The sequence below is a fragment of the Thermobia domestica genome, chromosome 14 (assembly GCF_964235325.1).
Source record: "Thermobia domestica chromosome 14, izTheDome1.hap1.1, whole genome shotgun sequence".
NCBI classification, from domain to species: Eukaryota; Metazoa; Arthropoda; class Insecta; order Zygentoma; family Lepismatidae; genus Thermobia; species Thermobia domestica.
Genome location: NC_137467.1, coordinates 155,129,995 through 155,270,872, shown reverse-complemented (window position 1 = coordinate 155,270,872; position 140,878 = coordinate 155,129,995). Strand labels below are relative to the sequence as shown.

The following is a 140,878-nucleotide window of genomic DNA, read 5'->3' as shown; positions in this document are numbered from 1 at the left end:
CACTAGGTTAGCAATAGGTCGACGCGGCGCGATGCTGGACGCAGTTCCACCAATTGCTAACAGATGGCGTGCAGCTTCTCTGGTCCACAAATCAGGCCATTACGCCAAATGGTGGTGAGTTACATATTTTGACTTGAGCCTTTTAAGACACATTTTCCGCTTTAATTTTTTTTTTAATTTTTCTTCATGAAACGTAAAAAAGATTGTTTATGTAACAAATTGATTACGTATAAAATATATACAGATCCTGATCAATTGAATGGAAACACCTGGAAAAAAATACAATTTACCAGATTACTATAGCGTTCGACCACCTTTCGCCGCTCTGATGCGATGTGGAATGGAGTCATAGAGATTGCGAATGGTAGCAATTGGAATATTGCACCATTCCGCATACAGTGCATCACTCAGTTCCGTGAGAAACTGTGGGGGTAGAAATTTCCGCCGAACATTGTACCTACCACCACATGAGTTGAGACTGGCCTTCGCTATGTATAGATTTGAAGTTCACTGAGTGTATGGAATAACCAAGAAGGTTTCCTGCATCGTGTTGTCACTTCTGCTGAAAAATAGTGTTACGGCAATCGTAAACGACCAGAATCAAAACGAAACCATTATTTCGGATTGTTACCTCGCGCTGTACTTCATGAAATGCACCACAAACTTGATCTCAGGCATTCAGCAATGGTCATCAAACATTGTCTCTTTGTTACACGAGAGTGAACACTCATATGTCGATCTCTGCAAGGACGGTGTAGATTTTCCATGGTGCAGTATGAAATCTTTCACCAATCTTATTCTCCTTACGCCTCTCCCAATGACTTCCACGTCTTCCAGCATCTTGATATCTTCTTGCAGCGAAGAACTTCCCTGATGACCGGATGATGCATCTTGCGGTTGAAGACTTCGCATCGGAGACTCCAGATTCCTTTCTTCACGGAATCTCTGTGGTTGACTGAGCAATGGCAAAATTGTGGCCACTGGAGCTGGAGAACACTTCCAGTAGACAGGCATTGTAGTTTTTTTCCTAAAAGAATTACAAGTCAGTCTGATATTTCAATTACATTAAGTCAGTCCTTTGTAGATTATCAAATCAGGGCAAAATTTTCAGTCAGACGCACTCGCAATCCAAAAATGATGGTTGTCAGTTCTCTCTCACGTACAAATTATGAGCTCTCTCCCCTTGGTCTTTGATTTGACAAAGAGATTGCATTAGGGCATAAAATTTTGAAACACACACACACACACACTCTCTCTCACTCTCACTCTCTCTCTGAATTCCTGTAGGCAGTTTTAACTCTATTGAGACTGCTGAAGCCTGTCGCACATGAAGTAGTACTCACAGGTACAACTGCACAAAATGTGACAATTTGAAGCAAATTTGGAAATCTCGTAATGAAAGGAGGAGCGAATTACAACGTTGTGAAGACTCCAGATTCCGTGTTTTCTTTCACTCAGTGACAATTATTTTCATGTGAAACAGAAACTGCGCCACTCCTGAGTTCAGGCAGAAATTCCTACTGAACTATGGTCGGCAGCTCTAAATTTCTAGTCGCCAATGGCGACCCGGCAACCGGAAATTTTTCGCCCTGAACCAAGTCCTAACTGGAACTATACCCAGCAGCTTTTAATTCGGTCAGTTAACAGGAGTGGCAGCTAAGGATGAAATTTAAAAATGTTTGTTGTAAGATTCGTTTCCTTTCAGATTGAATGCTTCTCTTTTCAGGAATACACATTACATCACACTACGACAGCTTCGAAGGAATCTGCTTTGTCCAAAATAAATTGTTTTTCCTCCCAAATCACAATCTTCTTACTTTGAATGAAAATCTTGACATTATTGCAGGTACTTTCCCACTATTGACAACAAAACGAGTATTCTGGAGAGGAGTTGTGGAAGAACTTCTATGGTTTATTCGTGGTTCAACGAATGCTAAAGAACTTCAAGAGAAGAATGTTCACATATGGGATAAAAACAGTTCCAAAGAGTTTCTTCAGTCAGTTGGATTAGGACACAGAGAAGAAGGTAAGTTATTATTACAGTAAGATCTGTTTAATTTGGTTATCAGTTCTGCTTTGCAAACATGTTACCTGGTACATGTCTTCAACTTAGAAGGCATAGTGGTTCAGTGGAAGCGCACTAAACAGTGGTGCGAGGAACTCTGGTTCGATTCCAAATCTTGTGAGTTTGTGGAGGACACCATCGTATTCGTGGGTTTTCTCCCATTTCCTCCCTCATTCTCATTCCATTATTTCTTTAATAGTATTCATTTTCATTATTCATCCCTCTCTTAGCTTAAAGAGCATAAGCATTGATATTAAACAAGAGAAATGAAAATGAAATATTTACGTTTTGCGTCCCACGATTATGCAGGCTAGGTTAAAGGAGACGGTGATCATGAGAAATGAATAAAATGGTGAAGAAAGTGGGAGAACCCCGAGAAAACTCACGCATACGATGTTTGTCCACCAGAAATCTCACTTGGCGCGAGCTGGGATCAAACCAAGGACCCCATGTACCAGAGGTGAACGCTCTACCACTGAGCCACCGCGGCCCCGTATTAAACAAGAGGTTTTAGTTCGTATTACCTTCACCTTTATTCCTATGTTAATGTTAAATGTTAATGTTAAATGCATCTTTACCCACCTGTAAGAATATTGTAAATCTATTTAAGTAAAATTGGAGTAAGTAGGTGTTTGTGATAGTATCATATAATGACCGCTGGTACCCTGATCTAAAACCCTGATTGGTCCAGGGACTGAGCTAGCGTCCAGACTTATAGGGTGGTCCGGAAGTGGGCGTACCTTCCTTTAGTTTCAACAATATAGTGTTAGTTATGGTAGAATGTCTGTACACAGTTACCTTGAAGTCTTAAGAGTGATAAACATTAGTATGATCACCATCCATGTCGTAACACAGCTAAATTCTGCGCCAAGTTCTCGCAGATGTTTTGCGGACATACTTCGGAGTCACAAGGGTGAAGGCGTGTTCCACAGCTGCTCGTAATTGTTGCTTTTCTTGGTGGATTAATACCAAAGCGGTCTGTAAATTTCGCTTTAACACTTTCCATGGTGTCACCTGTGTAATGCCTTTCGTGAAGCCAAATTGCAACAACTAATTTTTGTTCAGTGCTATATGGACTTCGATCACACATTGTTGATTACTCCAACTTCATTGCAAATAACTGTTACCAAGCAGAAAACAGCAGAAAATAAATGAACATGGATAGCAATGTTACCAAACAAATGTGGGTAAAACCTAAAACGATCAGAAAACACCAATTATGGGTACGCCCACTTCCGGACTACGCTGTAGATGTGATACACGAAGTTGAGTACCTCCGAGAAAGAGTTTAATTAGGCATAATATGTAATTTATTTAATATCATTATTATAAAGGTGCAGCCGTGTGTTATTATAAATGTCTCATGTGATCAAATAACATAAAATAAACTTTATGGGGGGGAGGGGGCGATAATGCTTGATGTAATTCCATAGTACATCAAAAAACAAAACACTTCATTACCGGCTAGAAATGTTCTCCGCATACGTTTTTTTATCTTTCTTTTACTGAAGTTCTAATAAACAAAATTGTACAGTACTTTTCGTGTGTGATGAATCCTTGTCTAAGATGGGTGTTTTGTTTTCGTCCGAACCACGCACTATAAATTGTCAACCATTGGTACCATCTCGAGTTTGTATTTCATTTGTGTAATTATAAAATTAGGTAACCTCCAGTGGATTACTGTGATAGACCTACTGTTCAAACTAGGACACACCGTCGCTTTTGCTTTTGTCCGAGGCAAGCACTCCATCGGGAATGGAACCAAAGACCACTCGCAATGACAGCACACGCGTTAGCAACTTGGTCAAAAAGAACATATAGGATTCTCGAATGATAAGTAAAGATAGTAATATTTTTGAACATGACGCTATAAAGAAATTTTCAAATCATTCATATTATCGTATTAATTTTTTCAGGTGATTTAGGTCCCATCTATGGGTTCCAGTGGCGTCACTTTGGAGCAGAATACGGCACAATGCATGATGACTATACCGGACGGGGTGTTGACCAGTTGCAGGATGTGATTGAAAACATTCGGAAGAATCCGAATGACCGGCGCCACATAATCTGTTCGTGGAACGCAAAAGATATTCCTCAGATGGCTTTGCCGCCCTGTCATTGTCTAGTGCAGTTTTATGTTGCGAATGGAGAACTGTCCTGTCAGCTGTACCAACGATCCGCCGATCTGGGATTGGGAGTTCCATTCAACATTGCTAGCTACGCACTTCTCACATACATGATTGCTCATGTTACAGATCTCAAGGTAACAATATATATCATTTCATATCCTTTGAGACAAGCATTGTATACTAAAGTAGCCACGTGTGTATTTCCAGGGTCAATTCTTGGAGATGGTCTATTATGCTACCCATCTTGTTTCTAGTTTTTACCTCGTCTTCAGGTTTTGCCTACCAATTGCTGCGTCTAATTTCTCATGAACAGTGAGCTTCTAATATACTATTCATATATGACAAGTAATCAATTTTTTCGAAGTCGCAGACCATATATTAATTACCGGTTCGATCAGGACATTACATTCCAACGCTTTTAGTCGCAAATTTTGCCGGAAATTTTCGCAGGAGGGCAAAAGAAAACTGCCTTCGGTTTCCCGTATACATATAATGAATATTATTACCCGTTTCCTAGAAATTATTCCAGGCGAGGTTCCAATCCCATTATGTAATCTGCGTTACGGGAGTCGGACACAGGAAAGCTAATGATTAAAATAATAATTTTAACTTAATGCCTTTCTAACAATGACATGGTGCGTTGCAAGTTGATATATTTCGGATAAAAATCAATCAATTTCCATCTTCGCATATGTTCCTAGTGAAAAAAAAAAGAAAATTGATAACTTATTTCTTTGTAATGAAATATTTGAATCTAATTAAACATTCAATTATTTGATTAACGTATTTCCCTCTGAAATAATGAAACAGCATTTCATTCATCATAGCTCTGCAAATTTTATATACACTTCTAACAACCGTTATACAACATAAATTTTGGGACATTTCCAGGATTTTCACAATTTTTCTGCTTTCCATGACTTTTCCAGGGCGTTTCCACGACACTTTTATTTCCAGGACGCGTGGAAACGCCGCATATTAATATGTACAGCAATACTGGAAGTCGTTGGGATATGTTGGTGAATACCAACACATCTCAATACCGAGCCAATACTGTTGCATACACTGCTGAAAGAAAATGCTAACACAGTTTGCGTTATAAGAAACTGGAGTATGGTAAGTTTCCTCAGCTAAGCTTCACTGGGGAAGAACAAGCACATAGGAAACAAAGAAGAAAAAAAGAAGAGTGGACATGGGAGGATAGGAAAAAGCAAATTAAAAAAAAAACTATTAGTGAGGATTAGTGACTACACAATCCTATCACAGAAAAAAAAATGCTAAGACACATTTAGCATATTGCTAATAAGTAGCAATTTAAATCATCACTAGAACTGCCCTTGGCATGTACTTTTAATAATTCAATCACTGAAAAATATAGGAAATAAAAAACAAGATTAAAATACGAGGGCATATATAGGACAAATATACACAAATTTCCAAAATATAGGGAAAAATAGGAAAATAGAACAGCTGAGAGCCCTGCTATTCATCATTTCCAGTGCTCAAGGGTTCTTCAGGTGAAAAACTGCTGAAATGCACAAAGGACACTTGAGAGCATTAGCTGCAAGTCTTCGAGAATATTTTTCTGCCCCACAACTTGGTAATGGTTGGACTGAAAATCTTTTAACTAGTGTAGAAATCCATGACATACAAGGTATGAATCTCTCGAACAGAACAAGAACTATTGGAACTAATCTTTAAAAAAAAGGGGGGGCGGTGGCTCAGTGGTAGAGCGTTCACCTCCGGTGCTTGGGGTCCCTGGTTCGATCCCAGCTTTCGCCGTGTGGACTTTGTGGTAGACGAACACCGATCTCGTGGGTTTTCTCGGGGTTCTCCCGTTTCCTCCCACTTTGTTCATTCCACCATTTCATTCATTTCTCATAATCACAGTCTCCTTTAGCCTCACCGGCATAACCGTGTGACGTAAAACTCAACAAAAAGAAAAAATCACGGAAAAAAGTTTTCAAAAAAAAATGAACTTTATAGCTTTTGGTTGCGTGTGCGCTGTGAGTATGAAGGCATTGCAACATTTGATGCCTTATGTGAGTTGTCGTTTTCTGTTCTTTGCAGTATTAAAACCTTAAAGCGAAATACTCTTAATGTGGAATCGAACCTAAGATTGATGGTGACAAGACTTATTCTAGATTTCAATGCAATTAAGCAAAAACACAAAGAATTTCATTCCTCGTATTAGTGACCCCATATTTGAGAACATCGTTTATCAAGTGGATTTCCTTTTTTTTTTTTAAAAAAAAAAAAAAATAATAGACATTGATTTTCAGTCTTCTTAACATTGGTAATTCTAATTAATATATTTTTTAATACCGTGTGAAATTTAAAATAGCATTGCAAGGGGGTCGGCAGATCACTTTCTGAATGAACAGGGGGGATCCGGGTATCGGAAAGTTTGAGAACCACTGATGTAGTAGACACACTAACTTCTCCCTTTAACAAGACACTAATGTATTATTTCTTTAGTATAATGTAAACATTTCTAATATAAATTCTAGAGATCAACAGATACAAAAATGTATATGAAAGTATTTTAAATAATTTTGGTAACTTGATAAATGTTCTGTACGTAACTTACAAATCGTATATCTTGATATTTTTACGTTTCGCAATATCAATTCTTGTTTTAATATTTTAGCTTGGATCGGTCTTGTTTTTATTATTATTATTCTCATACATATTGAGTCATTCTATAGATAATGTCTTACACGGCCGTGGAAACAACTTATGCAACAGGTGAATGACAAACTATATCAGGGATAGTTTATTATATATCTATGTACGGACGGAGAAACGGTCTGCAGCAAGCTGTATAGCAGTAATAGTTGTTTAAATGCCATGTTAATACTATGGGTTTCAACACAGATGTTCAAAAACCGTAGCGAAATATCAATCCTTATATGGACACGAGACCCTTGATGTCCGCACATGCTAGAGGTGGTTCAGAGAATAAGATTATTCTTAAGCTTGATACCGTTCTATAAACGAAGAGAATTTACGTCAAATGGCCACAACATTCCATTCAACCGTTCACCAACATCTTCAGCGGATTATTATTAATGTATTCATACTGAGACAAGAGGTATGTCATGTCCCACACCACAACAGAAGATTTCGTAAGATTTTAGTTTTCTATTGATATATTACAGAAAGTGTTTTGGACAGACAGAGAATTATGACGGGAAAGGAAAGGTATGTCCTTTACCGCAAAATTAAAAGGAAACGTCAGCGAGTGCCTATAAGAGCAAACTTCATCCTTGGGCCCTAGCCTCAAAGAGGGCCTCGGCTAGGGGATGAGATGGTTATTTCCAGCGCTATAGATAGTAAAGTATTGAAGTTCTATCACACAACAGGACAAACCTAATCCACTGTAATGTACATAATTAGAAATAATAGTCTGTGAACTAGTCAGGTCATCAGTTCCCTTGCAGAGGAGATAGTTCGTCACGTGACAATGTAAACTTTGTAACAATAAACGTAAAAATTATATTATTTAAGAAATAAAGCAAAGTGCGACAAATGTGGAAAACTGGAAAAAGTCAAGGAATTCTGCTAGGAATCAGGGAATTTCGATTTGCGAAGAATGAGATTTCAAAACGTTTAAAAATGAAAATTTTAGGACGATTTTAGATATTTTTGAGTGCTTATTTTTTAATTGGCAATTTCGAACTTATGTACTGTAGCCATGCGTATTCTCTTGAGTTTTGGTTGCGCAATGGAATATCATATTGCGAATCGTCCACAAAATGGAGTTGTATCAACGATACCTTTTTCGTTCCCACTATTTTCGATTTCATCGGAGTTTCCGGCATTAAGTGAAGAAAGTTTATAACACAAATGCAAGGATTTTGGAACACCGTTACTGGTGCTTGAGCTTCTGTGTTTCGTTCTAATGTATTTTAGTTCGCAAAGAGGTTTATTTCGGAAGTGCTTATGAGTTTACGAAAATAGCTGATAAAGTAGCTTATCAACGTATGCATTGGGTTAATACAACGGACCATTCCGATTTGGTGAATTCAGTTGCTAAAAATGATTGCTAGCACTAGATTCAGCACCAAAAGAAACAGAAAAAGAGGTTTTTGGTGGCAGACCATATACAGGGTGGAGATAAAAATAGGGCAAAGTGCGAAGATAGAATGTATAAAATGTCTAGAAATGCCTTGTTAATTTTGAAACTATTACAGGAATTGAAGTCAGATGTCGGATATGAGGAACGCATGTAGATCTCCACTGAATAGGTGTAATGAGGGGCATCTGAAAAGCCGCCATTTTGGGCTTAGCGCAAGAATATACGGGAAAGGAATCATGTGACATTTGGCTCTTGACGCACCCCGCCTATTGAAATCAAATGGAGCCTATACAGTTTGAGACCTCTGTAACAGGAGGCGTTACGCGCTATGGCAATGTATCAATACTGTCGTAAAGGTGTCGTGAATTAGGAACTAGAGACCCTGTAGTACGGTCCATAAGCACGTTGTATGCACGAGAGGTAGAAAGAGAATCAAATCCTAGAACATCAAGAAGAATGTTATGCAATGTGTAACGGAATGGAAAGTAGTTCCAGTGGATGAATAGCTAGCGTGGTGCTTTGCACAAAGGCATTCCATTCAGGGTTTGGTATGTTAATGACCCCCTTCAACAAAACGTGCCGGTTGTAACACTGGTGACTTCTCAAAACCAGTTACATACAATTGGCAAAAAAACACTGTTCACATTATGCCTATTCAGTGGAGCTCTACATGTATTTCTCACATCCAACATTCGACCTCAATCCCTCTACTCGTTTCTAAATGAACATTCCAGACATTTTCTACGTTCTATCTTCGCAGTTTGCCCTCATTTATCTCCCACCCCGTATACGGTCTGCCAATAAACAACCTCTTTTTCTGTTTCTTTTGGTGCTGAATCCAGTGCTAGCAATCATTGTTATACATTTATAGCTGCATATTTAACCATTTTCCATTAATAGTTATACATTTGTAATGAAGAAGCGTCTCTCACGTGTTTTTTAAAGTATTGCTTATTCTAGTTTTAAAATTATTCTGTTTTAAAAATGATGCAGTACTTTGCGAACAATATTTATGGTACATGAATTCGAAGAAAATTTCATTTTCTATCTCTAATCATTCTCAGTACCAAATTTTGTGTTTTTTCAATGTTAATACGAAATGTTCAAAATATTATAAAATAAGATTCTTTCAGACAAGACGTGTAAAAATATTTTCTAATTAGAATGGAGGACACAAACTGTTCTGGGAGTTGGAATGTGTGTCATGTGGACATCTCTGTTATCATCCATCTCGTAAGAAACACTGGATTTTTTCTTTATTTAGCAGTGCACAGGGCAGTAAAAAAAAAAGATGGTCGGTTAGAATGATTTATACACTTCATATATATAGGCTTATTTTCTGGCCGATAGGTACGGTACTCAACCAGTTTCGGATTGGGGGTATAGGGCCCTGGCAGGAGCCTCACTTGGAGGAACCCACATTATTAGTAGTAGCAGTAGTAGTAAATAATAATAATAATGCAAATTTAACAGTCATGGAAAACCTTTGTGATGGAAGGATGGCTTTTCTTCATAAAGCTGTCAACTTCTTTTACGCGTGGTAATGGGGCCCCAGGGTGGGGACCTGTTCTGTTTCTTTATGGTGTTGCAATAACTTTTCAAATGACTTACAAAGGGTCCTATCAGGACTTTATAAAAGTCAGTCTCATTTCGGCATTCATGAGGGCCCCAATACACATTTAGACAATATGATGCTAGCCCCATTCTTCATATTGTTGAAATATATTCTTACTAGACCACAAACAAAGGGCCCCAAACAGTTTACAATACTGTTAGTTCCATCCCAATAATGGCACAAGACTACATTCAGTGCAGAGTCCACCGAACTCTGGGACGGAACAAACTACAACGAGTAACTATACTCCCAACACAGCAGACATGTTTTATCTTACTTTCCATGTTATTCAATATTCATTACTATATATGAGAGAGAAGGGCCCCAGCAGGAATCCCTGCCCTCCTGCCCTGGGCAGTCCGAGCCTGTACTTAACTGTACTGAAAAGTGGTTTAGCTAGGTATCGACTTTGGGAAATTAATTTTTAGAAATGACTTTGTAGAACTGGTAAACTCAAACTTTCATCAATTAGCTTCGTAAACGAAAAGGTTGTATCTGTTTCAGATATTTCTTAGTTTCAGCTTATACGCATATAAATAAATAAAACATTTGTAATATATTTGTCTTTGCTTTCAGCCAGGAGAATTCATCCATACATTGGGTGATTACCATGTTTATACGAACCATGTGGAGCCTCTTCGAGAACAACTGAAGCGAGAACCGCGGCCATTTCCTACTTTGCGCATCACGAGGAAAGTAGATAAGATTGAAGACTTTGTGTTTACAGATTTCAAGTTGGAAAATTACAACCCTCATCCAAAGTTATCCATGGAGATGGCTGTATGAATTGTAAGATATGTGCGAAACTCATTATTTGTGTTAACATTCAACGAAGTTTTTCTGTGATACTATGTTTCTCAGTTTTATATAAATAAATGTTAAAGATAATTTGTTTGTTTCCTCTATTCTAAGCTAATTCACTCCATCCTTAAGAAACTCAAAGTTAATCGCCACAGAAATGTAACAAGACTAATGGAGTTTCTTCTGTGTCAATCCAATTGTCAATGATTTGAGTTGATTTTGAGTTCAATGTCCCTTTCAGCAGCGAAGCTATGAGATGGGACCTACTGATTAATATGGAATCCGAACCCCATGAGGTCCCGTCGGAAATCAAACCCGGGTCTTCACGCTAAAGGCGCGTACGCTAACCGCTTAACCATGAAGGAACTATCCCATTCAATCAAAATGGTTATTATCCATCTTCCTAAGATTTTGCCATTTAAAGGGCATTTCAAAAGGACGAAAAAAATTGGAAATGCGCGTTGGCAACACTGAGGTAGGTAACGCTGCGCAGCTTACTGGACCAAACAAGATATCTTTCCATTTAGTTGTCATACAACAGTAGAGTAATGCAAAACGTGCGTTCGCGGTGAAAGCGCCAAAGATAGTGTGGCAGAAGTTTGCGATAATTTCGACGACATTGTAACCTGATAACAAGCACAAGTTCCATCCGCCAATACAATAACCATGAGTACTAAATTTTGAGAAAACTGGTTTGACGGAGGGAAGCACCTCCACAGGATGATAGGGCAGTCCCCGTATATAAGGGAACTAGAAGCTGTCCGAGCTGCTGTCATTAGAAAAGCATGACATTCCGTTCGACTCTACAGTTGCATCGGTCAAGTGTACATCAAATAATCATTTAAGGATTTTAATTGACGCATGTTTTAAGAATTTGTGATTATTTTTTAAAATTTACTGCGTTCAGTATTTACTTTACTATTAACTGTTCTGTTTCAGTGTTTCCTGATACCTTCCTCAGGAAATTTAAGCAACTCACTCTTTAGAATTTCATCTTTATTTTGTGTGTATGCTAAACAGTGATGTCAAGAAAATTTCTTAATACGATAATGTAAATTCCTTCCACTAGAATTAGTTTGTGTTATTGCTACGAAGAGCTTTTTAGGAAGACTTTGCTACTTTGTAATAAGTTGGCTAAGTATTTAGTATACAATGTAGACGTTTACATGTTTCGAACAATTTTACGCCAAGTTAAAGAAGTATGTAGTCATTAAGGTTTAACGTAGATTTAAGATTAAAGCAGCATCTTTACGAACTACCTGTCAGAAGTGAGCAAAAATTTCTAAACCAGTACAAAATTACATAAATCTTCCGCATAACTTTTCACAACAGTTATTCCTTAATAAAACTATTCTAGTGGAAGGATTTTTTTTGGGGGGGAGGGGGGGGGCGTCATTGTTTACCATGCACAAAATAGTACAAGTGTATCAAAATAGACTTGACAACTTTGAAAACTCATATTGATTTATTCATTTATTTTACAGACATGGTTTTGGTGTAATTTTGTAGCAAAATATAAGTTTTGACTCATGTAGTACACTAATTCAGAAACAAGCCACCGTAAGCGCTAGCGGCAGTTGCAGCAAAGATGGCTTCCTTTACAGATCCCGAGCGTGCTACCTGTGTGTTTTGATTTGAAGAATCCAGTCTGCAACGTGTGCAACGTAATTTTCGTACCAAGTATGGTAAAGATCCTCCCAGTAGGCCTATTACATTGTATTTATTAGTGGCGTTAAGTGTTTTTATTGAAACTGGATGTTCGCTAAGACAGAACAAATCTTCAGGTCGTCCTCGTACGTCTGAAGACGTTGTAGAACAAGTGTGACAAAGCTTTGTTAACAGTCCTACAAAATCAACCCGGCGGGCTTCTCGACAGCCGGGTGTCCCACACATGACAGTTTAATGTGTGTTAAGAAAACTGATTGATTGCATCTCAAACCATCTGCCTCGCAATCGAACAACTTATACCTGACATGCTGCAGCGGGAGAAATTGGCTTCAGATGGGATGTGTACTGCATCACAAATGGAAGCCACATTGAACCTCTTTAGGTATAAGGCTTAATATATATATATATATATATATATATTGCTACAAAATGACACCAAACCCATGACTGTAAGCTAAATGAATAAATCAATATTAGTTTTGAAAGTTGTGCTTTTTGAAACACACTGTAGGGCGGGGAGATTTGCTTAATGGTTTTCAAATCCCCTGGGTTTTCTCATTTATGTTTTAAAAATTGTAGAGATTTGGCTTGTGTGAGTCAAGAAAACCCGAGGCTATTGCCCCCTTAGTTTTGGTTAAAAAAAAAAAAAAAAAAAAAAAAAAAAAACACCAGCAAAACACCAGTGGTTTTTCGTCTGGAAAGTTAAATATCTCTGGGTGTTTAAAAATGAAGATATTTGGTCTACAGTGAAAACACCCAAGGTTTTAATACCTTGCACTTTACTGCGGAAAATTTATCCTACTGGTAGGAGTGTTTTTTCAGACGGAATAATTTCCTGTAATCAACACGGACGAAATAGACCACATCGATTACGTGGATGATGTTATTGAGAAGCAGCCACACAAAAGAAATTATACAATACGTGGCAGGGTAGATCCTTTGGCAGTCTACAGCAGCGTTTCCCAACCGGTGTGCCGCGAAATGGCCGCTGGTGTGCCGCGAGGAAATCGAAACAAATTATTAATTCTATAGGAACCAAATTGCAAGACATAGGGGAAAATATATATTTGTATTTCACATTGCTATGAACCTCTACTATAAATTTACAATTTTAAGTTTCATACTGTGTTACTTTTCTGTACATTTTTAATGTTGAAAAACGTATTTATCATTGTCATGACCATTATTCCTTCTTTATTGTTGCAAACTATTTCGTAACTTGAAATTTTAACATATCATTCAATAAATTCAACAAAGCAAACATGCATACAAATTACCTACATTTGTGGTTTTAAAGTATAGGAGATTTGTTTATTTGTTCGTTATTTAGTGACCTTCCCTTTTAGTTAAAGGTTAGATACAGTTTTCGAAAGAGAAAGTGGATTTTTAAAAACCCCAGTCCGATATTTCATTGCAATTGTTTTCTCTTTTAAAATTAGAATGAAAAATAAGCATAATGATTTACTACGGGGGAAAATCAGTGCTCGAGCTTTCTTCTCTGTAAGAAGGAGATCAGTAATCACATTAAAATACCACGGTATTTTATATTTACAAATAATAATAGTAATTATATATATATATATATATATATATATATATATATATATATATATGGGTGTGCCGCGAGAATTCAAGTTGCACCTGTAGTGTGCCGCAAGTTGAAAAAGGTTGGGAAAGGCTGGTCTACAGTAATGAAGAATTTGGGGATCGTTTTGGCTATACCAAAGAAACTTTCCGAGCATTAATGCATTTGATTGAAGAAGATCTACACAAACCAGTACGTAAGCATGACTGCTCCGCAGATTTACAGGTATTGATTACATTACGCACTCTCCGCACAGGCACTTTTCAACGAGTTGGTGGTGATTTGGTAAATGTGCGTCGCACAACTGCAGGAAAAATATTTCACACTGTAGTTGGAATTATAGCTAGAAGAAGGCCCCAGTTCATAAAAATGTCTGCAGGAACAGAATTGCCTGCAGTGAAACTGAAGTTCTATGAGGACTCACAATTCCCTGGTGCATTTGAAGCAATTGATTGCACGCATATTCAAATTCTGTCACCCTCTGGTCCAACTGCAGAGTTGCACAGAAAAAGGAAAAGGATACATAGTATCAATACAACGCTAATTTGTGATTCTAATATGAAAATATTTGGTCTAGGAATTAATTCGTGCGGTTGGTACGCACACATTGAAGCTGTAGTACAAACACAAAATACATAAATACCTTAAGAAAAATATTGTCCATCGCTAGCCACCACTTTCGCCCATCTGTCAGGCAATGTACGGATTCCGTGGCGAAAGAAGTCCTCATCCTTGGAAGCGATCCAGTCAGAGACCCATGTTTCGATATCTTCTGAAGAAGTAAACCGCTGTCCAATCAAATCGTTGTTCATGCAATCGAACAAGTAGTAGTCCGAAGGAGCAACGTCTGGTGAATACGGCGGGTGGGGTAAAACTTTCCATCCGACATTTTCTAAATCGGTTTTGACCGGTTTTGCGACATGTGGGCGAGCGTTATCATGTTGAACAATAAGTTTATCATGTCTGTTCTCCCATTCTGGTCGTGTTCTGGCCAGAGCTTGCTTCAAACGCATTAATTGTCGTCGATAACGTTCTCCATTCATAGTTTCACCCGGTTGCAGCAGCTCATAGTACACCACACCTTTCATATCCCACCATATGCACAGCATAACCTTTGCACAGTGAATATCTCGTTTTGGTTGTGATGGACCTGGTTCACCTGGTTTCACCCAGGCCTTTTTTCGTTTAGGGTTCTCGTAATGGATCCACTTCTCATCACCCGTAATAATTCGATGCAGAAACCCCTTTCTGCTCTGTCGTTGAAGCAGCAATTCGCAAATGGTTTTTCGTCTTTCAACGTCTCTGTCTTTCAATTCATGTGGAACCCAATGTGACATCTTTTGAATCATTCCCATGGCTTTCAAGCGTTTGGAGACTGTTGTTTGATCAACGCCTAATGCTGCTGCAAGTTGTTCCTGCGTTTGACACGAATCCTGCTCGAGCAATGCTGTCAATTCTTCGTCTTGAAATTTTTTTGGCTGTCCAGCTCGCTCTTGGTCTGCCAAGCCGAAATCATCACTTCTAAACCGTGCAAACCACTTCTGACACGTTCGCTCAGCTAGAGCATGGTCACCATACACTTCCACCAAAATACGATGACTTTCAGTCGCACTTTTCTACATGTTAAAGTAATGCAGCAGGACACCCCGCAAAAACACTTTATCAGGCACAAATTGCGCCATGTTCACTTAACTACAAACTGGTGTTGTTGCCGCTTTAATCCACTGCCCTATACTACGAACGATACGCGATGACAGGGGTTTGCAACACATGTGTGGATACACGGAACTGTGGGACGCTCCGTTCGTTGCGCCATCTCTTGTCCACCCGCACGAATTAATTCCTAGACCAAATATTAAATATCGTTGCACGTTGGCCTGATTCCACCCATGATTCAACAGTTTGGAGGAACTGTTCCCTAAGAGTCATAGTCGAAGAAAGAAACCTTCCTGGATTATTAATAGCTGACGGTGGTTATGCTTGTACAAGCTACATATTAACGCCTATTCCAAATCCTCAAAACTCTGCAGAAGAAAGATAAAACCGTGCTCACAGGAAAGCAAGAAACGTTCACTGGGTTCTATTCGATTAGACAGACAGGGAAAATAATACTTTTCAGTCACATGTACAGCAAGTCGGTGGATTTCAAGATAAACCCTGGGTATTTCACCCCACGGTTGATAATGAGCAAATCTCTTCACTGAAAAACCCCGGGTTTTCGCAAAAATACCTCGGGGGCAAATACCTAGTGTTTTACTAAAAACCAGAGGTTATTTTCCCCACAGCAAATCTCCCCGCCCTATATGAGATTAAATTGTGAGAAGTGGGATGGATTGCACAAGGAAGGTGTCAGGAAACACCAAATCAATAGCACATTAAATATTCGACACAATTCATAAGAGTGCACAAGCACAAGCTGTGGATGTCAGATTAAACTCAATGGCTTTGTTAATAAGTACTGTTTCCGATATTGGGTCGAACAAAACCCGCGTTGATTGCATGAGGTTGCGTTCTGGACCAACAAAGTGTTTGTGTGATATGTAGTCGTCTGGCATTATGAGCTCGTATGTTTTGAAGATGGTGATAGGGCGGCAACCATAATGTCTGAACACTATGTTGCTATAGTGAGTACATTTGTAGTGCTAGAATTAAATCTCTCCATACAGTGGCTAGTAGTTTCAAGATGGAACATCCCCACACTACAATACCAGTCCATTGGTATCCTACGACAGTTGTTTTGACTATCGAGTAATTTCTCACTTGGTGACATAACTTGGGGCATCCTTCCACAAGTCTTCCTAAAATTTGTGGACTGCAACGCAACACAAATATTGTAACAAGCAGTGGCGTATTGAAAATTTTGTTTCGGGGGGGAGGGGCTATGCAAAACACGTGAATAAGCACATATTTTTCCTTTTGGGCGCTGACGAATTTTAATGCTTTTGCATGTAGCAAATTTATTTCGGGGGGCTTGAGCCTGATAGCCACCCCCCTAAATACGCCACTGGTAACAAGTAATTATAATGCTGATTATCGCAAACTAAAACGCAACTGTTGCATTCACGCACATCGACACGGAATAAGGGCCATGACTCCCTCAAGATCCCGTGCTGATTTTTTCTTTTTCTGTGGGGATTCGTTATGAGATAGGTATCAACGCAGTTTTGAATTGCTACGGTTGAATACACGGATGTTATAAAATAGCTATTTTCTAGCATCCTTGGTTGAATAGGTAAAAGCAAGAACCAGAAGAAATCGATCGAATTCCTGTGGACATGTTACATCGAGCTATGCAGGCTGTCCCTCGACAACTGTGGGGATGTGTATGTGAAAAGGGTGCTCATCAACTAGACACCATCTTTAAGGTAAGAATGTGTGCGAGATAATGCCATGGCCTGTTACTATTCGTTGTTAATAAATATCTCTATCACTGTTGAGCTCCCTTCCTAGTGTTAATATGTGTCTTTGGCACGACAGAACCGGGTGAAAGTTCGTGAGATTTACGCTGTAGCTCGACGTCTCATGTAGCCTTGCTGATGAAAGAGACGCTAAACTCGAATTCGTTCATTCTTTTTACATTTGTTTTTACTGTTTGAGAGCTCTCCATCTTTTTGAGATAACCTATATTATTCTCCTACATCTTGGTCTATCAAAATGTCTTTTTATGTGCATATTTTCAATACAAGAAATATGTCCTGTCCATCTTAGATGTCATTTTATTCTGTGATGCATACATGTACCTGAAGTTCTGTAGTGTGTTTCCATTCACTTGTTTAGTCATCCATTTTTTTCTTACAACTTAGCCTTTGGAACTTCTCAGCTTTGTGTTCTGCGAGAGACAGTAACTTCTTTTATATATATATATATAGATAGATAGATAGATAGATAGATAGATAGTACAAATAGGCGGTTCAATTTTTCGGTTATCTTTACTTTTAATTTCTTCTACAAGACTTCTTGTATACAATAGTGCCTAACGAAAATATACAGAACGGAACACATCCAGTTACGTTGTTTTAGGTTGGAACCACTGCACAGTAGTAAGAGTAACGGAAATAAAGCAAGTTTGTTCTGGCTTCTTTGTAACCTTGGTTTCAGGAACCATAGAATATTTTTTCGTGCAGGACTGTTTATTTCGCACAGAGAGGTTTTCTTGAAAAGAAGAATACTGTATGAGTGCAGTGTGTGTATTCAGATGCGAGTTTGGAAGCCAGTTCGCGTACTCAGTTTCTCCTACATGTTTTCCAGTAGTGAAAGTGAAGGTCCGTACTTAGGTCCTCTGCGTGTTCCATCATGTTAAAGGAACAGAAGGAAATGGAAGTCTGGTTGCATGACTACATTAATTGATCTCTCTTTCTCTGAGTTTTAATAAAGGTGAATGATTTAGTATAGAAGTTGACCCAATCTGTAGGATTTGAACGTTACGCCATGTTGAATACTTAGATACGCAAGATATACAGTGATACAATTTCATTCTTGTCGGAGGTAAAAACAAATCGTTTGCTTACTTATATACTAGTGACTACTGTTGCATTCATAGTCCTCTTCTGAAATGGCGAACTTTGCTATACTGAAAGATAAATTTCTTTAGTTCGTGAGAACCATACTGATGGAACGTATCAATCACCAAGTCCCTATACTGGATAGAAAGCGAGCATCGTTATCATACATAAAAAAATGATCAGAAACAAAGGTACCTTCTTATATCAACTTACTTTGCTACGTAAAATGTGAACTACTAATTTCAGACTTTTTTTCTCCCTTAGCACAAACTGTATTATTGTCTGAAACTTCCTGGATCTAATTTTCGGAAAGTTGCGCAGTATGAAGCGCTTGATGTCCAGATGTCTAAAAGCTGTGTTCTTTTAAGGCATTTTTACTTTTGAAAAGTTGCATTGCATGGTTCTAAATCAGGAGGGATAAAGTGATGAGTCAAATTTCGGAATGGATTTCTGGGCTAGGAATTAAATGTCTAGAAAAAAAATCTAGGACAGAAGGAAATAGAAGTCTGGTGCATGACTGGATCGATTGCTCTCTCTCTTAGTTTTAATAACTGTAAATGGTTTAGCATAGAAGTTGACCTAATCTGTAAAATTTCCAAAATTGCCCAATCAAGAGAGGTGTGAATTCCATAATTTGAGCTGATAGATCTAAAGGTGTGTAGGGCAGGCGAAAGCGAGTTTGAATGTATTTATTGTAAACTCTTTAGTGTGAATTATCATTATATTGCGAGCGGTGCTAATGATTAGAAATAATGTAAGTAAAAGGCTAATAGTCACCGCCTTGCGATGACTATTAGCCTTTTACTTACATTATTTCTTTAGTGTGAATTTTAGAGTTACTGTTTTCGTTGGATCTTCTCACTTAATTTTGAAGCATACTGACTCAGAAGAGGTCCCCACAGCGCCCTAGTGGCGCAACCTCCTATTACAAGTACACCATGCGCAGGAGTGCGATTCCGGTTATTTTTAGGTCCCCCTCATACATCCCACCGTTCATATCAATAAGCCTGTAGCAACTATATCACAAGTGTGTCACCATCCGAGTGATTAAACTGACAATCTACAATTTCTCATATAATTATGAACAAACAATAATAATATATAATAGCAGGGCTCATAGCGACTCACTTTTTTTTTTTTTCAAATTGTCACTTAAAAGTTACTTTTTTTGGGAGGCAAAGTGACTTTTCATGTGATTTATGTTTTGCATTGACAGTTTTCTAAGAAAAATATAAAAATAAATGGAAAAAAAGGCAGAAACTTGTTACTCATTACTCTTCTGAAAGCTTCAGTACTTTCTGCCACATGTGAAACAATCAGCTTTATTCTCACTTCAGCTTTTATTCTTTCTAAAGCACAGTGGATGGTTGGTGGATGCTTAAGCTCTCAAGATGAGGTTGAGAACACTTTTGTGTCTATTCTATCTTTTATCATAATAGTCTTTTAGTTTTCTGTCGTAATAGTTAACGCTCCGCTCAACGTTGTGTGTGTGTGTGTTTGTGTGATTCATCATGTTGTTCTTAAGATTAGGTGATGAATTTGAATATTTCATGGCTTTGAGAACTCTCAATGCTAAGTTCAATATAATGTCTGGGATGAAGAAATTCGGAAATAGGCTAGAATTGGTTCCACTTACTCAGAAGTTTCTTACTCGACGGCGAAAGTGCAAAACCTCGTAACTCATCAAAACCAAACTTTTCGGGGGCAATAAAACCGTTCTGCTTTTACATTCTCTTATATGCGATACAAGGTTTTGAAAGTTAGTTTTTCACTTTATTATTATTATTATTATTATTATTATTATTATTATTATTATTATTATTATTATTATTATTATTATTATTATTATTGAGTTTTCGTTTAAGAGCTTTTGCACATACGTAGATTAAGATGTGGGGAATTGAATGCAACCAAAATCTAAAATTCCATAAAAAAATGGAGATACGAGGTTTTGCACTTTCGCCATCTCTGCTTACCGTAACTACAAAGCATATTTAGAAAACCTAAGAAAGGAGAAAGCTCACAAAGAAGTAAAGAAGAAAAGATGAACCAAAATAACAAAGAGAGAGGTGATGGAGAAATTGACAAAGAAAAAAAGGGGCATGATGAGATTTTGGTCACTTTTCAACTATTTACAAGAGACCAGACCACTATGAGCCCTGTAATAGTATAAAAAAGATTGAAAATTCATTTTACAGGTTATAAGCCAGAAACTAAAAAATAATTTCAAATCAGACTCTTCATGCATAGCGGACTTCAGGAAGCAACGCAACAGTTTACTACCAAAACGGTCAGGTGACTCAGTGAAACAGATATAGGAAGAACAAAACTGTTTACTCGTTAATAGGCCAGTGAGGACAATTATGGTCAAGGAAAATAACTTTTACGGCGACTACAAAAAATGAGAACAAACCTCTCTCCTGGCGCATTACAAAGCATTCGTTTGAAACTGTGATTTCGACTGTTCTTTAGCGGTGTAACCTATTTAGTAACTGCACCTTTTAGCGATGATAAACAGACAAAATAGCAGGCATACAGAATTAGCATGTGAAAACTAAGGTAAATTATTTGATAAACTGAGGAAATAAACCAATTTTATATCATACCGATTCTATAGATTAGTAAATATAAATTCAACCGTCAGGTGTGTTTTGAATGTAGACACTCATTTGTCCAAAAACAACAAGGGTTGATGACAGTCTATATGCACTGAGCTGACGACAAGAACGAAAATATGTGGGGCTTTTCAGAGAGCGGACTGGATAGTGTAGTGTTAACACATCGGCACAGTAAGTCGGGAACCCGGGTCTGAATTTCGGTCCAGTCGTGTATTTTTCCATTTTACATATAATTGATGTTTTTCTGTCTCAGGAGAAATGTAACAAACAGGTTACTGTATAAGACTGTAGCTTGGTTTAAATTCTCTTGTTTCTTAATTTAACGAAAGGCTTTAAGGTTTTATACACAACGAATTATGTAATCTTGAAATTGGAAACATATACATCATTAATTTCAATACATTATTATTCTTCCAGGATTTGATTAAAGTTTTAATTTATTAAACTAAATTAATTTCACTTTTGTAACGACAGGCGCGCTATTATTACTATGCATCTATAGTATAATTTTCATTTGTAAAAATAATGCAACAAATTTGTTTTCATTGAAATTTATTTATTACAAAAATATTTTATTTTTATTTTAGTATTTTGCTAAAAGTACATTCTGTATTACATATTATTAAGACAAAAAACATTACACCGAATTAGCGTACTGCTGTTGTTTCTATGGTAACGTGGCTTGAAAGTTCGAGAATGAAAAGTATCTAAAATATTTTAGTTTTGGTTTTAAACGTAAGAAAAGAACAAGGCAATTAATCGCAGTCAGAAAATGGCCATAGCCAATTTGTTGGTCACAGGGTTGCTGAAGCGGAAAAAGAAACTCATTTGAAGAATCAATTCACGTAAACAAGCACATAAAGTAAAAACATAATTACAGAACAATGAATGACAGATACTTAAATAGTTGTTATTAAAATACACAGTGACGCATTTAGGAAATGAGACTGATGAGTTTGGTTTACCAAAAGCTCCTTTATATATTTACTGTCTGTCTGTGTGTGTCCGAACGGGAGAGAGAAAATCTCAAGACTAGTTGATGGATCGTAATCAGTTTTGATCAAAATAAAGGTGGGCCAAAGTTAAAATGAAATGAAATGAAATTTTGAGTTTTACGTCCACGGTTATGCCAGTTAGGATAAAGGAGACCGTTATTATGAGAAATGAATGAAATGGTGGAATGAAGAAAGTGGGAGAACCCCGAGAAAACCCACGCACACGGTGTTTGTCCACCACAAAGTTCATTGGCGGGAGCAGGGTTTGAACCCGAGACCCCTAGTACCAGAGGTGAACGCTCTACCACTGAGCCACCGCGGCCCAGGGCCAAAGTTAAGAATCAGTTTGTTGATAAAGGTGATGCATCCAGTTGGTCCCAAGATAGAGACAATCAAAAATTAGTTCCTATGGAAGTAATTATGGACAACATCCTTGGTGATAGGCTGCCTGCAATGCTGTTGAGATTAGCGGATTTGTATAATGGTCAGGACGCAAAATACGTATCTGTCCGTGAAATTCAACGCTAAAATGAAACTAAATGAATTTTTATTTGATAAATCTGTTAGTGGAGAATAGAGGGCGAGAGGAAATGCAAAAATTCAAACTTGAATTTTCACGTTGTTTAAATTGTGACAAATCAAATTCCTTCACGTGATATTGTGACACTGCTACTTGTTTTGGTGCAAAGTTAGCTTTAGCATGGAAATTTTTCCATACAGGTGACTCCTATGTGTGAGCTTGGAGATATGTGCAGAAATACCCAGCTCGGTCGGCTACCAGTGTGGGGCCAGTGTTGTGATACTCCGTCCGCCACTATTTAACAATGAAGCAACGAGTGAATAGCAAGTTCTAAGCGTACTTAAGGAAAACTTCAACGGAAACCTTTTGAGATGTCTGAAATAAGAACAACTGCATTTCTCGTTGTTGTCTGTCTGGAAGGCACAAAAGATTCATCGCTTCCATGAAGTTGTGGGAGGTGACGAGCGTTCACAGGGTGTCTATCAGTCACGAAATCAGAAAACGGTCATGAAAAAGTCACGAAACGTAACTTTTGAGTACGATTCTTAGCACAGACTGGAAAATTTTATTTTATAAAACGTCAAAATTCACCACCAAAAATGTATATGGTCGCCTTTAGACACTACCAAATTCGCAAGCAAGGCACGCTTCTGTTGCATGCATGAAAATGCAACCAAAGTCACTCTTGAGAATGTTACGAAGTTTTATGGTTTGGTAAAGAACAGCGTCACCAAACAGGTTTGTCAGAACAACTGAAATGATTGACGAAGTTTGGAATAACATTTTGAAAGACCGAAATGCAAATATCAGTAATATTAGTCCTCGTGAGAATGAATAAGGGGAGTGGTCGCCAGATTAAAGAAACGGAAGCTGTGTTTACGTTTTGTGCTCATTCCTTAACGGAGGAGCATACATTTTTTTTTTTTTTTTTTTTTTCAGGAATGGGGAATCAAAACTCACGAACAAAGTTTATCACATCCCACAAATTCACCATTGAACGCTTGATTTTTTGATGGTATTTCACCATTCAAAAACCAATAACACGGATCTTTGACCACCATCGTATTCTATGACTTATTGAGTCATGCAAAACGGTGTGTGAACAAAGGGATAAACAGATGTAACTTCATTCCACTTGTTATGAATTTATTTTTTAAAAACCCAGTTTCGTTTCTTAATTGCCGCACTGCGTACAGAGAGATAATCTGATAATACTATTGAAGTCATTGATTTTGATAATGATTTATTAGTTCGCTATTTGGATAGCTCTAATTTAATGCAGATAGAATGAAAGTCCTCATGCGGTCAAAAGCAGCAAGTAGTAACAATATCAAAGAATATTTAGAATTTGTGTAGTCTGGTAAGATGGAGGTCCATAGGGAAAGGGCGAGACAACACGACTGATAGTAGCTATCACATCACCTCATTCTGTTTTAGAGGAAGCCATCTACAATAAATTCGTTCATTTCATTTACCATGAAGGTTTCAAAAAGTCAGACCTGAATTTCACAAATTACTTGAGTATTTTATTTTCCTGGCTTTAGTTCCTGTTTGAATTTTACGCTTCCAAATTGAAATTTCCTATAATCACGAAATTATACAAACCAACGTTGTTTACAAATTTTTGAAGAAAATTTTCAAAGATATTTTCAAACTTTGCGTACATAATCTATTAACAAAAGGCAATATTTGTAGAAGTGCTAATCATCTCAAATTTGAATAAAATATACCAGGGAGCTAAATTTGGACCAAATAAGCTTAACGAGCAAAATTACAACCGTCTCAGAATAAGTATTTAAATATAATACTAAAAATAACAATATTTTAACAAAAAATATCGGTCTCACAATGCTGGACGTAATTCCAAAATCTTAAGCTACGTTGCCATCCTCCAAGAATTTTGTAGCTGTCGTTAGAAACTCATACAACCCCATCTTTCTATTTACTATTGTACACATTACAACTTTCTGAAAGCAAGAAAGATATTTGCAACCATGCTCTAGTGGACGAATAGTGATCCTCCTCATTAAAAACGTACATTTTGGCGCGCTTCCCCTCCCTGTCCAAAAGAATCTGTCGTTTTGGAAGCAGCGAAACTTGTTTTTTCTTTATGTCAGTGGGAGGGCGATAACAGGTAGTAAGCAAGACGACCCAGAAAGTTGCACTGGTTTGACTCCTCGTAAGATGAAGAAATTGTTGTTGCATGTCCCTTTCAAGACTATGTTTACATGGTAAAATATTGTAGGGTTGCAAGATTTTTTATTTTTATTTTTTTTTTTATTTTATGACAGCTACAAGATTGTTGCAGCATGGTAATCTAGCTTTACTGATTCCCCTCCATGCACAAAGCTTGAGGATTTTCAATGTTTAAAATCCGAAATAGATTTTAGTCTGTAACATTAAAATATATATATTTATATTCAAACCACACCTCGTACTTAAATACTCAAAGAAAAAAAGATAATAGTTTTGTATTTCATTTATTACAAAATATTCAAGTTTAAAATATATTTTTTTTTCTTTGCACACAGTTGACCACAACATAACAGCACAAGAGAGCAAACCAAACAAACTCGCATATCTTACCTTCAGTTTCGTTTACAATAAGACTCAAATATTCATCCCTTTTCACCATTTCAGATATACCTATCACGATAAAGAAAGCTGACCATATCATGCATAACAAATTATAGTTAGTTTTTTGTTTTAAATAACACAATAAAAAACAAAACAAAAAAATAAAAATATTTATACAACTGTAATGGAAAAAAAAAGTGAAAAATTCCTTTGAGTCACATACGCACACACAAAATCCAATATAAATTGAAGGCAATATTATTAGTGCAACTGTAGTCTTATCTAGCACCAAACAATACCTAACGCTATTATTCAGTCCTCCCACCTTGCAAGCACACACATACACATTAATTACATCTCTCTCGGTCTACATACTTCTGTTCAATCGCACCAATCAGGTCACGCTTGTTAACAGCAGGTATGAGATGATGATTTCTATAGATACATTTCATATCTATCTACATTATATCTATAGTCTTATCAGTTTTTTTTTTTTAAATGTACAACAATAATGATCAAATATTTAGACATACCTACATTATGAATATATTTATATTTACAAAATCCTTTTGTGTAAAATAACAACTCGTATAAGAGACATCACTAATTGTACATTAATGAGGATCTTGCACGTTCATCCAATTTTTGCATTTATACACTAAGGATGCATATTATGATTGATTTAATAGTGAATGAAAATACTCTAGCCTAGGATATGATAATGTGAATGAAAAGAATTAGTACTTTTTTTAAATTCAAATTTCGATTCACAGAGATTTCCTTTGTGACCAAACATTATAATAGGAAGTTAAAAAAAAGTATGTAATAATACCTATATGCATGTTTTTTTCTTTCGTTCTCTACATAGTTCCGATCATCGTTCGTTCTTCACATAGTTCCGATCATCCTTATTTATTTATTTTTTAAATAAATTAGTCATCGATTGATCACAGGTAAGCATGAAACAATTCATCAAACGATTCTTTTCACTTAATTCGTTCAATTACTCACAATCTTCAGTATGCATATGATTATAATGATTTTTTTTTTCACTTACACAAACATCCACTTCGTACAGGTCACATATCGTTAACACATCATATTGCTGCTGTCGCCATCTTGCTGTTGAACTGAATCCTACAAAGAAAGAAAAAAATTAAATGAAATCTAAGTTTTACGTCCCACGATTTACAAAGAAAGAGAAGTTGCATAACCTTACTCTGAAATAATTATCTGATACTTGTATGGAGAGCGCAGTGTTATATGTCAGGTAGTTTAGTTCGTATGGGTGATAGATATTTCCTAAATATTGAAACCAGACCAATGTTAACATACCAAAACCATATCCACGAAGAAATTAAAATCGAATGAAACCTTTGAGTTTAGTAACCCATGATTATACCTGTTAGGCTAAGGGAAAAAATGAAATGAAATTTTTGAGTTTTACGTCCCACGCTTATGCCGGTTAGGCTAAAGGAGACGGTGAAGATGAGAGATGAATGAAATGGTGGAATGAAGAAAGTGGGAGGAAACGGGAGAACCCCGAGAAAACCCACGCACACGGTGTTTGTCCGCCACAAAGTTCACTTGGCGGGAGCAGGGTTTGAATCCGAGACCCCTAGCACCAGAGGTGAACGCTCTACCACTGAGCCACCGCGGCCCCTTAGGCTAAGGGAGAAGATGAGTAAAGCAAGTGAATGATAATGAAAGAATTGGTGGAATGAGAAAGCGGGAGTAGCCCGAGAAAATCCAAGATCATATTGTTGTCCACCACAAACTTATTTGGCCGGGGATCGAACCGACGAAATTAAATATCGGCTTAAATTCATGTTATTATTCAGTTCAAAATCTTTTGTCGTCGACGAATTTGAAGCTTAAAATACGTAACAGATAATCATGCCTGTTGTGATGTATGGTCGTACTCTGATGGAAGGACAGACTGAAAGTATTTGAGAATAAGATCCTGAGACAAATATTCAGACCCAAGAAGAACGACGGAAACTGCATATTTTATACCGTTTACCAGATACTGTTAGGATCTTCAAGTCTAGGAGGCTCTGGCGAGCAGGTCATGCAGCCAGAATGGAAGAAAGTAGGAAGCCTTTCAAAGTTTTAACCGAAAATCCAATCGGAAATCGACCACTAGGCGCAGATGGGAGGATAATATTAAGATGGATCTCGCAGAAATAGGAATACAAAATAGAAACTACCTTGTACTGCTCCACTAAAGTGAACCTGTACCGTTGTCATCATCATTATAAATCTGCACAGTTGCTATATCAGTACGATTTCATATTTATGTTGATATTTAAGTTTATTTTATTTATTTACTTTCATGTTTTAGTTGTTTCAAGTTTTGTTGTAATATTAATCCAGTTTATAGGAATGAACTTCTAATTTGTTTTCTAGTTATAATAGTGTTTTCAAACATTAGGTGATATGTGTATAAATTCTGCACCTGAATACGAAAAAGAGAAAAGCAAGTTAAAAATTTAAATAATATGCGTATAAAAATGGTTCGTAATGTATGAAGTTTGAGTGTTCTTAGTGAAACGTCGATTTTTAAGTAACTTCGTACATTCTGTGGTTTTGTTATTGGAAGGAGAAATATAATTCCAAAAAATTTATAAAATTCAAGTTAGATGGAAATTTGATGGACTTTGTGAGTACCGAAAATGGAATTATAGCTACGAAGCAAAACCATCGGTAACTTGTATTTTTTTTTCATATTATATTTAAAGCTATTTGAAGGGGAACATTACAAAATGATGTTTAGCTAAGCAGTTTAATCTTGTCCAGGAGGTGAAGCCTCCTGAATACATAATCTTTCCCCAAAATGAATCTGTACTAAATTTAATGAAGTTATAAGACTAACTGGAATTCTCAGCTTTAGGTCTAACAGCTAAATCAACAGTTTTTCCGATAGAACATGTTTTCATTTCATATCATATTCAGTATCCCAGGATAATACAGCAACTTAGGTAGATATAAACAATCCATTGATAATATGATATATTTTACTGTACGTTGAATACTATGGAACTAAATATCGCCGTATTTTAAAATAAACAGCAGTAAATAATTATATGGAGTTTATAATATATATATATATCGTCATTTCATCATCTATCATATACATGACGTAATTGCTATTTAAAATCAAAAAAGATACTACGAAATGAATAATAAATAAAGCAACAAGGAATTTATGATGTGTGGAATAATAAGTAAAATGCATTATACGTAAATGAGTAATTGTAGAAGAAGTATATAAAGAAGTATATATATATAAAGTAAATAAATGGAAGGGAGCTATTTGATAATAATAAACAAATAGTAATTGAATAGTTTGGTGATTATGACGATTGAATTTCCATCATAAACTATGACCATAGTTATGGTTATGATAATTTAGTTCCATTGTTTATTATACTTTAATCTAACGAATTATCAGGTTAAGTTGCGTACATGGGGATATGGTTTGCTTACCTATACTTTCTTATATGACCTATTATGTATGTTCTTTACTTATTTGTTTGAGATTCTGTAATATATATAGAGAACAATCCGGTGGCGATCTATGGGCCGTGTTTGATGTTCCTAGTTCCAACAATTGTGTACAGAGGGCGTCGAACAGAAAATCACCGTTGCGCAACACCTGCCACCTTCAGTCTGATGTAATGTCACACGTCTGTCAACGGTAAGGATGTTTTCGGGGCTGCAGACCTGGACATCGGAGCCAGCGCTTGCGTGACCGGCATTACGGGCAGTGGGGTAGGACAACCTAGGTAGATCCATTTGGTTAAGGGCAAAAGTTAATGGAGAGCTTTTGTGAATGCAGCATTAAACCTTCGGGTTCCATAGGTATAGTACGTTTAAAAATAAATAAATAAATAAAATAAAAAAATAAAACCGGAAATTGTAGATTTCTATCACTTCCGGTTTTACTAGAGATTGAAATGGATATGGAATATATTCTTGAGACGCTCAACTGATTGCAGAAAACAGTTTCCTGTTATCTATTAGCACCATTCCAAGGAGGGGTAAAGAGATCGATTCCAAGGGAGGGAGGGGATAAAAAGAGAGAGACAAGCACAATCGCGAACACACACACTTTGAGCACGCGTAAGCATAAGGCACAATGTAAAACAACAATTATTTTCGTACATATTCTAATTAACTACAGTAAATAAACTATAGGAATATAGTATTTAATATATTAAATATTGTAGTATATGAGACCAAATTAGTACGTTCTGTCATGTATTTCTAAGAACTGAACTCCCTTCGAAAATTCAGGAATGGGGAAGGGGACAACTATACCCCGTTACGACGGGTCACTATACTCACTGCTGATTATCGTATCGTGTATTTCAGACTTATTCAAAAAGGGCGCCGATTTTGGATCGTTTCGCAAATTTTTGTTTTTCGGTTGCCGACATTGTTTTGTATTGTTGCTCTACCCACAAGCATTTCGGTTGTCGCCTTAGTCTGAATTTCTAGCATTTCTTCAGTCTGTGTCTAGCCATGGAGCAGGGATTGGTTCGGCCTGTGTCTATGGTAGAGATAGAAAATGTCATGAAAAAAAATGAAAAGAGGTAAAGCTTCAGGACCGGATAATATTCCTATTGAGGCACGGAAAAGTTTAGGTAAAGACGGAGTACAGAGATCTATTAGTCTTTTTAATAAGATATTGGAAACAGGAAATACGTCCAAAGAACGGAAAAAACAGCTACGTTGTGCCGGTTTTTAAAAGCAAAAGAATGGTCAAGAATATGGCAACTACAGGGGAACAAAATTTACTAGCCATGCAATGAAGCTCTGGGAGAGAGTGGTAGAAGTAATATTGAAGAAAGAGACCAAATAACAGAGAATGAATTTAGTTTCATGCCACGACGGCCGATAATTGATCCAATATTTGCACTTACGATGCTAACAGAAAAGATCAGATAATACCAGGACCTTCATATGGTTTTCATCGAGCTAGAACAAGCGTATAATACAGTGCTATGTGATCTTATTTGATGGATACGGAAAAAGTAGTGTGTTCCAAATACATACACCTATATAATTCAAGATAGTATGATAGATGTAGGACAGGAGTGACGAGTGCGTGTGGAATAACAAGAGTTCACAGTTAAAGCGCTACTTCATCAGGGATCTATTTTAGCCCATACCATTTTGCAATTGTGATGGACGAACTTACGAAGGATATCTACCTTGGAATATGTTATTTTCGGACGACATCGTGCTGATGGGTGAGATCAAGGCAGCACTGCAAGAGAAATTAAATACCTGGAGGGGAGCATTGGAAAGTACAGGGCTTGGAATTAATAAAACCATAAAACCAAAACAGAATATTTATATTGTCCTTTCATAAAAACCGTAAACAAGAATACAAAAATTAGACTGGATGAAGAAAATGTGGTAATGATGAGAAAATTAAAAAAAAATTAAAAAAATCTTTGAGTATTACATCCCACGCTTATGCCGGTTAGCCTAAAGGAGACGGTGATGATGAGTAATGAATGAAATGGTGGAATGAAGAAAGTGGGAGGAAACGGGAGAACCTCGAGAAAACCCACGCACACGGTGTTTGTCCACCACAAAGTTCACTTGGCGGGGGCTGGGATCGAACCCAGGACCCCAAGCACCAGAGGTGAACGGAGGAAATTCAAGTACTTGGGATCAATACTGCACGAAAACACAGGAATAGAATATGTAAACAGCAGAATTTGTAGCGGTTGGACAAAATGAAGAAAAACAGCAAGAATATTGTGCGACCGTAGGGTATCAATGTGCCTTAAAGGAAAAATTTACAAACCCGTAGTGAGACCTCTCATATTTGCCATATTATCGGAGCGGAATGCTGGACGACGACGGAGAGAGAGAAACAGGAGCTGCATGTTGCGGACATGGAGATATTACATTGGATATGTTGAGTGACGCGGGAGAACAGAAATATATATATATATCGATCTATTAAAATGCTACAGTACGAATTAAGAGCGACCGAGCACTAACCTATAATCTTAGCTTTCAAACCTTTGATTTACGGTAATTTGTGATTTCACGTTTATAACAAAGACAAATATTTTTAAAAGAGTGTACTTTAAATAAATTACCTAAAGAAATATCTTTCAGAAAGTTTTTATCCTTTTAAATTATTGTTCGAAGGCCTTTGCCTTTAATAAGCCTTCTCCGAAATAAATGCAAATGAATTGTGCTGCCATCTTTGGAGCTCTTTTAAACTACATTTATATGTTTGTGGCCAGTCGATTGCATATTTCATGTAGATTGTCCAGTTCTAATTGAATATTTAAAAAACATGGCCACTATTTCTTTATTACATTTTTACGGGTACATTGGAAGTGTTGAAATTAAAAAAAAAAAAGCATCACATCCTAAGCATTATACATTTCAACACCACACTGTTGTATATAGGGGTTGTATATGTCTCAGGCGTTTGTTTCATGACCAAATAATAATGGAAAAGGAAGGATAACCATTTCTCCAGTCTAAGATGAACCTTTTATTTTTGGGAGTGTTTTGCCCAACGAACACCATATATTAATTGTGTATGTAATGTATTTGCTTATTACATACTGCATGCAAGAAGAAAGAAAACACTGGTCATACATGAATTAGAAACTCCAACCGGAATCAGGCTCAAATCTTGCAAACGGTGCGAGATATTCAGAAAAATAATCGAAAAAAGTCTCCCCTTTATGATACCCTTTGGCTTTTTTTTTTAATCAATACGTCTTTCACTTGTGTCTGTAAAGGGACATGAACAGATGTTGTAAGAAATGATAAGGAGATTTATGCTCATATGCGAATGACGCGCTGTGTAGAGAGCGTAGGTTCAGCTAGTATATATATATATATATATATATATATATATATATATATATATATATATATATATATATATATAAAGAGAACGTACAAAATCCTTTGTCCGCTCATCACGCTAATACGGCTGAACCAATTTCTTTCATTTTTGGGGGGTTATTAGGATTTGGACCCTAGATGGTTTTTATCATATCACTTTAATTTTTAATTACCAGTGTCTTGAGATAATTGACCATTCAAGTGTCCATAACGTACAAATCCTTTGTTATTAGTTCATCATAGGTAAATTAAACGTATTTATATGCAACCCGCATGACCGTGTCACTCGGCGGGTTAACATAAATGACAGGCGATATACAGCGGAAAATAGCTTGAATCTTCTGTTTAAAATTTTTTAATTGATTTGCTTATTTTTACAGACACTTTTACAATATGCCAGCACCGGGATGACCGCAGCGAAGCGGGGCGGGTTAACATAAATGACAGGCGATATAATGTTAAGATTTACTGCAATCTTCTATGGTTTTTATCATATCACTTGAAAGCGAAAAAGTAAAAATTATCTAAGTAACAAAGTTTATTGCGTTCCGGGGTGACCGCAGCGAAGCGGGGTGAACGCTGCTAGTATATATACAAAAATAAACTGGAAAAAAGTAGACTGGGTGGTTCGGACATGTAAGATCTTCGGAACACGCAGCTCACTGAGTGGATGCTATAGTACTGAATGGGAAGCAAGTGTGAGGCCGGCCAAAAAAGAAGTGGGGAGATCGTGTTGAGAACGATATGGTGCAATGTATCACAGCAGATATGACACAAGATAGAAATGATGGACAACAGCGAACCGAAAAGCCGACTTCATCTAACTGGGAAAACGACTCAGATGATGATGTGCATGACATCCTATAATTATGGGCATTATTAGACATAGGAATTTTCAATGTTGTGCCCTTTAAATGTATTGTTTTCATCGTTACCACAGCAACGAAAGTTGGTCAGTTATTAACGATTCTGTCACACGTTGTAGGCGCATCGCTGATTAGCTATTAAGAATGCAAATTATATATATATAGGAATTTCTGGCACTTTCCATTGTTCCGACATTTAAATGCACTGTTTCGATTGTTACCATGACAAAGACAGTTGGCCAGTTATTAACGATTTTGTGAATGATATACAATTCGCTCTTTTCATAATGGGACATTCCGTTTATATGTATATATATAAATGAAGTTTAGCGTCCCTTTTCACCACCGAGAAAAAATCAGAGGTGGACCTACAATTTAAGGTCGAATCGAAACCACCGTAATAGGTTTAAATTTATGTTCTCCCACCAGGAATTGAACCCAAGATCCCGTGCATTAAAGCGTATGCGCTAACTACTAGACCAACGGGGAGATCATAGTTGCATTACAATGAGTAGACCTTACCTTCTTGCATCATGTGGCAGAAAGTTGCATTACAATGAGTGAATACGTTTTATTATAAGTCACTTATAAAGTCAACTTGTACTATCTAGAACTTAACAGAAATAGATCACATGTAATACTTACTCCCTTGATTTCTGCAAACTTCGTAACTATCTACTACTGTTGTTAATTGCTTGATCCAGTTTCCTTGTTTGTAATTCTAACATTAGTGCACTAATTAATACGAAAAATATGTTAAGGATTTCATTAAAAAATGATCCCTAAAAACAAAAATTAGCAGGCTTCTACTATTAGTGCACTAACGTTCGATTTACACAAATTAATAATGTTACTTTGCTAATTGATAGAGGAATATTTACCTACTGGAGACAGGTACATAAAATCTACTAGAATCGATATATTCATTATTCTGCCACTGTTGAGATACAGGGACAATGTGACGATTGTACATATAAAAACGACTTAAGTCTGTGTGGCCCTGATGAAAAATGCCCGAGTGACGCATTTGAAATATTGGAAATAAGAAGTATTTTTTTGGTAGTGTATTAATTATTGCAATACGTTCAATAAGTAATTATCCATTTTTAACCCAATTAATCCACACAGCTATAATCTCATAGGCCAATCTAGCCTAGAATTTATACATAAATAAAAAAAACTGAAGATCATTCATTCTTTAATGAATTAAAATGAAGTAACAAGTTTTACAATTTATTATTTGAAAACCCTTACATTACAAATCTTCCGTTTTATCTTAGCCCTTATAAAACTACTGTCCCGTATCATTACATGTAAATCTTAACATTCTAGCATGTCAATACTCGTCTCTTTGCAAATATTCAGCTGTTTTACTGAAACCTATTCTAAAGTCAAAGTAAGAAGACATTAACTTACCTGAAATAAAGTTTGACTAGTACTAGACAGTGTATGATTTGTACATGCAAAAGGATTATTCAATGTTTCCGTTGTCCTTGGTGGCGAGCCTAACTCACTTAAATGAGATAGCTGTTGAGTCACGGCAAGGGTGCCTCCTTCCGCTACAGTTAGGATCACCCAAATGATTTCTGAAATGACAAAACATGGTATATTGATCGAGAAGACATACCGCCTAATAATAACTGTACAAATTCTTGTATGGCGAAAGAATATATTGTGTAATAATTCAAAATGTTAAACTACAATATATGCATCTCAATTGTTTAAAAGGTAATTCTTTTTCATTATTACTTTTTATAGAACAATATGATTTTATTTAATACACTTTCTACTTATAAGTTTAATATGAACATTTTTAGATAAATATCTTTGAAAAATGTAACTTCATAAAGTAAATGTAGCACAAAAACAGTCATAAACAATAATAAAAAAGAAACAATACAAAAAAAGAAAGTTTTTTCATTCTTTGCAAACACCGTGATTTAGCGTGTCTTTACATTCGTCAGTTAACAACTCTACAGCACTTTGATATCGTTTCGCTCGTTAAAACTTAAAGCTAGAAAGTAGTCGAGTTTGTTGGTTCCTGCTGTAGACGGTGACAACGCTAGACGGGGCAAGGGGTCGGGCCCCTCTCCAGTGGCTAGCCCCACAGACATCTTACATGCATTGAATTAAGTAGTGCAATATAAAGAATATATGTAGATACTCAGCTGTCTGAGACAATTATAAACAAATAAAGGTAGCTGCTATGTTAAATATAAACACAATCGTGCATTTTCGTTTAATATTGGTCTACTTCAGAAAAGCAAATGAACGAGCAAACGTATAAAAATTCTTATTTGTTTTCATCGGCGCAAGTGGGATTGTTATTAAGTGCGAAGTGACGTAAATATCTATAAATAACATGTAGGGGTTATTTTACTGTAGTGAAACACCAGCTTATTCTTATATTTTAAATATTCCAATTTATCTTCCTATTGCCATGAAATTCAGCTTAAGATAGTTTTCTTGGATCTAGTTTTAAAATATTAGAACATCTTTGTTTAGTTTAACGCTTTATGTTTATGATAACGGAGACTGTGATAACGAGATGGAAAATAATGACAGAATGAAGAAAGTGGGAGAAAACAAGAGAACTCCAAGAACACCTACGCTCATGGTGTTTGTTCACCACAAAGTCCAGGGACCTCATACATCAGAGATAGAAGCAAGAAACAAATTATATGCTTTCTAAAGATACGATTCTTATTCTGTTCGTGTTTATTTTTTGTAATATTAATTACGGAGTTACTTGCTGAAGGACGTTACAGAAAAAAAAATCACGAAAGTCCTTATCTATATTCCTGACAAAATGATCGTTCCAAGAGTCCATCTTACGAAAAGAAAGAAAAGTAACTCGTCTTATGCACAGCAAAATTTACTAAGGTTTTGGTTTATTTTCTGCAAGGTTGTAATACTGACATTGCAAGTAAATGTGATTTTACTTTGTTTCGTGAAATGTAGTTCCCTCTCAACCTCCTACGCAAAACATGGGTCGGATGAATCACACGTTATATTAGAACACAATAAAATGTTTTCAAATATTCTTGCTTTTACCCTACTGATTTCAATGGGTTTTTCATAAATTATTTCTTAGCTTTGGCTCCAAGGAAGATAACTGGATAAAGGTATGCTTTGGGGACACTCGAATTGACAGTGAAACAATCAGCAAATCGAATGAAGCAGATAGTTACTCATTCCAGTCTATTTGTAGTCACGATATTTTCCCTACTTTCATCACTTTTTTGATCGCTTTCGATTAAAAATGTAAATAATATATTTGCGACTTAAAATTACCGTAACTTTGTGTATTGTAGCTATTTTGTTTGTCTACAACGAAATTATTATATACATACTGCAATATTATCGTTTAATTTCCATCTCTGTGACTGTGGCAAAAATGCAAGGAGAAAAAGACAGACCTAAAGGAAATTCGTAAGGATCTAGGATCATTTTTTCGGACTTAGCCTCTGGAAGGCAATCCTACGTTTTGTGACCAGTATTGTAGTTATTTCATGAGCAACTTATGTTTGTAATATATTCATGCTCAACTCTTATTTATGTGTATTTGAGTTTAAAAAAAAAAAAAAAAAAAAAAAAAAAAAAGGTATAAAGCAACTTCTGCCAGTGCAATATTTAAAATGACAGTCCTGCAAATAGAGTTTCTGCCAGCTAAGTGAGTACTCCGACTGATCAGTTACAACTTTAACAAGAAGTAATTTATTAAGGATCTTCACTACAGCGAAATTAAACTACCGTTAATTTTAGAGTTTTTTCTGTAATATCTTCAAAAGAATAAAAATATTCGAAAAGCAGAAACGTAGTGAACTAGACAATACGATTTTGCATGTAATACCGTTATCACAACTCATCTATCTGCTTTCGATTTGGAACTGTAGATAGATTTAGCACTTTTTGCGGGTTCTGTAAATAGCGGTATACCAAAAGCAGATAGGTAAATTGTGGTAAAGGTATCACAAAAGGTATGCAAAATCGTATTGTTTAGTTTACTACGTTTCTGCTTTTCAAATATTTTTAATTGTTTTGAAGATATTACAGAAAGACACTAAAATTAGCGATAGTTTAATTTCGATGTAGTGAAGACCCTTAAGTGAAACACAATATAGATATTAGAAACTGTTTCTCTGCCATACAACAAAATAAAACAAAATGAAATTTTCAGTTTTATGTCACACGATTATCTAATAGAAAATTGAATATTTAGTTTAACGTCCCACGTTTATGCACCAAGGCTAAAGGAGACGGTGATGATGAGAAATGAATGAACCTGTGGAATGAAGAAAGTGGGAGAACATGGACGAACTCAGAGAAAACCCACGCACACGGTGTTTGTCTACCACAAAGCTCAAAGCTCACTCGGCGCGGGCAATATTATCTAAACGATATGGATGATTAATGAAAATGAAGAACTGATGGAATGAGAATAAGGGAAGAAAACGGGAGAATCCCGAGAAAACCCACGGACAAGATGCTGTCCACCACAAACTCACGCGACCAGGGAGTGAACCAAGCCTGCAACAGAGGTTAGCATTCTATTATTAAGCCACCTTTTATATAAATGATTTGATTAATATCATTTACATAAAAGAATTCATTGCATATGGATTTAGGGGACATGAACTAAAGTTGGTTAAGGTACAAACTCTCTTAGTAAAACGTGGGTCGACGATAATAACCATTATTGTTTTTCAAAACGTCAGCATATGGATGTAAAAGCAAACAAACCGTTGATAAATGCCAAATGCCAATCTATCACTTATCCAATACATAACTCAGGCTTTCCAAAGCTAATGGAAAATATGTATATACATAGTAAATCATGACGAAAAAATATGGGAGGTTTCGTGAAGCTGTGAAGAAGGGACTTTCAATTTCCTGGAACATCTGAAGGAACATTTGTGCATTGGAAACACTTTTGAAAGAACAAGTAGCAAAGAAACTCATATAACAATATTTCTAACTACCAGAAGGAACATTTCACTTATCCATTAGGTAGAATTTTAAAAAATCACATGTAAATTACATATGTACTGTTATATGTACATACATTCTACTCTAAATATAACTAAATGGGTAATTATCTCGTTGCAAAACTTTATACGAGTTTCTTAGTGTTTTCGTACGTAGCTCATCAGCTAAGCAACGACCATAAGGAAAGTATAAAAAGGATCTGCATCGGAAAATCAGTTAACTGTATATTGTTTGATGTAATTATCTTTATACGAAACACAGAAGAGTCTGCATTCAACCACCCTACTGTGGAGAAAAAAGGCCCGCCCTCCAACCACCCACACCTTATTTCCTTATGTTATTTTCACAAGTTGAAGTAGCAATGCAACAAAAATATAAGAGGTTTCGTTAAAATATAGGAATTTACGGGAAAAGATGCAAACATATAGGAGCATTGGAAAGCCAGATAATTGAAAAGAAAGCTGTATGCTTGAATAATAATAATAATAAAAAAAACTTACCGCCGAAAAAAGTACCAGTAGCAGTGGACATCCTCCATTTACTTTGATAAATTCCTGCGGTTTGTGGACTGACCATATCTACACTTATATCTACGCTGTGGCCTGGATCTAAAGCTGCAACTACTACTCGATCTGATACACTCAGTTTATCACCTTGAGTAAAACGTAAACAACACCCAGGAGGCCATGGTTCGTCTCCCGAGTTCTGGATCCTCCAAGTCTTTATAAATCTAGAAATCAAATGAGAGGAACTTTGTATTATTAAGTCACAATCACAATTTCCCAAATAATAATAATACAGATTAACACTGAAAAATACGAATACATGAACCTCTACAGATCAACAACTTTCACTGGAGAAAGTTCCGGAAAGATGATCATGAATTAGCTCTGACCTTTCATAGTCCCGCATTCATATCTCGTCGGAGTACTTTCCCCCCGGGAGATTTATCCTCTAATTGAAAATTTAGATAAGATTTCCTTGATTTAGTTTACACCATATCCAAATGAAAAACACTATGTATTTGTCATATCTTCTAATAATGACACTAGGACACTGGCTACCCTACTTTCGAATCATCGGTTATTAAAAATTGAACAGTCAGTAAGCTGTTTTTATAGCTTGGCTTTCGGCACCTATGGTCATGTTAGCCCCCTCGTCGATCACACTATCCGGAGAAACGAAGGGAAAGGACTGGAGAAGGAAGGAAGCGATCTAGGGCCTATATATGTAAGGTATCATGCCGGCATTTGCCTGGTGTGAATGAGGAAATCCCCATTTAGGATGTCTGGCCTCAAAAAGCTTTTTACACTTTTTCTCCCGAGTGGTGCCATCGGGAATTGAAGCCGGGACCGACCGCACCGAAGGCGAGAGCGAGCTGTTTTTATATGAAATGAAAAAATGAAATGTTTGTTTTACGTCCCAGGATTATGCCGGCTTGGCTAAAGGAGACAGTGATGACGAGAAATGTATGAAATGGTGGAATGGATAAAGTGGGAGGAAACGGGAGAACCCTAACGAAACCCACGCACATGGTGTTTGTCCACCACCAAGTCTACTTGGCGCGAGCTGGGATCGAACCACGGACCCCACGCACCAAAGGTGAGCGCTCTACCCTTAAGCCACCGCGGCCCCTGCTGTTTTTATAGTTTAACAATACATGTTCATTGTGAGGTATCACAAATTATGGTATTTACTGCAACTATCTGTTAAAAGATAACCTTACGATACAAAGTAAAGGTTTAATTTTAAACAATTCGTTATGATGAGCAGTCATTCATGCATTTATACTGTCAAGTATTTGGTTGAAGGAGTCTCTTCTTCATGAATTGTTATTATTATTATGCTTGTAGTGCTACTCTTCTACGTAAATTACATGCAATGATTTCTTAAAGTGCAAACTATTTACATGTAAAAAGCACCAATAACTTGTACAGTCAGCAACAAAAGTTCTTTCCGTTTGGTAAAATTTATTTTGGGAATAACGGTGGTATGACTGGGACGTATAGAAAATTACATTTTTTTTTTTAAATTTACTGAAAACTGTACTCAAATTGTGCTTCCATTCTGAAGTTATTTACGAAATTAATTTCATTAAACAGATAGAACTTTTGTCGCTCACTGTACTAGTCCAACATCATAATCAAGACACACCAGTATCTGGTTCATAAACGAAATAATCCGTTTAACCAAATCCTGACGATAAGCACAACAATTAACTAATAATCACTACACCCCCTCCAACTGAAGACATTAAATTATTGTGGTTAACAAAAAATAAATAGGATGTGTCAATTGTGGTTAACAAAAAATGAATAAGAAGTGTCAAAGTCAGCCTAACAAATGTCTGAAAGAGAATACTATTTCATACTTTACAAGAGAAATAAAATGGATTACTAGATTTAGGCAGCAATAACGTAAACTCATATTGTTAAAAATACAATAAGAAAGCTTACCTTGTACATGGTGGTACACTTTCTCCCTCACCAATTGTAACATCTTTTACAAAAGTCATGGAGGGGAGTTTCTTCGGCGACTCAAAGTCGAAATATGAACAAACTGCTGCCTGCAAATTCCTGGAAAACAAAACAAACATTAAAAATCATATAACGCTTCCTTTTTATATCATAGAGGGACACTGTTAAACTTTGTTAGAGGTTGGTCTATCCATAATGCGTGACATATGTACTGTGACAGACAAACCGAATCTTGCAACTAAAATGAAACTCTTTAGTTTTACGTCCCACGTTTATTCATTCAGTGTAGGCTAAAGGAGACGAAGTGATTAATGAAAATGAATGTTTCTAAACATATTGGTGGAATAAGAATATTTATTTATTTATTTAATAATCACCAGACACAGCTAAGATGCCATTTTATACTGGACATCTAACAACAACAATAATAAAAGGAATTTGGGAAGGTATGGGCTAATGTCTGTTTAGTACCATCCCGGCCTTTGCCTGGTAGGACTGAGGAAAACCCAGTCAGGATGGTCGGCAGCTGGAATCGAACCCACGACCTTCCGAATACGAAGCTAACTCTCTACCATTTGAGATACTTCACTCGGTGGTAGGAAACAGAAGAAGACGACAAACCACGAACTCACACGACCTGGAATCGAGTCATAGACCCCTTGCTATCAGATAAAACATCAAAACTTGATTGACAAATATCGAAATATTTAAAAATAAAAATGAAATGGCAAATATATCGAGAAGTATCAAAATATCGCAATCTTTTAATCGTGACAAAAGAAAGAAAAAATGTCCCGTTCATATTTAATGAGAGAAATTCACCCATGACATTAACAATAATAAAAATAAGTTTTCAACTTTTTACTTATTGCGTCTTTTATTAATTAACCCATAAGATTTCGATGGAACCTGTAATCATCTTCAATAGAATCGGTGTAAATATAAAATCAGTCAGCAACAATTATACATTAGGAGCTATGTACGACTTTGTAGACTTTTTTTAGTTTTGATTTTTGAATTCTTTAAAGAACTTAATATTTCATTGTAGGAGTATTTCAAGAGCACGGAATTCGGATACCATAATGTATAACCTGATCCTTCTTCAGTCTAAACTGAAATTGAATCTTTCCGTTTTACGTCCGTTAACTCTGCACGCTAAAGGAGACTACGATTAACGGAAGTGGACGTTTATGAAAGAACTGGTAAAATCAGAATGGAGTGAAAACGTGGAAAACATCGCCTGAAATCAAACCAACGACCTCCACACCAAAGGTGAGCACGCATTCTTCAGCTATGCACACCCAAAAGTGCACGGTGGCACTTTAAGAAGTAGAATGATTTGCCATGTAAATTTATAAAAATTCGTTAAAATAAATAAATAAAAATAATGTTGCTTCATTTTCTTTGCTTTAAATAATTCTCTTAAGACATTTTGGACTGTTCTTTTCCTGGCGCATGTTCAAATAATTGCGTACAGACTGATAATATGCATGCAAACTGATGCCCAATGAAAACACGCAACAACGTGTACCAGGGTAGGTTAGGTTAGATTAGGGTAGCAAACTAGGGCCGAATGTCTTCTACGGTAGAGAAGAGATTAGGTTTGTGTTTTTGTGTTACATTTACAAGTACTTTAATGTGGGTTTCGCAGTGATAGGAGTTCCCACAGCAGTTGTAAAGATTTCATACTAGTACATTACAACTGTAACTATAAAATACAGCCTTTGTACACTGCGCAAAATACGCCGCCCGCGGAAATCTAATACTGCCAGTTTTTATATGCACCCGCGTATACTAATCGTCGCATGGCACTTCAGACTAATGGTTTCAGACTATCAACCTTACAATCGTAAACTTCGATTACAACAGTATTACACTGTACAGAAATAATCCATTGCCGGAAATTAATATCTAATACACTCCTGTTTCATATACCCTCACTCATTTTAATTAGTACCATTCTTATTAGCAATTATTGTAAACCTGCATCTGCTTTGCCACTAAGTGATTCAATTTTACTGCTGAAACCTCACAGGTAATAAAAGATACAAATGCAGAACTTATATTTTTTATCAAGCGTTCCGTTCGCTCGATTTCATGTAGCGATCGCACTACGTGTTACATGAAGTAGCTCGCAAATGACTTACCCCAGCCCTCGATGAACGGAAAGAGTATTAGGGTTCAAATTAACTTTGTCATAACTATTGTGTTTAGGCAACCCTGTATGTCTATATTACAAACCACTTGTAACGTTTGAATTATACATATTTAGTGACAAATGGAAGAAAAAAAAGTGACTTTATACTATGCCAAATCCGGTATTGGTCAAGTTTAAGCACACTATATTTTGCGAACTTTACAAGTAAAATCGAATACTGTTTGGGAAAACATGTTTCTAAACAACAAATTTCTGTAGGTGGCAGAAATTAATATTAAGTAATAAAGCTGTAGTTTAGGTTTACAAATATAGGATTACTGGAGTCAAATCATTACAAGTGATTTACGATAATTAAAATAAGTGAATACATATGAAAGATGACTATATAAAATATTTTCTGCCAGCAGACTATTTCTGCACAGTGTACACAAGTGTATTTTATATTTACAAGTGTAATATTACTAATGTGAAACCATTACAAGTGCTACTGAAACTTGTATCATTGTGAAAATTCTACGTGTTATCACTACCCCCGCTGACGCACCTGCCCCCTTCGCACTTTACCCAAGGGCCTACTAGCCTCGCCCTGGCCTGACCCGGTTATACAGCATTCGTGTATTCTAGCGGCTACATAGCGCAAGTTTTCCCCTGTTTATTCAGTGTAGTTTTTATGACATACATCCGAACGCTGGACGTTATGTAGGAAAACATAATCAACATGTCAAACTCAATTCAGTTACATAATGTTACCTGTAATTTGCATGCTTTCATCTGCAGTATTCCAGTCAAAAGAAAAACAATACAATTATTATTAGGTATATCATCAACTTGAGTCAATTGAGCAAGTGAGATGATTCAATGGTGGCGGTGGTGTAAGATTAAACTTCATTACAGAGATTTTATTTCTGAAATTTTTTAACGAAATGTAATAATCTTTCAAAGATGATCATCTATGGAACTTATAGTCTCTCCCTTTACATTATCAATCTCTGATGTTACTTCCTGTTAACCCAATGGGAAAACATACTTAGAGACAATACGCATGAAAAATATTCAACCCTAAGAAATACGCACATAAATATATATATATATATAAGCAGCATACAATTAATGTATGCGTATGCAAAACACGAAGCATGCATTTGTAGCTTACTATTTCGTGCAGAGCACTTTAAATAACTACTTTCAAAACGTCCACTATGAAACACATAAATTTATAATTCCGCAACTGCTGTTAACGTCTCCGGGTAAACTTTAATTTGCCTGCTATAGGCAGACACAAGAAATTACCCGCGATTAATTTTAACAAAATAGGTCCAATCTTGTTTAACATAACCTTCCCTACCGTTCCAGCTGCGCAGCTGGAGCGTGTAAAGTTGACCCTCGCCTTTTTTTTTTTTTTTTTTTCAAGTTAACCTTAAAAAACTGTGCACGTCGAAATAATATACGTTAACCATACATGTTCCTGTCAAAATATTGACTACGACGCACAGGTTTACTTTTGGCACATCCCTCGAAATAATTAATTGATGAAAAATTATAATTCTTACACAAATTGTCTGCTTATTGTTCTCCAAAAGATTTACGCTGGGCGACATGGCATTATCCCATTTAGCATAGATAAAATTCACGGGGGCCACTAGAAGTAATTTTTGAAAAATTACAATTCTTTTACGATTTGCGTACGAATATGGTGTCTGGATGCATGTCATAAAAACTACAGTGCGAGAAACACAAACTAACCTCTGCTAGGTGGCCACTAAAACGCATGAATACTATTTAACCTGTGGGGGAGGGCAAAGCTGGAGTACCGACGCAATAACGCGGGGATGCGTCCGAAGGGAGCAAGCGCTTCAGTGAGAGTAGTGAAAAAAAGGCGGTTTTGGCAATGATACGAGTTTCAACAGCACATGTGATGGTTTCACACCAATGTAAACATACTTGCTTTGTTCTTCTGTGCACTGTGTAGAAATACATCGCCGATGGAAAATAGCATCTTATAGTCATCTTTTCTATTCACTCATTCATTTTATCCGTAGTAAAGTGCCTGTAATGATTTTACACTAGTAATGCTATAGGCCTACTTGTAAACCTAAAATACAGCTGTATTACTTTGTATTTATTTCTGTCGCCTGCAGAAATGTGTTCCGGCCAATGTGTAGAAGGGATCCAACAATTGTTTCTAACCAATGTTAGAATTTCGGTTATTTCTGTTCACATTAGGTTAGTTTGTTACATTATGTTAGCGTAGGGGTCCAGCACAATTTTCCAAAAAAATGATAGAATATCCCTTCTTTCTAGTAATATTAGGTTAGTTCAGGTTATTTTAGGTTAGATTTCGTTACGTTATGTTAGGTCTAAGAACTAGCATCATTCATTTCTCCTGTAATTTTTTAAAACTGCTTCTGGACCTCTTCTGCTAAACATAAACTTGTATTCCTTATAAATATGTCTATTCGTGCAAAGTATTTAATTTTAGTTGTATTTTTTTCAAATTTGGTATGGTATAGCTAAACCAGCACTGATTATTATTTACCTGACAAATTCAGTTAACAACCGCCAAACACAGATTTAATTTTTTAGGTTACGTTAGTTAATGTTCGGTTTACTATAAGTAATTGTATCAGGGTTTGACGCAATTAAACTCGCTTATATGATTAAGAACAATATCACAGTAAGAATATTAGTCAATTTGTGTGAATAACTCTAGTTTTAGCCAGATGTTTCCGAGAATGCCTAGTTTTACCCACCATTCAATTAAAATGATTCAGTGCAAGGCTTATTATTTGAAACATATAGTTTAAAGAATATGTGTAAAACATGACAATAATCTTGCAAATAACAACGAATGAAATCGCAATTTAAATCTTTTAACATTTAGGGAGAAATACTGAAACTTGCAACATAACCTAGTTTAGTTTGGCATAGCAGTATTTTCAATGAATATGATCCGGCACTGATTTCTAGCTTATCAATGCCTTTTTAAATAATTGACTCCGACTTTGACACTACTTGATTTATAATCTGAAATTTAGTTAGCTTATCTATGTATTGTTATATCAAGGTGAATCTTAATTCCTTATTTAGAAACAATGAATGTATTGTCCTACTTGTCCAAACTTGAACATAAACACTGTTTTAATAATTTTGTACGTATATTAAATGATCCCTACCAGTTATTCATATCTAAGAAAAATGATGCCGCTGTTTCATTTAAATGATTCCCAACTAATTTTTGTAGTTGTGAAACTAGTACTTCTTTATCAGTAGTTCCCATACAACTAAATTGTTGTAGAAGTCCTTGATCCATCTCGTGATCTGCATCCATGTTTTTCACTAATAAAACATTAAATGTGCTTTAACCAGTGTTTTAATATGTTCTCTATTTCAGTTGAAGTCTTCACCTAGTTTAACTAGTTCCCAATACCCATTTGATATTGCGTTCTCATTACGTTTACTTTTTTATGTTACACCACAGTCAGTCACACTGCCATCTCGAAACCAAAAGACTATCGGTGACGTCATGCGCGCTACGGTCGAGGCTTCAGTGAACTTCGTCTGCTACATTTCTGTAGTGGACGTGCGTCTTATCGAGTGTCGCTCGCTGCCGGATGAAAATGTAACTTCTGTCATCCGTCGGGAGAAAACCGCGCATTACGCACTTTTCTCGCGTTCAAACTACTCAAAAAATCTTGTACACTTATTCTTAGTGATTCCTAGATCCAAATAGCAATTTTGAATGTTAGTTTTTACGTACTTATAATTTCGACTTTATCTTCTGTATATAAATTGCCATGCTTTTCTTGATGTGGAAAGTTTAAATTTACAACGAAAACCACTTCCGCATAAAATGTTTTCGTAATAAAATTGTTACATACAGTGAATAATCGAATTCCAACAATTCCATTATTCCATGGAAATATTACTCCATTTTTAAGTACGAATCATGATCGTGCCATGTGTAAAAGATATCGCTACTGAAAAAAGTTCGAGTAAAAGCAAATTTTTCGGTTATCAGCAAACCTCAACATCACCATCTGTAACTCCACAAAGTGAAGCAAGGAAAATGTCTTATTTCAAGCCAAACTTTCTGGACAGTATGCGAGAAACAAAATTAGTTGAATCTGCTGATTCTGTTATTACAAGAGTGGAAGTGGTTATTGTTGACGGGACATGGAACAAAAGAAATCGAGAACAATCGGACACTTTGCAATCCAATGCAAAGCGACCGAATGACAGAATAAGTTACGAGTATAATTTTTCAAACCAGAATCTTCGATATAGTGTTGACGATAATACTCAAAGCTCACTTGAAGAAACAACAGACGAAACCGATTCTTCGAGTGATAATTCCGTAGTTTCTGTTAGTGATGGAAGCAACTCCAGTACCAAGGACAATGAAGATCTGAATTTACAATGGCTTTTAAATTTCAAGGTTGATACACTTTTCCAAGCTAATAGCGTTGATCACGATCACAAGTACGAAGGTTCTGATCAGGAAATTGGTAGTAATATTTCATCGGAAAAACAAGGTAAGAATCTATTTAATACGTTACCTATTATGTGTGTTAGGTTGTGTTGGTATAAATAATAACAATATTGTCAGTGTGAGCTCATATTATTTCACATACAATTACCAGCAAAGAAAGTTATATTTTTCTTGCAAATTGTTCCAGGTGTATTCATATGGCAAACTTCTATGTATTAAATTTTTGACTTTAATGTTCAGTTCTGGATTCGATCTTAAGCGCAACTTACAAACGAGAAAAAACTGATACCGAAAGCAAATCTTTGTATAATTGCACTGTCAGAGTGCAGGTGTTTACATAACATTTTTATTAGGTTGAATTATTATTCAGTGCAGTTACACCGTGTTCAGTGACAAAGCGCTCATCGCAGTCGTACAGATCCCATTCCACATCATTCAATGTGGCTTTGTGATTGTGAACAAACACCTATCTTTAGATTTTTCGAGCTCCGTAGTAAGTGGTTAGGATGCTTGCTATTGATCAGGCACGTAGCCAGGATTTCGTGAAGTAGGGGGGGGGGTCCGTGACATGAAATACTGTGGTCATCACACCAGGGGCTCGATCATTCTAAACAATTTTACTGGAACATATATTGGTTCGATTAGCCAGGATTTCGTAACGGGGGGGGGGGGGGGGCGTAACTAAATTCTAAAGGCCCAGGAGCTCGATCAATCTAAACTACTTTACTATCAACATATATTGGTTTGTGAGGATATGTTAGTAAATATTTTAATAAACTATGAAGAAATCTCGAGTAAAATAATAATAAAAAAAACGTATTGAAAAAGATTATACAATATTTACATCCTTCCTCTGTTTATTCAAATATAACAATTCTTTCATTATGACCTCAACTATTATAAAAACTACATATTTACTAGTATAGAAAGTACATAGGCAATAATGTCTTGTAAAATATTTTGTAATATCTGCGTTCCTTTTTCTGTTGAATCAAATGTTAACAGAACTTTCCACATATATTTTTGTTCTTATTATTCCGTCAACTATTGTCTGTTTCAAATGACAGGTTAAAGGAGCAGTAGAAAACGGTTTTTGAAATAACATGTTTGATATTGCAAGGATACGATGACGAAAAATTATGATAAAAAATGTCTACGCTGTTACACAACGGCACTATTCTTTCGGAAGCTTGAAATCTCCCTCACTAGTAGCAGAAATTCTGAGAATTCCGCAACTTTTCTAAAAATTTCAAATTCCCTGACTCTTCCAGGATATACTGTATCACTCACCTCGCAACCATGTATTGCAAGTAGTACAAATTTCCTCATAAGAAAGAGTAACCAAAAGCTTCCTGTAGTTTATTTTTAACGCTGATCCTTTTTTTCTCATTTCATTATATTTCATCCTTCCCTAATTTTTTCATTTCTCGTCTCGAAGGGGGGGGTCCGGACCCCCCCTTGGCTACATGCCTGTATTGATGGGAAGATACGGGTTTAATCCTGGATTGAATGTGGTTGGATTCCTCAAAAAAATATTAGCCCAAATCTCATATTCTGAGAAGGGATGTAAAATTCTCCAAACAAACACACTTCCGTCCCTTCCAAATTTCTCATAATTACACCAAGAATTTAAATAATTTATTCGTATTTTAATGCCTTATCCTTAGCCCTTATGATAACGTACAATCGTGCTAGCTTACAGTAACAGAATTATTTTTGAAGAAGTCCGAGGCTTAATCGTGATGCTAGGTTAATTGATTAGAGTTTAGTGTCCCTTTCAGCACCGAGTCTCTATGAGATGTACACTATCGTAATGAGTTCAAATTTCAAGAATTGCCGCTAGTAATTGAACCCAGAACCTCGTGCACCAGAAGCGTGCATACCAGCCAATAGACAGTGGGAAGGGGTCGTTATTAGTAATTAATTCTCTCTCAGATTTAATATAAGGATTGAAAGAACATGGAAAATATTCTATTAAAATCCTTCTACGGTAAAGAAACCATTAGACATGAAGTTGGCGGACGCGGGTGGCGACGTTGAAAAGGTTGAGTTGTGTTGATTTTGAGTTTAACGTTCCGTTCAGCAGCGAGGTTATATGAGACGTATACCTACTGATTAACATGGAATCCGAACCACATAAGCTCCCGCCGGAAATCGAGCTCCGGTCTCTTACGCCAAAGACGCGTACGGCGTTGGAAAGGTTCGGGTCCCTTGAGTACAAAGTGATGTCCCTGGCCCCAAGGCCCCAGAAATGGAGTCCCGAAGTTTTGGGCTTGGGATCCTTCGACTATAAAACATGGAGTTCTCGGATGGTGGCTTCGGAAGTCTTCAGGTTCGCTTTGCACATCAGTAATATCAGAAATGAGACCTGGGACCCGAAACCCTAGAAAGGGTCCTGAAATTCTGAATTCGGATTTCTTCTAATTGCCTATTAAACATGTAGTTGTTGGACGTGGGTGGTGGCATTGGAAAGGTCCAGGTCATCTGAGCACAACGGTAATGTCAAAAACTGGGTTCTGTTCTTGAAGCCCCAGAAATGGGGTCCTGAAATTTTATGCTCAGATCCCTTCTATTTCTCTTTTAAACATCGAGTTATTAGGTGCGGGTTGTGGCATTGTAAAGGTTCATGTGTCCTGAGCACAGTTGTGTTGTCAGAAATCGTGCTCGGGCTTCGTGGCCCCGGAAATGGAGTTCCAAAGTTTTGGGCATAGGTCCTTTCTATTCGCCTATATACATGAAATTGTTAGACATGGATGTTGGTATTGGAAAGGTCTGGGTCTCCTAAGCACAATGATGATGTCAGAAATCAGGCCCTGGCCCCGAGGCCACAGAAATAGTCTTGAAGTTTTGTGCTCGGATTCCCTCTATTCAAACATTAAACACGGAATGTTTGAACGCAGATGGTGATGTTGGAAATGTTCAGGTCCCCTGAGCAGAAAGGTGGTATCAATAATCGGGACCGGAGGCACCAGAAATTGTGTCCTGAAGTTTTGGGCTTGGGTTCCTTCTATTCGCCTATTAAACATGGGGTTGTTGGATGCGGGTTGTGGCGTTGTAAAGGTTTGGATGCCCTGAGCACAGTTGTGACGTCAGAAATCGTGCTCGGGCCCTACTGCCCCAGAAATGGAGTTCAAAAGTTTTAGGCACGGGTCCCGCCCATAAACACGAGCTTGTTAGACATAGGTGTTGGTGTTGGAAAGGTCTGGGTCTCCTGAGCACAATGATGATGTCAGAAATCGGACCCTGGCCCCGAGGCCACAGAAATAGTCCTGAAGTTTTAGGCTCAGCTTCCTTCTATTCAAACATTAAACATAGAATGGTTGGATGCAGGTGTTGGTGTGGGAAATGTTCGGGTCCCCTGAGCAGAAAGGTGATATCAGTAATCGGGACCTGGGCCGGAGGCGCCAGAAATGGTGTCCTGAAATTTTGGGCTCGGGTTCCTTCTATTCGCCTTTTAAACATGGAGTTGTTGGAAGCGAGTTGTGGCGTTATAAAGGTTCGGATGCCTTGCGCACAGTTGTAATGTCAGAAATCGGGTCCCGTGGCGCCAAAAATGGGGTCCCAAAGTTTTGGGCACGGGTCCCTTCTATTCGCCTATAAACATGAAATTGTTATATACGGATGGTGGTGTTGGAAAAATTTGGGTCTCCTGATCACAATGACGATGTCAGAATTCGGGCCCTGGCATCGAGGCCCTAGAAATAGAGTCCTAAAGTTTTGAGCTTGGGTTCCTTCTATTCGCCTATTAAACATGAAGTTGTTGGACCCGGGTAGTGATGTTAGAAATGTCCGTGTCCCCTGCACAGAAAGGTGGTATCAGTAATCGGAACCTGGGCCGGAGGCGCCAGGAATGGTGTCCTGAAATTTTGGGCTTGGGTTCCTTCTATTCGCCTATTAAACATGGAATTGTTGGATACAGGTTGGGGCGTTGTAATGGTTCAGGTAGTCTGAGGATAGTAGTGGTGTTAGAAATCGGGGTCGGGTCCTGTGGCCACAGGAATGGAATCCCAAATTTTTGGCCACGCGTCAGTTCTATTGGCCTATAACCATGAAATTGTTAGTCATGAGTGGTAGTGTTGGAAAAGTCTGGGTTTCCTGAGCATAATAATGATGTCAGAAATCGGGTACTGGCCCCGAGCCTCCAGAAATAGAGTCCTGAAGTTTTGAGCTCGGGTCCCTTCTATTCCCGTATTAAACATGGAGTTGTTTTACACGAGTAGGGGTGTTGGAAATGTCCGGGTCCTCTGAGCAGAAAGGTAACATCAGTAATCGGGACAGGGACCGGAGGCGCCAGAAATGATGTCTCGAAGATTTTTGCTCGGTATAATGAAATCTATAACATCAATTGCGGACAAATCAATTCTAAGTAGCAAATATGGTTCAATAGTGTCAAAATGAGGGAGTAGAGACCCAGTCACGGCAGTACTTGCCACATCAGATACGGTATCAAATTTAAAGTATTACTTGTGCTCTTTATCAACCTTGTTACTTCGTAACATGTGCAATAGAAAGGGCTTCGATCTTCTTTGCTTTATTACCTGCAGTAACATCAACTACCTAGTTTGACTTGCGACGATGTACCCAACTATGCTGAGTAATCATGAACATAAAACAATTAATGGCCTAGCTTGAGGTCCTTAATGGAACCGAATTAATCAAGGTGGCGAAACATCATATCCATATAATGGTTACATGAACGATGTTGGATTTTGATATCATGGTGCAGATACTAAAATACTATCATGATGTAGGTACAACATCCCGCAGTCCTTGCACCACTGTCACAATTATGCAAAATACTCGACCACTCTATCAGTTGCAGCTAGGATGTTGTCCGAATAAAAAAACAGAAAAACCTTTCGTGATTTATTTTGGCCAGAGCATCGCAATTGCAGGATGCATTTTATCACAGTGTCGCTGGCTTGATCGATTTCGATCCAACGGCACAGGAATCGATATTCCTCTGGCCCATGAACCTGGAAAGATACATGGAGGCATCACGGTCCTTATTATCATCAATGTCAGCATTGTTACAGTCTCGAGGTATGAGATCACATTTTCCAGTTGATAGGAGTCGCAGGTAATGAGACGATGGTTTTCTTTAGCGAGACGCGAGAAGGTTGTAACGATTTCAGCAACTGGGAAAGGCGTGTAACTAAGTTCATTCTTCCGCGTTATATTTGAGGAGTTCCAAGATCTCAGCAAACAATTTGCTCATATTATTCTGCGTTTTCGTGCGATCCAGTAGGCCTTGGACCATGGCTGGAACCCTGGATTGTCCTGGTTCGTGTTCTTTGTCTGGATAAACTTATTAAGCAGTTCGCAAGCAATTTCGAGTCTTTTGTCAGAGATACGATGAGAATTGGGATAGCAAAATAGCGAAACGTTATATTTAGCCGACAAAACAAGTGTTCGATAACGAATCGCACCTTGGTGACTAGTTGTGATCGTTGGTTTACTCACTTGATTGTTGGACAGCTCAAAAGGTCCTGTTCTGCGGCATATAAAAATGGATTCCAATTGCCTCCACATTTCTCCCGGCATCCCGAAAGCCAAGATCCGCCACCAGTGTTTCGCCCACTTGCACGAAAGGCAGATTTTTTTCCCAGGAGAATAGTATTGAGCATAGAGGCACCACTCGTGTCGAAGAGCTTCATGTTTAATAGTCAAATAGAAGAAACACGAATCCAAAACTTCAGGCATCCATTTTAGGAGCTTCGAGACCAGGGCACGATTTCTGCCGGTACCGCTGTGCTCAGACGAACCATACCCTTCCAACACCAGCATCTACGTCCAGCAACTCCATGTTCAAAAGAACAATAGAAGAGACTTGCCATAAAATTCGGGACTCCATTTCTAGAGCTTCGAGCCCGGGGTCCGATTTCTGATATTCCCTGTGTTCAGAGGACAAGAATCTTCCAAATGGCACCACCCGTATCCAACAACTCCATGTGTAATAGGCAAATAGAGTAGACCTGTCATAAACTTCGGGATCCTATTTCTCGAGTTTTGGGTACCATTTCCGATATCACCAATGTGCTAAGGGGACCCAGACCTTTTCAGTGGCACCATCTACATCTAAGAACTCCATACTTAAAAGTCAAATAGAATGAATCTTAGCCTAAAAATTCAGGACCCCATTTTTGGGGATTCGAAGCCCAGACCCGATTTCTGACATAACCAATGTGCTCAAGGAACCAAGATCTTTCCAACGCTATCAGCTACATCCAAGAACTCCATGTTTAATAGTCGAATAGAAGGAACCCGAGCCTAGAACTTCAGAACTCCATTTCTGAGGCCTCGGACAAGGGCCCACTTTCTGATATCAGCGCTGTGGTCACGGGACTCGGACATTTCCAACGCCATCATCCACGTCTAACAGCTACATGTAATAAGCGAATAGAAGGGATTTGTGGCCAAACCTTCGAGACCCCATTTCTGGGCCTCAGGCCCGGGCCCGATTTCTGATATCAACGCTATGCTCAGGGGACAAGGACCTTTTCAACACCACCACCCGCGTCTACCAACTCCGTGCCTAACACGGTTTTCCTGACGCAGGAGAATTGGCTCCATGCTCTTTGATTAAGTTTTCAAAAGGGCATGTATCATAAACTTTCAATCTTAAAGAAGTCTGTTAGTTCAGAAAATGAAGTTCATAGCTACAGAAACAATGTTCCATCGTTGGGCCCTAGCTTGTGGTGATTCAGTCCCTAACGAGTTATTCCTACTCACCTCTACCCTCTTAAGATCTTGCTGTATGTTCTTGGGACTACTTAAAAGTCTCAAATCTGTAGGTGTATGGGGAGGAGCATTGCCCAAATTGACAACGGCCTACGTAACTCGTGGCAAAACATGGACGAAGATAGTAAAGAGAAGAAAAGCTTCAGTGACAGAGATCGCAGAACATTGAAGTGAATTGTCACTCAAGGACCGTAGCAAAAATGACTGTGGAACTTAATCATCATATAGGACAGTCTATTGCGACATTACAGTTGAACGCGAGTCCAATAATATGAACATCCGCCATCAGATTGGTATTTCCAAACAACTGATCACCAACATCTTAACGAGAAGCAAATGGTGCCTAGAATATATGCAAAATGGATAGACAATGATTGGAAACACATAATATGGTTCTACGAGTCTCTTCAGGGGAGTCATTTAGGGGGAGCAGGAGGGGCAATTGCTCCCCCCGAAGAGTTTGAGGAATACATATACTTTAATCGATTGTCTACTAATATACTAGTACAAAACGTGAAAGTCCTATGTCTGTGGTGTTCTTGCCTCCCCGTCAAACGAAATCTGAAAAGACGCCCTTGGTTATAGCATACAATCAGTATTACCGAAGGGGATTTCCCTCTCATCCTCCTTGTTACCACACTGTTCACAGATACAGACACGAAGCGTCAAGAACATTTTTTACACAACGATTGTGGTAACCATAATATAACTCGTGATATGAACATATTTACTTAATAAGTTACATTTTGTTGCTAGTTAACATGGAACATTGAAAGATTTTACAACTGATTTGAACATTTCTATTTTTTTATGTATCATAAACATATGGAGAATTAATATTTTACTTATGACTATTTTATTGGTTAAATCAAAAAACAAGAAAAAATTTAACTCGAGCGGAATCGAATCCGGTACCTTTTGCACGTGATTCGTAAATACTCCTCACACTGCCACGCCGTCCCTTCATATCTTTACGCGTCGTATCATATATGCGGCGAATCGGAAACTTTAAGACGCTTTTTCTCCGCTGTTTCTTGCTATTGCGCTCTCCCAGTTCGCGAAAGATGGCCCCGAAGTTCATTTACCAAAGTCTGCCTTCCTCTTGTTAGTATTTCAAGTAAATTAATTTATTGGATGTTGGTTGGCGATATTTGTAACATATGAATTTAAATTATGTATAACGTACATCGTACTAGCCAATATAAATATTACTATTTAATATTCTCTTTATCCCATTGTGAACACTAGCATACCAGAGTCTCTGCTTCTTGTTAAAAAAAAAAAAAAAAAAAAAAGTTATATCTTAAAACTATTAGTATCCTTGGTGTGATCTGGAAAGGTTTCCATAGGCTGGATTATAAAGTCCTTGTGAAACTCAATGTCAACTCATGACTATAGCACAAACTCCATTGAGTGTATGGGGGCTGCGGTGGCTCAATGGTAGAGGGTTCACTTCTGGTGCATGGGGTCGTTGGTTCGATCGCAGCTCGCGCCAAATCAACTTTGTGGTGGACAAACACCGTGTGCGTGGGTTTCCTCCCACCTTCTTTGTTCCACCATTTCATTTATTTCTCATCATCACCGTCTCCTTTAGCCTAACCAGCATATTCGTGGGATGTAAAACTCAAAGATTTCATTTCCATTGAGTGTATTTTCTAAGTACAGTAACAAATTACTGTCCTTTTCGCGGTTTTGTTCATCGTACGCCTTTACAAGCGAGATACCAATCCTCTTCCTCAACTGCATACTGACCGCTTTCAGTGTTCGGTTAATGTTATAAAACCCCTCCCCCCCCTCTCTCTCTCTTCGTACCTACTGTGCCTCGGATTGGCTGTTCCACACTACTGTCAATTAGCGGCCAGCCTAACTCTAGGAGTATCCAGAGTACTCCGGTTGTGCCCTGTGAATTAGAGCATTCTCGCCGTTTTCCAAAACCCGGCGTTTATTTATGATCCACTACTAGGTATATTCTGTCTAAAGACCGGAAATTATTTCCCCATTCTCACAGAGAATCGTACCTAAAATAACGTGCACCTAACACAAGCGCACTAACCTATGTAATATTCTTCTTTTACAAGTATCATTTAATTTTGCAACTTCAAGGCACAACTTTTAAGGCCAATCTACAGGGTGCCCCACAAAAAGCAGGAAATTTATTGTAGATAATGTAATACGAGGTGGACACACACATTTTCATTTATATTTTACTGACACTATCACTTGAATGTTCATAATCAATTTAAGTGCTCAAAATGATTCCCTTTGGCTTCCACACAGCGGCGTAGACGTTGTAACCAATTTCCGGTGGCATTCTGGATAATTTGAAGTGTATCGTTGTTCCAGGTGTCTGTCAGTATAGCTTTCAGGCCATCAATGTTTGTGATGTCTCTCCTGTGTTCTTGAACCTTCTGTAGCAGTATACCCCAAATGCAATAATCCATCACGTTGAGATCTGGACTTTTAGACGGCCAGTCGTTAGGTTCGATGAAGTCAGGAGAATTAATTCTTATCCGTGTCACAGTATCGATTGCTGTATGGGCCTTCGCACCGTCTTGTTGCCATGTCCATTCGTGATCACCCATAACTGTGTTAATGTCTTGGAACATCTGGATGCACACACATAATATACACAGTGGAAAAGCACAAAACTATACAACTGCACATAACACACATTATTGCACATACAATCGCTCTTATTGTAAAAAATCCAAATTTCCTGCTTTTTTGTGGGGCACACTGTATTATGGAACGAAATTTACTCTCCGCTTGTCTAGTGGCTAGCGCGCGCACCTTTGCTGCACGTGGTCCCGGGTTTGATCCTCGGTGAGAAACCATTCTTGATCCCATTACGGTAATTATGATTTCACCTTAAACAGTAGGTCCATGTCTCATATAGCCTAGGTGCTGGAAAGAGACGCAAAACATCAATGAACAAAAAATGGAATCAATTAGCAATCAAGAACAACAACGAGAATAGGAAAAGAAGCGAAACTTTAGTAGGACTATATTTAACGACAATATCCTAACCTCGGTTGGTTTAACGAGAACAGACTCAGTTAAGCTGCTCACGGGCTTGAACCCAGGATATCTTGATTGCGAATTAAGAATGCCTAGTCACGAACCTACTACTCCCAATTAAATGAAATTAAATATATAAGTTTTACGCCCCACGCTTATGGCGGCTAGGCTATAGGGGACGGTGATGATGAGAAGTGAATGCAATGGTGGAATGAATAAAATGGGATGAAATGGGAGAACCCCGAGAAAACCCACGAGTACAAAGCTCATTTGGCATGAACTGGGATCGAACCAGGAATCCCACGCATTAGAGTTGAACTCTATCACTGAGCCACCGTGACCCTCTACACGCCCAATTAAAATTATAACAAGCAGAATTGGAAATAAGTTTGCTAAATTCATTTTTTTTTAACTAATTTTATGCTTCACAGCTTCAGATTAATCTCTGACTAATTCAATTTATACCAACAGGAACTAAGTCGTAAATGTTAAGATATAATGCTTACGTGGAGCGTGAAGTATATTATTGGCAGGAAGTGGTACCAAATTCTTTTTTCGAGGCGTGAATCATACGCATTCATCGACATTGTAAAACACTTTTAGAAATTGTACACAAAATGATTTGACTATTCTTACACTCTTGTTAGAAGAAGAAAATGCAGACACAATGAAGAAGGAAAAGGGAAGGCGTAAGTGGGTGCGAATATCTTCATGGACAGAAAAACTTATGGAAAGTTCCATATGGTGTACAGTCAGCGACAAACATTCTTTGCTTTTGATGAAATTAGTTCCCTAAGTAACTTCAGAATGGAAGGACAATTTGAGTACAGTTTTCAGTAAATTAAGAAGAATGCAATTTTCTGTACATTCGGGCATTGAAACTCAGTGAAACGGTGTTACATTTCACCGTTATTCACGAAATATATTGTACCAAACGGAAAAGAAAATTTGTCACTGACTGTACAAAATCTAAGTTTGTCTATTTAAGTTTATCATTTCTTTATAGCACTGAAGCTATATGAGACGTGCACATACAGCTTAAGGTGAAATCCGAGCCATTGTGATGCTGGTGGACAATGACGAGTTGCTGTCTAAAAAGCCAGAAGTAATGGGTACTAAACGGCGTGACAAACATCTTGGCATTTGAAGGCGGCGCTCCAAGTTCCCTTTAAATGCTGCTAGCAAATGAGAGGCCAGCGGGATTGCCACGTTTATTTTGTACACATCCACGTCCATCGTCTGCCACCTGATCGCGCTATAGTTCGTCTGCTTAGCCATAGCCACACCCTTTAGCACTCGGCAACGTCGCGTCAGAGCTTGCGTTTTATTCGTTTAGCTGAAATGCCAAGATGTTTGTCACAGGCTTTAGAACTGATGTGCTAATAACAAAACTCAACTAAAAGCACGTCACTGACCTTATCCTTGACGAATTAAAAACGCCAAGGAGTTCTTTGTCTAAAGGCAAGCACTAAATCATCCTGAAATTATACCCACTAATGGCAATAGTTAAGTGATATGTGATCATTACATTGACTAACATCGCTGTCTCTTCCACTTTCAATTAGAAGCTGAAAGCGTGTTAATTTAAAGCATTGTTTCACAGTTAGACAGCTATTTAAATTAACAAGCTGTCTAACTGTCACAATGCTGACTCAAAACCACAAATGAGCTTCCACCGACATTCGTTCGAACCCTTTTTAGCTCATATGGCATAACCTTGAGACATAAATATGAAAGATTTGAGGGCTGCTTCGTGGCTAGGCGGTTAGCGTACGAGCCTTTGGCGTGGGAGACCCGGGTTCGATTCCTGGCGGGAGCTCATGTAGTTCGGATCCCACGTTAATAAGTATATCCACGTTATATGGTCCCGTCTCATATAGTCTCGTTGTTGAAAGGGTCGTTAAACTCAAAATCAACTCATCAATTCACTGAAAGATTTAATTTCATATGAAGAGGTGTACCCACAGAGGGCTAGCGGGACCGAACCCTCAAAACTTCCTAATTCAACATACATTTGTACACTTTTTCAATAAAATTATACTTGTTTAACAGGGAAATGATTGATGTAGCATGAATATTTGATCTTACACTTCATCTGTACTCGTTTTAAAAGAATCTACTTTTATCATTTATTTCTGAAAATATAGGTGGATGTATTTTAGAGATAGTTTTCATATAGTTCCTTCATTATAAATTAGTTCACTTAAATTAAGAAAAATATTTTGTTCAGTAAAATTCATTACCAATCGTACCAGAGTCGAATAGCCAACTTTACTTTTTGCCAGATCCGGGAACGTCGATTCCGTTTCTTCTCAGAACGTATTCTCCCACTTCGGGAACATAAAAGTTTCCTGTACACCATCGTAAACATGAATGTTAATCAGGGTGCGAATTACCGGGGGGGATGAGGGGGATTTTCCCCCTCAATCACATTTTGTTTCCCCCCAAAGAAGTCAGCTGAAGTATCCCCACCGGGGATGCTCGCTTTCCCCCTCAAACTATGCTTAGTATAACTCCAAATTTCACTGATTTTTGTTATTTCTTTAAATTTAATCTTCTAGCTGTATTTCGAAATGATCGATGTAAACTGTTCAGTTTTGGTCATTTCTACTTACCACCTAATTAGCCACTATTTTCAGCGTTGTTTAGTAGAACTATATTATTATGACTACGGTTGTTACTTGCAACTGCACCTTTGTACCCTTCAGTTCGTCATCGTTTGTGAATTTGAATGTACTAATTGCGTATAACAAAGCCACATATAGATTTATAAATGTTCTTAGCGGTTGGCCAAGAAGAAGTAAACAAATAGCTTCTTCTACCATACTTGGCGAAGTTCGGATATGTCATATTCATCCTCTATATTTGTATCGATTATCATCTTATTTTAATTTTTGTTATAACATGTTATTTCATTTTCCAGTGTACTCTTTGTTAGCACATGGTCTTCATTCCCTAGTAGGTTGTGTGTATGCAACTCAAAAGTTGCATTTAATTTGTGATAATTAGCATAGTAATCACTGCTTTTACAGTTTACGGAAATGAACTTTTGAAACTGTACTCAAAATCTGAGATATAGGTATTCTGTCGTAAGTATATGTTAACGTACACGCTGGGGGATACGCTCCTAGTGAGCAGACATGTTAATGAAGGTGATTTTTAGGTGAATAAGCAAATAATTCAAGATTTGTTTCAGCATTTGTTAATACAACTGGTTCTCCGTGTCATTGTGCGTGTCTGTATAAGCATTTCAACTGGAGCGTCTTTTTTTTTTAAGTTAACCCTTCATTTTTCCATCTTTTCGCTGTACAGTTTGCTGTCCACGCAATTAATGTTGTCTGAAAAACTTCAGTCTAATGTTTTACTTTATTTGAATAACGTAGCCCATAGTGAATCAACTCATCTCCAACCTAACAGTAAAGTAATTTTTAAGTGTTGACTTTCCGTGCCCATCACGGAATCGATATTTAGAGAAAAAAAGTCGTGATGAGCACAGCTTTAGCGGGAAGTAGAAGCACAAGCTCGAAATTTGAATTGAGATATTTTAAATATTTGGCCTTCGATTTGACCTTGATGTGAGAAATCGGGACCAGCAACAATCCATTTCTTATTTGATAGGCTAATATCTAGATTTTCTTTTAAAAAAAAATGTCCGGTTTAACTAATAATTTTAGTGGTTTTCACAAGACTGAAGTAGGTTTCTTTTCGCAATCTGTATGTATTAATGCAAAGTGGAAGCTTTCAATATGAGTGGAAAAATTAACATATGCTTGTGATCATGGCTATCGCTCGAGCCGAATTATTAACTAAATAAACCTTAGAGAGCTACGGGGACAAGAGTGAGTACAACATTAAAACACGTTCAGAAAGGTTTAGTGGGGTGTGTGTAGGTCACACAATATATATGTGCATAGTTATTGTCGGTAGATTTATTAAATCAATAAATCTTTTATTTATTACACATGCCACACACACACACACACACACACACACACACACATATATATATATATATATATATATATATATATATATATATATATATATATATATATATATATATATATATATATATATATATATATATGGGGAGTAAGGCATTTATTGTCTCATTTTGAAATTTGAACCTTCAGACTATGTCCTTTGGCCTAATTTTATCCCCCCCCCCCAATATAGGTTATCTAATTCGCACACTGATGTTAATGACTATTGGCTGCCGAAATAATTGCATGCGTTTATGTGTGCAGTGGTTCTCAACCTTTTTTGATTGACGACACACTTTACTGTACCGTACGCCTACGACATCGCGACACACTTATTTGATATATAAATTTCACGTCAGTGGAATACGCTGAGTTTCGTCAAGCGGGTGTCATGCATTCAATCTCAGTTCCTTTCAGGACATATGATTTATGTATACCTTAATATAGAAAATGTTTCCCATAATATCTTGCTCAAGGGGGTTAGAATCCCGAAATCGTCCTTGTGGTGTACGCTACTGATAATAGTGTAACTCTATATAGTACTGAACATTGTTACTGCCGTTGGAGGCGCTGTCTGTTACAGTTCGTCCTTAAATTGATTGTGACTAATTGGCTCATTAAATACCCAAATCTCACATGACTAATTGGCTCATTAAATACCCAAATTTCACGACACACTTTATGGGATTGCGCTCCTACACATCAGTGAGTCGCGGCACAAAGATCGAGAACCACTGTATTACACTATTCAAAATACATTGTTGAATATTTTCGCACTGTTTGAAGGTGGTTGTTGAACTGATAAATAGGTGAGGATAGTCCCTAACTTTTCATATCGATTAAAATCAAATTTGAAGAAGAACAACAACAACAAAAAAGGCCTTTTTATGCCAGACTCTGAAAGCAAGAGTTCTCGTTTTCCGTGGAAAGAATTGCAGCTTTAGATTACCACTAGAAGACAAGAAGAGATAAATTTATTATTCTGGCTGACATGTAAAACAATAGAGTAGCTTGATATGGTTGAAAGGAGTACACAATGTTACATATGAATCTTTTGTTTAAGGTTAGATTGACGAGACATTGCAGTGATAACAACATAACATGAGCTGTATGTCTTTGTTTCCTCCTTTGGCATATACCTACTTTTTTTTCTTCCTGAATCAGATAATGATTTTTATCGACCTCATGTTATACATACGTAGAAGTATGTACGTATGTATTAGTAAACCAGTTGAGAATGTTCCAAGCGCATTGCCAGAACGAACTTGAAAAAGAATTAATTTTTCATATTAACTTCCACAGCCTTTATAACAATTGTTCTATGTACTTTATTATTATACTCATTAAACATTCCTTGTAGTACAGTGAAACCTCTGAATAACGGACACCAGTGGGACATGAATTTTTGTCCATTACTGAGAGGTGTCCGTTACAGAGAGGTTACAAAAATTTAATTTCTCACAACGGTAATTGTATGGAAGAATACATTATGTATGTAATACAGCAAATACATTATGTATGAACGTAAATACGTAAAATTCAATATAAAAATACTCTATTCAGTAAGTATTTGAATTACTGGGAGGGTGAAGAAGAAATTCATTTCTATTAAATAATATTATTGCTGGGGGATGTGTTAATATATTTGTATACTGCAAAAGATAATGCGTGTATGTTAATTTTCTTAAGTACATGTCATCACCCTGTACTAAAAATATCCATTAATTCACATGAAATTGTCTGGAAATATGCAAAGCCCAGAGGAAAAGGACTAATTTGCTAGGGAAGGGAAGATCTTTCGCATACGACTGACCCTGCATGAGTGTTATTGCTTGTTGAAGGTTTTCTAGGATTTCCAGCAGAAAGCAGTTTATTGCGGGCAGAAAAAAAAAAAAAAAGAATTTCAAGTTCAGCTTGAAGCTGTTCCGTTTGATGGTTCACCAGGTCTAGACTCATGATAGACACATTTGTAGGGAAAGGACTTTTCTGTCTACTGTAATATATCGCACAACCGAGAATAATTCTTGTCCGTTATGAAGAGGTTATTGAAACGTTTGGGGGAAAATAGGACTGTCCGTGTCCGTATCTGAGAGTGTCCGTAAAAGAGAGGGTTTTGTTCTGTAAGAGAACATATATTATTGCCGGGACAAAAAAACTCCGTATTATAGAGGTGTCCGTTATTGAGAGGTGTCGTTAAGGGAGGTTTCACTGTATATCTTTTTAAGAGTTTTGCGAAAACACATGCTCAAAATGGAAGGGCTCAAAATTGAGAAAAAAATCGCAAAATATTATCTATTTGGTCTAGGAATTAATTCGTGCGGGTGGACAAGAGATGGCGCAACGAACGGAGCGTCCCACAGTTCCGTGTATCCACACATGTGTTGCAAACCCCTGTCATCGCGTATCGTTCGTAGTATAGGGCAGTGGATTAAAGCGTCAACAACACCAGTTTGTAGTTAAGTGAACATGGCGCAATTTGTGCCTGATAAAGTGTTTTTGCGGGGTGTCCTGCTGCATTACTTTAACATGCAGAAAAGTGCGACTGAAAGTCATCGTATTTTGGTGGAAGTGTATGGTGACCATGCTCTAGCTGAGCGAACGTGTCAGAAGTGGTTTGCACGGTTTAGAAGTGGTGATTTCGGCTTGGCAGACCAAGAGCGAGCTGGACAGCCAAAAAAATTTCAAGACGAAGAATTGACAGCATTGCTCGAGCAGGATTCGTGTCAAACGCAGGAACAACTTGCAGCAGCATTAGGCGTTGATCAAACAACAGTCTCCAAACGCTTGAAAGCCATGGGAATGATTCAAAAGATGTCACATTGGGTTCCACATGAATTGAAAGACAGAGACGTTGAAAGACGAAAAACCATTTGCGAATTGCTGCTTCAACGACAGAGCAGAAAGGGGTTTCTGCATCGAATTATTACGGGTGATGAGAAGTGGATCCATTACGAGAACCCTAAACGAAAAAAGGCCTGGGTGAAACCAGGTGAACCAGGTCCATCACAACCAAAACGAGATATTCACTGTGCAAAGGTTATGCTGTGCATATGGTGGGATATGAAAGGTGTGGTGTACTATGAGCTGCTACAACCGGGTGAAACTATGAATGGAGAACGTTATCGACGACAATTAATGCGTTTGAAGCAAGCTCTGGCCAGAACACGACCAGAATGGGAGAACAGACATGATAAACTTATTGTTCAACATGATAACGCTCGCCCACATGTCGCAAAACCGGTCAAAACCTATTTAGAAAATGTCGGATGGGAAGTTTTACCCCACCCGCCGTATTCACCAGACGTTGCTCCTTCGGACTACTACTTGTTCGATTGTATGAACAACGATTTGATTGGACAGCGGTTTACTTCTTCAGAAGATATCGAAACATGGGTCTCTGACTGGATCGCTTCCAAGGATGAGGACTTCTTTCGCCACGGAATCCGTACATTGCCTGACAGATGGGCAAAAGTGGTGGCTAGCGATGGACAATATTTTTCTTAAGGTATTTATGTATTTTGTGTTTGTACTACAGCTTCAATGTGTGCGTACCAACCGCACGAATTAATTCCTAGACCAAATATCTATGACTTACGGTTCCAGAGATATGGCTTCTTAAAATTCCCGAAATTCGAACTTTTTTGGCCAATATCTCGGGAACGGTAAGAGCGACGCGAAAAAATCCATCACTTTCTCAGATAGTTTTTGATGCTCTATCGAATGAAAGGTTCAAAAGTGAAAATTTCGCAAATAACAGACACACACACACACACACACAGGGCCGGATTTCCCAATAGGCCCGGGCCTATGAACGCAAGCTCCTAGGGGGCGCACGGCCGAGAGAAAAACATTTTTAAAAATATCTGGAAATAAAAATAAGTAGCCATAACTTAACATATTTTTTGAATTGATTTTAAAAAATCAGGTTAATAAAGCATTCTGATTTTGAAGTTCATTGGAACAAATAATTCTTGGTAAAGTTCACCAATCTTTTGTTAATACATTAACGGTATTTTGTCAAGCCCAGAACCAAGTAAATTCCTCAAAAAACTTGCAATGATAAAATTGCATCGTGGAGTGGTGTTTAAGCAATTAACATATAGGCCTGGTATATTTTTTTAATAAAGATTATTAGGATAGTAACTTTAACCAAACTAGGGGTCGGAAAAAGTTATTGAGCCTAGGGGCGCCAAAATGCTAAATCCGGCCCTGCAAACACACACACACACAAAGAGAGAGAGAGAGACAGACAGACAGATATAGAGAAGTAAGTAACGAACTTTTTAAGCTCGTTGAACATAATAAACACAGCAAGAAATGTCACTAAAGTAACTCCTTCCTCCCTGAAATACAAAAACACGCTTATGGATACACTCAGGCCCGGTCCTAGGCAGTAGCATCATTTGTCATATCTCCTCCTTCCGTAGAAACATACCTCTTAGCCACGTTTTTAACAATGTTATTTTATAATTTTAGTAGCGTTAATGAAAATATAGACGTAACAGCTTCAATGAGAACATATCAAGAACGCTAGAAGTTTGAAATATAAATTAGAGCAGATGCGCACCCTCAGGAGTGGTCCACTGGCTCCGAACCCCTCTAAATTTTGTCACCCGACAGACATTTCTATGCTATCCTAAGAAAACTATGGTTGCTCTAGGAGAAAAATTATTGATGCCTTAAAGATCTGGTCTTATATTACATCTATACTCTTATACTACATCTACATCGCCTGTTATATAATATACAACAGGTTCACCTCAAATATCAGATTCATCTACCGTAATTTGAATCTCATCTCCCCTCCCCCAGAATAAGTCTCAGATATGCCCTTTTCCCTCAAATCTACCCTCCTCCCAATGTCGAAGACAACTCTGCTCCCCTGATCCTCCACAACATTGTTTTTCAACTTCATAAATATTTTGAACATCGCTTTTTTAAAAAATATGAGAACGGTATTAACCGTCCCCCGAATGTTGAAGACAGATTTGCTCCCCTGCCTTCAGTAACTGGATATCTGACAACGAAATGCATACGCAGAAACAGGCCCCCAGAGTTGGTTTAAGTACCGTACCTTCTATTTACTACTTCAAATGATATACGTATACACTCAGGCCAATATTCACAAATGGGGGCTGAGTTCCGGACCCAAGATGACAAATTTGTAGGGGCGACTTTTTCAAGAACGGGATTGAAGTATGGTATGGGGAGAAAAAAGCTGCCCAAGGGAACTATGCTGGAAACAATGTTTATACAACAGTGGGGCCGAGTTTTCTCGTCACAACGGTAGTGGCAAGAAAAAGCTGAGACAATTACTTATTGGCTTCTAACGTAATCCACGTATGTGCTTCTGTATGTCCCACTAGGCCACCAATTAGGGGGCCTCCCTTCTAAATTTTTCATAACCTTATATTTTCCCTCGGAATAGCTATGTTTACTGATTGCAATAGTATTATATCGCGCAAGTGGCTAACTTTGGCATCCCCACTTCGAATACCACGCTACGCTACTGATTTTGATATTACTTATCGTTATATCGGGTGTAAAATAATACCAGTTCAATATACTATTCCAGTTCAATACATACCAGTTCAATACATAAAATAAAGTAACTACTAGTGGTGGACCCCGCAAACTTCGGACCCTCCCCAACACAAACTTCTGGATACGCGTACTTTATGTCAGTTTTTTCTTTTGCCGCCACGTGCAAATGTATACGTATGCTGGTGCTCTCTACAGTAAGCCAGGAAAAGAGCAGTCATATATATATATATTCTCGTGATTGTTACCTCTTTTGCGTTTCCTAGCTATTCTGGTCGTTGTTTGGTATCTTTCGGGATTTTGACTTCTCGGTGTTCAAGAAATACAGAAAGTCGGTATTTAAATACCAAAACCGAACACCATTAAAGATCGCTATATTTGATGACCGAGGTCGACAGGAAACAGGTTCGGCTCAGCTCGGCTCGGTCTGTATGTGGTCCTTTCTTCGCACTTTATATGGGAATTAATGTTGAAATAGGTATGAGGGGAAAGAGAGGCTTTGTTCTGAAAGCTTTGTACGCCAGGAATTTCTGGGTTTGTTTCATCGCCTGTGTTCCGCTGGTTTGTAACACATGTTTCATATATATCTTATCTCATGATGGTACCCTCAGCAGGTGACTGTCCGTAACTACTACCTCGCAGAAACTGTAGAAAAAACTAATGGTACATACACTATCCACCAACATTTAAAGCAAAAATTCAAAGACTTTAAGTTAAAAGGTCACGTTTCGTGATCCAAGTAAATTTAAAAATACGGTCATGGTAGATGTTGTACCGTACATGATCAATGACAATTTTAAATGGCATTTTGTGTAACTCGAACAAAATGGCAGTACCAAACTGGTAATGTTGACTTGCTTTCAACAAGAAAAGATCACTCTTAACTAGCAGGCTCAATATTAAACTAAAGAAGAAATTGGTCAGGTGCTATATATGGAGTATTTGATTTTATGGCTCAGAGACTTGGACATTACGGAAGTTAGAGAAGAAGTATTTAGAGAGCTTCCAAATGTAGTGTTGGAGGGAAATGAAGATGATAAAGTTGATAGAGCAAAAAATGATGTTTTAAAACGGATAGGAGAGAAGAGGGCACTTCTAGAGAACATCCTTCATAGGAAAGCCAACTATATTGGACACATCTTGTGGGGAAGTAATCTTCTTCATACTGCCATAGAAGGAAAGGTGAAAGGAAAGCGAAGAATAATAATAAGAACACAACTGATCGACTGTTTGAAAAAAAATATATTGGGAGTTAAAAGAGGGAGCTGAAGATCGAGAAATATGGGAGAAACATTTCCAGGCCAAAACCTAGAATTGAAAAAAAAAACATTAGTCCCAGGACCTGCTGAAAAGCATCATGGAGAATCGTCGCTTCTCAATAACGGAACTCAGCGGCCAGTTCCCGCAGATTTCTTGCTCCTTATTACACACCATTGTTACTGCTCGCACTTGACACGCAGCGGGAGTATTATATTTCTATTGTAATTTTTTTTTTTCGTTTGTTCAAAAAGTACATAGGCCCTATTTCAACCAGCAGTGTAGCGAACTAGCTCTTCTTACATCACCAAATTATATATTCATAATAAAATCTAAAGTCCAAAATGTTTGAAATGTTTATAGTGCGTCCATTATTATTTAGCAATATGTTATATTTACCCCCCCCCAAAAAAAAAACAGGACACTGGAATAAACAAGGTCAGATTAGCCCAAGATCGAAAGTGATAAACACACTTCCAATGAGAGTATAGAAAATCACGGTGGCTCTGTGGTACAGCTATCACCTCTGATGTGAGGGACAGCTTGTTCAATCCCAAGCCATTGTATCTTGTGGTGGACACCAGCAAAGTTTCCTCCGTAAATTTTCTCAAAGTTTTGTTTCCTTCCACATTCTTATTCTACCGATTCTTTCATAAACATTTACTTTCAGAGTCATCCGACTCCATTAGCCTTTATTAGCATAGCTGTGAGACATAAGCATAACTAGACGGTGAACAACTATAACACTGTTGTCTCCCCCCGTAGAATACAGTTGTTAAGAATGGTCACGAGTTGAATCAAAAGTAATTTTCTCGAGTCGAGTTACGAGCCGAGCGTGCGCGCCAACTACCTGGGTGCTCCAGGTTCCAGCACCCACAGAAAAAGTCTTGTGGGCGCGCCGCACCCACAAGATTTTTAGTTTGATAAAAACAAAATAAGAACAATATTTGTCACTTGCCATTATCAAAAAATAATAAGCAATTAAAACATTGAGATGGGAGTTAAAATTTCTAACCTCTAAAGCATAACTGTTTATTTCAAATGTGTTTGTGCAAAGGCAACTGAGCAATACCCACTTTCGTTATTTGTCTCTGGCCTACTCAAAGGCAGTCTTCACAACGACAAGTAGGAATATATTTTGAATAGAATCGAGCACAGCCCCTTATGACAGAGTTCATAAAAGATTTTAACTAAAAGAAAATCAATCAAAAAATATGGAGACTCCCCTGAAAACATATTACATGTCCCTCCATTGATATGCACCCTCTTAAATTTTGGAAAGTCGGTGCCGTTGGAGCCCAGTCACTGTTTTTGATGTCGAATTTCGAGTTGAGTCGAGTTTAATAAATGGCTCGATTGTTCAGCTCGCTTTAACTTGTTTTGGAATCATAGCCTTGATTAAACTGGAAAGCGAAAGTCATGAGAAATGTACGCTGTAGTGTCAAATACTTTTAGTGCTGCTCACGAAAGGGGACACTACTCGCATCTCGTCTCGTCTCGACAACGAGACAATAGTAGATTTTTATAACGAGACAGCCTCAAATGTCGAGAGCACCAATATAAGTATATACTGTAGTTCGTGTTCGGTTTGACACCGACTCAGGTGACCCATCGGCACGAGCTGTCTCTGTTGGGGTGAGCCATCAACTTGGTTCGGTTCGGCTCAGTTCGGCTCAACTGAACAAAGGGCTCGAGCTGGCTCTGTTGGATGAGCTATTGACTCAGCTCACTTCTCGGTTGGGCTCGATAGTGAATGAACTGTGAGCCGAACCGCTCGAGCCGTTGACAACCCTAAATCCGTGCCGAGCAATTTTAAACATTTTTGGCCGGCGCACTATAACTTTTAACAATTTTTGGCTCGAGCCCGAATACTTGCTCCTCCGAATACTCGAACCCAGAACCTCGTGAATAATGTCCTTTCTCGACGACCGAGGTTGGTAGTCAACTAGTTTTTTGTATTCAGATACAAACCGCCTATCTTTCATGTTTGTACATGGTGTTGTATTAATAATAATAATAATAATAATAATAATAATAATAATAATAATAATAATAATAATAATAATAATAATAATAATAATAATAATAATAATAATAAGTAGTAGTAGTAGTAGTAGTAGTAGTAGTAGTAGTAGTAGTAGTAGTAGTAGTAATAGTAGTAGTACTAGTAGTAGTAGTAGTATAATTGATAATAATTATATTGTCTTTGGAGTATACTTGAAGAGAGTACTTGAAACTACACACAGGATTTGGCTTGATTTGGCTCGCTTTGGCTTGTCTCGAAACTTGATCCGAATTCATGGATCACAATTCTCCTTAGGTGAGGGTATGCCATACCCCCACATACCACCCCACTTCGAACACCGTATAGAATGATAAAATAGATATTCAAAGTTGGTTCTGCTTAACATTGAGAGTCGCATTTTAAGCACAATGTAACAACACGACGAATAATTCCAGTATTTTATAAGTTGATCATGACCTGTGATAAGGTTATGTAGTCTTTATTCATGATGTGCAATTTCTTGTTTTGGTAAAAGCGATTCTGTGTAAATAGGTAGCCAAGTGCAATTTAAGTAATTACTACATTTGAAATTCTTAAATTTCAACATTCTGTTACGTACAGTATGTATTATTCAGAAATGAAATTGTAACCTGAGTAATGACGTAGTCAAATGTGTGAATATATTCGCTCTCGCTAATAATAATAATACGTAAGATTGTGCGAAATTTTATTATTATTATTATTACTTAAGGTAGAACATAATTATAATAGAGTATAGGAACCCTTTACTTTATGGTCTATGGAACCCAGAGGTCTGATGCCGCACTCACAAAAGCTCTCCATTGACTTCTATTTTTAGTCAACTGGATCCAGTTTCTATTTTGTGCTCGTACTTCTGCGAGTTCCATTTTAATATTATCTTCCCATCTAGGTCTTCCTAATGGTATTTTTCCGATTGTATTAAAACTTTGAAAGCTTTCGTACTTTCCTCCATTCTGACTACCTGACCTGGCTACCCCGGCTTGATTACACAAACAATGTTGGGTAAACCATATAAATTATCAATTTCCTCGTTATGAAATTTCCGCCATTTCCGAGATCCACCCTTCTTAAATCTGAATAAGGCTGCAATGGCTCAGTAGTAAAGCCTTCACCTCTGCTGCATGGGTTCCCTGGCTTGATCCCAGCTCGCAAAAAGTGGGTTTTGTGGTGGCCAAACACTATATGTGTGAGTTTCTCTCTGTGTTCTCCCGTTTCCTTTTGCTTCCTTCATTCCGCCATTTCATTCATTTCTTATTGTCACCGTCTCCTTTAGCCTAGCTGGCATAACCTGTGGGACGTAGAACTGAAAGATTTCATTTGGGTCTAAATATTTGCCTTAGGGTTCTATTCTCAAATAACTTACTTTCAGTTTGCGTTGTTTCCTCGAAGTAATCAACCATGTTTCGTAACCATAAAGTAATTAGGAATCATTATCATCTCAAATATGTTAAGCTTCAAATCCTTTGACATAATTTGCGAAGACAAGTGTTTGAACTGAATAATAACATGAACATGCTTTTGGTAAACATTTATTTTCTTCGTGAATATAGTTTTGGTCTGTAAATGTTGATCCTAGATATTTAAAAGTATCCACTTCGCCAAAACTATTATCATCATCTCCTATGATATTTATATCATCAGCGTAAGCCATAACCTAATGAAGGCCATTCAGCTTTAGGCCCTGGTTATTATCTTTGATTTTCCTCATAGCGTATTCCAGTACACAAAATTAAATAATAATGGCGACAATGCATCTCCTTGCTTCAGACCATTCTCGATGTGAAAGCTCGAGAAAAAGTACTTTCCTACACAGCAAAAAATGAGGTGTTGAAACAACACAAAATGACTACCACTTTAGTGTTACTTGTGTGTCAATTCAACACCAACCACATCGCCTTCAGAACATATCAGAAATACCTCGTTACTAGCGATGAGTATTTTCATTTTTTTTTTTTTTTTGTTTGGTATGAGCAAAGCTTTGCGAAATGTATTTCGCATTTATGACAAGTAACTAATAACGTTCTATGTTTTCTGTAATCGGTCACAATAATATTGTAAACATGTGAATCGTCTGACAATAGTTACGCAGTGAGCAGTGCTTCCATCTGTTTGTTTTATCTGTTATTCTTGTGTCTTAGCACGTATGAACAGAAGATGGCAGAACTGTTGCCCGTGTAACTGTTGAAAGACTATTCACAGGTTTACAACAATATTATTGTGACCGATTACAGAAAACATAGAACATTATTTGCCACTTCGCATAAGTGCCAAATATTCTTTCGCAAAGCTTTGTTTATAATATATGATAACTACCCATGCAAATTCTCTCAGGTAGTAACGAGTTATTTCTGATATGCTCGGAAGGCGATGTGCTTGGTGCTGAATTAACACACAAGTAACACGCTAAAGTGGTAGTCATTTTGTGTTGTTTCAACACCTCATTTTTTACAGTGTACGCGGGCGTTACTTTCGGATTCAATTAAACACACTTTTATTAATGTAACTATTTTTTTCGGTATACCAAATTTGGTAAGAATATTGTACAATGTTTCTCTTCTAACGTAGTCGTAGGCTTTTCTGAAATCAATAAAGAATTGATGTTGCGGCTTATTGGATTACCATTTCTTTTCGAGTATTTGACGAATGGTAAATCTGGTCGATAATTGATCGGTTTTGCGTAAATCCACACTGATAATCTAAAATAATTTCATCTGCGTATGGGGTCAATTTTGCTAACAGCACATAAGAAATATATAATTTTAAACATTCTTCAAATCTTTCAGTGTTACGTCTCACAGTTATGCCGGCTAGGCTGAAGAAGACACTGATAATAAGAAATGAATGAAGTGGTGAATGAATAAAGTGGAAGGAAACGGAAGAACTCATGCACACGATGTTTGTCCACCACAAACTTCGCTTGGCGCAAGATAGGTTCAAACCAGGGACTCCACGCACCAGAGGTGAACGCTCTTCCACTGAGCCACCGCGGTTCCTATAATTTTAAACAAATGTATCTTATGATAAATTTTCTCTGATGTATGTTACATGATAGCACAGAGCGTTAAAGCACATAAAATTTGTGTTTTAGAAAATAAAAGTAACTAAGAATAGAAACAAAAGAATCAATAAACGGAACCAATCCTCAAGAAATTCCTCGAATTGAGAAAGAAAATTAAACAACAAAAGCTTTAAAAATATATATATTAACTAAATTGGACAAAAGCACTGAAAAGCATATAATAATAATAATAATAATAATAATAATAATAATAATAATAATAATAATAATAATAATAATAATAATAATAATAATAATAATAAAGCACTTAAAAGCAGAAAATAACTCGTTATTAATATTTTTTGAAAAAAATCTTGAAACCTATGTCAAGTCTGTTAAATAATTGCCTGATATAAAATAAGTTTGAAGGATAATTGTGTGAGGAATTAATTTTTTAGCTTGGTATGGACTTCAAAAAAAATTTATTGATGATAGTAAGAAATAATTTTCTGGTCTTAATCGATTTATTATTATTATTTTCTGATTTTTAGCGCATTTACTATTTTCTACCTTCCAGAGCTTTTGTTGCAGCCGGTTATTTTTAAATTTATTTTCTTCTTATTGATGTATTTTTCAAGTTTGTTATTTTCCATTAAGTTTGTTTAATTTTTTTTCAATTTTTAGTTACCTTAGTAGTTTAGTTAGCTACCTAAATTAGCGGTATGATACTAACTTCCTATAAAATGGGTCGGCCTACGGAACATGCGTGAACAGTATATCTATATTTATCTATCCATATATATTGATTATATCTATCCATCTATTCTCTCTCTGTTTATATATCTTAGGAAACAAACCATACAAGGTAGACAAAAGCAGCTTTTTGCCAGATACCACGAGTGACAAGTAGAGACCTACACAGCATCCTAATACAAGGTGGTGTGACGAAATTAGGTAGTGAATGTGTTAGAAATGAATTATCCAAGATATATAGTTGTCAGAAAGTATTGAAAAGACCTTAATCCAGCAATGGATCGACAATTTTTGATGGTATATATGCGTTTCAAATACATATAAATAACCCTCACCACTACACTGACCTGAGCCCAGTTTTCATTCTTGATATCTAAGCATTTGAGATTAAGAAATAAACGCTTATACCTTGTTCTGGGAGATCATATGTTTAGCCCTGTAACTGTAAGAATTTCTATAAACAAAGATAGTTAAACTGAAATTAGGTTTTCCTGGGTATAACTGGGTAAAATTTATTGTTATGTATGGGTATCCGGCTGAATATCACCACTGGTTACGTCAAAAGATCTGTATGAGAAATAGATTGACAGATGAGCATTTATCTTCACTTCTGAGAATCAGTACATCCCACTTCCAATTAGATCATGGGAAACTTGAACCATTATTAAGGTATTTACAAGCATTTTGTAAAATGTACCATTGTGGTTTTTAATAAATTATATTGGTCCGCCTAAAGTTTTTTTTCTCTCTTTTACCTCCTAAAAGGTTTAACATACTGCTCTAAATAATGGGAATCCTGTATATTTTCCTAATCTAAGAATTATTATTTTTGTAGTTTATATGAAAGCATAACAATATCAATTTTAAGAAAATGGAATTGTATAATATTTGATATTTTATTTTACAAAACTTCGTAAAATTGTTAGACGTAGTGATTTAATTTGTTATATATTGCAGGTGTAGGTGATGCTCTCAGTTACGGTCGCATGTTTCTGTCCGACTCCAGCAATTTCCGAAGACTAGAGGACTCCCCTCATTCGGAGCACAACTTCTGCAGGCCCTCGTTTGATCATGGTCCCAGGAAACCGCCTTACACTTACACAGAACTTATAGAGCAAGCGTTAAAAGAGAAGGGGGAGCTAACGGTTTCCGGGATTTACCAGTGGATTTCGTAAGTACAATCTATTTTCTGTCTTTGTAATGTAAATAGGATATGTGTAAGTGTTTTGTCAACTTATGATCATAGAAATTATCTAGAGACAATTCTAGTTCGTCTACTACTTGTATGGCATGCGCTCCCTGAATCCTCGAAAAGCTAACCTAGTAAGATAGGGTCAAAAGATTGTAATTTTTGTGAACCTTTTTTTGTGAGGTACTTCCGTTTCCTCCTACATTTTCATTTTGCTAATTCTTGCATCATCATTCACTTGCTTTAACCATTAGTGTCTCTTTAGCCTAACGGGCTTAATTGTCGGACGTTAAACTGAAAGGTTTCATTTGAATTTCATCGGTATCCATTCCATTTCATTTGAATTTTATTGAATTTAAATAAAATTCATTTGAATTTAATTGAATTTTATTGATATTCATTCCATTTATTTGAATTATATTGATTTCATTTCATTTCATTCGAATTTTATTGATATCACATCAAAAGATTCACGAAACTATAAAGGAAATATTTACAATTATTATAATAGGAACTACTTTTGAAATCGAAAAGCCATGGAACAAACACTTTTTATATATTTGTTACCTCATTATCTGCGGATAGAGATATTGCGGATGAGGTACAGATGCGGATACGATTTTTTTATATCCGTGCGGACCTCTACCCATGTTAATACTTTCCTTCACACCAACAAAGTACCTCCTATTATGCAACCCACCTTGACACATTGAATTGTTGGTTGCAGAACTAAAGGGGTAGATTTTTCCATTCCTTTTCTTTTCTTTTTAATTATTTGTTACCGAGTTTTCACTTCCCATTAAGTTATAAAATATAAGAAAGATAAACTTATATCTCAATGATCAAATCGGAAAGGTTTGAACATTTTTAATTTCCCCTTGTGTGGCGCACGTGATCAAGCGATCATGTACTCACCGTACCTGGCACAGTCTATTGACCGTTCTTTCAGCAACACTATTGTTAAGTCGAGCCCAGCGTCGTCGGGAGAAAAGAGACCAATGGGAAGTATCATGTGCCTTTGTCCAGTTTAGTCAATTTTAACCTTAGGAAGAGAATATATAGAAGTTGGAAGAAAGTAATACATGAGAAGTCATCCTATTGATTTGTGGGAAGAATGTATAAAACAATTGTGGTGGCGAAAATTTCCCCTCTCCTAGGTTGAAAAAAATAATGGATATAGCTGTGTAGATACAGGAAATGATAACTCTTTCCATGGTTTTCTGATTACAGGAGAAGGTTATTAGCCTACCCTCATTTCGTCCTATACGAGTGCATGCGTTTATTGTTCACATGTAGACATGGATACCACCTGCCACCATTCAGCGTCGATGGTGTGTTTGGCTTGGCTTAAAACAAGTGGATGATGATAGCACCCCTTAAATGAATCTTCAAACAACTGGCGGATGTACATTGTGTTTATTCACACTTGTTTTAATCGAGGGGTCTAAACTGCATAATTTTCAGGAGAGTAAACAAAGAAATTTCAGATTATGTACAGAAAACATTGCATAACGCAGGTAGTAAATTCCAAGTAACTATGGAGGCCGCAGTGGCTCAGTGGTAGGATCTCTGGTGCATGGGGTCCTTGGTTCGACCCCAGCTCGCGCCAAGTGAGCTTCGTGGTGGACAAACACCGTGTGCTTAGGTTTTGTCTGGGTTCTCCTGTTTTCTCCCACTTCCTTCATTTCACCATCTCATTCATCTTATCATCACTGTCTCCTTTAGCGTAGCCGGCATAATCGTGGGACGTAAAACTTAAAGATTTAATTTTTTTTCAAGAAACTATGCAAAACTGCGTTGTTCGAGATCTGTTTATAATGAGTTCACACTAAAATTTGTTCATTATAAAAATTTAGGATATCAAACAAATTTTAAAATGAGAAAAATAACGTAAACAATACAGACAAACTTTTTAAACATAGCCCTTCCCGCTGGTTTAGGGCTAGCGTAAACGAACTAGTGGTCAAAATAAATTGAAATTTTGTATAAATGTTAACCCACATTCGAGGCTCACGAGGAGATAGGATATTGCGAAATGTGACTTTTAAGAGAAGAAAGGGTGAGTTTTTTTTTTTAAATTTACATATTTCTGGGCATTATCGGTATGGATGGCCGATACACTATTCGGAGAATTGGGAGGGAAAGAAAGGAATGAGTAAGGTTGGAATCAACCTGGAAGTGTATGGTAGGTACTATCCCGGCATTTGTCTGGTATGAATGAGGAAAATCTAGGAAAAACATCATCAAGTTGGTGGGCCTGAACAGGCTGTTACACATTTTCGACCGAGTGTCCCCAGTTGGATACGAATGCAGACTTGTACCACCAAACGCGAAAGCGTTATCAATTACTAGAGGTCTGCACGGGCTCGGCTCGGGCCGTAAATTTTTAATTATACAACCATATTTCTCGGGACTTTTCGGACCTAACTTTGTAAATATACTGTACAACGATATATACTGCACTGTTCTTTCTGGAGAACTTTTAAAGCACAACTGCAAGATTAAACCTCTAGTTTCTGTAAATAAAAATACAATTTTGCGTTAATTATTAAGTTTCTGTAATTTGGGCTTATTTCGGAATCATTTGATTATCACACGAGCTCGGGCCTAAATGCTAAAACATATTTCGGACTCGGGTCGGGCCTCATGTTGTAAATTCACGGGCCGGGCCGGGCTCGAGCTGAAAATTCCGGCCCGTGCAAACCTCTAGTGACTACGCTACGTGGAGCCACGATATGAAATCGAACATGCATTAACAAGTGTTTTGAAAACAGAAAAAAAATGTAGATATATTTCAAATATTTTTCATAAATGTTATTCTTCCCACGAGAAGAACAGGTATTTTACTAGTACAAAACTAAATAATTGTTAGCAATGTTAAAAAGAAAAAAAACATTATTCTCTTTTTAAAATAAAAACTTACTAAAAACGAAATCATAAGAGTAAAGTATTTAGAATAATAGTGATTGCAAACAAATTATTTTCTTTCAAGTGAAAAAATTTGAGAAATAGATTTTGAGACGAATAACTGGAGCTTTCCTCTTGTACGAGTATAAAACATAGGCGTAAATCAACGGTATTATTCTCACTTGTAAATGTCATTTCTCACACCTGGCATTTGTCGTTTACATCTGAAACACAAAAACCCATTAACTTCTGATCAAAAAGATTTCCTGATTCACTAGACTCCGCAACTGGTTCGCCACATAATAAAAGATTCCACTGTGAGTAACAGTAAAAGTGGACGGTATTGGGACACAATAAAACGAGTCCTTCTGTTCTCCTCAGAAAAAAATGACAGATTAGATGGATGTTAGGCAAATAAAAATGATTTTTAAACGTAACAGCTGATCAATCACATCTCTCTTTCTTCTTCAAGTATTTCTAGAAGTAAAGGTTTGCATATTCAGATTAATTCTCTTTTAACGTCTTTATCCTTATAATTGATTGTCAGAATATCTAAAGACAGTGTAAATTAATTTTATTAATAAATGAGTGATTCGTGCTGTAGGCATTCGAGCGTTTGTTATGGTTTATTAAGCCAAGATATAACTGTTACTTTCAAAAGAACAAAATTTTCCTCACAAAATGCTGTAATCACATTAAATATTTTTATTTAAGCGAGCGTAAGTGAGCTTCTACCATCTGACTGGACATGCATTTGTATTTGAGTGTTTGTGTCTATGTGTGTATCTGTGTGTTCTTCGATAACTCTCCTAAAAATTTATCCTTTTTTAGTGAAAATCGGCACGTATCTTCCTTGAACCTAAATCAAAAATGCATTCTTTGTCCCTCGATCTTCTAATGATAAATGACACTCTGTTCAGTGTTTGTAGGCTTTCTTAAGAAAATTTCCCTCGACTGGAACAAAATTTTCCTTATCAAAATTTCCCTAGTTTGCTGAGTGTCCAATTCCTATGATAATATTAATTTAGCTACATTAAAGAAAGTGACAACCATATTTGTTTTATTCATTTGCTTTCTGCTTCTACTTTTTATACTTTTCCCTTATTTTTTCCAAACAATAGACATACACCTACCCAACAATGCGTGCTAATTATACTACTTTGAACATACACAAACTATTCCTATTGTATCGGTTTATTTCTTAAGAACAATCAAATTTTAAGCATTTATATTGGTCAGTTAATTAGCGCGAGAATTTCCTTGGATTTTCACGTTTTATCGAAAAATTCCTTTTTTGCTAAATTTACCTACAAAATTTCCCTACATTACAGAAATTTCCCTCAAACTATGAACACAAACCCTGCTAAGAATCTTGTTGTAATGAAGCTTATTTTGCCAATCGATTGCACTTACATGTTCATATTAAATACATTGATTTATTTGTCGATAAAAGAGTAATTCAAATCAGTGAAACTATTTTGTTATAAGAAACTACGAGCATGTGCACAGAAAAGTAGTGATAGTTTCATTTGACATTTAGCAACAATGGGGTACAACGACATTTGTTCAAAGAATTACTATCTCAAGCAAGGTCATAGCTAGGGTGGCAGCCAGGGCCACAAAACGTGTTTCCCCTTCAAATTTTCTACTTGTATGTCGTTGATACTCTAAGATGTGCGGCAGCGGAATTGACATTTGATCTTGAGAGCTGCCTTTTACACCAAGTAATCCGCGTAAAGTAACATTGCCAACCCTATAATGTGAGGAACCGTATATTGCAATGTTTTACCCTGAAAGCAAGTTTCTTGTCGGGCGTTTGGGAATAACGCAGCGCGAGCTCATTGATTCACATCAATTGTCAGTTCAGCTGCTGAATAGCATAAAGTGTCAAAGCAGTCTAATCAAATATATACAGAGTGTCCAAATTGAAACGCCTTAATTTTAACTGACTGTAATACCGCACATATTTAGTGCATAGGGATGAAGTTCTGTCTGTGCAACCAATAAATTGTGTGTGTTCCATGAATGACACGGAAGATATCTTGGCGATATTCAATTTCTTCTCGGTTGATTGCAGTATCTTTGGCATAATGTCTCAATAGCACCGTGAATCATAACACAAACCTGTTCCACAGTTCTCATTTTTGTTGCATATCCCATGTTTTTTAACATACTCCTATAGGAAAAAATCCCGGGGAGTATTAGGCGGCTGAAGTGGCCAGTAAATTGCATCACTTCTCCCAATTTATTTTTGTGGGTGTCGTTCAATGCGTTTTGGACTTACTATTATGAAAGTGTTTCATTCTGCTGGAAAAGTACAGTTGTGTGTTGATGGAAAACAAAATTTTGTAACATATCAAGATACATGAAATTCTGCAATAATGGATCCCAGTTCTGTGTACCACCACATAGTTTCCGCGTTTTCAGCATTGGTTGTCATTTTTACCCTTCAGCATGTGGGGCTATCATTATTTTTCTACAATTATTTAAAAAAAAAAGACTCCAAGGAAACTGATACCCGCAGTACCGCAAGGGATCAGCTGATTGATGTGCCAGAAAAAATACAGCTTACTCAACATGCAATGAGCCAGCTATTCGATTTAACACCTTTAACAGTGATCAGGGACGTATGCAGTGGGTGCGTCCTGGGTGTCTGGACTCTCAAAATCTCGAATGATTTTACAAATTTTCAAATTTAAATTTTTATCGTCATATTGAATTTGGACCCCTCTAATACCTCTGGACCCCTTCAGAAATAAATTTCTGCGTACATGCCTGACTGTGAACACAGCCAGTCTTGAGAGACTCCAGCTGAGGTGCGTCTGTAAGACCCGCATTTATCATCTGCTCTTTGCCACATTGCAGGACAAAAAACAAACCACTGAATACTGTACAAAAACACCTACCGGCATGGCAATTCGCAGCGGGGGCAGATTTCCCCTGGATTTTCGAAGGGTATTCAGTTCTTGAAAATACATATCAAAACACACTAATTTGGTCTCACATACTATAGTACTATAGTTTATTCAATGTAGTTAATAAGGATAATGCTTAAATAATTATTGTTTTATATGATCCATTATGTGCACGTGTGCATCAAAGTGTGTGTCGGTCTTTTGCCTCTGTCCAAATGGCAGTTAGTCGACACAATACATGAAGCAGACATTAACATCACAACTGGTGGTCACATTTAGTCGCTGACATACCGTGACAGCAATGCCAACGGCCGCTGCAAGTTTGTTTGGCACTCCTGAAAAGGTTTACTGCATGGGTTTATGGTTGTTGCTGAGATTCAATTATGCGGGGTAAGTTGCTGATATGCAAGGTTGATAAAAGTGTAAAAGGAATACAGAATACTTCCAGACCTTTCGGATCAGCATCTCACAATTGTACGGTGTGGATGCCAACCAGGTAAGGAAGTTATACCGCCAGAACATGTTTGAGTTTTTATTAGCAAATGAACGGAGTTAGAAATTCGTGTCATTTCGTTTCAAGATATTCCTGTGACGAGTCTTGATACCAGTCTAATGAGTGTTTGAGACTTTGTCCTGTTGAAAATACATATCCAAAATCGATGTCTTCTCATCTTCGTTGGTCTCTTGATATTTTGCAAGGAGGAGTGGAGCCCAATTTCGATGGCCGTGCTTCGCCGGAGTTTTTCTCGAACGGAAACTTTAATATTTGGCTATAGTTCACAGTACTGTGAGTTGGGCAACGAAGTTTCTTGTACGAGACAAGTACCTTTCTCATAAGAGCCGCATAACCATCTGTATTCATAATACTGCATCAGGAAACTAGAGGCGGACTAGCCATGAAACAATCTTTTGAAAATGAGAAATTCAGTAAATATAAATTTGTCACGATGACTTGATCATTACCAAAGTGAAAAATCATCATCATCATAGGTATTCTACCATTATTGGCAGGTCACTTGCTGCAACTGAGAAGCTTCCATGATCCACGGTTTTTTTTTTTTTTTTTGCTAACCTCTTCATCTTCACGTATTGATATTGTCCTTTAAGTGTAGTCTCCTTCACCCCCTCACTCTGTTTCCTGCCACTATATGCTCTAGCACGTCCCTCATCATACAGTTCCTCTTAGCCAATATCCCAACTAGTTTCTCTTCGTCTTCTCAATAATAGGCTATCTATAATTGTTCTTTTCTCTTCTACTATTTCCAACACTCTCTAATTCCCTTTCTTTATATTCTTCTCCACACCCACATTTCGAAAGCTTCTAATCATGTTTAATCATTTTTGCATAATGTAGCTAATAAGTTGTCATATAATGGAATGATGGACAAATATTTTGAATTCATTGTTATAAATAGTTGTGAATACAATGTTATGTCAGCTGATAAGTTGCAGTAACTTTTGCTTCTCAGACAGTTAGTCCTTGGGGCAGGCCCGTATCCAGGGGGGTCTAGGAAGGCCGCCCCCCCAAAAAAATTACTGGCCCCCTAAAATTTTCAGCGGTAAACTTGCAAATGAATCGCCTCCCTAAATTCTACCAATCCCCCCTACATTTTTGAGCTGGCTACCGGCCTGCCTTGGGGCCGAGCTGCAACAGAAATGTTTTGCTACAGAACCTTCATTTTATTTCACATTAAACCTTAATTTATATATATTGCTTTTAAGAGGACATTTAAGATTGAATATTATTGTAACAGTGTACGTAAGGTAATTAGCAATAACTTTCCGAAACGAGACGTGAGAAACAATGTATAAGCATATGGTTCTATTGACCTGTTGTTTAATGACCAGCAGATTGACTGGAGGAAGAATTGCCGTTGAAAATCATTTGTATTTGTTTGTACAGAGGAGAAGTGTTTTGCAGGGTAGCTAAACAAACCAGAAGAGAATAAAACAAAAAAATGTGAGAGAACAACACGCTAGAGTGCGTGACTTATGTATGTCATTATTGGAAAAAATCATCGTCCTCATCTATTGGTGGCAAGGGCGACGAGTATAGTGTCGTATGTTTTAGATGCTGATCAACAACAAACCGGAAATTGATTGCTCGATTCTCAGTTATATATAAACACATACACACACATCTGTTATATTAATGACGTTTTTTCTATGTTTCTATTTTAGCACGTGAAGTGAGCAATTAAAGGGTACTTTGGTAGTAGCTTTGCGGAACTTAAAACATGCAAAAAGTTATGCTTCAACGCATGGACCGCAGGCCAGAGGTGGCCCACACCCTTCTGAAAAATGAAGTACTTAATAAATAAATAAATAAAAATAAAAATAGGTAGCAGAATCTTATAGTTCCAGATACCATTATGGATACCTACAAGAGTTGAAGCCAGTGATGCCAACCCGTGGGGAAAATCCCATTTTGTGGGATTTTTTTTTACATAATTTCTTGAAAAGAAATAAAGGGATTTTTAAAAAATCGAAATTGGTAACATATTGAGGATTTTCCACGTATATCAAATCCAAGTAAAATATTTGTTTAGAGGCAAAAATTAGATGAGTCATTAATAAGTATGAAATCAATGTTGTCAAATTTTAACCGTTTTTTTTTTAATCAGGGAAGTTTATGCTATTGAGGAAGGGATTTGTTAAGTGTCTGATACTCAAAAATCAACCACAAAGAAACGAAGACTGTACTCTGGTATATTTAAAGAAAAACAATAATAAAATAATGAACGAGTAAAAGAAAAAAGAGAAGAAAACTTCAAACGATAAACAAACAACTTCCAAAATGTTCCACGTTAAATCTATATGTAGAACGAAGTTAGTATCGTTAGGCTCAGTATGAGGTGATCGCACTAAGACGTGATAAAGACATTGCACTTCTGACCCCCCTCCAAGAACAACAACAAGAAACTTGATTTCGATTAAGGAAATACTTATTCACAAACTGTCTTATATACAGGGAATACCGAATACTTTTATTCATATTGTATTACAGTATTATTATTATTATTATTATATTGTAAATAGTATAACGTGGGAAATTCAAAAGCAAAATAGGACTTTCTGACCCTCGAGATAGAATTTGATCGTTTCAGGTTGGCAACACCGGTTGAAGCTGTGTTGTCTCGTAAAAGTGTCGTGAAAGTGATGTCTCGACTCAGAAAAGTGTATCTGTTTCTATTTTAAAATCTCTATCTTGTCCGGTTTTGCGTTACGAAAACTGTCTCGTGGTCAACCTTAAATACCGTAGTATAAATTAGTAGTCCATTAGCATAGTTAGAATTGTGAACGTGGCCTGTACTGTCTGACGGCTTGAAATAGTATGGTATTATCCCAAACCACGTAACTTTGGTGCAGTAGATTCAGTCCCGGATTAGCGTCTAGGCTAACTAGGTTAGAGCCTAGGGTGGTATATTTGGTTCTCCAGTTTGATATATTTCAGAATAAATAAATTTATTGTACTTGAAATTTCCCATGTGGGAACCTATCATGATAATAATATATTGGGATCAACTGGAGCGATCACTTTCACCAACAAACTGGATTCGTAACTTTGGATCCTTCTACGTCTTGGCCAAAATTGCTGGTGATCCATCAAGTAGTTCTTCAGAATAATGTGTTTTCTCGACAGACAGACTGTAAATATGTAAAGGATCTTTTGGTAAACCAAATTTCTTAACAAGAATTGCATTTTCTTTTTTTCTGGGAAGGAGGGTTCCGAAAATTTAGCCTAGGGTGCCATAGTATGTTACATAGCACGTCCAGAAAGTAAGTTCCGTTTCAATTTTTCTCCGCTGCAGCGCTGCGATCGCAGTTCCGCACATGCGCGGTAGACGCTCTGTATCAAGGAGAAGAAACGTGCGCCATTTGGAGATCGCTGTCAGTCACGTACGCTTTGTTGTGCTTGTTTACAATGTCGGTGTTGATTGAAAATCCCGCCGCTTGTGAAATCAGAGCGGTGATTCGTTTTCTGAATGCGCTGAATGCCTGACCTCGCTCCTAGCGACTTTCATCTGTTCTTACATCTCAAGTCTTTCCTTGGCGGTCAATGACGACGAGCTGAAAGAAACTGTTTCCAACTGGTTGAAGACACAGGCGGCAAACTTATATGAAGAAGGTATACAAAACCTTGTGCCATGCTATGACAAATGCCTGCAAAATTTCGGCAGTTATGTGAAAAAGTAGTTTAAGAGTTGTAGAATTTTGTGCAATAAATAATTTTTCTATATCTGTACACAATTTAATTTTATTACCAAACGGAACTTACTTTCTGAACGTGCCTCGCAATTCGTCCGTGAGTAGATTAAAGTCAATTCTCCCCATGAGAGGACATGTGATTCATCAAGATATTCAGCTGGCAGGGTAAACCTTTGATGACTGACTCTTTCTCTGGCAGTGAAGAATGCAGAGAGAGAGGCAGAAAAGGCCTAAAAGTATTTATTTTCCAGAGGTGTTCAAGAATGGATACTTGTTAGTTATAAATGAAAATCTACCACAGTGTTGCCAACAAGTGCACTCTGAATGGCTGTAGTATTCTTTGAAATCGAGATTTAAATTGCTACAGCTACCGTTAGATTAGGTTAGGTTAAGTCGAGTTATTCTCAATTCTACCGCAGTTTACCTGAACACCAGAACTCCATGATATTACTTTATTAAGTAGTTACATATGATGATACATAGAGAGATGATTACTCCTTTATAGTGTGACTCGTCTATTCCCGTACTTCCAATTCGGACCGTATCCAATTTGCAAACTGTACTTCAGTCAATTACATGCATTAGGTACCATCACAATTATAAATTACTGCAGTATTCCAACATTAGCAGTTCGATAATGATGCACTAGGCTTATGTCCATCAACCATTTATTTTGTAATTAACAACATTCGTATGTCATACAAACAACGTCTTCCTTTTCTTTTTTATGGTTAATATCAAAATTCATCGCAATTTCCGCACAGTATATCCATTTTCATATCCAAAAGCGAAGAAAAAATAAAACATAAAGTCGAGAACCACTGTTGTAGCCACTACACCAGGTAAAAGTTCACTTTTAACGTTTATAATTGCAGTCATTTGCAGATAGCTCTTTCGATTGATAAAGACATCAGGTTACGTAATGTTTTGAATTCAATTCACATAAATTAATGGTAATGATTCTTGAAACAAGGAATGTATCAGCCATTTTCTGCAATATTCAACCTTAATTAGTCGATCGATTTTCAGTCTAGCCTGGAGATAATTTATTAAGGTTTAGTCGCTCTTAGAATACACACACACACACACACACACACAAACAATTACGAAAACAAATCAATCTTCATGGATCATCAATAAGTACTTTCGGGTTCAATAATTCCATGCTTCCTTCGTTTAGATTTTCATATACCGTTATCAGTCAAAATACATACTGCTAAAAATTAAGCAGTATTTGGATTTTATTTATTTATTTTAAGAACCGATTATTTTCGGTCATTGTTTAACATGTCCGAAAATGTCCTGAAGTGTTCTATCAGTGGAAAAATAGTGTCTGGAGTGGATCCTAACAGTGGTTGATAAGAACTCCCTTACGTGTTCAAAATGTACCTGAACTTCTGATCTGCCCAATGAGTATCTGAGCACAGAAATGACTTTCAAACAGTGTTAGGAGACTTCACATCACTAACGTCATTTGAGATTTTGCCAAAGGGGAAGAGGGAAAGATTGTCCATCGATTCTTTATTAGTATACTAGGTATGCAATAATTGCAAATTTCGAGTAAAGCAATTGACCTTTATTGATTATTCATAGAATTTTATAGCATCGATTGATTTCGTGGACGAACACGACTTGCAAATAGTTCAATTTGGCAATCTGTCAAAAGCATAGTGGCTTTGAAAAGTTGTGTTCGCAGAACGAAACGAAAAGAGCTTCGCCCTGTTTCTAATACTTAAAATTTTATTTTCCATTGTTTACATTGAGAATTCGCTCGCCAAAAGTTTTTCCAATGTTAAGTCTATGAGCATCCTGTTCTTCGGTGATTATTCCTCAATGGCATGTCCCATCAGGACATGCAACCCCGTGCGACATTCAGAGTATAGTAGCCTCACTCTAAAGACAGTCACTTCCTCACAAAGGGAAGCCGCCCCCGTATGCAGTTTCTTTTCATACTGTCCTGTTTGGTTTTCCTCTCCCTTGAAAACTGACTGACGGGCAGTAAACTGAACCCAAACTGTTGCCAAATTTTTGTCAGTGATCCTTTTTCTTTGACACAACCTCACCCACACACACTGATAGACACATGGATGGAAGAGAAACAGAGGGAGAAAGGAAAGGGGGAGAGGGAAAAGAAGGCACTACGTATGGCAACGTTTAGTTTTTTTCTTCTTCCGAAGGAACCACAAACTTTATGACGGCTTCATTGTGCTAAATTCAAAGTCTCCCGACTGGCTATCGTCTGAGCGCGATGTCTATACATTCTCGAATCACCATGTGAAATTTGGTTATGAATGGTTCAGGCATCTCGGAGGAGTATCTGAACAAACGAACGCCTAAATCGTTAAGAGGCCTTATCACTGCAAAATTAAAATACCGCTAATTTTACAGTTGTTATGTGATATCTTCAAATAGATAAAAGATAATCAAAAAGTGGAACAAGACCTCCCTAGACAATATTATTTTACATGAGATATCGTTATCACCATTCACTTATCTACTTTCGATTTCAAGTCATTTAAAAACGCGAAAATAAATGCCGGGTTTCTAAATGGCTTGAATCGTAGTTACATCAGTAATTACGATTTAGGCATATTATTATTGCGAGTCATTCCATACCAGTCTTCGAGAAATTCTGAGTACAGTAACACAACGCGAAAAATTATGAAAACTGCTGTGGCATGATTAGCAAATTTTGCTTTGCGTTGACGAAAATAAGGCAAAAATAACGTTGACAGATTTTGTATAATCTACTTAGCAACACTGTTTATTTAAGGTGAGAAAAAATGTCATGGAGAAATAAAGAGAAGTGTAAAGAAATAAGCAAACATAAGACGAAGTTCTTTTGGAAGTTTTCGATGCGACTTGAAGCTGTAATTGGACTAATCAAGTTGAAGTAGGAGGTTCCGGAAAGATGAGGCAAAGGAAAGGGTTTCTTCAATTCGTCTTTCCCCCTCAGTTTGTCTCTCTAATAAAGAACAAGAGCAAGAGGAAGAATATTTATGTATGGTAGTTGACGGAGAATTTCCCTCATTTTTGTAGGCGTCCGTGGCTTCAACAGTACCACGCGGTACCACTTCGCGTGCCTGGCGATCCCCCAACATTCTTCGTAGCAGCGACAACAAACTGTCAATATCCGCTAGCCACGCTCACTTCCACTTGATAACCATCTGCCAAGGGGTCTCCGCACAAATGCACTTTGTTTCTTTTTATTATTTCATCTTGTAACAAATGGAAACACGGTACGCAGTATTTATTATTACTTGAACGGGCTTACATCAATGATAAATGTCGTACATTAATAAACTGCCCTGTCTTTTTCTTGTTTTCTAGGCAGAAATAAAATTATTGTAATTGCGAAGTATATTTGGTAGTTTTACCGCATTGGAAACAGATAATAATTTTGAGGTCGTCTGTATTAAATAAAACCATTAAAATTACGTCATTTATACGTACATGATATCAGAAGAATACGCCTCTTTGTTGAATTTTGCAGCCAATAAGACGAAGAAAAGCTTTGTGGGGCATATAAAAGTTTACAGACAAGGTAGCCATATCTTTTAAGGTTGGAGCAAAATTTTCCATATCTTTCCTTCCTTCAATTAAGTTTTCTAAAGCCAAATTTTATAATCTAGCGTATGAAGATAAATAAATAAATAAATGTAATCATATTTGCTCGCGAACTTCTGCTAGACCCTAGACCACTGGATCGATTTTCATGAGTTTTGATTCATGAATTGACTCTGGCTTTAGATTTTTACCCCATTTTCAGCGTGAGGCGTGAGAAGGAGTTAGGGTGGATGGGAAAACGACCTCTATATTAGTGTCCAATTCTTAGTTGTCAGGGGACCCTGATATGAATAGTGACACTCTCGATGCCGTGTAGCTCCATTCACACCCCATCGGAACAGGTTGAGAATGAGAAGCAATGTAAAATTAATAAAAAAAAAACACCGATATTAGTGTCCACCACATAGTTTTCGGGGTTGCTAAGATGAATAGCCCTTTGGGGATCCCATGGTACAATTTGTACCATACGGGTGTTTCATGGTACGTTGCGTTATAACTCTCCTATTTGAGCTTTTTCGTCCGGTTTTTTTTTTTTTCAAGTCCAGAGGCATTGTAGAACACGTTACGTATGGTTTCACACCTTCCTGCGTCCAGACATAGGAGGTGTTGACGTCATAATTTTAAATATATATTTTCTTTTTCGCCTATGTTCATTATTTTTTGGCGGGCTTATTTTTGAACGTAGAAGATTGAAATTTTGCGCAAACATTCAGTCCAGCGAGTAGTATTTACCAGATTTTTTTCAGATTTCTGCGTTAAAACAGGGGGGGGGGATCCAGAGGGGCAAAAAATTAAAAAAAGGGATATTTGTACCAAAAATCCCTTTCTTTGGGATTTTTCCGCCTTAGATACATGATGGAGACATGTGAATGGTACCGCCTGAAAGGCAGTTCTATTCTGAAGAGAATGATGGGCGAAACATGACCCTAGGGTAATTAGGGAAGTGTCAGGGAATTTTATCAAAATATACTTCTGTATAGGGAAATTTTGGACATTTTCGGTATTTTTTGCGGGCTTATTTTTGCACCTAGAAGATTGAAATTGTGCACAAACATTCAGTCCACCGAATAGTATTTAACAGATTTTTTTCATATTTCTGTGTTAAAACAGGGGGGGGGACAGAGGGGCTAAATGTTGAAAAAAGGGATATTTTTACCAAAAAGTCCCTTTCACGGGATTTTCCCGCCTTAGATACATGATGGAGACATGTGAGTGGTAAAGCCTGAAAGGCAGTTCTATTCTGAAGAGAATGATGTGCAAACCATGATCCTAGGTTAATTAGGGGTGTCTCAGGGAATGTTTACAAAATATCCCTCTGTATACGGGAATATGGGACATTGTCGGTGAATATTTTTTTGGCGGGCTTACTTTTGCACCTGGAAAATTGGTATTGTGTATAAACATTCAGCCCACCTAGTAGTATTTATCAGCTTTTTCAGGTCTCTGTGTTAAAAAAGGGGGGTCCAGGGGGGCTAAAAGTTGAAAAAAGGGATATTTAGACCCAAAAATCCCTTTTTCGGGATTTTCTCGCCTTAGATACACGATAGAGACACGTGAATGGTACCGCCTGAAAGGCAGTTCTATTCTGAAGAGAATGATTGGCGGATTATAGTCTTAGGGTAAATAGAGATGTCTCAGGAAATTTTTTACCTGAGATCATGGTGTTTTGTGGTAATTTGGGGCATTGTGGGGATTCTTGATAAAATTTCTCCCGCCCTTAGTATTCAAGATAGAAACTTGAAATTTGGCACACACATTAAGTATACCAAGTACTATTTATCAATTTTTTTTAGATCTCTACGTTCACACAGGGCTGTTCCAGAGGGGCCCAAAGTGTTAAAAAAAATCCCTCCGAAATTTTTTTTTGACATCATTTTTCCCTCTCCTGGTATATGGTATGAGCATACAAGTGGTATCATTTGAAAGCCGGTTCCATTCTGAAGAGAATGAGGTATGAACCATGATCCTAGGATAAATAGTGACGATGCAGTAGCTGCTTGACTGAAAGTCTAAAAAATACCCCCAAAACCCAGGTTACAGAAAGGGATAGTGATAATCCTGAATCCGCCTAAGTCAGAGTTCTGTTACATCGGTGCGGGCGGGAGCAAGGGATCAAAATGTTTGGGCAAAATTGAATGTCTTACGATCTTGTCTACTTAGGAAGACGAGACTTGGTATATAAAATACGTACATATATTAACATAACGAATATGTGTCCCAGAGCTTTTGAAAATTCTTACTTTAAGGAGGACTTATATATGGATAGATGGATATATGTGTATATGTTGCAGCTCGTAATTATGTGTTCTTTTCATGGTGATCTTTCACACGATCCTGTTCAACAACTTACTAACCTCGTTACTGTGACGCTAGACGCATGACCTTAGTGTACCCCTGTGTTGTCTTGCTGAGGCAAGTTTCCAACCAGACGTCAAAGCGGACCTTTCATTCACATCGACATAATAGTTTCTTCTCAGCCAATGTTCCAAACCAACTTCTCTTCCTTTTTTCCATTACATCTAGTATTACTCTTTCCTCCCGTGCTACAGACACACTTCCTCGTTGCTTTTCTTTTCTATCTTTACACGTTTTCTTCTCCATGTACACTCATGTCCAAAATGATTGTCGCATATCTATAACTGTCTTCTTTGCCGATTATACACATACTAACATTATAAGAAATACTGGGTGAATTCGTTATCAAATTATATTCCTACAACAACATATTTATAGATATAATAAATACAATAATTTTGGACATGAGTGTACATATTTGGAGCCCTCCAATCGTTTCGCCGTAGCTTTCTTGGGTTCTCCCAAATTTTCATTCCACCAATTATTTCCGCAATCGTGTTTCATCAATCACCATCAATCGTTTTTCTTCTTCAGCCTACGTGGCATAGTCGTGGGACGTAAACTAAAGTACTCCATTTCATTTTAGAATCGTATCTCATTGTATAGTTTCATATTTCTGCACTTCTGCCCTGTAGACTTCCATACTCCAAACGAAATATTTCAAATCTTTTCTTAACTTGTTATTCAAAGTCTCAAAATATACTTTTCTCCATTTTTTAATGTTTCTTTCGTCTCTCCTATTCTTGTTTTTATTTCACATTCACACTTCAAAAACTGTCTCCACTAATAATACTGGAGCCCAGGTATTGAAAACTAGTCACCTGTTCTACTTTCTCCCTTCCTGTTTCTGTACTTGATTACGATCTGTTTCAATCCAATCACCACTCCTTTGTCTTTCTAATATTCATTTTCATTCCATATTCTTCGCTCCTTTTCCTCATATTTTCTAACAGGATATTGATCGTTTCTTCATATTCCGCAAAAGAAGTCATATAATCTGTAAGCTCCATAAACTTATTCCTTCTGTCTCCAACGAAAACCCTTCTCCATGAAGAATTTTCTTCACTACCTCTTTTACATAGATATTAAATGTTGTTGGTGAGATGCAACACCCCTGTCAAGTTCCTCTCCCTGTCTATTTAAATATCTACTTTAATTATAATTTTTTGCAAGTAAATTTAGTTTCACAATGCGAAACTACAGTAGACTTCCAAACAAACTATGCAACAACAACATAAATGAAGTTTGGGCCTGGGCTAGATTTTATTATTTCAATTTCATGGTACAACGGAGGGGAGGGGAGGGGAGGAGTGATACATAAAAGTGAAATTTATTACGTTTGTGACAGTAACTCATGAACAATCCGACCGATCTCTATCGACAACATAGATGAGGTTCAGGCCTGAGATAGTTTTTATCATTTCACTTTGACGATACAACTTAGGGACGATGGAGATGGTAGATCTGTACAAATGATCGAAAATGACCAATATTCAAGGGCGCCGATCCTGAGGGTTGGAGGGGTTCGGGCTCCCCCAAAGCTCATGTGGGACCCCCGCATTGTATTTATGAATATACCATATTTGGCATAATTTGAATTCAATTTGTCTTAAAATCCTCATATATGCCTTCTGTATCTGAATGCCCCCCCCCCCCAAGTTATAGAGAAATCGGCGCCCTTGCCAATATTAGTGTCGAATCCATAGTCAGGGTGTCTACTGAATTTCCAAAATGAAATTTCGTGACTTTTTCGTGACCTTTTCTTTCCCAAACCATAAAATTTAGTAACATTCTCAAGAGTGAATTTGGGTCCGAATTTTCATGCATCCGATAGAAGCGTGCTTTGGTTGCGATTTGGTAACGTCTAAAGTTGTTCTTAGACATTTTTGGTGGTGAATTTCTAAATTAATATCTAAATTAATGCTTGTCCGGAAAAGGTTAAGAGAACTACCATAAGGAAGTAAAAGTATTGAAACAATTTTCAATTGGTATACGCCACATCTTAAATCACAACGGAATAGACTAATCATTTTGAATAATATTGCAACCACTATAGGATTACCGACTGATAAATAAAAATATAAAACTGTTAAAATGATATACAGAAAGATTAAAGCAGCAAAAATTACTGCAAATGAAAACTTGATGAATAATTCAAAGAATAAATGTGCAGCAGCTTGGTCTATAATTAATAAGGAAATTGGGAAACGCGCTGTCCGAGACCCCGTACTAATATCCGTAAACGAGTTCAATGTGAATAGTATAACAGAATTATATGATAAATCAAAAGATGAAAATTGTTTTCCGAAAATCAAAATTTTTGACTTTAGAAGTTTATTAGCACAGCAAAATGTAAATAACATTCAGTCATTTTTTCATGGACTGCAATCAATACCAGAATAGTTTTATCAGTCGTTAGTAAACTGAAACCTTCAAACAGTGAGGATTTCTATGGATTTTCTAACAACTTGTTTAAAAAAAAGTAAGTGGTGTTATAATTGAATCTTTAATTTACTTATTTAACTGGATGCTTTTAGGGTGAATCTTCCCTGACTGCCTTAAATTGACAACCACTGTAGCCATACATAAGAAAAGCGATAAAAGTAAACCTAATAACAATCGTCCTATATCCTTAGTGCCAATTATATCCAAAGTTTTTGAGTAATGTATTTAAAATCAATTATTAAAGTATCTAGAAACGAGTTAACTGATCCATACTTCGCAATTTGGATTCCGACCGGGGTTTTCAACGACTAAGGCTGTGGAAAATATAGTAATACATATATTACACAATTTTGAAACTAATTTATATACTTGTGCTGTGCAACACTGCTAGATCTTAGCAAAGCTTTCGATACAGTATCACACGATTCATTAATATATTATCATGGTATCAGGGGAATTGAGTTGTCATTACTGAACTCCTATCTTAGTAATAGAGATAGGCTGTCCGTATTGCAAATGAAAGGCCAAGTTTTTAGAATGTAACATCAGGTGTGGCTCAGAGGAGTGTGTTAGGATCTTTATTTTTTTATATCTATGTAAATGACTTCCCAAGTTTTCCACCTTGTAAATCTGTGTTATATGCTGACGGCACAAGACTTCTAAGTACAGATAAGACCTTAACGGGAGTTAAAATAACGAAACGTTAGAAATGCCAGCAATATGATTAAAGTATAACAAACTTTATCTCAATGAATCTAAGACAGAAACCATTCATTTTTATCGTGGTAATCACGTGACTGATCTAGATGCATGCCATTCTGTAAAACTTCTAGGAATCTATCTATATATAGATCAAAAACTAAACTGGAATGTGAATATTTATGTAAAAGGTATTCAGAATATTGTTTAAAATTCGGAAATTAAGGACAACCATTACTGAAACCGTGCTTCTTACACTGTATTATGTTTACTTTCATTGTCATTTACATTACGGTATATTATTATGGAGTAATTCATAGGGTGCTCAAATTGTCTTCCAATGGTAGAAGAAAGCTATGACAGCAATTAATGGTTTGCCAGATACTGTATCATGTAGAACATTCTTTAAGGAAATTCAGATCATGACAGTTAATTTTTTGTACATTTTTAGATGCCTTATGCACATTAGAGAAAATCAGGATGGTATTGGTTATCGCAATAATATTCACTCATATACTACAAAACGTAAAGATGATTTAAATACCCCACATATTAGGCTAAATACAACGTAAAGTAGCTATAAATATACCGGCGTCAAATTGTATAATGTATTACCAATATACTGTATATTCGAAAAATGTGTAATGTCGATTTCAAAAAGCAATGTTAACCATTTTTTGTAAGTAATATTATTTGTAGTATATAATGAATTCGAATTAAAATGTCAGTTATTACAATCTGATTTTTGTATATTATTGACGCTGTCTATTACAACATTCGTTGTTTAATGGCAATGAAAACATTCTATTCTACTTATATGACACACAGGAAGTTCAACACAAGACTAGCACATACGTTACATTCCTGGTGGCTAATTAAAAGTTTCTATTCAAACGAAACGCCAATTAGAGCGAAATATTTGTTTCAACTGGCTAGGATCGTTTTCGGTAAAAGTGAACGTACGTACATTTACTGTTGTTATTCGTACTGTAGTTGTTTAAATCGCCACTATTGATGCGTTTTCGTTAATATTAAATTATTTTACGAAATATTCCTAACTGAATTCACATTAAAAATATTCATTCCTAACCATTCCTAACTGAATTCACATTACTTTATCTTAACAGTTGGCGAAACAGGAATTCCTGTTTCGCCTACAATCTTGATTAAGTAGGAATCTTGATAAATATTGCTGGGAGGCTAGTAGGCGGAACAGGAATAGGCAAAACAGGAAGACACCGTTTTTACTCTATGGGGATTAATATTGAAACGGGAACTGCTAATTGTTTTTTTTTTATCACTTCCGATTATAATAGAGGAATAAAATTAGTGGTGAAACATATCCATGCGGTACTGAATATATATATATATATATAAAGTGTTTGTAAATATCTATTTTTCTTTTTTCCATTATGCGGTCAGTGTTATAATGGAAAAATCATAGTTTCCACCAGAGCTGGATTAACTTATCTGGAGGTTCGGGGCTAGAAAGAATATGTGGACCCTGCTCACTTCGCCTAATACATTTCTGTGAAAATACAATAGGAAAGTTATGTGAATATGTTTCATATTTTGGTCGTATTTTATCTTGTTATGATGACTGTATTTTGTATGATTCTTTTTAGATAGCCAGTTGAGATTTTGATCAGAATGAACCCCCCCAGTCGACCTGCAGGCCCGGGCTACAGTCCCCTAAGCCCCCCTTAATCCGGCCCTGATTTTCACCACTTCTGGTTTGAACAATAAAAGTCGAGACAGAATTCATTCTTGAACGCTGAATCTATTTTTAAAAATAGTTTTCGATATCTCTAATCGTTTTTACTATATAATATGGAAATAAATATTGAAACCGGAAGTGTTAGTAAATTTCAGTAACTTCCGGTTTCATTAATGTTGTATGTGGTGTTGGTGCGTTCTCCTGAGACGCTGAATCAATTGCTGAAAGCTGTTTGTCGCTATCTGTTACCGTTTTTGTTCTGTTGCGATAAACGTAAACCGGAAATGGTTAATTTGAACTAATTTCGGTTGGAATAGAAGGTCAACGAAGGATAAGAAACTTATGTTGGAACGATAAATCGATTGCAAAGACCGCTGCTCGATATCTCTTTCCGTTTTTGCTCTGATGTGTGTCGACAAACGGAAGGACACAGCCAGGGCTGAAAGAAGGAGGACTTAGATTGGCTATAGCCCCGGGGCTCCACTCTGATCAAAATCTCAATGGCTATCTGAAAAGAATAGTGAAGATACAATCATAATCATAAAATACAGTATGACCAAAAATATGAAACATAGTCCCATATCTTTCCTACTGTACTTTCACAGAAATGTATTAGGTGAAATCAGCAGGAGCCACATATTTTTTTTATAGCCCCGGGCCTCCAGATGGGTTAATCCAGCCCTGGACAGAGCCATTGTATAAGACTTCCTGACAGTTATGCATAGCACAGTTTGAACGTCCAATAATAAAAATTAATTTAAATAATATTAATTTATATGTAATGCAAATTCATTTTCAAAAAGCAAGAAACACTTAACTGGGCTTGAAGAAGAAATAAATAAAATCACACCATTAATCATCATCAGAGGTATTCTGTCATCATTGACAGATCACTTGCCATAACTGAGAAGCTTCCATGCTCCATGAGCTTTTGCTAACCTCTTCGTCTTCACGTATGATTTCTCTGTTTTGATACCATCGCCCTCTCCCTCTTTCCTTCCGCTTTACCTTTTAGCACGTCCTCATGATACAGTTCTTACGCAGCCAATGTCCCAACGAGTTTCTCTTCCTGTTTTCAATAACATCTCAAATTGTTCTTTTCTTCCCCACCATTTCTAACACTCTTTCATTTGTTTTCCGCTAAACCCAGTTCTCTCCATTCTTCTCCACACCCAGATTTTGAAAGCTTCCAGTCATTAAAATTCCACTTTATTTCAAAGAAGAAATCCCATATAAATCAATGAATTAAAAAGAAAAAGATGACGTAGGTATCCATCATCATTAAGAATTGTGACGAATATATGCAGTTAAATTATTGTGCTATTTATACGTTTTCGGGATTTATAAGTATCCTGTATTAAGCCTCGGGATTTATAAGTAGGCCCTATCCTGTACTAAGCCTCGGGATTTATAAGTATCCTGTATTAAGCCTCGGGATTTATAAGTAGGCCCTATCCTGTACTAAGCCTCGGGATTTATAAGTATCCTGTATTAAGCCTCGGGATTTATAAGTATCCTGTACTAAGCCTCGGGATTTATAAGTATCCTGTACTAAGCCTCGGGATTTATAAGTATCCTGTACTAAGCCTCGGGATTTATAAGTATCCTGTACTAAGCCTCGGGATTTATAAGTATCCTGTATTAAGCCTCGGGATTTATAAGTATCCTGTACTAAGCCTCGGGATTTATAAGTATCCTGTATTAAGCCTCGGGATTTATAAGTAGGCCCTATCCTGTACTAAGCCTCGGGATTTATAAGTATCCTGTACTAAGCCTCGGGATTTATAAGTATCCTGTACTAAGCCTCGGGATTTATAAGTATCCTGTACTAAGCCTCGGGATTTATAAGTATCCTGTACTAAGCCTCGGGATTTATAAGTATCCTGTACTAAGCCTCGGGATTTATAAGTATCCTGTATTAAGCCTGTGACAGTGATAACCATTTGGTATCAATTGAAAGTTGCGTGAGCGGTTGAGGAAGTCATTTACTAGCGTGAGTACATTAGTTTGCAATAATTGTTCTTCCCCCCATTGCTGTGTCCATTTACTCGCAGGTTGTAATCATCGGGGTGGATAGAAAACAATTCAGGTGTCAATGGATATAACACTCCACTCAGTTCCCACGTTAGTCGATCTTCTCACATTTACTCCAAAACAAAAGGGGGAAAATTGCTAATGTTTCAGTAGCATTATAATTTGGATAATGGTAACGTTTTAATGTAGAAAATATTTTTTTAAAAATTATATCTAATAATTACTAGTGGTAAGATTTTGATTACTGTCAACCAGAAGAAACGTTTGCCGCATGGTAGGTAGAAAGTTCTCCTGAAAGACTGTGTGTGATTTAGGACCTATTTCGCGTACATTTTTACCCGACTACCAAAGGCAAAAGAAGGATATACTTTTTGGCATGTCCGTATGTGGGTATATCCATTAGTTGCACTGTGGAGCTCAAATGCCTGAACTGATTTCAATAAGTGAAGTATCGTTGAAATTATGGTGATAGTCCGCGCAGGCCCGTAGCCAGCCCAAAAATGTAGGGGCAGCCCAGCTGAAATTAGGGGGATCCGATCCAACCATATGATAGTTCATCACCATATTATAGTTCATTTGCAACCTTACCGAGAAAATTTTAGGGGGGCGGCCCCCCTAGATCCCCCCTGGATACGGACCTGAGTCCGGATAATAGGATAGGTGTCGTCACGAAGTCAATATGGTGAATGTCAACCACCATTATGTCTAAGTTGATATTTTTCTTTCCCTACAGTATGGAAATCAAAAAGAAGCTCCAATCACGAGAATTCCGAAAATATATATCGGATGTTCTAAAAATGGCATCCACGGACTATAGAGCACTATTCTACAAGTCAAAATAAAGAAATATATATGTAACTGTCTTCGTCTGTAACTTTCGGGTCTTCGACTGTAAATGCGGAATGCACTGTGTGGCAACGTTGCAGATAAAGAACCGCAGGGAAGTACCAATCCATCAAATAGTTACATCGATTCTTTCCAGATGGCAATTAAAGTCGATAGACGTTGATCTAGTACCACCTATTGGTAACTGTAGTGGATGTAACTGTTTGATGAATTTGTAAAGTAATGGTAATGGTTCCAAGTTAACCTGCGACGTTGACACATTGTGAAATTTGATTCATCATAGCGACTGAAGGAGGTATTCCATTATATAGCATTTTTGCTTTATTTTGATTTTGAAAAATAGAACTCTGTTGTGAGCTTCATTTTTAGAACACCCGATATATATAACCCATGTATAATGTAAGGAGAGGGAGAGACATATAAAATTAAAAGCAAAAAGAGAGAATTTACCATCCACAGGCATAAATAGGACATAAGCGGTGATTAATTTGTTAAATAAATTTTCTTTTTTATTAGGTACTTCATGGCTCATACTATATACTGAAAAGTAAAAATAATAATAATAATAATAATAATAATAATAATAATAATAATAATAATAATAATAATAATAATAATAATAATAATAATAATATAAAAACATATTTTAAAAGAACGACTACGGTGAAAAATTCATCGTTCCCTTTCTTCCGAACTGAGAAATAAAAAGCAAGTTTTCAATTATTAATATTAAATTAGATACTAAAATAGCCCTTCCGATCTACACGATGTGAGGTGTACTAGTAACAAGGATAAGGCCTGAAAATTTATTATTTAGTTTCTGTTTGGAACAAAGGGTGATGTATTATTTTTACTGTAGTTTTTTATTTGTGTTATTATTGTTTTTTTGTTTTTTTGTGTTATTATTCTAATTATAAGTGTACTTTTCCGTAATTCTAAGAGAATTTCTGTGCAGTTTGTCATTCATTTTTTTTTTAAAATCACACGAACAGTATTTACCGTACACGATCTACAGAACTCATCCGATTTTGATCAAATCTGGCATGAAGTAGATATTGGCTTACTTGAAACGCATGTGAAATACCTTCTTGGCTTACTTAGAACACATGTGAAATATTTCTTGGCTTACTTAGAACCCATGTGAAATATTTTCTTGGTTGACTTAAAACCAATGTGAAATATTCTCTTGGCTTACTTACAACCTACGTGAAATATTTTCTTAGCTTATTTACAACGCATGTGAAGTATTTTCTTGACTTACTTAGAACTTACATGAAGAATTTCCTTGACTTACTTAGAACGTATGTGAAATATTTTTTTTTTTTTTTACTTAGAACGCATATGAAATATTTGTTGAACTTATTTAAAACGCATTTGAAATACCTTCTTGGCTTACTTAGAACACATGTGAAATATTTTTTGGCTTATTTAGAACGCACGTGAAGTATTTTCTGGGCTTACTTAGAACGTTTGTCATTTTTTTTTTTTTTTTTGTTTACTTAGAACACATGTAAAATATTTTCTTGGCTTACTTAGAATGCATGTAAAATATTTTCTTGAGCAGACTTTTAATTCCCTATTTACCATGAAAATTGCTGTTTGAATTTAGGTCAAATTTTCGTAAAACAAGTCAAATCACTAATTCCTAGTGTCTTTCTTGTAATTCCAGAGAACGCTTCCCATATTATAAGTCCAACGATGATCGGTGGAAGAATTCCGTTCGGCACAACCTATCTATCAATCCTTACTTCAAGAAAGGTAGCAAAGCGAGACATGGGTCTGGCCATTTATGGACACTCGCAAATCAGGAAGGGAGGTTTTATGATTACTGGGTAAGTACAAGTAGTTTATTCATATGTTTCTTTACTGCCGTGTCGTGACAAAACGCTGTAACTTTGGCGGAGCAGTTTTGCGGAAAAGAGCCGTAAAGTTTTCATCCGAAAATGTAATCTGTATCGTGTAGAACCAGTGTAACTAGGCAATAACGGTCAACCAATCAATTTTCACCAAATTTAATCACACAACATGCATTTACGTAACATTACATGTAACCACGTGTTTCCAAAGTCAAGATACACTGGTTCTACACGATACAGATCACATTTTCTGATGAAAACTTTACGGCTCTTTTTCGCAAAACTGCTCCGCCAAAGTTACAGCGTTTTGTCACGACACGGCAGTTTAGGAACATGTTTAAAATGACCAATACTGCTGAACAGTTCCGTAGCAACGACTGTCAAAAAGTCGGCAGCGAATGAATGAGGCTCGCCTCGTACCAACAAACAGTGATCAGTACCGTGCCATAGGGGAGAGCGAGCGAGGTGATGGTCCCGGGCATCGAAGTAATAGGACGCAAAATTCGGGAGAAAAAAGGAAAAACGAGAGGAAAAATTACTTGGAATATATGTATGGGGGGGCGTCTTATACTCTCGCCCCGGGCGCTGATTTTCCACGGCACGGCACTGACATTGATACTTCACTTTAGTTTATTCAAAGTAAGAACCTCGTTTGTCGACTCACACCTTTATATGATCCTGTAATAGTGCTTAGACTGTGATAGTGTTCAAGGTCTTCCTTGCTGCTTATGGATGGTAGAAATATCGTCAGAAAAGCAACCTTCAGTTGTGATTTAAATTTCAATGAGGCAAGTCTGGCGAGTATGCGGAGTGTGATAACACAAACACTTTTTGGGACCAAAAACACTTTCCAGTTTCTTTTTCTCTGAACGAGTCACAAAACATGGACACAGATTTCGTTTATTTAAATCCTCAATTATTTGCTGAACAGTCTTCTTATTTACCACCACGATGTCTGATGTTGCCCTGAGATTTGTATATCAGTCATTCAAAGTGATATCCCGAAATTTATGAATCATTTCAATTACAACAAACCTGTTTGGATCTGGACGCTCGTCACCTTTTACAGATTTCCTGCTAGCACGGAACCTAGAGGATCGTACTTCTTAAAAAATAATCTTTAACAACAATATCTGAGTAATAAGGATATTTATATCTCAATTTTGATGTTATTTTTCTTGTGGCTTCATATACGGATATATTTAACAATAATTCCATTGGTTTCCGCGTCCCAAAATTAGCATAAATAGGGATGTCAGATCTCTCGGAGTACCCGAGTTCGCAATAAAACCTATGGGTCTACAGTCCAACGAACTAAATTACGAGTTTAAATATACAGGGTGCGGCAATTGAATTGGGCGACTTGAAAACGTTATTAAGAGGAAATGATGAAATTTATTTGGGTGTAACAAGTTGAAATATAAAATAGACAAAAACATTTACTTATTAATGAATTTAGGTCACCAAAAACAAACAAACAAACAAAAAACTGTTGCACAAAATAATGGAAAAGTTTTGCACCAAAAGAAATTATCGCAATGATGTCTCAAAGATAAAGTTTCGTTGTGTGTATGTCAATTTCAGAACTTAAACATTGCATTCAGGAAGTTGCAAGAATTTCCTTAGATATGCTGCAAAGAGTAATAAGTGCTTTAGCAAGAGACTTAGTGAGTGTGTACAACGGAATGGTGGTCATCTGCAAGATGTTATTTCTGGACAGTAACATTTTTGGTGCAACACTGTTTTCTGTTTGATGACTTGAATTCACAAATAAGTTCTGCTTGTGCAGGTGTAGGTAGAGCATAGGTAGAGCAAATTACAGTCCGAAATCGTTTACATTATGCAGGTTTTCATTATGAAATCCATTATAAACAGTACAGGATGATCCGGAAGTTGGCGTACGCTCCCCTTTAGTTGCAACAGTATAGTGTTAGTTATGGTAGAATGTCTGTACACAGTTACTTTGAATCTTAAAGAGTCATAAACATCGGTATGCGTCGAGTTCTTGCAGATATTTTGTGAAGATACTCCGGAGTCACGAGGATGAAGGCGTGTTCCACAGCTGCTCGTAATTCCTGCGTTGTATGATATCCAGTTTCTTACTTGTTGCTTTATGAAACCCCAGAGAGCATTGTCTGGTGTATTAAGGTCGGGACTTCTTAGAGGCCAGGCAAAAGGAGCTGGTGAAGATGCACAATCTCTTCAAATCCAGCGGTCACTAAACGTCTGATTCAGGTTACCTAGCAGAAATCAAATGAACATGGATAGCAATGTTGATAGACAATGCCAAGCAATGTTACCAAACAAATATGGGTAAAACCTAAAACCGTCAGAAAACACTAATTAAGGGTACGCCCACCCTGTGCAATACAAAAACATTACTATAATGCAATTGCTCTAATATTGGGTTAATAGAATGGTAATCCAAGGCCCGAGCAGCCTAGAACAGGATCTTCACAGAGCTCTGAGCAAGCTAAGCGACTGTGTTTAGGATGACCAATAGATAGGGGTGTGAAGTTTTCGTTTTTACGAAAATATCGAAAAGTTGAAAAAGGCAAAATAAAGTTTACAGAAATACCTAAATATATGATAGAAGGCCGTTTTTGGTGTTTTTTAATCGCGAAATAACGAGAATTTGGTACTTTTTTTCAAAACAACACCGAAATGCACCGCATAAAGCGAAATGTTGGCCGGTAATACTAATAACACGTTTCCGTTGCAACAAAATGTGATTCACAGAAGACCATCAGTCCTGTTATTTTTGTTCAGTTGGTTAGTGAAAGTTTGCCACTCAGATTTTGCTGCCTGTGATCTTGAACCAATATCTTTGCCAGCTTCCAACGTTGATTCTGAAAGATATTTTTTTTTTTTTCAGAATACAACTCCGTAGTTACGGTAAGGAGGCAAAACCTTAAAGAAGAAAATGTGGAAATATTGACAATTTTGTCCAATTATATGAATTAGGGATGGCCAAAAATTTTCGGATCCGGATATCCCGGATCCAGTGAGATCCGGATCTTGCCGGATCCGGACCTAGATCCGAATCCCAGATCCGGATCTCGGATCCGAAATTCGGATCTCGGACCTGGATCCGAAATTCGAACCTCGGATCTGGATCCGGATCCGAAATTCGAATCTCAGATCTTGATTCGTATCCAAACCTACATCTGAAATTGTGATGATAAAATTGAATATCTAAAATACGTTAAAACTTTTTTCGGATATAGTAGATTGCTGTGCTTTAAAATGTTTCCATAATACGTTTGTGCTACCTTTGATTTTATTTTAACCTTGCAATATTTACATGTTGCACTTTCTGTCGAAGTCTCTTTAGTAAAATGTTTCCAAGTTTGATTTCTTCCCATTTCAGAGTATAGTGAACTGTCTGAAAACTGATGTAAATGCTAACAAATTCTTCTGTTTAGCTCCTCTTCGAAACAATGTTAGCTTCACATTGAAAATATTTATTTTATTCTTAGAAAATAAACTTTCTTCTTTTCTCATATACAAATGAAATATCTTTTAGATAAGGCCCTTCTAATCGCAGGGATAGTAGACAAAACAAACTCTTTATTAATAGTAGTTTCTGACTCACGAGTCCAACCACCAACAAATGTGATAATGAATATCTTTCACTTCGAAGGTATATACAACAAAAAATATAGACTGGTTGGCATGGAACAACAGTAGATTTTTAAACATACACACGAGAATTTCAGGAGAGCGATATGGTTGTGTTCGTTGTATGACTTTATTACCTAACTTATGGCTTGCCCTTCTGAGGTCGGGAGTTTGTTGAAGGAATAAATATAAAAGAGATTTCTGTTATTTTTTTCTTCACCCTCCAGGCTTCTTTAATCATACATTGCAGGACGTAACCAAAACATATCCATGCATCGTATCATTGAAACGTTTTGTGTTTTGTATATTAAAGTGTTCAAAAATATTTAACATATTCGCATTTGTTCATGTGATCTCAGGTTCAATTCTCGGTGGAAACATAGAAAATTGAAAGCTGAAACAATATGAAAATAGTATATAAAAGCTAGGAAATTGATATTAAAACTTTAGCTATCTATTGGGACTGTAAGGCTGTAGTTAAATTAACCCACACGTTTCGTGAAGATATATTACGTCGTTATTGTTTATTTACTATAAGCTACCAGATACATCCTCAGAGGCCATTTTACACTGTAGTAATCAACAGATGAAAACATTGGAAAAGGAATGAAAGGAAGGTCTCCAGAGCCTTAGATCAAGGTACTAACCTAGCATTTGCCCAGTATAACTGAGGAACAACCCTGGAAAATCCTCAGTCAGGATGGCTGGTCTCCGAATTCGAACCCGATATTATCCAATTGCGAAGCAAGAATCCTAACAAGTAGCCTGAGCTCGCTCCGTATTATTATTATTATTTAATTAACGTAATGTTTTAAAATTAGTGCAAATTAAACCGTTCTTTCTTTATTGCTGATGTTATAGTTAATAAGCCTACATGAGACATCAGTCCCCCATTAAGAAAGAATACTAGAACTGGAATTCAGGAAGCGGGGGTGAAGAGATTAATAAGGATGAAGAAACTATGTACGATGCAAAAACTGAGTAATTATGACTTCGTCACAGATATATTCACTTATATACGTCAATTAATATTTCTCTGATACAGTGCACTCTTACTTTCTATAGTGGCAGGAAAATGGTAGTTTTGTAAACGAACACACTAAGCACGTACGTATAGGCGCAATGTCCGTGCAAAGAAACATAGGTAAAGCTAGAAAAAAAATAGGGAAAACGAGGGGAAAATGATAAACCGCCCTTCAACTTAAAAAAAAAAAAAAAAAAAGAAAACTAAAAATAACTAAACTTAGAGCTACGAAAGACGGGAGGCGAATTTTATTGAAAAGATTGTTTTTCCTTAGTGATTAGTAGTGCTAACTATGAACATGAATTAAAAAGAAAACAAGTAGCTAGCTCGGAGTTTCGCAAACTAGTTGAAAAGAAAATATTGGATAAAATTTAATAATAAAGAAGGCATTTATGATAATTAAAACAAACTAAATTCTTGGCACGACAGTCATTTGGTTCCTACCAGCGGGCTTACGTTGAAAGTGGGGATGTGTAGTCAACGTATCGACACCCGAAGTCCCTAATGCCGGCTTTCTAGACTGGAGTCCGCTACCTCTTACTTAAGATAACTCCCCAATTGTCCTCACGATGCTGGGTCAACATCGAAATTGTTTAGTGCCTCTCCGGGAATTGAACCCATGACCACGGGCATCGAAGGCACGCTCTCTGTTTTCTATAGACGAAAAGCCATAGTTACCCACATTGTCTAATACAGAAATATGTTCTGATTCTCTAATAGCTGCTGATGGTGATAGTCAAGGTTCACCGAAGCATGATCCCAAACCCAAACTGAGATATTGATGTCACTGGAATGCCTGAAAAGTCATTGTGGGTAAGTGAATTGCCCCCTTGTCAGGATGAAGGGCGATGGTGATGTGAAATGCGGGGCTGTCAGAGGTACTACTTATGATAATTGGATTTATAATATTCTATGTTGCCATAAACCCTCTTCAAGAACAGAACTGTTAATCTTAGCTTTGAAAATGTTACATAAGGAGTTTTATTGCTATCATTAGGTTGCATTAGGAATTATCGGATTTATTTTAACGCTTAACTTTTACATCTCTTCTGATTTACGAATATTTAAATACCCTTCAGGTAAATTAGTGATATTTTAAATAATTTCGAACCAACTTTATATATGGTTATTCTTGTTATATGGGAATAATTGAAACCAGAAGCAGTCTACAGGCTAAGTCCAAAAGAATCTTGGCCGACCTCCTGATAAACCACGTCTTTCAGCAAGGTGAATTGTGGCAATCCGATACCCACATAAGGAAATCTTCGGTTCAGTGTGAAAGCTTTCATAAGAACCAGCACTCTAATCAGTGAAATGTGCTTTGCTAATTTTTATTCAATGTAAAAGTACCTAACTTTATTGCTAAAAAAGAAAAGGCATTTATTTCAAACAAGTCGCCATTACAGTTTTTGTATTTGAACACAACATTCATGATAAAGCGCGACTTGCCCCTGAAAAAGAATATTTATCTGCTTTTAGTTTCTCGTGTTCCCCAAAGTACCGGTACATGCGGAATTAGTGCTCGCCTTCCGCTCGCATTACCTAGATAAAACGGCTACGATCTTGGTACTAGCACTTGTTTCGGTGTCCAGGTCTCAAATATTTATCTTTCAGCCTGATTCTATGTATGAATCCGAAATTTCAAATCTAGATAAGGGGCACCAAAATTCATAGTTTATTCTCGGTGCTCATATTGTAATTTACTAAATAATTATTAAATCTAATTGTAAGGTATACATTTGATATTTTGAGCAGACTGAGCAAGATAAATATACGTAAAAACTAGTCAATACTTGTCTTAACTGTTTGTTTTCTTAACTGTCAATGAAATAGGTGTATTGAGGAATTTTAAATATTCGAGTTTTGTATTCCGGTTTCAAATATAAATATGTGTGTATTTCATCTCGGTCCTGCAACCGGGTGGACCTAGATTCGACATTCGAACTCTCATCCGGGTCAAATCAGATTATTTTTTAGTAAGGCAAGCATTTGATCTTTAGTGTAGAATGAAGGAGACAAATAGACTTGTCAATATCCGTCTTAATTTTCTGTTTTCTCCTTCACTGTCAGGACTTCGTGAAATTACTTTCGGCGAATTTTTGATATTCAAGTTTATCACAATTTGGGTGGGATGTGGGTTTGGATAAGAATCAAGATCTGAGATCCGGATTTCGGATGCAGATCCGAATTTCGAACCCAGATCCGAGATCCGGATCCAGATCCGAGATTTGGGATCCGGATCCAGATCCGAAATTCGAGATCCGACTCAATCAGATCCGGATCTTCGGATCCGACCAGATCCGGATCCGGCCATCCCTAATATGAATTGCGTTTTAAATAAGTGTATTGTGAATTGATTTTTTTTGCAGTGTAGAAAATGTTAAGAAACACTATGCTATGAATTGAATTTTAGATAAGTGTGTTGTGAATTGATTTTTTTCTTTTTTTAAGTGAAGAAAATGTTAAGAAACACTGCAGTGTGGTTTTTAATCGATATCAGTATTCACATTATACATTAAATAAATCCAGAAATATAATTTATTCTTTTAAATTTAAGATGTCAAAATTCAAAACTATCCGTTCAATTTTAAAATTATATTAGCTTTCACAGATCACTTTCTGTATGTTCACAATATACTTGCATTTCAAAATCATTACAAAATAATCCCTATTTGCTTGTATTAATCGCGAAAAAAATACCGATTTCAGTGATAAAATAAAACAAAAACTTCACGTCCCTACCAATAGAACTCCAAGCAAGCTAAGAGGGCAGATGGGAAACCTAGAGTTCCGAAATAAACTAGAGACTTTAGGAAGGTATCTCCTAGAGCTCCAGAGCAAGCTAGAGGAGAGATGACCAGTTGCAGACTCATAACTATCCTTGGAATCCTCTCGGTTATAAAGGCGCTCCAGATGAGGCGGTGGTGCTGCTGTTCCTTTGTCGTCTTGTGACCAGTGGTGCCACTGTTGTCTCTGTCGTCTGCAGCCATAGTAATCCATGGTAAAACACACATGGTTGATGTTTGTAAGTAGAAACACATGTTGGGTGTTTGTAAATACAACCATGCAAAATAGTACAATATTTATTATATATTCCTTATTGTTACACCCAAATAAGTGTAATCATTTCTTCTTAATAACGATTTTGTAATGGCCCGATTCACTGCCGTACCCTGTACAAAATATACTGTACTATTACTTTTTTCCTCCCAAAGAATTCAGTTTTGTTGTATCCAAAGAGTAAGTTTAAATTGTTTTCATTCTTGCACTTGTATTATCACCCGGCACTAACATTGTTTTTATTCAATTATTTAAGACTTAAATTAGTTCCCAAAGAAATAGCTCTACAATGAGTTTTCTGTTTTATCAACATTTGATAGGAATAATCATTGTAAATTATGAACTGCATTTTTCGTGAGACGGATGCACCAAACCTGTTCAAAATAAAATGCAGTATATTCAAGCTTTACCAATCAGCAATGCACATGTTGAACTAGTGTTTATTACGTATAACGAAAGCTGTATAATCAAATGATACAAATATACAAGAAGAGAACATGTTATGATATCCTGATGAACTGTCAAGATTTGCACAAAACAATTCTAGGAAGTGGGACGCTTCTGGATTCAAAACATATGAATAATAAGGTAGGGATATATAAGTACTAATGCCTTGGGTTATTTTCATTTAGTTGGGTGAAGTATACGTTTCGGTTAGTAGTGATTGTAGTATTATGCTAAGGGGAACGTATATGGCGTTTTAAGGCAGCCCGTCGTGTTCTCTTAAAAAGCTGTTAGCAAACGAGAGGGCTGCGGTGTTGCCACGTCGTTGTGCATAATTTATTTCATATTTATTTATTTGATAAGAACAAAACAACAGGCTTAATGCCCAGTTATAGTGTCGTATACATAATTATTCAACATATGCTATTATACATACACAAATAAACGTCTTCTAATTATACAGAAGTTATTGCCTAACAATTCTTTTGAACTTATTTTCTGACATACTAAACACATCTACTACATGAAATTTAACCATTTCGTTATATGAAGCACACATTCTCCACAGAGGAGACTTATATAATATATTAGTTCTTGCTTTTCTACAATAGAATGTCCAGGTGTTAGCTGTTCTAGTCTTGCCTGTTGGGATACGTAATAATACTTCTGAAACTAATTCTGGACAGTCAATTTTAACGTTTAATAATTTATGTAAGAACAAACCATCACAATCCCATCTCCTTTTCTCTAATGTTTGAAAATTAAAATTCGTTACTATGTCTTCGTAGGGGACATACTTTGGGTAGAAACCGGTTTTCTTGTATGCAAGCATTTTTAAGAATTTCAAGTGTATATTTTCTATTGCATCAGAATATTTAGTGACTATTGGTGTCCAAACAGCACAACAGTATTCTAATTTTGATCTCACATACGAAAAATATAACTTTATAAATGTTGATTCTTTGTAGAAATCCTGTCCTATCCTATAAATTAAATTAGGTTTCTACATGCACTACTCGTTATTGCGTCAATGTGTTGAGCAAAGATTAATTTGCTATCAAATATAACTACTAGATCTTGGACAGTTTTTGGGGTTGACAAGGAAGTGCCACTTATTGAATACATAAAGTTAATTGGATTTTCTTTCCTCGTGAAAGATACAGATTTACATTTGGAAACATTCAGGACTAACTTATTCTTATCACACCATGTTTGAATTCTCTCTAGACCCTGTTGAAGTTTCACACAGTCATCAATTGAACTTACTTTGGAGTATAATTTGAGATCGTCGGCAAAAAGAAGAACTTGAGAAAGTTTTAATACACAGAGAAATATCATTAATAACAAGAAACTTGGATTAGATCCTTGAGGGACTCCCGCTAGAGTATTAAACTTTTCAGTAACAAATCCTTTGTATGAAACATATTGTTTTGCAAGTATGATACAAGATACTCCATTGCTTGTTTCGAAAAATTTAGATGCACTTTAAGCAGCAAGACATCAAGATCAACGACGTCGAATGCCTTGGAAGTAAGGGTTATACCAACATGCAAAGATCTTCATTTCAAATTTTCGGGCTTGCTTTCAGTTCAATCTGGTGAGTTTAAAAAATGTGGGCACTTTTACTATTGACATGATCTTAGTTCTTTTACAATACTAACATAAGTATATGTGAATAATCCTCGAATCACACAAATTGTGTCTGCCAATGATATATTGAAAAACCTGCCACTAAACCTTCAGAGCAGTGGCGGATCTAGTCCGGGGCCTAGGCCCTTTAGTTTCTTGAATGACAAATACAATTTAATCTATTATTTGTACATTTTTTAAAGTTTATAGTAAACTCGTGGTATATCTGTCATCAGGGATGAATTCAGGGGGAGCCCGGGGAAATCTCTTCCCCGAATAAAATTCATTCCCCTCCCGGAGAAACTCCCAAAATTTCAGTCACAAAATGTAGAAATTACTTCACCCAATTATTTGTTTTTCTTTCTGTGCACATGCAACCGAAATCCGATCTCTCAATATACATATAAATGACGCAGACCCATTCTATATAAATATTAAAAATGTAACATCTAAGATAGAATACCAAAATAGTAAATAAAACCTGTATTTCTTAACGCTATGACCGAGTTTGGCAGAACATGAAATTGTCAACTGTTGAAGAAAGGTTTGTATTTTAGTAGGTACTATACTCTCGCCCTATATTATATATTAGTAGGTAGCACTAGCACAGATTGAGATAGGAAAGGAAAGATAGGGAAGATCTTTCGATCATTCCATATGATCTCTGATGTCAGCAGACTTCAGTTCTTGAAAATGTACAGTTCTTGCGTTATTTGAAATAGAGCGCCTAAATCCCATTTCTCGCATAGGAAGTAACAGACAAGACGTAAATGTGCTTTACGATTGTTAAAGTAAACACAACTTTCTTTAACTAAAAATAAGTCAGTTAAAGAGGGAGATTCAGAGGGCGTCATTTAGAGGGATCAGGGAGGAACAGTTATCCCTCCTGGGTTAAAGATTTATACAGAATTTATCAATATAATAGTAGTATATAAGTAAATGATTGCTATTGAAGGTAGGCAGGGTACGAAGGAGAGGCAAACGGAGAGACGGCCCCGGGCACCGAAGTAAGCGGCACTTGATTGGGAGAGAAAAAGAAAAAAAAAAGAAGGAAAGAAAAAGAGAGGAATGAAACACATGTGCACATATATAAAATGAAAGGAAAAAAGTAATATAAAGTGCTCAAAATCAAGGAAAAGCCAGGTTTACTTTTTAAAATTTTCTCACCTTTCGCAGTTGGTCTGTCGATCTCACTCATATGTACGGGGGTGCCGTCGTATACTCTCGCCCCAAGCGCTGATTTTCCACGACACGGCACTAATCCTACTGAAGATTTCGTAAACTAAACTATTGATGTGTATGCAGTGAAGAAAGCAAAGCTAATAGGGTGGTTGTGCCAGTCTTCGACCATCCCCTAGTTGCCGACCACTTTTCACTTTAAAACCATATCTTAGGTTTATTTTCCGATAAAAAGCATGCTTTTCCGTTATAATTGAATTGCAGCTTATTCTGAACCAATCACAAAGATACTGTCAAAATATATTGCACATGCATTCGGTAATAGCCAATCAAATGTATTCCTACGGAAGACGCACTGAGTTTTCGACAACTTTAATCTGTTGCAAATGGGAACGACAGCGCCCTGTTTTTCGTGCTTTTCCATAGTTTTATCTCACCAGGTAAGAAATGCACATATTATTCTGTTACATGGAACTGTAGAGCACATTTTAGTAATTAAATTTTAGTGATAACTGTAAGTTATGAAGAATAAATCAACAAAATGTAGTGGTCGGACAATGACTTATGAAATATTCTTTGTTAACTAGTGTTCGACCACAGGGTGGTCGAGCACTGAAAAACTAGAAATATCAATAACGACTAACTTTCGATTCATCTGCATGAAATGAGTACCTAGTTACCAATTCTGAAGTTATAATGGAATACGAAAACATTTACTAGTGTTCGACCACTACTTTTCGTAATACATTTGTACTGGTCGAAGATTAGCTGTTTCTTTCTCAGTGTCCGACCATGCTTTGCGTTTGTGCTTTCTCGCAGAATTTCTGATTCAAACTAATTCATTGATTAATTTACATTTGTATAATCATCTGCTGAGTCTTACCGTAAATACATGAATGTTCACCGAATGGCCGTGTCTCAGTGGTAATGGTGAAGTGGCAATCCACTGAGGGTTCGAATCCCTCTCAAGAGCAAGGGCATTTTTAATTGTCCTCGATATTTCTGTATTCGTGTCCCTGTCAGGACTGGATTACCTCCAATTGGCTCGAGGAGCATTTAGGCTTAATGTCTCGGCTGAGACGAACTTTGAAAAAAAAATCGTAAAGCGTTGGCTTAGCATTCGGAAGGTCCTCGGTTCGATCCCAGCGGTCGACCACCTTGACTTGAGTTCTTTCGAGTTTTTTCTCAGTCACACCAGGCAAATGCTGGGATGGTATCATCAAAATAGGCCCTGGCCGTCTAACTTCCAACATCCTCTCTCCCAACCTATCCCGGTCGGAACCGTAGATGCCTAAAGGCCATAAAATAAATTCAAATTCAAGTAACTGAATATTCATGTAGTTTCCCTACATTTTCATGGAAAATAAACGGCACTCTTAGGGTATGACATTTAATTTGAATAATAAATTTATTATATTTGGTCAAATTCGTTTAATACTGAACTACACTATTCTCGCTTCGTCGTGGAACGCATTCAAATGTTGTTAGCGGAATAGCTACTATCAGCTTACGTCTGGAATACATTTGTTTTCCTTGCATGTCCTTAAGAAGTTTTGTTTCTTTCAGAGATAATGAGTGAGTAGGTCTAAGCTTAAACTGCCAGCTTATTCAAACGAGGATCTACAAAAAGCTCTGGAGGCTTGTCGAAAAAAAAAAAAAATCCGCGGGTAACGCTGATGGATAAATTTCATGGTTACAGTCCCAAAAAGCGAAAAATAGATCCAGAACCATACCTAACACAGAAAGAAGAGGAGGGATTAGCAAACTGGCTCCTTAATGTGGGCATAAGGGGATTAGCAAACTGGCTCCTTAATGTGGGCATAAGGGCTTTCTACAGAAATAATACGATCTTCTAAATAGTGTTTTAAAAAAAATTGTCGATTCAGAAAAACGCAAAACGCCGTTCAAAGACAATCGAGCTGGTGAAACCTGGTACTACACTTACTTGAGGAGACACCCACAAATCGTGTCCCTAAACTTTGAACAAGGCGCGATACGGTGTAACCGAGAGAAACATTCGCTTGTGGTTTTAGGACCTTGAGAAATACTTGAAACAAACGGGACAATATGATATTCTAAATGATTCTGAGCGAATATTTAATGCTGATGAATCCAGCTTTCAACTGTGTCACAAATCAGGAAAGGCGTTGGGGCCCAAAGCGTGGAAAAATATGTACGAGGTGAAGGGCAACAAGAAACATTAACACTGCTTTGCACTTTTTCCGCAGCAGGAGAAATTGTATCCCCGATGGTCGTATATCTGTATGTAAGACATCTTCCAAAGGGCGTCATCAGTGCAGTTTCTTCAGAGATTTTCATAGGCAGGTCAGGTCAGATAGCGGCTGGATGCGAAGTGAAACACTACGAATGGATAGCAAACGGCTTCCTAAAATGGGTTAATGATCCCTCTATTTGGAAACCAGTCCTTCTGCTAATCGACGGCCACAAGACTCACTTGGCAATGGAAGTCAGCGAATTTTGTTTCAGCCATGCTATAATACTCTACTGCCTTCCACCAAACAGCACACATATTCTTCAACCCTGCGACGTATCAGTGTTCAAATCGTTTTCGAGAGTTCTACATGGAAACTGAGTAAAATGTTATTAGTGTTATTTCTGCACCACTAATTAAAAGAGGTGCAAGGTAGAGATACAAGGTAGCAACACAATTAGTAATTAAAAACGAATTTAGAAGATGGGGTTTATACCCGTTCAACCTAGAGAAGACGAAGCATGTTTGGTGCTGCATTCCACTGAACCTTAAATGAATTTGGTGGTCTCTTTCTTGATAAAACTATCACAAAATTACTTAATTTCAGCGACTATTGTGCAAAACTGCGAAGTGATAACTGAAAAACTAATGATGTAACATCTACAGATGCTATTAGTTTGGTAAAGTTATCCTTTAGTCTTCATACTGTAATTAAAAGCACATTAACCGAGTAGTGGTCGATGACTAAACAGTAGGCGGTCGAACATTAACGAAAAATGGTCGAACACTAAAAGAAATCAGTTACTGGTGTTTCTCCGACTAATATTACATAAATGGTATAAGTTATCTCAGTTTTGGATAAAGTATAGATAAAATATAGTTTTAGGAATACACGTGCGCTACTTGCATCCTCCTAAGTTGTTTCATTGAGTGAAAAACGATTAAGGACGATAAGAAAATGAGTTAGGTAGTCGAGGACTGGCACATTTACCCTATAGCCTACTTGATTTAGAATCAGAAGTGTGAGAAAGAATGATTACTTTTTGTTAAGATATTCCTATGTATGTTTATTTTAGGACAAAAAATATTTGAGTTAATTTAAATCTTTTTAAAAACTTCTACATTAGTAACAAACAGTAACTACTGAATATAGGAAAAATAACTAAAATAGCTACTGTAAATAGCAGTTAAAGTTTAGTCTAAAATATTTTTTCCAGTCTTTATTTAATGTTTTAGATAAAATTAAACGATTGTTTTTTTTTTTTTTAATATAATCTCACATGGAATATTTATCAGCAATTAGTCTCAATATTAGGTAAGATGTGGATGTGAATGGAATTGTTAAATATGCTGCTTTCTTGCAAAAATACAGAAAAACAACCCTCCTCCCGAGGAGTTCACATTCCCTTCCCCCGGGTGAAAATGTCTGAATTCAACACTGTCTGTCATAATCTGGTTTCTGGCTGCCCCCAGTTTTTATCTTCTAGATCCGCCACTGCTTTAATACCAGATTCAAGTGTCGAATAAATTCTCGATTTAAGAAAGTATTAGTTCTAAGGATAATCCGGTTAAACTTAAGAATAACATTAAAATTTCAGCAAAAGAAAAAATTAGGACGCGCAAAAATACGTAAGTACAAACCATGGTTCAACCAAGAATCCACTAAACTAGCAGAGAAAGGAAACCAGGCAAAACTGCATTGGCTGCAAAATCCGAACGATAGAACTACACAAAATATCGTTATCAGGCGGGAAACACGAAAACGTGCTTTTTGAAAGCTAAAATTGTTGAACTTGAAGATAATAGTAAAAGCAAAATGTACAAAGGCATCAACGAATTTTAAAAAGACTGCCAACCTCATGCGAGGAAAGCAGAGAGCACAATTCTCATGGATACGGGTAATATTTTAAATAGATGGGGAGATTTCTTTGACAGTTTGCTCAGCACGAAGCCACGTGGAGAAAAAGAAATCCATACAGCAGAACATTATCCAGTGTCTTACCGAACAAAAATAGATTGCTATAAAGAAATTAAAGAAACACAAAATTCCGGTGTAGACGAAATTCGTGCTGAGTTAATTTTAGCTGGAGGGGAAAATCCGTGGAACAACGTACGCAGACTCACTTTATTCATCTGGAACAAGGAGGAATTGCCACAAGAGTGGAAAGAATCAATCTTTGTTTCAATTCATAAGAAAGGCGACGAAACTGAATGTAATAATTATCGAGGCATCTCTCTTTTGTCAATATCCTGTAACATCCTTTCAAACATACTGTTAACAAGATTGATTCCATATGCAGATTAAATCATTGAAGATTATCAGTGCGGATTTAGACGAAATCGATCAATCATATATTTACCATTGGTCAATAGTTGAAAAGAAATAGGAATACAATACTACGGTACATCAATTATTTATTGATTTCGGAAAGGCCTACGATTCGGTTAGGAGGGAAATGTATAACATTCTTACCGAATTGGGAATACCAAAAGAGCTAGTTAGATTAAGATACGTTTAAATGAATCCTAAAGTAAAGTCTGATAGGAAAATACTTGTCCACGAGTTTTCACGTTGAGAAGAGCTGAAATAAGGAAATCCATTGTCTTTATTATGATTCAATTTTGTTTTAGAATACGCCATAAGGAAAATCAAAGATAACAGTCAGGTTATAGAGCTGAATTGCACTCACCAGATTATGGCTTATGCTCATGATGTAAATCTGATAGGGGATGATTTGACGGTAATAAAAAGAAATGCAAAAGTTTTACTAAACGCTTGTAAAGACGAGTTTAGAAGTGCATAAATACAGAAAAAACACATGGAAGTTCGCCGGTACCGTAATACTGTAAATTATGGTTACGTCAAAGTATCAAATAATACTTTCGACAAAGTGGTCAAATAATACTTTCGACAAAGTGGATATTTTCAAATATTTAGGATCAACATTAACGGACCAAGATTGTATCCACGAATAAAATAAATGTCGACTGAAAGCAGGAAATTTCGTGTTATTATTCATTCCAAATCTTTTGTCTTCGCGAATCATTTCGAAGAATTTGACGCTTAAAATATATAAAACAATAATTATGTCTATTATACTGTACGGTTCCGAAATTGGTCGCTTACTTTATTGAAAATAAAATTCTAACCCAAAAATTGGACCCGAGGCGTCCGGGAATGGTGGAAACTTCATAACGAGGAAGTGCATAATTTACAACGTTTACCAAACATTGTTAGGGCCATTGGATCTAGGAGGCTCAGGTGGAGGTCATATAGCCAGAACGGAAAAAAGTAAAAATACTTTCAAAATTTTAACTGGAAACCTAATTGGAAAAAGACAATTAGGAAGACCTAGGTGCAGATGGGACGACTATATTAAGATGGATCTCTGAGAATTAGGTATACAAAGAAGGAATACGTTTACCATTGTTAGGGCCATTGGATCTAGGAGGCTCAGGTGGGGGTCATATAGCCAGAACGGAAAAAAGTAAAAATACTTTCAAAATTTTAACTGCAAACTCAATTGGAAAAAGACAATTAGGAAGACCTAGGTGCAGATGGGACGACTATATTAAGATGGATCTCGGAGAATTAGGAATACAAAGAAGAGAAACTGGATCCAATTGACTATGGACAGAAGTCAGTGAAGAGCTTTTGTGAATACGCATTGAACCTCCAGGTTTCATAGAGTGAATGAGTTAGTTCACTGTAGAGTGATCCTAATGTAAACAAAAGTGCAAAATGTATCCCTCCACAATTGTACGCTGAACTGAAGTGAAAGTTCATGAAATTTAATAATGACGTAATACACGATTGTTGAAATTTCTCGTTAATTTACCTTCTCCCAATGATGGTGCAGAAAGATACCATTTCCATATTAGGATCTTGATATTTAGGAGTAAATGGAAGGCGTATTTAGTGGTTGATTATGGATTTTAAATTGGATCTATTTCCTGTGAATGCATTCCTTCTATGTTGCCAGGGGTATAGCCACGGGGGGTCCCATGGGGGCCAGGCCCCTCCAAATGATTTCCTGCCCCCCCAAATGACCAGCTTTTAAAACATCATTGTAAGATTGCCTCTCTCGAAAAATAGTATGGTATCTCCTTATACCAATCGAAAAACAGTATAGTGTATTTTTTATTATTTTTTTTACAGCAGATTACATAATTAACTGCGATTCATATTTGACACTTTGAAGACAAACGTTTCAACAAGGTACTCTAAATACTACCATAAAACATTGGTACTAATAGCTATGCATGCGCACGGGATTCCCCAAAGGAACGGAGGGATTCCCGGACATGCTGTAAAGGAAAGAAGTATCACATGTTGTTAATCCCCTGCGCACACGTAGCTGCGTTTTAAAATGTGCATTTTTCAATAGAGTAGGTACGACTTTCTAAGTGACGTTTTTAACCGCACTCTCTACGATGTGTTGTTTCTAAGCTGTTGGCCTCTGGAGTTCATGTTCCCACGCTTTCAACACTGTCATTCCTAAACGGGACGGAATTTCCCCCATGTTCACTAGGACTTTTTTGCTTTTTTCAAGATGTACTATCACCCGTCCAAGTTTGTCCACGTAGTTACCGTTCACCTTGTATATATAGATATATAGATAAATAAATATTTCCATTATTTTGAAAAGTTGCGAACTATAGCCTATATAAATTGAATCATACAGAAGGGATTCGAAGACGCACTAGATACCAGCATGACTGTTGAAGAACGACCCTGTGTGTATTACAATACAATAAAACTCAGTTTTGTGGCTATCGCAGCATTGCATTCACGCCACATGCTTTTCTGGAGTTAGTTGTTAGTGATCGTAACCACCGCTTTAAAATTCCTTCGCGTTCCCACTTGTATCGCTATTTCTGAGAATATTATTTAAAACTTCTGATTCGAATCATTACCCACTCTTTTTTTCGAAGAAGTTTCGCATGTAAAACAGAAGAAACATTTTTTCGTGAAATATTTTCCGCGACGGAACGATGCACGATTTGCAGACCTAAGGATATTAAAAACCTAATTCGTCGGATATTAATGCAGTACTACTTTTTTATTATTATTTTTGGATTTGAATATTTCTGAAGAAATCGAGTTTATTCGCATTCTCGCACTGATTTAGGAAAAAAAGAATTTGTAAAGTGGTAAACTGAAGTGCGAAGTCTAAAGAAGACGCTCGAAAGTTTGTTCACAAACAAGATGTCCTGCTCCTTCACGTGTTCAGCCACTTCGAATCTTAGTCGAGGAGGAACAGAACTTTGCGTCGTTGACACTGGCGAACTTCAAATGCACGAAGCATTCTGGATCTCGGAAGAAGAGGTCGATGTTATTTCTTTAAATCCTGTTTTAACTGCATCTTCCGCAGTATTTTCTCTTTGCCAATCACCAGTGACCTAAAATGATGGGTGCGATCTCCTTGGGGAAACGACAGTAGTGTTGAAGAATTAGAATTGGTTAATTAAACAACTTTATGGGGATAAAATATTATTACGAGTCTACAATTTTCTAATACTTCGATTTGTTGGCGAAAAACGCTACAAATATATTCACAATAATATAAGCATTTTGTAATAAAATGTTCTACCATTAAAAATAGTTTTTTTATTGTAATAACCCCTAAAATAATCAAAATAATGAAAAAACAAAAATCAAAAACTGTAACGTAACAAAGGGGAGGGGTTCGGCCTTGCGTTACGAAATTTGACAAGCAGGAGGGTGGGGGTAAAAATTGGTCAAAACTAGCGTTACGTAATGTGTGGGCAGATCCTAGAACAGGAAATGAGACATAGATGTTAATAAAATAATGTTTTCTCTTTTAGTCACGAATAATAAATAAATATATTTGTCAGGAAATCTTAAAGAAAATAAGTGAAATTTCAAAGAAAATTAGCTTTATGTAGATTGAGGGGCTGTGTACAAGGGCTTAAACTAAAATTGTTATGCACAAAGGTATGTTTGGTCGGGGACAGTAATTATTGGTTAAACATAATAAAAACTACCTGGAATATAATTTATGGAGAAAAAGCAAATAATAATAATAATAATAATAAGCTAGAAACCAGTGCTTTTTAGTTTGCCAGAAGGAAACCAAAATTTTCCTTTTTTTTCAGGCCTCAAAAACAGTGCAACATAATTTCTTTTGGCTTTGTAGCTGCCCCCTCCCTGAAAAACGACGGGCCCCTCCTACATAAACCTGCTAGCTACACCCCTGTATGTTGCATTTCTGTTACTGTGGCCAAACAAAAACGAAAACGACCACGTGGGTTTGTTTCCATTGGGATCACTCTAAAAGTTTGTTTCCCCAAACCTTCGGTTTATTGTACGCTACCGTATAAGTTAAAATTGTGCTTAATTATTAATTACACACCCATTGACGCAATTGAAACGTTAAAGCTTTAAACCTCAATAGCTCAGCCCCTAATTAAGCTAGGAAGAAAATGTTGGTATCAATGTGTTCCTGAAGGATGAAGCTTTCCGCCGATGTGCATTTTATGTGTGTGGAGGGTACCACAGCGAAGGGGAAAGGTAAAGTTCGTGTTTTTTTTGCATCAAGATTTTCGGAGGCCATTTCCCCCTTGGGAGTACACTCATAACAATTGGCATGTGGAACAATGAAGTAGTCCACTACATGTATGTGTACTTGTTATTTATATGGAGGGGGAGCAAAGATGACCAATTTTTTGTCTCAGTTTTTTGACGTAAATTACATTTATTTTCAGGACGGTTGCATATAATGCAAGATAACTTTTCACTGAATTGGTCTAGAAGCATGTTACGTCGTTGGAATCTGTGTTCTATAAGCTTTCCAATGATGTATAAATCATGACACTGTGATAATTAGGGGAGTCAACAGGGCTCCCAGCGTGAGAGTCTACGATTTCGTTCATGGCGGACGTAGAAAGGTTAAGAATTCCGTTTACACTTAACTTCTTCTTCTTCTTTTAAAGTTTGCTCACCAACTAGCGTGCAGTTACACAAATACTAATGTTCAAATCCAAACATGGTTGCGACCCTTGTGTTAACCCCTTTTTTGTTTTGAATTTTGATTTATTTTGGAAAATGGATAGATAGTTTTCGACCTATTCTTGGTGAATTTAGTATCATTTCTTTTTGCTGATCTTCCATTGGCTAATTATGATACTGGGTCGAAAACGACCCGAGAGGCAATAACAAGATACTTAAGTGGGTCGTTTCCGACCCGGGGGGCTTAAATAGGTTAATAACATACAGCAAAGCACGCTCATGTCCAACATGATCAGTATCCATCTTGAAATAATAACATTGAAACAATACAGTTCACTTTGCAATTAAATCGTTATAATGTATTACTGTAGATAGAAAAACAAAAATATTAAAGCTCAAATTTAAATATGCTTCTGACCTTTCTCCCGTTTTGAAATAATTAAATGGAAAACAGTTTTTAGGTTGCAATTAAATATTCTCAATAATTTTAAATTAGCGAATTGCCAGCACACTAGCGAGCGACATCTATTGTCATCACTATTCACTCAGTGTAGGTAGCGACACCTATAGCGTGACTATTTACGATTAGAAATTAGCGTGACACCAAGACTTGAAAAGTTTTCTTTTTATATTGGTCTGATTTTATTTTTTAAGTTATACGTTAGCTCCGAAATGACAATATTCAGAGCTAGTGAAATCTTGCCTTAAGACATTCCTTCAACTTTTTGCAAATACTATATGTTTTGAGTGGATTATTGTGTAACAAAATGAAAGAATCCATAATGCATTACATTTGAAATATGTGTGATTTCAGAAGAAGAGGAGACTGGAACCTCAGCCAATCCAATCCGAGTTTTCAACTCAGGAGAACGATCAGACCGACTGTACGGGTACGCAGACTGTGCTTCGATCAAACGCCAAGTTTCGATCTCTCACGCAGGATGAAAATAAGGAGAACGAAGAACTTCAGAAAAATTCATCTCCACTCTACACACCACAGGTAATTAGTATAATACAACTTAACAGCTTTACCAGTCCAGCGTCCCAAATTGTAAGCGTTGTAGCATTAATCTTAGTTATCAATGGATATTTTATTAATGTTCCATAATTATTTCCATATATCATTATTTTCATAATTTAATAATATTTAGAATTGATTGTTTATTTCTTTAATTACACTCTCAATTACAAACTTTTTACAAGTATTATGAGCACCAATGTCAAGATTGTGTGTCACTGTTAGAAAATGAAATCAAGAATCTGCTGCTAACATTACACAGAGTATTTCAAAATGAATGACTTATCGGGGTGTTAAGGCTTTGTAGTATTTATCAGCGGCGGCTGGTACTATATGTTGCATGGTTGTGCAACCGGATATTTTTTAATACTAAATATATTTTTAACTATTAAAGTAGTATAAAAGTAAAAAATAAACCTTTGCTCTTGAGCACAAAACAGTACTGATGCATTTCTACAAAAAATCAATTAAAAAACTGAAAAAAAGAGAGAGATTTACATTTGCAATTGCAGCGACCGTTGCCACTGAAAGCAGTAACATTGAGCGTATGGCTGCGAAGTCCTATCTCTTAACATGGAGAAGTGAATTTATTCTTGCATCGCTGCTATCTTCCCGCATAGTTCTCTTCCAGTTGCGCCTCACTCTGCAACTGATATATAGTCAGCTTCTGTAATAGTTACGAATTCCTCCGCTTGGCAGCGCTTGACTCAGTTGATAGGATGACAAAGATGCAGACGCTTGGAAGAAAGAAGTTAATCACAAAGCACAAACTCGCAAAGAACAAATACGCGTCTAGTGGTAGCAAGGGTGGATCCAGGCTGAATATTCAGGGGGGGGCGGTCGTTCGAAGTCAATAGGTTATATTTTACATTTATAATATTTGGTCTAGGAATTAATTCGTGCGGGTGGACAAGAGATGGCGCAACGAACGGAGCGTCCCACAGTTCCGTGTATCCACACATGTGTTGCAAACCCCTGTCATCGCGTATCGTTCGTAGTATAGGGCAGTGGATTAAAGCGTCAACAACACCAGTTTGTAGTTAAGTGAACATGGCGCAATTTGTGCCTGATAAAGTGTTTTTGCGGGGTGTCCTGCTGCATTACTTTAACATGCAGAAAAGTGCGACTGAAAGTCATCGTATTTTGGTGGAAGTGTATGGTGACCATGCTCTAGCTGAGCGAACGTGTCAGGAGTGGTTTGCACGGTTTAGAAGTGGTTTGCACGGTTTAGAAGTAGTGATTTCGGCTTGGCAGACCAAGAGCGAGCTGGACAGCCAAAAAAATTTCAAGACGAAGAATTGACAGCATTGCTCGAGCAGGATTCGTGTCAAACGCACGAACAACTTGCAGCAGCATTAGGCGTTGATCAAACAACAGTCCCCAAACGCTTGAAAGCCATGGGAATGATTCAAAAGATGTCACATTGGGTTCCACATGAATTGAAAGACAGAGACGTTGAAAGACGAAAAACCATTTGCGAATTGCTGCTTCAACGACAGAGCAGAAAGGGGTTTCTGCATCGAATTATTACGGGTGATGAGAAGTGGATCCATTACGAGAACCCTAAACGAAGAAAGGTCTGGGTGAAACCAGGTGAACCAGGTCCATCACAACCAAAACGAGATATTCACTGTGCAAAGGTTATGCTGTGCATATGGTGGGATATGAAAGGTGTGGTGTACTATGAGCTGCTGCAACCGGGTGAAACTATGAATGGAGAACGTTATCGACGACAATTAATGCGTTTGAAGCAAGCTCTGGCCAGAACACGACCAGAATGGGAGAACAGACATGATAAACTTATTGTTCAACATGATAACGCTCGCCCACATGTCGCAAAACCGGTCAAAACCTATTTAGAAAATGTCGGATGGGAAGTTTTACCCCACCCGCCGTATTCACCAGACATTGCTCCTTCGGACTACTACTTGTTCGATTGCATGAACAACGATTTGATTGGACAGCGGTTTACTTCTTCAGAAGATATCGAAACATGGGTCTCTGACTGGATCGCTTCCAAGGATGAGGACTTCTTTCGCCACGGAATCCGTACATTGCCTGACAGATGGGCGAAAGTGGTGGCTAGCGATGGACAATATTTTTCTTAAGGTATTTATGTATTTTGTGTTTGTACTACAGCTTCAATGTGTGCGTACCAACCGCACGAATTAATTCCTAGACCAAATACAAAGGTGAAAATTCTTGGGATAGGTTTTATTTTTAAAATAAAAAATATCCTATTCTGGGGGGGAGGCGATCAAGTCACGAAGAAGAAAATGTCTTACCGCTGGTCTAATTCCTAGCTCTGTATCTTTCGTGCACATGATCCCGTGTTCGATTTCCAGCCAAGAGCATAAAAAGTTACTCAAATTATTCATTTTCAATACTCATCTGTCTTCTTTAGTCTAAATTGCTGGAATGTTTAATAATAATAATAAGAAGAAGAAGAATAATTAGTAGTAGTAGTAGTAGTAGTAGTAGTAGTATCCACATTCGGAGGAAAAAATCTTAGATTTCATGTTTATTTACAGTAGAACAGCAGACAAAAATAAGTTGTTACTGAAAATGGACTTTTTGTCCCTTATATTCATACAAAGAAATGCTAACAAAATGCATTTGTCGGAGGAGAGAGGTGTTTCTGAAGAAAACAAAGCGGTAAATGTTTGCAGAAAGGATGCTTTTTATTCAGAAAAACTTGGCGAGCAGCATTTCAGATTTCACTGGTCAGAAAAATTTGAAACTCGAAAAGAACGAAGACCTAACTTTTTAAAATAATGCATAGTTTAGGCCTACTTAATTAAATAATTTTGTTTAACTGCGTGCATGAACATATGCAGTTTTCTTGCTTTTTTCTTCTTTTTGGTTAACGATTTCATTCATGGCTTAGACCTACAGCACATGCTATATATTCGATTTATCTCTTGTTCAATAACATGAGTGTAGAAATTTTGTATATAAATAGTGTATAAACGTACATTGATAGTGGTTGTTTGAAAAAAAAAGGAATTAGCTTATATATTAAATTAATATTAGAGAATACACTTTAATCATAAATATACAAATAGAGCTTAAAAGGACTTTCTTCTTCATATTTCTTTATTTTAGAGGGGATAAGAGTCAAGAATGCTGGGGAAGGGGAACATTTGCGCGTACCTACATACGTTTGATATTGCAACCGGTGCTTCTAGAGACCACGAACCGCTACTGGTATTTATTACATTTAACGTATAAGTATAAATAATGCATCAAATGAAAGAGCAACTCAAACAGTTTTTGCTACAAGTGTTCAATGTGAGCACCATTCGTCACACGGCACACATCGAGTCGATAGACGAGTTCTTCCCAAACCTCGATCAGTTTGCTTGGAGTAATTGCTGCAACAACTGTTTCAACCCTCTTTCTTAAAAAATTCCCAATTTCCTTAAAATTCTCCACACAGACGTCACTAGAATTGCTAATTCACGACTAGCCTTCCGAATTGACTTCTTGGGACTACGCGTAAAAGACTCTCTTACTCGTTCAACATGTTCTTCAGTCACTCTTGGTCGTCCCGTACTCTTCCCTTTGCACAGACAGCCGGTGTTTTCAAACTGATGATACCATCTACAAATGCTATTTCCACTTAATGGATTCCAATGTACTTAATACGGAAAGCATGTTGCACTGTAACTACAGATTCGGTCTTTGCAAAATGTAAAACACAGCTTTCTGTCCAATAATCGCCATCTTTGCTACAAGCGCTTTCTAATAGCAGACAGAGGAAACAATGCATACGTATAAGTCCGTACAAAACTATTTGAGTTGCTCTCTTATTTGATGTATTATTTATAATTTAATTGTAATAAATACTACATAGCCTTAAAACCCCGATACTTATTTTGAAACATCCTGTACAGTATTATGTACTATATATATATATATATATATATATATATATATATATATATATATATATATATATATATATATATATAGAAATGGATATATAGATAGATATAATACCCTAAGGCCCTAAGGGTAAAGACATACTGAAGATACTTCGGGATCGAGATCGAGGTTTAAGTCGCGGTCACTACCTCGATAGTAGCACAAACAGTAGCGTAGCCAGGATGTGTGTTTGGGGGGGGGGGCAAGTGCTGTTATAGGTACATATAGAAAAATTACAAACAAAAAATATATATAAACATAAAAATATATAAAAAAAATTACAAACATCTTTGGGGGGCGGCCCCTCTGGGCCTTCCCCTTCCCTACGCCACTGAGCACAAACACATCGATTCAAATGGGTAAGCGCACACCGGAGATCCATCTAGATCTAGACATCGAGGTAGCGACCGCGACTTAAACCTCGATCTCGATCGCGAGATATCTTCGGTATGTCTTTACCCTTAAGAAGGGTCAAACAATTACTACGCTTCGTGAAAGATCTAGAACGATTAGAGAACCCGGCAGGCGAGCACTCAGAATTTTTTGTTGGGATGGGTCCAAGCTTCAAGGGGTCCAATACGACAAACCATTACGTCTATGTAGTATTGAACGGTTATTATTCAGCACCCGAAAAGATAAGTAATTGTAAAATGTTTCCACCTATATTTTAAGGAAAAATGATAGAGCTAGATTATTTTCATAAGAGAAAGAGCACAGATGAAGCGTAAGATCACATGTTCATGCTGCACCAATCATTTTTCTGTTAAACAAATATAGTTTTATTGAGAAAGTGTACAAATGTTATGTTGAGTTAAAAAGTTTTTCGGGGTCCGAACCTGGTGAAGCTCCCGCGGAAGCTTCCCCTGCACTTCCAGAATGTATTCAATCGCATCTGAATGTTACCTAACATTTATTGGACGGCCAGAACATACAATTAAGAGCAAATATAAGGAGCATACGAGATATTTACGATTAAATTAACCAGAAAAGTCAGTATTAGCACAATATACACTAGAAGAAAAACGGAAATTTTGTTTGAAAATGTGTCAGTTAAAAGCAAATTCACTAATGGATACAACAAGAAGGCTGTTAAGATTAAAATAGGCAATAGAAACAAAATTACGTAATAACACTTTGAAAAAATAAGGTATGAAATAGTGAAATTTGTGACATTTTATTACAATAAAAATTTTGAACAGAAAGCAGGAAAATAATAATAAGAAGAAAGTGATTATTATTAATTTCATTTAGGGCCTAAACTGAAAATTGTATCAGTGCTTAATTGTTGCAAGTTGAACTATAAAACTATAACAATTGAAATTATACAACAATAATTGTTAACAATTCCCTAAATAAGTGTAAGTCTGGAAATAGAGGCAGTTTTCTTTGAGGATTTTTACTTAATGACCGCCTAATAATAATAAGATAAAAATCCACTGCTGGGTTCAAGATTAAACTATAGTTAAAATAAACAATACATTAATGGAACTCCAAGAGTTTTTGTTTTTAGTTGTTTTGAAAAGATATAAGAAAGAAATGAAAGGAAAACAACGCAATTTCAAAATAGCAGCAAGTCATTACAGATTCTTTTCTGTACTTCTACACTGGTCTAAACTTGTCTTTATATCTTCTACCATAACAACACTAATTTGATTTTCTTTCTTTCTTTCTTTCTTTTTTTCTTTCTTTTCTTTTCTTTTTTTTGTTCATTAATGTCACTTTAATTTTTAAATTAGTTTTCTTTTGTGGCTTATTATGTTACTTTTACTTATGATTGTCATTATTTTTCTCTTCTCATTTTAGTTGTCGTTTTCTTTCTTTTAATCCATTTCCATTTGAATTCTTGATTGATTTCAGATTGTGTGTCCCCTACAAAATGTGTGTCTGCTGGACCATTTGACTTTTGATCAATTTCAGATCCTCACTCCACCACAGACAGTAACTCTGGAGCAGTCAGCCGAAGAAATCCTGTCTGGAGTCAAAAGACAAGTGGAGGTCCAGTACTTAACAGTTGGGAAGAATCGACAATCGTACGCAAACAACAGCGAAGAAAGAAGTGGTAGGTTGCATCCAGGGTTTAAGTTACTTTAATATTTTATTGTTATATTGCTTTTTATTAAGGTTAGTTTTCTGTTTGTTACAGCCAAACCTTTCACCTGAAATTTCACGTACTTCCATACTCACTACAGCGCTGAAATTTTACTGTACAGATATATAAAGCTGATGACAACTAGAGATCAGACATGGCGTGGGTTAATGAAAACTTAACCCATCACCACTGACCTCCATTCATCGTGATCGACGACCCAACATGACCCGCCAACCACCAAAACCCATCGTCATCTACTCTGACCCATAATCCACTGAATAAAGAGTTTACATTTGTAATAAAACAAGGCTATGAAATTACTACTAATCGGAATTTTGATTTCTACGGTCAATCGTCTGTTAAAATACCGGTGGATCTGACCTTTACGATATAAAATCGTAGTGTTTTGTCATGGATGATATTACAATGAATTTCATATTAATTATCATATATAATTATTTCCTTGTTGAATTGCAGATACTTTTCAGTGGAAAATAGAATGAAATTTGAAAGTCTCAAACCAAATATATAGGCCAACGTAAAGGAAAAATAAAAGTGTAACAAGTAGTAAGTCCTATTGCTGTTATTACAATTACAAATATCAATATCCAAAACTGCCTGAAATTGTTTTTTTTTTTTTCACTTAGATATACTCATCTCAGGTAAGTAAATAGAAACAAATAAAAAAGAAAGAAAAAATTAAAATAAAATAAAATCTTTCAGTTTTACGTCCCACGATTATAGCGTGTAGACTAAAGGAGACGGTAATATTGAGTAATGAACGAAGTGGTGGAATGAAGAAAGTGGGAAGAAACGAAAGAACTCCGAGAAAAGCCACACACAAGGTGCTTGTCCACCATAAAGGAAAGAGGAAGAAAAATGGAGACTCTGAAAGTAAAACGTAGACAAATTCACCAGTGTTCAGAAGATGCTGTCTACAATGCACTGAGCAGAGTTGGTCGGTGGGTTAGAGTGATTCCTGGTGGATGGTGGGTCGTAGTGAGTTACGTCCTGTTGACTCACGACTCACTCAATCTCTGTTAGAGATACAACGGCTTGGTGAAAAGGTTTTTTGATTTTCCTTTTGGCCGGAAAATTTGGAGCTTTTCAAAAATACTGCAATTTTAATGAAGATATAATGAAAAAAGGAAAGTGGCACGTACTGTTGTAAGATGAAAAAGCATTCGATTACTGCATTCTGAAGAGAAAAAACAAAAAAGATAAATCAAAGGAAGTCGGTTATTCGATAGAAAGAAAATGACAGTTCCTTGAACACAGTTTCGAATTCCGACGAATTATGCGTATAGCTACTGGACAATGTTCAACGACAAAAGAAAGTTTTATTTTTTAAAGTAAATATTAGCAATTACTGTTCTGAATATGTTACAATTAAATTTCATGCAACAAACATTTACAATTTAGACATAATTAAAACCTCAGTTAGTAATTTTGAGAGCTACAGACACATTTTATGTAGAAGCACACGTGGATCATGTATGTATTTTATAATTGCATTACAACCTTATACTAGTGTGATCCTAATAACATTACACTCTTATAAGGTCCACTAGCGTAATCCTAAGTACATTACAATCTTATAATGCCCACTAGCGTGATCTTAGTAATATTACAATCTTAAAAGGCCCACTAGCGTGATCCTAATAACATTACAATCTTATAAGGCCCACTAGCGTGGTCTTAGTAATATTACAATCTTAAAAGGCCCACTAGCGTGATCTGAATAATATTACAATCTTAAAAGGCCCACTAGCGTGATCCTAATAACATTACAATCTTATAAGGCCCACTAGCGTGATCTTAGTAATATTACAATCTTAAAAGGCCCACTAGCGTGATCTTAGTAATATTACAATCTTAAAAGGCCCACTAGCGTGATCCTAATAACATTACAATGTTATAATGCCCACTAGCGTGATCTTAGTAATATTACAATCTTAAAAGGCCCGTTAGCGTGATCCTAATAACATTACAATCTTATAATGCCCACTAGCGTGATCATAATAACATTACAATCTTATAATGCCCACTAGCGTGATCTTAGTAATATTACAATCTTAAAAGGCCCACTAGCGTGATCCTAATAACATTACAATCTTATAATGCCCACTAGCGTGATCTTAGTAATATTACAATCTTAAAAAGCCCACTAGCTTGATGTTAATAACACTATAATCTTATAAGGCCCACTAGCGTGATCTTAGTAATATTACAATTTTAAAAGGCCCACTAGCTTGATGTTAATAACATTACAATCTTACAAGGCCATCAGCTTGATCCTAATAACATTACTTCCAGGGACTCTGGAGGTATCCGAATAGTAAAATACATTTATTAATATTTAGATCATATTCTATTACATATTTCTAGGGAATTTTTAGTGGATTTAAGATGTGGAACTCAAAAGATCCTAATCATAAACATAGGTTCATTAATCAAAACCATTTATAAACGGGAAGAAATTCTGGAATGTTCCAAAAGTAATGTTTAAAAAAATTGTAAAGAAAGTACGTGAAGATTATGTTTACTGTTGTTAAGTAACTACTTCACATGCCTTCGTCCTTGTTACCTTTATGTTAATATTTAAAAGCTCAGATCTTTCGAGTTCCATAATTTAAATCCAGAAATATGTATTAGAATAAGAGTATATTTTAAACACTAAATATGTTCGACTGCTTGGATGCTTTCCGAGTCCTTGGAACTGATCTATCCATCTAGGTTTCACTTATAAAGCAGATTGAGTGGGCTTTATCGACTTTTATTTATTTTGAGGCTGGTGGGTATAACTGGACGCATATTCAAACTTCGTACGTTGCTTACTTAAACTTACCCCATATGATTTCCTCTTTTAAGATTTTGTGAAGGATCTTGTGTGTTAGACTTTTATGACAGGTGGCATAGTATAAATTCTATGAAACGATCGTAATTGCATTTGCCGTTGCTACTATTTGGCGAATAGACTGAACTCCCCTGACTTGAAACCATATGATTTTCGGCTCCCCAAAGCTGAAAATGTCGCTAGAAAGAACTGATTTGATTCCAGAGAAGACATTATGCGTAATACAATGGCCCAGCTTAGACCTCTCTAGAAGTCATACAATATCATGAAACAGAACTTCTAGAATAATAGTAAAAGTCATTTCTAAATACTAATGCTGATACCTCTCTAGAAATAGTAAAATATAATGAAGTAGAAATTCTATACTAATGCTGATACCTCTCTAGAAGTTCTAAAATATCATGAAATAGAAATTCTAAAATAATAGTAAAAGTCATTTCTAAATACTAATGCTTGATACCTCTCTCGAAGTCCTAAAATATCATGAAGTAGAAATTGTAGAATAATAGTAAAAGTCAGACCTAAATACTAATGCTGATACGTAGAGACGCGATTTTGTGGTAAATAAGAATTCGCAATCTTGTTGTAAAAATATGCGTAAAGTGGGATAAAATCGGTGAATAAAAATTCAATGTAAGAACACTATTTTCCTTGGCAATTACAATTAGTTAACTTTTATTTCACCTTAATTTCCACTCATCAATCATCATAACGTGAGCTCATGCATGACTATATTAAACAATACTTGAGTTTTTTAAAAAATAAAACAGAATCTTCAGTGAATAAAAATATCATTTAAAGAAAACACACACATACGCACAGAGAACGTTAATATAAAAAAATAACTTTAATGTTCACAGTTTACTTATGCAAATAACACGTAAGACTGCTTCATTGTTTTCTGGTGTTAAGTTTGTTCTTTTGTCGATAAGTATGCCATTGTAAGGAGAGCCCTCTCCACATCAACATTCGAAACTGGTATGTACATTAGTTGGAGATACTTTCCAGCGATTTCTGAATGCTCATTTAACATACCTCGCAACACTCCTTCCACACTAACCACTTTACCAGTAGATACTGTTTGTAGCTCAATTTGTAACTGCATGCAAAATTTAAAAAATTCATGGTGATCTATTTTCTCAAATATGGTAATTTTCATCACTTGCTAGAAAATATACCATCAGGTAGACAAGTGACGAGCTGGTAGTATTACTCACGGTCAAGTACGCAGAAGAGAGAAATAATGGCAATGAATAAATCGTAAAAGCGTCGAAAAATTGCCACTTTTGCGTACATTTCGTGGCATATCGAGATTTGTTGCAAATTTCGCGTTTAATCGCGAACGTTATATGGCCTAACAAGTAGCGAAAAAATATACATTTTCATACAAAACTGATACATTTTGCGTTTTCGCGTATCATCAAAAAATCGTGTCTCTAAGTCCTAAAGTATCATGAAGTAGAAATTCTAGAATAACAGTAAAAGTCATTTCTAAATACTAATGCTGATACCTCTAACTTGTCGTGATTTTATTGTATATACAGCTGTACAATATTTGATTTTGAAAAATTTTACACTAGTATGACAAGACTAGTGGTTTTGAGAAATAGACCCCAGAAGTATTTCCAGAAATAGTAGGATTGCTAAAATAAGTGTGTGAATTCCCAAGAGGACTACCTTGAAGGAAATTAATCACTGTATAATCTGAATAAACGTATTTTTGCCCACCAAAGGTTCAATATTTTTTGAACACATATCATATGTTTCTTTCTGCTTTGACTCGCTGCTTCTTCTGCAGTCCGAAATAAATTACACCTTAATTGTATTTAGGAATCTCGTTTCTTTAACCTTTCAAGAAATGGTTAAGTACCAGTACTTTGAATTTCAACTTTGATAATGTCTTACCAAAGTATTCATTTTCTCATATAATTTATTATAATAATTACATTTTTCAGATTTTCTGAATCCAGTGACCAGGAAGGAACTGATGGTGGAATCAGGTCTCCTTGACAGTGAATTAACACTAGATCCTGAACCGTTACCGTCGGAATTGATTAGTACTGTTTCATTCGCTGATTTAGCAGAAACAGATGAAATTCAAACTGACACTCTATTTGGAAGTGATTTTACCCTGCAGTATTATGAACCATCTTCTTCTCCAACACATCTCACTGTGTAGACTTTTCTTTTGTTAAGCTGCTAATAGATTGCAATAATTGTTGTTCCCATATATATATAACCAAATCATGCATTTTTTTAAAATGACAGTTGCATTTATTTTTATAGTATAATGTTTATCTTTTATTACAAAGCTTCTTTTCCAAAACAGAAAAAATCTTTTTGTTTGGTTCTAAACTTAATTATGTATTTTAATCTTTAATATTATCATGTTAAACTTTGTCTACTGTAAAATAATTATTATTGTAGGTAAAGTAAAATAAAAATATGAACCTGTTTATATTTGATAATATGAATAATCTTGTCTTTCTTGCCTTAGGAGTAATCTATAGAGAAAATGTTCTTACCTTCAGGGGAAAAAGTGCGAAAATATAATAGTTACAGGCAGACATGAATATTTATAGCAGGGTGAACCATTTTATCGTTGAATTACGTATTTCTGCCTTTATTAACCGAGACAAGCAAACACATTCATTTTGAAATTATTGTCCTACCTATTTTGAAGGACTTAATTACTTTGATGTTCTAAGTATAAGGTTCTAAGTTCTGTACAAAAGCGCATTTTCTCTCTAGATTTGGACAACAAGTAATTTTTCCATATAACCTTTACCTTGCACAAATGTCATTTAATTGATTGACTTTTTTATTTAGATTATAAAGAGTCAGTTGATACATTGTAAAGATATTAATGAATTGGAACAATCAACTTATTTAAGACTTTCTGATGGAAAATTAACTAGAAGAATGAATTTATAAACGTACTGGCAACAATGTACTCACTCAACGCTACTGCCTTCTTCCGATAATGTATTCTCAACACATGTTGCCAGTAAGAAGTCACCAGAAGGTCATAATTAAGTTGGTTGTACTTTTCTTCCATCTTGCATGAATTTTCTGTACTGTGTACAGAAAATCCCTGTTATTTACTTTAAATATTTAATTTTTAAAGTTGTCAATACGTTGGTGTTTGATGTTACAACCATGTTTAGATTATTTTTGCTTTTTTCTATGTTAAAAATCAATACAATCATGTTAAGATTATTTTCGCTTTTTTCTACGTTAAAAATCAATCTTACTATTTAACTGTTTATTATCCGTATTTTTTTCACGTGAACCTTCTCATATTTATGTAAATCGTATTATAATGAAAAACTTGCATGTAACGCATATCTTAATAAAATTTAACGATGTGACAGTTCTTTATAAGAGTGTAAGCAAATTAAGTACTTTTGCGACGTTATAAAAGTCTTACAAAAAGGAACGTAAACATGAATATTGTTACTCGTTTTTTAACGAAATAAAGAGTTTTATAGAAATTAAGAAAAAAGTTCATTCAGAGAATTTAAGTATTTGTACGATTTGAAACAATAAAATAATTTTTAAGACAGGTACGTTTTTTTAACAAAGCTAATTAAGAAGATAAAATTTATATAAGAAGTTTTTTCTTACATGTATGTAAAAATATGTATGTATTTGTTGATTAATCTTGTGGTTGGATTATATTAAACGCGTGACTGTATTCTAGTTTATGCAAAATATTCTGTTGAAATTATAATGTAAGGATTTTTTTTATTTTTTATTTTTATTTTTTTTTCATGAACAATATGTATCGAAATGTACCTTTAACACTCCACTACTGACTGGATAGGACGTGGTTAATTGTAAGTTAATTTGTGCCGTCCAAGTTTCACAAAATTATGGTCAAATTAACCATATGGCCATTTTATGGGATATAATTTTGCTTCTGGGTATGTTTATAATCTTAAAATCGCAGTTTATTCCGTCCAAATATGTGTATGAATGAGATTGTATTATTTCTTATAAAATTTTAGAATCGATATAAAGAATGGACATTCCACTAATCCAAAGATTTTCAAAAAACCTGTATATATATTTTTTGATATACAACATAGTGAGTGAAATATGAATGTGTATTTAAAGTATGTTTAAATGTTGATAATACGCATATTGAATTAACATAAAAATATGTGCTTGACCAGTGATTTTTTTTATTTGTATGTAAGTGAAAGTATAACTTTTTATAGTTGTTTGATATTGTGTATGAGTGTGACTTTTGCACATGGAACAAATTTGTCTGCACTATCTACTATTATTAATTACTATAAAAAATGCTACAATATTTATTACTAAGTAGCTATTTTCCGAATCTATGCAGTTTAATGACGGCTGTGAAAGAATAACACACATTCTTCCAATGAAAGGAGTCGGTTATTTTTTTTTTTTTTTTTAAATCAAGGCTCCCAACAAAGTTTCATTAAACGCCTCAGGTATAGATAATGAACATGACGTAAAAATTTTAGAAACAAAACAATGCTACGAGTAGATACATGCCAAATAAACTGTCAGGCAATATATCCTATATTACTTCACAAAACAATTAACATGTACATTTTTTTCTTTCTAGATAAATGTAACGGTTTATTAAAACAAAACAAATTAAGAAAATATACACGCTTGTTTTTGTGCAACATTCCCCACCTATGTCAACATCATAAGTACAGGGTGTTTTAAAAAGAATGACCTGATTTTAGAAGTCCATATATATTGATAAAAGCATACTACAAAAATGGGATAAATTGCAAAATCTTCAAGTTTTAGATATGCTATTACAAATGCTCTACGTGTCCACCACCAGCAGCACGAACAACATCTAGACGATAGCTAAAGTCGTCATTTCATCGGAAGTGCGAGGCCAATCTGAACTCTTACCTTTGCACTAGCATCCTGTCTCTTGAAATTGGCGATCTATATTTTTGGGTGCAGCCAGATCAATGCCAAAACCAAGACGAAAGGCACGCTGGACCAAAATCAATGACTCAGTCTTTGAAAACTGCAGCACACAAAACACCTTCTGTTGAGCGGATGCCATTTTACTTCTGACTAACTGCAAATTGAGAAGACGTATTGACTGACATTCAGTCTTTGCAAACTGCAGCACATAAAACACATTCGGTTGAGCGGATGCCATTTTACTTCTGACTGACTGCAAATTGAGAAGACGTATTGACTGACATTCAGTCTTTGCAAACTGCAGCACATAAAATACATTCTGTTGAGCGGATGCCATTTTACTTCTGACTGACTGCAAATTGAGAAGACGTATTGACTGACATTCAGTCTTTGCAAACTGCAGCACATGAAACACCTTCTGTTGAGCGGATGCCATTTTACTTCTGACTGACTGCAAATTGAGAAGACGTATTGACTGACATTCAGTCTTTGCAAACTGCAGCACATAAAACACCTTCTGTTGAGCGGATGCCATTTTACTTCTGACTGACTGCAAATTGAGAAGACGTATTGACTGACATCTAACGGCCATTTTCTGAAACTAGGCCACGCCCATTCAAACACTCATTTCCTAGCCGATACGTCCCATATTCCTTAATTATTACCGTCCAAAACCAGGTCATTCTTTTTGAAACACGGTGTATTTTACCGTTCTTGGCAGGTCTCTCAACTGGAGGTTCTTGAGGGAAGTCCATTCGGTAAATATTTAAATGTTATCGCTAGAAGGGAACAAAATTTCCCTAATGTTCAAATTCTTGAAGCTATCAGAAGCTTTCCTCCTTTAGTTTCTAGTGGTAATTTAAATTTGTTCCGATGTGAATTCTTTCAAGAGCCACCACTGGCGCAGTAACTTATTTGCAGTTGTTACCCTCCCAAACCGAGAAGCTTCGACGAACAACGGCAGATCTCTGGACTCTCATTAAAATTTTCCAATGCACCTGATAATTATATTCATAAACAATATATGTATTTCCTTGTAACGTTTCACCAATTAAAAAAAATGCTACTAGTAATAAGCCAATACTGTGATCTTCTCCATAACGCGAACTGTTTCTCAACTTTCTCATTTGTTCTTCCATATAAAAATAACAGCCCAGTCATAATTCGAAATTTGTTTCATATGGCCCACGTGTTCGCAATCGTACTTCCGAATGGACTTCAATGTTTATTAGCACGTTTTCTTCAGTATAAAAAGACTGCATAGACCTTAATCCTTTGAAGACCAATGGACACAAACATTTTTGGAAAGTTTCCCAAGATTTCTTGAAGTGATTTAAAAACTTAGTTAGTGAATACAGTGATATGAACAGCGTTTCAGGATTCTGTGTTTTTCAATCTTTTACAAACAAACGTCTCTGAGGGCGCCTTTATGACATTATTGTCAATACCATAAAAAACTAGTGCAGAATTTTAACTTTTTAAATAAAGCTCGTATGGAAAATTTCTAAGAATTCTCTTTTCGTCATCGTACATACATGTGTGTTTGTGTGTGTGTGAGCAGTTGCCATAAAAATCGCAATAAACTTCTTATAAGGTGAAAAAGAAAGGAAATCTTCTCGCAGTGCATTACGATTAACTGATTCACTGCTAAGTTTATTATTTACGTCAGTTAGTTGCGTTGCGTTTAAAACAGGGTTATCTCCTGATGCTACAAGATAAACGAAACATTTTAGGCAGTCGACCCGCGACCGAAGAACGCCAAACAAGTATTAAGTCTATCTCGAGTGAAGAATAAAGTTCTCAGTTCAAAACAAAAATGTGATTACTACCTATGAGGCGTAACTCATCCATCACCATGAAAAAAAAAAAAAGAAAAGAAAAAAAAAGAAAAGAAAAAAAGAAAATCAAAACTACAGAGATAATCGGGATAAAGGATAAATAAAAAAATCTTTTTACCTATGGAAATGAGTACGAAAATAAATAAAGCAGAACTGTGCTATTATTTGGAAAAATGCATGAGTTATTCTAATGTATTTAGTGAAGCTATACAGGTAAAGATGATAGTGTTAATCTAGAAACCAATAAAAGTGACAATTCGCGATAACGAGACAAGACCACGTCTACCTGAAATAAAGGCGTAAACAAAATAATTACTGGTGAACTGTTTGCCAGTGGTGCACAGATGACAACGATCAACAGAAATGGTTGCAGTCAAGGTGTTACAGGGTGTCTACTAAAATTCCAAAATGAAATTTCATGACTTTTTCGTGACCTTTTCTTTACCAAACCATAAAATTTGGTAACATTCAAAAACTAAAAGCAGTACCTATATTCTTTAGCACTTATATTAATCTTATCTCTACTTTCAAAGGCTGTTCGCTGGAGCGATAAAAACTTGGTGTCTGCTCACATCATTTTCACTATATTCACTGTATATAGTCTGTTTTGTTCGGTAATTAACCAACAGCAAACATCCACTAATCTTAAAATTACGTATCTAAATATACACAAATTGACAAATCGTTAGCAATCCTTTAAAAAATGTCACACTGATTGTAAACATTTGTACTGATGGATTCTATCTCTCTTAATTTGGCTGATATTGTTTTACCCTTTTTGGAGCTTTTTCGATCTCTTTTTGAAATGCTTCAACTTCCTCTTCGGTCTGTTGTAACAATCTCCTTTTCTTCTTCTTCAACTCTTTAAGGAATTCTGCTTTCATCTTACTTTTTTGTCTTGTCTTTCTTGTTCCTCATTAAATTTTTCATGCACGCGATAGAAGCGTGCTTTGCTTGCGATTTTTAACATCTAAAACCGACCATAGACATTTTTGGCGGTGAATTTTGACGTTTTATAGAACAAAATTTTCCAGTCTCTACTTATATTTATGCAGATAAATATCGTGACCCAAAAGCTAAATTTCGTGACTTTTTCTTGACTTTCATGACCGTTTTCTGATTTCGTGACTTTTTCTTGACTTTCATGACCATCTTCTGATTTCGTGACTTTCATGACCGTTTTCTGATTTCGTGACTTTCATGACCGTTTTCTGATTTCGTGACTTTTTCATGACTTTCATGACCGATAGACATACTGCTGTTAATATATAATATTTGACTAATATATTAAATTTATTTGGGAGAAATCAACCAGAAACTATTAGATTATGAACATTTCACCTACGGAACAAACACTCAACGAAAAACCAACTGAAGCTTTTTTTATCTTTCTAATACCCAGTTGTAAGGAGCTTTGGTTACTAATATGGTATGTACAGTCTTTTTAAAGTAAGGAAGAGGGGAAAAAACTGGCCACCCATCTCACTGAAAAGATATGCACAGCCATGTAAAGAAAGAAAGAAAAAAATAAACTACCAAAATCGTCATTAGTTTTAATGGCGTTTTTGGTCATTTTCGTCCCGTACAACGGTTGGAATTAAATCAAGCAAATAAGAATTTTCTTTGGTCAATTGAGATCTTGATTTAAAGCCAAAGTATTAGAATTTCCTACGTAGGGCTGCTAGAATATGGCCTAAACAAAAGTAGGTGGCCGAGAGTTTTCGAACACGACTGCATCCATATTTTACATTTATGTTGTACAATTTCAAACGTTAACATCCTACTTTAAATATTATTTATAACGGAATTTGTGATTTAACGGACTTCCTATTTTACTGTACTATTTTTTTTCAGCAACATTTAAAAAAAAAGTTTTAAATGCATCTTTTGAAACCATCGATAAAACTAATTTCAGTCTTTTTGGTTAAATCAAAGGCTAATTCCACGTTCTAAAAATTTTCAAGGTCCTAGACAATCTCAGAAATCGTACGCCACTCTTTGGCTGACTGGCGAATGGGCCACCGACAAGCAATCACTATTAGTTTTAAAATATAAGATGCTACCCAAAATTTACGAGAATATATAGTAAAAAATTAGAAAACTTACCTTAAATCCTAATTTCCATAGTCATACAGTAATCACCTTGGGCTTGAATGCAACGATTTGAGCGATTTCTTCTTCGTTGAAAGTATTGTTGGAAATCAGTTGACTATAGTGAATTCAAGAGTTGTTGCGATTCCACTTGAATCTCTTCAATGGATGTCTCCACACACACATTCCATTTCTTTTAACCGGAATTTCATTTTACGGAAGAGCAGTGCTGTAATACTGGTGGGAATATACTAGACCATTTCCAAAAATATAGTGTATATCTACCATTATATACCTTTGTTCTTTCGCAAATTTCAGTTAAGTACAGTATACGTTCGACTGTAAAAAAATATTAAGTGGGTCTACGTCCCATTACATTCTTGCAAAATAAAATCTTTCAGTTTAACGTCTCACGTTACGCCCTCTAGGCTAAGGGAAAAGTGAAATGAAATGAAATCTTTAGTTTTACGTCCCACGATTATGTCGGTTAGGCTAAAGGAGACGGTGATTATGAGAAATGAATGAAAATGGTGGAATTAAGAAAGTGGGAGGAAACGGGAGAACCCCGAGAAAACCCACGAGCACGGTGTTTGTCTACCACAAAGTCCACACGGCACGAGCTGGGAGCGAACCAGGGACCCCAAGCACCGGAGGTGAACGCTCTACCACTGAACTACCGCGCCCCCATTCTAGGCTAAGGGAGACAATGATTAAGGAAAGTGCATGATGATGGAAGAATTGGTGGAATGAGAAGGTGAGAGGAAACTGAAGTACCCCGAGAAAACCCACGAACAAGATGTTGTCCACCACAAACTTACCTGGCCGGGGATCGAACCAGGGACACCACGCACCAGAGATAAGCACTCTACCACTGAGCAACCGTGGCCCCCTATATCTTTGAAGAAGTAGATTTCGTAAGGGGCTACGTCGGGATAGTAGAATGGGTAGAAGACAACAGTCATGTTGCCTTCTGACATGAACCTAATGCGTTTCGTAGATCGTCGTTCAAAAACAAACTCCGTTGTAATTCGTCTCATGTCCAGTTCATTCGCTACAATGCGTTGATGTGTCCTGTAAGATACCCTACTCTGTTACAAATACCATTCACGGATTATCTGTCTTTTGTTCTTAACGAGCACTTCACGTAGCCACATTTTTGCGATCACTTCCGAAACTATGCATGATGAGGTCGACCCGAATGTATGTCAACCTTCAGACATTCCCGGTCATCTTTGAAACGCTGAAACTATTCGAATGTTCTTGCTTGGATTAAAGTTTCCTTATCAAAAGCTTCCTTAATGCAGACTTTTTGCTCCTTCACGTCAACTAATTTGACATTCGTAATTGCAGCACGACATGGTGAAACAATACCACCACACACTAAGAAACACGTAACTTATAAAAATGTCACTTGGCAGACTGCCCGTTGAAATACAAAAAAGGTAACTAGCGGCATGAGTTAGTACATTGAGAAAAATATTAGGATTCTCAGTAATTTTTAGTAGTATCTGGAATGAGATGAGTGCTGTTAAAATTTTACTAATCTGGTTTATTTCTGGTTGCTCTAGATCAGTAATCGCCAAACTGTCGATCGCGAGTTACAAGTAGCTCGCGCGGACATTTTCGGTAGATTGCGGTAACGTTCCGGTCGGCTAACCTTGTTTCCTTTACTTTGATCCCTTCACAAATGTAAGACTTTTTTCTTAATAAAAAGTTGGCCGCGGTGGCTCAGTGGTAGAGCGTTCACCCCTGGTGCTTGGGGTTCCGGGTTCGATCCCAGCCCCCGCCAAGTGAACTTTGTGGTGGACCAACACCGTGTGCGTAGGTTTTCTCGGGGTTCTCCCGTTTCCTCCCAATTTCTTCATTTCATTCATTTCACAT

The 140,878-nt window shown here is 36.6% G+C and overlaps 3 protein-coding genes across 6 annotated transcripts in view; 2 read left to right on the top strand and 1 right to left on the bottom strand.

Moving 5' to 3' along the window:
• Ts (Thymidylate synthase) overlaps nt 1-10,778 on the top strand; it is a 24,380-nt gene extending 13,602 nt beyond the window's left edge. For both annotated transcript variants that reach the window (XM_081739090.1, XM_081739091.1), the window contains 3 exons: nt 1,847-2,026; nt 3,982-4,328; nt 10,467-10,778. In XM_081739090.1, coding sequence (XP_081595216.1) covers nt 1,847-2,026; nt 3,982-4,328; nt 10,467-10,676 — 737 coding nt within the window. In that variant the 3' untranslated portion in view covers nt 10,677-10,778. The remainder of the gene's footprint in view (nt 1-1,846; nt 2,027-3,981; nt 4,329-10,466) is intronic.
• Nucleotides 10,779-26,033: 15,255 nt separating this feature from the next.
• LOC145670423 (protein ILRUN) lies at nt 26,034-46,073 on the bottom strand. The gene is made up of 5 exons (XM_081739089.1): nt 45,714-46,073; nt 40,362-40,481; nt 38,406-38,635; nt 34,333-34,502; nt 26,034-26,293 (listed from the first exon to the last, which is right to left on the bottom strand). Exons 1-5 carry the CDS (start codon nt 45,866-45,868, stop codon nt 26,246-26,248), a joined length of 723 nt encoding a protein of 240 aa, XP_081595215.1. The 5' UTR covers nt 45,869-46,073; the 3' UTR covers nt 26,034-26,245.
• Nucleotides 46,074-46,124: 51 nt separating this feature from the next.
• Nucleotides 46,125-134,787, top strand: LOC145670422 (uncharacterized). 3 transcript variants are annotated; one of them, XM_081739086.1, is made up of 6 exons: nt 46,125-47,072; nt 74,325-74,538; nt 99,920-100,082; nt 121,066-121,248; nt 127,051-127,252; nt 132,095-134,787. In XM_081739086.1, the coding sequence occupies exons 1-6, from the start codon at nt 46,487-46,489 to the stop codon at nt 132,316-132,318; spliced, it is 1,572 nt and encodes a 523-aa protein (XP_081595212.1). In that variant the 5' UTR covers nt 46,125-46,486; the 3' UTR covers nt 132,319-134,787. The 3 variants fall into 3 exon arrangements, with proteins under 3 accessions (XP_081595212.1, XP_081595213.1, XP_081595211.1); XM_081739087.1 differs by having other exon boundaries at nt 46,127-47,072; nt 121,063-121,248; nt 127,111-127,252; XM_081739085.1 differs by having other exon boundaries at nt 46,128-47,072; nt 121,063-121,248.
• Nucleotides 134,788-140,878: the final 6,091 nt, after the last annotated feature.

What these genes read in the sequence shown, in the direction of transcription:
- LOC145670423 (XM_081739089.1), bottom strand. Translation starts at nt 45,868, where the DNA reads ATGGATGCAGATCACGAGATGGATCAAGGACTTCTACAACAATTTAGT. An exon ending in TTCTTAGATATGAATAACTG is followed by an intron (nt 40,482 to 45,713) that starts GTAGGGATCATT and finishes TTTGTTTTCCAG; the next exon opens with GAATTTGCAGGCAGCAGTTT. An exon ending in TACTGGTACTTTTTTCGGCG is followed by an intron (nt 34,503 to 38,405) that starts GTAAGTTTTTTT and finishes TTGTCATTTCAG; the next exon opens with AAATCATTTGGGTGATCCTA.
- LOC145670422 (XM_081739085.1), top strand. Translation starts at nt 46,487, where the DNA reads ATGATCGTGCCATGTGTAAAAGATATCGCTACTGAAAAAAGTTCGAGT. An exon ending in TATTTCATCGGAAAAACAAG is followed by an intron (nt 47,073 to 74,324) that starts GTAAGAATCTAT and finishes TATATATTGCAG; the next exon opens with GTGTAGGTGATGCTCTCAGT. An exon ending in CTCCACTCTACACACCACAG is followed by an intron (nt 121,249 to 127,050) that starts GTAATTAGTATA and finishes GATTGATTTCAG; the next exon opens with ATTGTGTGTCCCCTACAAAA.